At 43.4% G+C, this 144,179-nt stretch overlaps 2 protein-coding genes across 2 annotated transcripts; one reads left to right on the top strand and one right to left on the bottom strand.

Moving 5' to 3' along the window:
• Positions 1 to 61,562: 61,562 nt before the first annotated feature.
• NFE2L3 (NFE2 like bZIP transcription factor 3) lies at positions 61,563 to 111,412 on the top strand. The gene is made up of 5 exons (XM_075827270.1): positions 61,563 to 62,449; positions 99,275 to 99,424; positions 100,758 to 100,838; positions 107,739 to 107,840; positions 109,186 to 111,412. The coding sequence occupies exons 1-5, from the start codon at positions 61,925 to 61,927 to the stop codon at positions 110,419 to 110,421; spliced, it is 2,094 nt and encodes a 697-aa protein (XP_075683385.1). The 5' UTR covers positions 61,563 to 61,924; the 3' UTR covers positions 110,422 to 111,412.
• A 16,246-nt stretch (positions 111,413 to 127,658) lies between these two features.
• Positions 127,659 to 142,088, bottom strand: HNRNPA2B1 (heterogeneous nuclear ribonucleoprotein A2/B1). Its single transcript, XM_075827269.1, has 11 exons — positions 141,930 to 142,088; positions 141,347 to 141,457; positions 138,971 to 139,117; positions 138,683 to 138,893; positions 138,483 to 138,584; positions 138,327 to 138,407; positions 131,556 to 131,624; positions 129,488 to 129,640; positions 128,877 to 129,017; positions 128,297 to 128,385; positions 127,659 to 128,127 (listed from the first exon to the last, which is right to left on the bottom strand). The coding sequence occupies exons 1-10, from the start codon at positions 141,933 to 141,935 to the stop codon at positions 128,318 to 128,320; spliced, it is 1,089 nt and encodes a 362-aa protein (XP_075683384.1). The 5' UTR covers positions 141,936 to 142,088; the 3' UTR covers positions 127,659 to 128,127; positions 128,297 to 128,317.
• Between the last annotated feature and the right edge of the window lie 2,091 nt (positions 142,089 to 144,179).

Here is a 144,179-nt window from a genome sequence, read left to right as displayed (position 1 = left end):
GTGCTCTTCTGCATATATCTTATAGGAAGCAAACCATCTGGCTGTGCTATAATTTTCCCAGTTAGTTCAAATCCCAGAGTTTTACTAGCAGAGAACCTTACAGATTCTAGCCTGGCTAAGAAAAGGGACATTAATATTGAGTATCTGCAGTGTCTCAAAATTTGAACGTGGATGTCTATCGCAGGTTAAATACTTTTTCTGGAATTATACCTGTTCCTGCTGGTGAGGAAACTTTTGAAACCTGAAATAACTATGTATTCCAGATGATGGAAGAGATGATGGAAGAGTGGTCCTGTTCTGATAAAAAAAAAAAAGAAATGGAAAGTTTGAGGCCACCCGCTTCAGTTTTCATTAGAGCTCACGAAGACACTCATGTGAATATTACTGCTCAGGACTATATGGCTGTATTATCTTGTGTGTATGGACTGCACCATGACCCTGATCAGATCTTGATCTTGCTGATTTCAGCCAAACAAGGCACCAAGAGGAAGAGGATGTATTGGTGTTTGTGTGGAGGTTAGAAGTTTCTCCAGGCCTGCAGAAGTTAGAAGTCTCTCTAGGTGTTCAGATTTTAGATGTTTCTCTAGGCAGAATGCTTACTCAAAAGGTTTTTTTGTTTTTTTTGCAGATACTGACAAACTAAGGGCTGCTCAACTTATAGGAGTAATACTGCCGCACCATCCTATGTCTCCATTTCTAAGACTTATTTTAAGAGAACTAGACTATAATTTCACTGAAATTATAATTAAAGTTAAGAAACACGAGGCTGATATCAATTTCAGTACCCCCTATCAAAGCAAAGTTAAAGTAATTCCTTCTGGGGAAAGAGATAATGAGACGGTTAAAAATGAATACCATAACAAGCCTTTAGAGCCCAAAACCCCACTCACTGGCCATAAAGAACACAGCTCTCAGCTCCTATTATAAATTGTTTCCATTGTGGGAAAATAGATCATACATTTCGACAAATTCCATTTCTGACTGAAAACTCAGAATTTCACAGTAGAGCCGGACAGTTGACCAAGAGGAAACAAGACAAGCCAAAAGAATCCGATTTTCAATGTTTGTCTGGTGTTGGATGGAGATGTACCTTAATACCGACTGCTGCTTTATTTGATACTAGTTCCCAACAAACTTTTATCTAGCGACCTTTTTACTAGCAACATTTGAGTCATCTCCCCTTGCATCCTGTTGATAATGTGCCTGTATTTCGTGTTGGGGAAAATCCTGTCTTTATGGATGTTTGGTGGTGGATCTTCATATTTCTGGTGTGGTACTTGATGGTGATCCCCTCTGAAAGAGATTTCTTATATGAACCCGTCATCTAGAGGTAAGGAGTCTGCTCCTGTGATTGTAGAATCTAATGCAGAAGCCGTTGAAGGTGCTTTTCTAAAATGTCTCCAACCTCAGCAAGAAATCCCCCTTACAGCATTGCCTGTAGCTCCTGAACTTTAGGATATCTGCCAAACGTTTGCCCCAGAGTTGCCTCGGGATGTGTGGAAAACCCCTGGCGTTCAGTGGAACATCCACCAGGGAAAATAAAAGTTTTTAAGAGTTTATGTTGAAATTCTACCTGGGGCCAATGGGAGTTTATTTTTGTTTGAGACTGATTCTAAATAATCTGTAAAGAATGGTTGGGAAATAATTCCTGAAAGAAAGGAGTATTGTTTTGAATGTCCAAGGATGGATATTGTCACAGTTCGTAATATTTCTTCTCATCCAGTAGTCATACCTGCTTGACAGTAAGTAGTGTACTGTTATCCATCAGAAACCCTGGAGTCTTATCCGGCTGCAGTTGAACAAGAAACATCTCTGGACTTTCATCTTTAGAATGCTGACAGTCCACCAGATCATATACAGAAGTTTTGTGAACAACTCAAAGAGTACAGAGATGGTTTCTCTACTGAGGACATGGATGTGGGTGTGCTAGGAGCATTAAGCACAGTACTCCCCTAAGAGATAGTCTCAACGTATACCTCCTAGAGATTTGGAGAATGTGTGGAATTTTTTTACACAAAATTAAAGATAAAGAAATAATTGTATAATCTTGAAGCCCTTATGCTTCGCCAATTGTGATAGTAAGAAAGAAAAATAGTTGCGTACTCATTTGTGTAGATGACCAAACTTTGAACGCCGTACTATTCCAGACCAGTACACACTTCCACGCATTGAACGAGCTCTTGATTCTCTGCAAGGTAAAAAAAAATTCACTGTAGTCGATTTAAGATCTGGGTAATATCAGGTACCCATGCGTGAAGTTTAAGAAAAGACAGCTTTCATCTGCCCTATAATTTTTTCCCTGTTTGCTCGCATGTCTCATGGAATCACTGGAGCACCATCTAACTTTCAATTATTAATGGATCAGATGCTGGAGACCTTTGCTTTAGAGAGTGCATTGTCTACTTGGATGATATTATTGTTTTTGGCTCCACTCTTGAAGTGCTTGATCATAAAAACTATTCAAAGTACTTGATCTTCTAAGAAAAGAAGGCTTGAAGCTTTCCCTTTGACAGATGTTCGTTTGCACATTCATCTGCAACTTTTGTGGGACACATTGTTTCTGAAGATAGAGTAGCAACAGATCCTGAAAAAGTGGAGGCAGTGGTGGAATGGCCAAGTCCCACCAACTTGACTGAGCTAAGATCATTCTTAGGATTTAGTGGCAATTACCAGAGTGCTTCTCCAAAATGTCAAGGCCTTTTTAATAATCTATTAAAAGAAACTCTTGCTACTGATACAAACAAAAAGACTCTTTTCAATGAGTAATGGATTTTTAGAAGTGAGGTCAAGAAAAGTTTTTCCTGAGGCCCCAATGTTGGCCTATTCCAATTTAGAAAATATATTTATTGTACATATGGATGCCAGTTAAGATGGACTCTGGCCTGTAGCCTATATTAGCTGAAGTCCAGCTGAATTTTTTTTTTTTCATTTTTAGCTCTAAAGTGGGCTATTGTGGATAAGTTAAAGAGGCTCTGTCACCAGATTTTGCAACCCCTATCTGCTATTGCAGCAGATAGGCGCTGCAATGTAGATTACAGTAACGTTTTTATTTTTAAAAAACGAGCATTTTTGGCCAAGTTATGACCATTTTTGTAGTTATGCAAATGAGGCTAGCAAAAGTCCAAGTGGGTGTGTTTAAAAGTAAAAGTCCAAGTGGGCGTGTATTAGGTGCGTACATCGGGGCGTTTTTAATACTTTTTCTAGCTGGGCGCTCTGATGAGAAGTATCATCCACTTCTCTTCAGAACGCCCAGCTTCTGGCAGTGCAGACACAGCCGTGTTCTCGAGAGATCACGCTGTGTCGTCACTCACAGGTCCTGCATCGTGTCAGACGAGCGAGGACACCGGCACCAGAGGCTACAGTTGATTCTGCAGCAGCATCAGCGTTTGCAGGTAAGTCGATGTAGCTACTTACCTGCAAACGCTGATGCTGCTGCAGAATCAACTGTAGCCTCTGGTGCCGGTGTCCTCGCTCGTCTGACACGATGCAGGACCTGTGAGTGACGACACAGCGTGATATCTCGAGAACACGGCTGTGTCTGCACTGCCAGAAGCTGGGCGTTCTGAAGAGAAGTGGATGATACTTCTCATCAGAGCGCCCAGCTAGTAAAAGTATTAAAAACGCCCTGATGTACGCACCTAATACACGCCCACTTGGACTTTTACTTTTAAACACACCCACTTGGACTTTTGCAAGCCTCATTTGCATAACTACAAAAATGGTCATAACTTGGCCAAAAATGCTCGTTTTTTAAAAATAAAAACGTTACTGTAATCTACATTGCAGCGCCTATCTGCTGCAATAGCAGATAGGGGTTGCAAAATCTGGTGACAGAGCCTCTTTAAAGGAGTATGTATATGGTACGCATTTTGAGGTAAAGACCGTCAATAATCCACTTACCTATATTCTGACTACTGCAAAACTTGATGTAACTGGTGACAGGTGGTTGGCTTTCTTGTCCAATTACCAATTTAGTAAATGGGAGAAAAACTGAGGGTCTCCAGTGGCAGCTTACTTTTCTGAATTGCGAGCTGTTGACAGTTTGGGTGCAAGAGAAGTTAGCATTCTTGATATGTAATGCTGCCCTGCAGTTTTGGGAAGTTCTGAAAATATTAAACTAACAGCAGAGGACATTATTTGTCTGCAACAAAAGAACCTGTAAGCCGACACGTGAGAGAGTCTGTCATTCGTAGGGGGACCCAAAAAAAAAATGATTACCAGTGGAAAGTATTTGCCACGTCAGCGAATGGGATAAGTTGAAATTAATTATAGATCTTCTTTACGAAGTTCAGTTGTTCCTTGATCATCCTGTGAGAAGGCTGTTAGTTCTCGCTAAAAGGGTTTGGACTGAAACAAGGCACTTGAAAAGTTCTGGTCCATCGGACTTAGTGTCCATGGACTTTTTGTGCATTGACAATGACACCAGTGGGGTGGATATGTGTTAAAGGGGACCCGTCACCTGCCAAAAAAACTGCAGTTGACATCTCAGTTAGATTGCAGGCGCCTCACAGATTCTGATGTTTTATGTTTTTTTCTTCTAGCCCCCACCGTTCCTAAGATATCGGGGCCGTTAGTTCTGGTGTCTGATATGCAAATTAGGCCTTTGACTGTCAAGTAGGCGGTTACCCCTAATCTAGTCACAGGTGTTACCCGCCCACTTGACAGTCGAAGGCCATATTTGCATATCGGGCACCAAAATTAATGGCACTGATATCTCAGCAGTGGTGGGGGCTAGAAGAAAAAAATTAAAAACTGCAGTTGACATATCAGTTAGATTGCAGAAAAATCGGCAGAATCTGTAAGGCGCCTGCAATATAACTGAGATGTCAGCTGCAGTTTTTTGGGCAGGTAACAGGTTCTCTTTAAATGTGACTGACTACTACACTCACTATGCCTAGAAAAAACCCACAACAGACGAGAGGGCAGTGACTGTAGCTAAAAATCTGAGGGAGACGTTTTTTGCCCATTATGCAGTCCCTGCCTACTTGCACGACCCGTCCTAGGCGACGGCGTACAACTGGGCGACGGTCCCTACACTCAATACGTGCACGAGAGACAAACAGAAGCTTACAGAAGCTAAGGGAAATGGGGCAGTTGCCCACGGCAAGACCATGAGCAACAAGAGTAGTGTACGAGCCGAGTCAAACCAGGAGTGTACGAGGTACCAAACGCAGAGCAGGAGAGTAGTCAGTAAAGCCAGGGTCAAAATGAAGCTGAGGTCAATAGTAATAGCTGGAACAGCAGAGCCAGGAAACAAGGAAGAATCACAGGCAAAGACCAGAAACAAATGAAGGTATACATAGACCGGGGCGGGAGCTAGAACCGTCTGGCCAGGCTGTGATAGGTTCTCCCCCTCCTCAGCCTACCAGCCTGAGTGGTAGCAGATCGAGTCACTCTAACAGACCTAGGAGCAGATGCAGACTGATTACCCACGGGCGTCGACACAGAAGCTGTGTCTGGCAGATCCTTTGCAATCAGTTTGTTGAAATACTAAAAAAAAAATGAGAAGCTTACCAGATTGCTGAGGAATATACTATGTAAGTAAACGCTGCTAAAAAGAGACAATATGATGTCAAGGTTCAGGATAGGGATTTGAAACCTAGCAATAAAGTGCTTCTTCTATCCTTAGTATAGGCCATCAATATTAGACTGGTTGGGGTCCTACTCTTGGTACCAGCGCCAATAAGCTGTTTGAAGCGTTTCACAACCTCTTAATTGTTTACATGGTTCCCCTTCTCGTTCGTACTTGCATGCGCCGTTACAATTGTAGCATCCTCTATTCCCTTTAATGGGACAGTGGTGAAATACCTTGCACACCTTCTACAAATGTAATGGCGTGTGCAAGTAGGAACAAAAATGAGAGCTATGTAAACAATTAAACACTCGTACGAGCACCACGGCTCCTTCAAACAGCTGATCGGCGGCGATGCAGAGAGTTGGACCCCCACTGATCTAATATTGATGGCCTATCCTAAGGTATTGCACCACTGTCCCAGTAAAGTGAATGGGACAGTGGTGCAATACCTTGCACAGCCAATACAAACGTAATAATGCGCAAAAGTACGAACAAGAAGGAGAACCGTGTAAACAATGAAGAGACTTTGGTGCTCGTACGAGCACCGCAGCCCCTTTAAACAGCTGATCGGCCGGAGTGCCAAGGGTTAGACCCACACTGATCTAATATTGATGGCCTATTCTAAGGATAGGTCATTAAAAACCCAGATAACTCCTTCATAGCCTGTCATCTGACCCATCTATTTACAGTACAATCTGTTTCTACTAATGATGAGGACTTACAACGTGAACCCCGCGCAGACTCCAATGAGGCGTCCTTTAATGGAAGTCAAAGTAATGATAATGACTGGTTCACACCTTTATCTGAGTCTCCTTTGTAGAAGACCCACTGTGGGAAGACCCACTTTGCTGTGCAAAGTTACATTGTCCAACCTTATGCTTTGATGGAAATTATTGCAGCTCACTGTAGTCTTGTTAATATGATGCCAGTCTATTATTAATTTTATTTTTTATTTTTTTTCTCTTCTTATCTTACACACATGACCTTTAAAATGGATTGGTACTGTAGTATTACTGTTAAAAAGTTTGTTTGTATTATTGTAATATTTAACCATTAATTATCTTTCCTGGGATGGAAGGAAAACCATCCGGGGGAGAATGTAGTGATGAAATAAGGATCACATATGTAGTTTTTATATATATATATATATATATATATATATATATATACATACATACATATATAATAGTCTAATGACCTGCAAGCAAAATAAGTGTGTGTTGACCTTTTCAATATGGCTGCTGTTCTATGACTGCACAGGATGTAGAGGTCATTATCCTGTGTATGGGAGAGGGGAAGCCCCCCAGGAAAGGTCAGAGGTGTGTTCCACCTTAATGTTAGTGAAAGAGACACCAGAGAATGTAGCGGGAGGTTGTGACAGGATCCTGAAAAATACTGTAATCTAATCCTGCTCTTACCAACCAATATGGACCCCAGTCTTTATAATTCTGTCAGCTCATCTTTCTGTTACGTGAAAAATGATATAAGGGTTCTGTATTGATGTGTCAATTAACGATATAAATAAAAACAACAAAGACTTTATTTATGTGATCAGATATATATATACTGTATAGATAAAAGTACTGGGACACACCTCCTAATCATTAATTTCAGGTGTTTCATTCAGTCCCAATGCCACATGTGTATAAAATCCATCACCTCGCCATGCAGTCACCTTTATAAACATTTGTGAAAGAATGGGTCATTCAAAACAGCTCACTGAATTCGAGCATGGTACTGTAATAGGACGCCACTGTTGCAATAAGTCGGTTCGTAAAAAAATTTCCCTCCAAAATATTCCACAATAAATTGTGAGTGGTATTATTTCAAAGTGGAAGCGTTTAGGACCCACAGCAACTCAGACACAAAGTTACAGAGTGTGGTCACCGAGTGCTGAGGTGCATAGTGCATAAAAGTCACCAACGCTCTGCTGACTCAATAACTGCAGAGTTCCAAACCTGCTCGGTTATTTACATCCACACAAAAACCGTGCATGGCCGAGAAGCTGCATGCAAGACTTACATCACCAATCACAATGCCAAGCGTCAGATGGAGTGGTGTAAAGCACGCCGCCACTGGACTCTGGAGCAGTGGAAACGCGTTGTGTGGACTGATAACGCTTCTCTGTATGGCAGTCTGAGGAACTAATCTAGATTTGGCGAATGCCAGGAGAACGTCACCTGCCTGCCTGCATTGTGACAACTGTAAAGTTTGATGGAGGAGGGATAATTCTTTGTTGTTTTTTTTTTCAGGGGTTGGCCTAGGCTCCCTACTTCCAGTGTATGGAAATCTTAATGCTTCAGCATACCAAAACATTTTGCACAATTGTATGATTTCAACTTTGTGGGAATAGTTAGGGAAGGCACTTTTCTGTTCCAGCATGACTATTCTCTAGTGCACAAAGCAAGGTCCATAAAGACATAATTGGGTGAGTTTGATGTGGAAGAACATGACTGGCCTGCACATAGGTCTGACCTCAACCCCATCAAATACCTTTGGAATGTACTAAAACAGAGTTTGCCAGCCAGGCCCTCTCATCCAACATCCAATGTCCATTGTCTGACCTCACAAATGCTCTTCTGGATGGGCAAAAATTTCCACATACACACTCCAATATCTTGTAGAAAGCCTTCCCAGGAGAGTGGAAGCTATTTAAGCTGCAAAGGAGGGACATAATAATGCCTATGGATTTATAATGGGATGTCATAATAGTTCCTGTAGGTGTTATGTGTAGGTGTCCCAATACTTTTGTCCTTAATTTTGTATTTTTCTCAATTGGGACTGATCTTATAAATCATAAGGCCTGATTGAGTGGAGCCACCGGCGCTATTTAAGTACATCCCACTCTCCCAGACTAGCGGAGGCGCAGTATCACTGTTACCATATACGGGGGACGGGGACCACTTCACACAGGGCTACAAGTGAAAAAGTGCATTTAATTTTAAATAAAAGTCAATTGCAAAACTTATTTTTATCACTAAATAAATGCTTTCCAATACAAATGACTTCCACATGTAAATGATTAAGACTACTCCATTCCTCGAAGTCAGGTACAGTCCAGTACAATACCACAAAGAGCAAACACATCGGGGGTGAGTTGGCATAGTATTAAAAAACAAACAACATAAAGTAATGCATTCCAATATCAAGCGCTTCATACCTGCAGGTCACCACATACTTTAGATGAAGGCTGTAAACTTCTGACACTGGGGTACATTTATATCCCTTCTTTTCATGACCACACACATAAACAAATACAAAGTTTTAAAAAGCTTTACAGTAATGTCGCAATATAGATAAGTGCTTTTAATCTACTGCAGTAGGAAAAGAGAATGTATCTGAGAATGTAATTGAAACACGTTCTGTCTGTTTTGACATTACTTAATATTTGGCCTGTGGTTTTCTATTTCTGTGTTAGGGTATGTTCACACGAGGGCGTCCGTTACGGCTGAAATTACGGGGATGTTTCAGCCTGAAAACATCCCCGTAATTTCAGCCGTACCGGCATGTGCAGGCGCTTGAACGCCGCGTCAATTACGGGCGTAATTGGCGCTGCTATTCATTGGAGTCAATGAATAACGGCTCCAATTACGGCCAAAGAAGTAACAGGTCACTTCTTTGACGCGGGCGTCTATTGACGCGCCGTCATTTGACAGCGGCGCGTAAATATACGCCTCGTGTGAACAGACAAACGTCTGCCCATTGCTTTCAATGGGCAGATGTTTGTCAACGCTATTGAGGCGCTATTTTCAGACGTAATTCGGGGCAAAAACGCCCGAATTACGTCCGTAAATAGGCCGTGTGAACATACCCTTATTGTCCTAAAGAATTAAAATGATACTTTATGACCCCCTACAATTTCCCAAAGTCTCATCTGTACATTGTTAAATACACTAACAGTAAATCAAATAACAATCAGAAATAATGGCTGTAAGAATTCATTTTTCAAAATTGTAAAGGCAAAATGTGTTTGTTCCACAGCTAGCAATTCAATTTATTACAAGAATCTGTATAAATTAATTCATTAGGTAAGACCCAGTGTTTCCCACCAGAATGTATCTACTAACTGGTATGCCTCAAGCACACGACCGTGTGTGCCGCCCGAGTCCCGTCAGTGATCCGAGGAAAGATAGGACATGTTCTATCTTACCTTGGATCGGAGACTCGGACCATTTTTCACTGACCCGATTCACCCGCTAAAGTGAATGGGTCCGTGAAGACTATCGGGTGCCACTCGGATGCCATCAAAAATGGCCCAAGTGGCACAATGGTCGTGTGCATGAGGCATTATGAAGAGGACCAAATACAATGTAGGACACTCGTACTTTTTCTGCTTTAACCCCTTCCCGACATTTGACGTATCCATATGCCAAAGTCGGGTAGGGGAAGTATGGAGCGGGCACACGGAGTGAACCCGCTCCATACGATGACGGTGTCGGCTGTTTGTTACAACCGACACTTCAGAGTAACGAGCGGCATTGCGCTCGAGCACAATTCCGCTTGTTTAACTCGTTAAATGCTGCGGTCAGGGAGGGTGGGGAGGTTAAAACGAAAATGAAAATCTGAAAAAGGGCTGCGGCGGGAAGGGGTTAAGGCCCCCCCGGTTACATCTACTGAAGAACTAGGCAGACCTTTCAGAAAAAGTGGAAGGCCCATTAACCCATGCCAAACCAAAGAACTTACTATCTACCTGGATTTCTCAATGGCAGGACTTAAAGGCCCTTTTACACTGGCCGATTGTAGGGCAAAGAAACGTTTATGTGAACGCTCATTCCCGATCATTGCCCTATAAACAGGGCAATGATCAGCCGTTGAACGAGCAAACGTCCTAAATATATTGGTCAGCAGCTAGATTAAGAGCATTCAAGGTGAGCCTCAGTTGAATAGGCCGAGCCATGTTTTCCACTTCTAGCTATAAGGGCAGATTCACACGAACGTTGCGTTTTTGCGCGCGCAAACAACGCTGCGTTTTGCGCGCGCAAAAACCATTTGACAGCTGCGTGTGTCATCCGTGTATGATGCGCGGCTGCGTGATTTTCGTGCAGCCGCCATCATAGAGATGAGGCTAGTTGACGCCCATCACTGTCCAAGGTGCTGAAAGAGCTAACTGATCGGCAGTAACTCTTTCAGCACCCTCGACAGTGAATGGCGATCACAATATACAGCAACCTGTTAAAAAAAAAGAAAAAGTTCGTACTTACCGAGAACTTCTCTCCTGGCCGTTGCCTTGGTGACGCGTCCTTGGTGACGCGCCTCTCGACATCTGGCCCCACCTCCCTGGATGACGCGGCTGTCCATGTGACCGCTGCAGCCTGTGCTTGGCCTGTGATTGGCTGGAGCTGTCACTTGGACTGAATTGTCATCCCGGGAGGTCAGACTGGAGGAAGAAGCCGGGAGTTATCGGTAAGTCAGAACTTCGTTTTTTTTTTACAGGTTCATGTATATTGGGATCGGAAGTCACTGTCCATGGTGCTGAAACAGTTTAACTCTTTCAGCACCCTGGACAGTGACTATCTCCTGACATCGCGTACCGGAAATTTTTTTGCCGGGTTCGGCCAAAACGAGTTCGGCCGAACCCGGTGAAGTTCGGTTCGGTTGTCCGGGTTCGCTCATCTCAAAGACACTCCGTTTGGATGTTTGGAAACAGAAAAGCACGTGGTGCTTTTCTGTTAACATTCATCCTTTTGACAGCTGGTGCGCTGTTTCAGTCGGTTCGCATGGAAGTGCTTCCGTGCGACCTGCGTGGTTTTCACGCACCCATTGACTTCATGGCTGCGTGATGCGTGAAAACCACGCGGCCCGCACGGACCGAATACACGTTCGTGTGAATCCCCCCTTACAGTATATAAAGAGAACTAGTTTCTCTCCCCTTTGCTATTTGCGTCAGGCCCATTATTAGAAGATAAAAGAGATAAAAATGCTAAACTGCATTGTAATTATTATAGCGATCTCTATTTTATTGACAAAGGTACAAATCTTGTCAATTATGAAGACAAGCTTGGATAGCAAATCCTATTAAAATCTTACATTATTCTCTTAAATAAATGCAGCCAAGTACTATTAACCAAAAGTATATAAAAAAAAAGAAGGCAATTTGGATTTAGAACTCGCATATTCTTTCTGAAAATATTTTTTGCATATCTATTGTAGAAAAACAGCAAATACCTGAACAATATTGCTTATTTAATTCTTTGACCTGTTACTCTATTTGAGTCCCTCCAAACATGTTCTTGAATGTTCTGATTTAGAGAATAGCATTTTGTATTGTAACATGAGCAATGCAATTACATAAAGCAATTACTGGCCAAGGTATTTATTATCACAAATTTATATTTAACTACGTGGAAAAGTTTGGAATTCTTTATGTTTCCTCAATATATATATAGTGCAGGATTTCTTTACAAACCATTTTCCAATTAAATATACACTTGGTGGGCAGTTTATTGGATATTTTATGTAAAAGTAGGTATTACACAGATGTTGACATCAGATCACTGAGAGGTAAAAGAAGGTACCAGAGTGCTAAGTTTAAGACGTAATGGGTAATATATGGGGTGTCACAAAATTTGAAAGTGGGATAATTGTGGGTGAACCACTGATGCCAGTATGAGGAAAAACCCTTGCATTTGTGGATTGTTAAAGTTTTCAGAGGGTTGATCATAGGACAAAAAATAAGGGCTGAATGCAGTGCCTGCGGTGGTAAAGATCTATTGGATGGAGGGTTTTTAGGCCTCATACACACATCCGTTGCTCGTCGTACGGCCACTAAGACGGATCCGTGAAACACGGACCGCACATGAATGGCTTCAATGGACCAAATTAATGGAATGGCAGAGACGATTGTGCCAGCCGTTAAAAAAACGGATAGCACTGTGATGAAAATAACTGAAGTGGGCATGAGTCCTTAGACTGAAATCGTAAGGCTCTGTTCACATCACGTTTGAGCCCCACATTTGACATAAACGCTGCTAAAAGCTCCAAAGTGCTCCATTTACGCTACGGAGGCCAAAAGAGTGCCCCTTTGGCCTCTGTTGGGCTGGTATATGTCAGTATACTTTTTTTTCTGCTGTGTAGAAAAGCATTGTCTATTACGCTTTTCAATGCAGAGGTATCATTCAAAAAGAGTATATCGCACGATATATGTTTTTAACATCAGAGCCTTTGGGGGGGCGTATGCCACTGTATGTATATAATGTTGCATACGTCAAATCCTTTCATCAGAGGAATACATCAGGCAATACTCACGACGTATACATCTGACGGAAAGCTCAAACGTGATGTGAACAGAGCCTAACTTGGTGGTCAGTTTATTATGCACTGTAGGACATTTTATGTAAAGTTGTAAAATTCTATTCAAAGATGTATATAGCCTTTAAGTTACAAAATGAAAATATACTGGTTGTGTTTTAATACCACGGGCCCATCTGTACCACAAATAAAGAAAAAACAATATTTAGCCAAGGTATAAAATAAAACAAAATAATCATGAGGCATTCTAACATGTGAAATTTGGCATCCATGGTACTAAAACATGATTGGTTCTGACCAATAAAATTTTTTTTTATCGGTCAGAACCTTTATCAATCATGCTTTTCTGAGAAAAATACATGTATTTTACACATATACTGTACATGTACAATATATTTCCATTGCAAAAATAAACTGAAAAACTTGTCATATTCTGGGCCAATCTTTACTCCTATAGCCAGCTTTAGAGGTGGGGTCTTCTACTTTTTTCTACTGTAGGGCCTATTTCTATTCAAACAGAGAGGAATGGTGTGACCGGAAACTGTTGAGTTTGAAAATCAGCACATATCTGTGTAAAGTTGTTCTTGGTTCCTTCCCCACCATTTGAATACATTTTTCATCAATTCTTGGTCAATTATCTTTCCATGGCCTCATTCAGGGATGCTGGCTACAGTCTGGTGGGACTTAGATTTCTGATTATGTTGATGTCAGTGGTCACAGGAATAATATGATCTTTGAAGATAATATTGTGTCACGATCTGTGGATATGTGTACCCATTGGGCCGTACCGCCATAGCGGGATAGCAGCTGGCCAACAGAGTACCAAGTCAATATATAAATAGTCCAAGCACAAGGGTACCAGTAGTGGTTCAGACAGTAGCAACGGCTAATCTCAGATAGGACCTTGGCAGCAGACACCAGACGTGGTGTAACACAGCAGGCGAAACCGGTGGCACAACACGACTCTAACAGGTTTAAGGCACAGGAACAAATAGCACGGGATACAGGGTACAGGTAGTAGGGCACAGGAACAACGGGAACAGGATAACACTAAGGGACCATTTGCAAGACTAACATAGGAAAACATAACAACGCTCAGGCAATGAGAAAAGGGGCTAATTAATGATAATTCGCATGTGCGCACGCTGGCCCTTTAAGACCGGGCACGAGCATGCGTGCGCACCCTACGGGACAAAGCGAACCGGAGCGAAGTGAGCGCTGGCGTCTCCTGGGGAGGAGATGCGGGCCAGCACTCACAGATCCATGGCTGCGGCCGCCGGGGCGTGAGTAATCCCGACGGTCAAAATACATGGACGCTACATATTGTAGTCTTCTCATTGACCAGGGTTGGCTATAAATCTTGACAAAAATTGCCAATTTATACAGTTTTTTTCCCAGTTGTTATAGGGGTTATCCGGTAGATTAAAATTGATGGCCCTTTCTAATGATAGGCCATCAGTATTAGATCTGTGGGGATTTGACTGTCTGTACTCCCGGAGATCAATTGTTTAAAGAGGCCATGGCACTCCGATGAGCCCCATGTCTCCTTCTTTGTTTACCAGACACAGCGCCGTACTTTTAGTAGCGGCTGTGCCTGGCATTACAGCTCACTACAACTTTGTCCCTTTCAAGTGAATGGGACGAATATGCACAGCCACTACTAAAACTTTGGAGCTGTACAGTACAGAGCTGATGTACAGAGCCACTCTCCCGGTGTCGAATCCAGACTTTGTTCTGCCTCCTACTCCAGACGTTCCTACAGCGCACCAGTCAATTGCTGACTACTCTGGGCACTGCAACCTGGGAACGTGACCATAAAGACCATGCCCCTTTCATGCGTTCTAGGGTGAAGAACGAGGAGATTCCTTAGACTCCGCACCTTAGTTTAGCCAGTGTCCAACCAATTGCGGTTTAAGGATCCAATTCTCTGGTGAGAGCTGTAATAGAGAAGAGGCTTTCCAAAGAAATTCAACCCCTGTATTTGGGATGTATTATCCAAATCTACATCATGTTTTATACAGCTTATTTTGCTAGAATGGCATCACATTTATCTGGTATACATGTTTATATAAGAATGTAGACAATAAATAAGAGACCGTATGGTAAATGTACGATAATTTAATTAAATTCATTTGATTTATAAAGTTTGGGAATATTTATGTGGGAGTATGACAAGGTGGGTACATTAATTTACTACACAGCAGCTGCTGCAACAAATGTATTTGCAAATTATTTTTTTACATTTTCTGTACTCCATTTTAGCTGCCTGTAGAAATGTGCGGAGGACGCTTACTATAAAATACGTTATACAATTTTTTGATAAAACAACTAAGCACAGTTACAGATATATGGATACATGTAGCGACTCTATTGGGCTATTTAAAAATAGTGCTATTACAGGTCTTGCGCTGTAACCTATAGCATGCTCTATTTAATGGGGATCTCCAGTTCCAAAGACCTATTACACCCAATGGCACAAAAATATTGCGACGTTTGGATAATAGCTCAGAAGGTAGAATACAGTGGATAGTTGTGAGCCTTCTGTATTCATGAGTCCGGCACCCCCTAGTGCTATAAGGACATATATGAGACTATATGGATGAATATGTCATTATGTGGTGGCTTATTAAAAAGTACTCATAGAAACATAAAACATAAAAAAAACTTTTATGCTATAGGATACTAAGTCAATGACATTATCTGATCAGATAATCCTGTTTACAGGGATACATTAGTTAACACTGTGTATTTAATTGTTTGAACGTGTATTTGATCCTCAATGTGGAAAAGTGTTGCAATTAGATTCTGGCAATCTGTAGGGGTCTGATCTCCACCTATCGGACATTTGTGCTGATACCCCTTTAAGTTGTGAACAAACAAAAATATATATGGAACAATGAGACTGCATTCGTTTATAAGGAAACCTGTCACAAATTTTTAGGCCCCTAATCAGCCACCATGGCATTATACTGGATGGTAATATTATTATAAAGATGCCACAGTATAATCTGCTCGATGGTGCATAATGTAGAAAATGAACTTATAACATAGCGTGTGCTGTAGGTAAATTACTGGTCAAGAGTCATCTGGGCGGTTCCGCTATCATGAAGACTCATGGAGTCCAGTCCCTAAACATGCCCCTTTCTGACTTGATTGACATCCCACAGGATGTGGTACGTTATTACAAGCCTGCTCATGTGGGACATCAATCAAGCCAGCGGCTTACAGAGGCTGACATACACTTCTCATTGTTCCAGCCCAGTGAGATTGTGCAGTGAAAGAAGCTGGGCTGGAACAATGAGAAGTGTATGACACTGATTGGTCTCTGATTGGTCAGCGTCATATACTTCTCTGTACAACGCCCAGTTGGTAAAAAGTAAAAACACGCCCAGTTGCCTATTAAGAAACAAATTAGCATAAATCTAAAATTGTTCATAACTTGTTCAAAAATGATTGTTTTTCAAAATAAAAACCACTGTTGTTATCTACATTACAGCGCCAATCAGATTATGTAGGAGATAGGGCACTTATAATGTGGTGACCGAGCCCCTTTAAAGGGGTTGTATGAAATTAGAAAAAGGGAATTTGTTTTATCCCCAGAAGTAGCACCACCTTTGTTCATGAGCTGTGTCTGGTATTGCAACTCAGCCCCTTTCAAAAGTGGTGCTATTTCGGAGAAAAAATGTAGATCCCCTTAAAAACTATACGTCCCTTTAAGATCTATTAGAATTTTTATCAACATTTTTAGCTTGTATGTAAACATTTTTTTAAATCCATTACTAGTCTTTTTGGGGAGGTTTAAAAGATGACAAACGCAATATTTTCACATTAAGATTTTTATTTTTTTTACACACATGTATACTGCAATCTCTGTAATCGTGGAGTAAATCATCTACATAGTTGTAACATATTGACATAAGAAGAACTGATTCAATGAAGCAGAGGAGTGAAGGATTTGTCAGTCAGTATGGTTACTGGAGACCTCCAGTGCTCTTTGAGATTGACAATTATTGGTGCTTACTACAACACTTTGGGGGTAATGAACGGTGGACTATGGATGACGCATCCTCATTGCATCTGGGCTCTATTCAGGACCAGTCAGGGATCTACTCTCTTGATCTACTGGTTACTTACCTAGGATTTAAAGGGTATGTGTGTCAGGGATCATTACTATGTATATTGTCTGAAAAATATTATCCTCACACATATGTATATACATTTCAGTTCTTTGTGTAATATACTGATATATATAACAAGTTCTTTGTTCATGTCGGACACACCTATGGAAGACACCGCCCCCTGGAATGCAAAGAGGAGTGTGCAGAAGAATGTATAGCAAAAGTTACAGCAGAAGAGCCAATGGAATTCAAGCAAGTCACACATCTATAGGGAGGGGCATGTGTCTTCTCTGTGTGTGTTTCTTTGTTCTGAATAAAAGTTCAGTCCCTCCTGGCTGACATTGAAGCTGTACCTCAGACATTTGTGTGGTGTACTTCTCTCCAGGCATGCCTTCAGCTTTCAATTTACAGAGGTGGTTATTCGGTGTGAAATGCGGACCTGACATTTGGTGCCGAAGCCGGGACCTCACTCGAGGAAAAATCAAAATCCGGACAGTCGACAATCACAGGGTGAAACAGAGGACTCAAAGTTGCCCACTGAAGGAATTTGATCACCTCCGCAATAACACGGTAAGCGAATTGATTTTATAAATCTTCGTCTTATCTGTGTTAGTGGGCAGTCTTGTAGCGATCTGTAGAACCCTTTTGTTGATTTCCTGGATTATCTCAGGCGACAGAGGTGATATTTTCCGCTGTGAGGTTGGAAACCTGTGAGACCCTAGTCGCGCCCGACTAACCATCCTCTGGGTAATTAGGGACTGGATAAAGTTATATAACACGACCAGAGAGCTGCAGACTGTGGAATTTTTAATATTTCCAGCGAGGCCAGAGAGTCTAAATAAATAAAGTTATATAACACGACCAGAGAGCTGCAGACTGTGGAATTTTTAATATTTCCAGCGAGGCCAGAGAGTCTAAATAAATAAAGTTATATAACACGACCAGAGAGCTGCAGACTGTGGAATTTTTAATATTTCCAGCGAGGCCAGAGAGTCTAATTGAATATTTTTGAGAGTCTAATTAAAGATTTGTATAATTCTAGCGAGATGTAATAATAAATACATTGCAGACTAGAGATGATACTATTTCGGCGAGACTTAGCGTTGGAGACTGTGAAATTATATTATTTCCTGCCAGACCAAGAGTTGCAGATCGAAAATTGTTATATAAATTACGTGTATAATATAGACTGTTAGAATGGATGGTTTACGGTCCATATTCAAATCTCCAGGATCGTGCGTAAAATGAAGAAATTGATGGAAGTGTGTGGGATCCATAGAGGAGGGCGGCTCCAAGCCGCAGATTGGGCAAAAGGTATTCTGGAGAACAAAGGGAAGTTGGAAGGTAGTAAGTTGATGGAAAGTGCTTTAGAGGGATTTGCAGAAGAGGAAGTTAGGAATAAGAAAGGTATTGTATGTTGTATGTATTAGAAAACACGACCAGCCGACGCCCGGTAATGGCGTCCGTACCTCATGTTGAGTGTGTCCTCATTGTTGGTGGGAAACCACCCCCCCCCCCCTTCACAGCTGCGCACTGTGTTTCCAATGGGAGAGGCTGCCCCCCCCTGCCCCTGATGTGGCCACGCCCGGCCCAACCAAATCAGTATGAAATAATCACCTTGTTAATTTTGTCATTTGTAGTGTTTTTTCTATTTACAGAAGTTCCAGTCTAGTTCACTGATGAAACAACACGTAATTATAAGATAGAGATGGTGGCCGACAAATTGTACGGTTAAAGATGTGTTTGATACGTAGATAATTCCTATACAATGGTGTGATGAATGATTGCAGATACGTATGTTGTTTTGCCGGCATTGAAAGTGTTAAGATTGTGAGAAGCTGTGAGAAGTTGCGAGAAGCTGTGTGACCCCCCTCCCTCTCCCCTGTAGTGTGCTGTGTTTGGGAGGAGGAGGAGGGGGGCTGACTGGGTGCAGTCTGCAGGGCTGATGAGACAAAGGGATTTCAATATGCACTGCTGATATATATATATATGTAATGTGTACAAACCGAAATAAATTTCTTCTCTTTTGCGCAAGCGCTGTTGGTTATAAAAGTTACGATATTTATGTGTTCTGATGTGATCAGATTTCATGTGTTTTGATGTTAATTCAGATGTATTAAACTTTAGATACTGTGAGACACGGGGTTTTGAAAATGTATGTGCCCCCACCGTTCCCTATTTTTATATACAGTTTATTGGTTTGCAGTAATTAATGTTATCAGAGATAATATTTTCTGTTTTGTTGAATAACTAACTACAATTGTTTTATTTTTGATTTCACACATGAGTTATGTCATTGTAAAGATCAAATGTATTTTCGTCAGGAAAAAGTCATTTTTTGTTTCAGGCTGTTGTACATTACAGAGGGTTAAATTAGTGTTATGTTGAGATGTCGTTTTGAACTCTGCTACATCACTCTCGCAGAGTCCACAAAGGGGGGAAGGGTGAAGGAACTGATCAGGTACAATTTTGGTTTGTTTTGAATTAATTAATTTGGTTTCAGGAGATCTAAAAATGTGTAAGAGACCATCCCCCTCCAGCAAATTTACACAGGAGGCAGAGGTGACGTCACTCACACGAGTCTTTATGGATTTAGATGTGGGAGAAGGCAAAACAAAAATTGTCTGGACATTGTTAATTTGATGTAAAGTTTTTAGGAATGTTTTCTTTTTATTTGTTTTTGTATTAATCAAGTATTTGCAGAACCTGATAAAAGTGAGATTCTCAAAGTGCTCGTGATTATCAGATGAGTGTGGAGAAGTGTATAACATTTGGTTTTATTTTAGAGAATGAAGACGCCACCCCTTTGAGATGTTCTATCTATATGTGACATGGGTTTTTAATGTAAATTTGTAATAAAGAGATATTTTATTATACAGTATGTACAAGCCGGGATACGAAGCACCAGGTAAATCATCCAGAAACCACTCTCACCTTCTTGTTCATCTCAAGGAGCGGAGCTGGAGGTGCTCGCTGAGGCTTGTAACCTGGCAGAAGGTAAGACGGCCGACATTTACACTGACTCTAGGTACGCTTTTGGCATCGCCCACAATTATGGGCCCATTGGTAGTAGGAACTTTATTGGATCATCGGGTAAGCCAATTGAGAGAGCAAGAGAAAACAGAACTGACAACAAGGGTATATGCAGCCAGGTGTCAGTAAATTGGCTTGTCCCTGGATACAATAATGCCACCACTAGGTTTGTAGCAGCTGGCATGATGTGCGCACGGCATGACATAGGTAAAACAGCAAAGGTACCTGTGAAAAGTGCAGCCCGGCCAGATTAACAGTCCCAGCGACTGCAGAACATACAACTACCGGAGGTAAAAGTGTTTGACGCGGTGCTCGTATGTGTAGACCTATTCTCAGGGGGGGCCTGAAGCCCGGCCTGTATTTTCCCCACTACAGACGTTGTGTGTAAGTGACAGGGGAACAATGTTATCCCAAGTATTGAACTGGTGTTTGTACAATGATAAGATGTCAGCAGTTCTCTAGACATTGTCCCAAGGTTAGTTTGATTAATAACTGTATTTAAGAAGTGTTGTGGGAATATTAAATACTGAGGTTAAGTTTTATGTAAAGTTCTGGACCAGCCTTAGCATTGGACTATTAGAGTCATGCGTCAGATAAAAGGTACAGAAGTGGAATATTCCCATTAGAAAACATATTTATTTGTTTATTTTTATTTTTGTTGTGAAAGGGAAATTTTAGAGCAGAGAATTCTGTGCAGTGTATATGTGTATGTATAGATATGTATATAAAGAAGAAGAATCAATTTGTAAGTTTTAGTTACTGACCAGTGTGAACGTTTGATGTAAAGATGCTATTTGTTAATGTTTTTCTTCAATTGAATTATCTGATTAAGATCAATTACTGATTAGGCTATGAAAAGCTTGTTCTCCACAGGAAGAGTCCAACTGGGAGCGGAAGGCGTGAGAACCAGATTCTAACAGAATGTGGACGGATAAGGGAACGTGAACCGGTAAGACCCAAAGCACTCTTGATGGCTTTTGCATTGATGGTGTATGACCTCACATAGGCCCCAAGACTGCAAGGATCGATTTGGTAAGATCTAATTGGTATGTCCCAGGCTTTACAGCTGTCGCTGCTAAATTCTGTTAGAGCTGTTTGATTTGCCTACAGAACAGTCCTGGCAGACCGGTGCCACCCTTATCATACCCGCCTCCCACGAAGAGAACCGACCTTGAGAGGCCTTCCCAGGTAGAACGAACCAGATTAGAGTAAGAAAAATAGGTTTAAGACGCTTGTCAGATAAACATGTGGAATCTGTGTATCTTTCTGTGAGGTGGAGATGTTCCAGGCAATCAGCTGAGATCAAGGTACAAATCCTGCTGAAAGGGTATCACCAAGTGCAAATGAAATGTACCCAATAATTACACATCTTCTAGGTGCCCTGTCCATTGTAACAGAGAAGTTTTTCCTTATATAAAGGTGTTTGATGTCATTTAGGGGCCTGACATTATTGTATGTACTTAGAACAACGTTTATAATGTATGCGGATGATGTTGTCACCAGATTAGTATTTATTTTAACAATTGACAAGAGTTGGGGGTCCCCAGCAAGTGCCAGTAAATATGAACTAAAAGACTTTTAACACGATGAACTCCATCACTGAGATGCGGCAGGCACAGCCTGAGCCAGTACAACGCGTTTATCATGAACTGACGGCAGTGTCCCAATTCTAAGCGGCCGCCCAGACAAGTAACTTGCCAGAGGAAGAGTACAGATGCGGAGGGTTTGATAGTCACAATACAACTCCACTAATCCGCCTACGTGGGATCTCACCCCAGGCTCACAACATGAGGTGCTATGTACAGCCTGATGACGTAAACTAAAGGAGACGGTGTCGGACAGATGAGAAGGACCAAACCAAGTCCTGATGACATCAGCAAAGTAAAGACCAAAGACCTGAGTGAATCCGTCAGCAGGATCAAGTGTTTTGATAAGTAAGTGACCAGGAGGGGGTAATAATAACTCCCCCACTGGACACCAACGTAGTCTGACTCCACAATTGTGTGGGTTACCCTGAGGGTGACAGTCAGTGAAGAGCAGAAGACAGGAGAAGAAGAAGATGATGGTGTACAGGACTGGCAATGAACTGATGGGACCCGAGACCTGAGGGTGATAGCATGAGATTGGTGATAGCATTATGTTATTAGCTGAGGCCCTATTGTTTATAATGTCTGAGGTTTATAATTATAATGTGTGTAAATATGCCACGGTACTGCAAATTACAATCTGAGGAGTTTTATGTGAAGGTGTGAGGTGAAGGTCACTGTGCTGCCCATGACCTGTCATATCTGCAGGGGTAAAGTCCCATTAGGACAGTAAGTGACAGTGCGACAATTATTACTGTTAATAAAAATGTAGACCGGATTAATATATATATATATTACAACCAGCAACGGTTTGTAGATTATATCAAGACAACCATCCTGTATCCAGAGGAGAATAGGGAAAGTTAGGACCACTCCGACACCTTGGAAGTCCAGGTACAAAGGGGGGTTACTCATCAGGAGTAGCTCGTCTCAAGCTGGTGAAGAAATCCAAAACCCCTACCCGCCTGGTTCGAGTGGTCAGTGGTAGGTTGCTAGGCAAGACTCAGGGATAGAGTAATAATATTTTTAGGGGGGACTGTCAGGGATCATTACTATGTATATTGTCTGAAAAATATTATCCTCACACATATGTATATACATTTCAGTTCTTTGTGTAATATACTGATATATATAACAAGTTCTTTGTTCATGTCGGACACACCTATGGAAGACACCGCCCCCTGGAATGCAAAGAGGAGTGTGCAGAAGAATGTATAGCAAAAGTTACAGCAGAAGAGCCAATGGAATTCAAGCAAGTCACACATCTATAGGGAGGGGCATGTGTCTTCTCTGTGTGTGTTTCTTTGTTCTGAATAAAAGTTCAGTCCCTCCTGGCTGACATTGAAGCTGTACCTCAGACATTTGTGTGGTGTACTTCTCTCCAGGCATGCCTTCAGCTTTCAATTTACAGAGGTGGTTATTCGGTGTGAAATGCGGACCTGACATGTGCACACGAGAAGTGCCTTTTACGTCTGAAAAGACAGACTGTTTTCAGGAGAAAACAGCTGCCTCGTTTCAGACGTAAAAGCTCCTCGCATTATGCGAGGCGTCTTTGACGCTCGTAAATCTTGAGCTGCTCTTCATTGACTTAAATGAAGAACGGCTCAAATTACGTTCCAAAGAAGTGTCCTGCACTTCTTTGCCGAGGCAGTCATTTTACGCGTCGTCGTTTGACAGCTGTCAAACGACGACGCGTAAATGACAGGTTGTCTGCACAATACGTCGGCAAACCCATTCAAATGAATGGGCAGATGTTTGCCGCCGTATTGGAGCCCTATTTTCAGGTGTAAAACGAGGCATAATACGCCTCGTTTACGTCTGAAAATAGGTCGTGTGAACCCAGCCAAAGGGATCTCGGTTAGCTCATGAAGTCATGACAGCTATGTCGGAACACTATTGTCTTATAATGAAGTTTGTCAGGTTTCTTTTGAAGTTCTGGTATTTCTGACGGCAAGAGCAGCAATTTAGGCTGCGGTAATGCTGACAGACTGGCAAAAAAACGCAATTTCTATTAAACTCACTTCTCTCTTGTTCAATAGTATTCCGCTAAGAAGCATGCAATGATATGTGTATAAACTGGGCTTAATTTACCATGAAACATCTGCCATTGCTTTAAATCTTGTTGACATATAAATACTAACGCTGAACATTTGCATTTTTTATTGTTTCGAAATGTTAATTTACAGAGGTGAGAATAATTAAGATGCATTTATACCTCACATGTAGGATTTATTGCCTGCCCAAATCTAACGTTGCGGCCCGTTTTCGGAAACAAATCATTTGCGTTTTGAGAAGATTGATTCAAATGTCACATACGTAATTATCTTTATGTGTATTTATCTGTGTAAATTGAGTTTTTGGATGAAGGAACAATGTTTCATAAAAGTAGTGATCACTACAACATAAAAAGCTTTTCCTATTTCATATGACATTTGCTTTACTAAAGCCCAATGGTCCTATGAATACCACGGCCAGTTTTTTGAAGGCTATCCCAGAGATGGAACAAGAAATTTCTATGCTCGTTATTTGTTTTTATTCCTCCCTCTTCTTTAAAATGTATCAGTGTTACAGCAACTATTGGACAGACTAAAAAACTATTTACATAGTCACAGTTGATACTAACATCAATGTCAAACACATTTTTGTTGAATTTCTCATTTGTATTCTTAACACCACGCCAGGAATACCTCTGATCCCAGCCATTTAAAGAGGCTCTGTCACCAGATTTTGCAACCCCTATCTGCTATTGCAGCAGATCGGCGCTGCAATGTAGATAAGAATAACATTGTTTTTTTTTAAAAACGAGCATTTTTGGCCAAGTTATGACCATTTTTATATTTATGCAAATGAGGCTTTCTAAAGTACAACTGGGCATATTTAAAGTAAAAGTACAACTGGGCGTGTATTGTGTTCGTTACATCGGGGCGTTTTTACTTCTTTTACTAGCTGGGCGTTGTGAATGGGAGTGTATGATGCTGACAAATAAGCATCATCCACTTCTCTTCGTTAACACCCAGCTTCTGGCAGTGCACAGACACAGCGTGTTCTCGAGAGATCACGCTGTGACGTCACTCACTTCCTGCCCCAGGTCCTGCATCGTGTCGGACGAGCGAGGACACATCGGCACCAGAGGCTACATTTGATTCTGCAGCAGCATCGGCGTTTGCAGGTAATTCGGTGTAGCTACTTACCTGCAAACGCTGCAGAATCAACTGTAGCCTCTGGTGCCGATGTGTCCTCGCTCGTTCCGACACGATGCAGGACCTGGGGCATAAAGTGACGTCACAGCGTGATCTCTCGAGAACACGCTGTGTCTGTGCACTGCCAGAAGCTGGGTGTTAACGAAGAGAAGTGGATGATGCTGATTCGTCAGCATCATACACTCCCATTCACAACGCCCAACTAGTAAAAGAAGTAAAAACGCCCAGATGTACGCACACAATACACGCCCAGTTGTACTTTTACTTTAAACACGCCCAGTTGTACTTTAGAAAGCCTCATTTGCATAAATATAAAAATGGTCAAAATGCTTGTTTTTAAAAAAAAAAACGTTACTCTTATCTACATTGCAGCGCCTATCTGCTGCAATAGGAGATAGGGGTTGCAAAATCTGGTGACAGAGCCTCTTTAACTCCATAGATTTGGCAGACAAGGGCGACTGCGGAACCTAAGAGTTTAAACAAAGAGAGGGGGTCCCTTTGTTACCCCATCCCACCGCTGCAGTGCAATCACATGGTACCAATGGGTTTCCATGGACTAACAAAGGCCCCAAGGGATGACATCACTAAGTGCCTATTAGGCTCTTTTTACACGGCCTTATACGGGCTGTGAAAACGGTCACTGATCGATGAGACAGGTCGTCGAGCGGCGCTCGTTCGCTCCTTACCCAATGAGTAATGATCGGTCATGTATGGGTCGAGCTATCGTTACTCCGATCATTCATCCCCATACATTTCCATCATGTTGGAAGCACATCTCCTGCTTTACACAGGGAGCTGTGATGCAGACTAGCGACCATTTTTTTGGCCGCATAAACAAGCCGATCAGCCAATAAACAACCGTTTGCTAGTTTATTGGTTGATCGTTGCCCTGTTTACACAGGGCTATGATCGGGAATGAGCCTTCATATGAATATTTGTTTGCCCAACTATTGGCCCGTGTAGTGGGCTAATCGGCCCTGCTGCATGGGGATATGCGAGCACAGTAGGAAAGGTAATCACTATGTATGGGAATGATTAAGATGCAAACACATCATAATTACTTGGACTCCATGAGGCCACCTTGCTGAAATGTAAGGTTGGATAAAAACCATGGCAAAGTGACCCCTTCATGATCATCTGCAGAGAATGTACTATAGAGAGATCAAACTATTCAATTCACTGGGTCGTTAAAAAACAGCAAACTTAGTATATTCCTTCAATACATTATGACATGGCCCTGTGGAATATAAAGGAGCTAAATACATAAGAATTATTGATAAATAAGTATATAAAGTAAATGTGACTCTCAATTGCCATTACACCATTATTCTTAATCTGTGGTGCAAGCCATATGTTTCAATAGAAATAAATAAATAAAGTCTAGTAATTATAAAAAATGTATTACCATACAATTTCTTTAAATTGGTATTAACAGGACCTGACAGGTACCAGATCATCAAGTGTGTTTATCAGATAGGGAAAATTAGATAGTGAGCCCCATTGGGGACAATGATTGATGTGAATGATGAAAACTCTGCTATTTAACTAGAAATAAATCAATAACAGAACATATATATATATATATATATATATATATATATATATATATATATATATATATATATATATATATATAGTAAGGCTGTTTATGACTATAGGGAAACAGTACATCAGTGATGCTAGAGCCAAAATTTAAGTCATACTGCAATAACAGAGAAATAAACCAAGTGACACCAAACTTAATCAGTGTAGAATGGTCATATTGTAAAAGGTGCCATCTTATCGGTGTCTGTATTCCTTGTTTTATAGAGTTTAGATGATATCGTAACCCTGTCTTGTTTAAGACAGCCATTAACCCAAGGGTGCTAATTCATGTCCCTCTTTCCATAGCTATGAGTAAGCAGCTAAATCAGTTTTCTTCTTCTCTTATGGCTTCACCGCACCACTAAGCCAAAAATGATTCATCTTCATTTGACATCACTTGACAAATTACTTACCCCTATTCCCTTCCCCTTCTCTTTAATGTGCTTTGCTATAAAGCCCAGCGGAAATTGAAATTAAAAATCCTTTTTATCAGAGTTAACCCATATATCACTTGTGCAGCGCAGGGACACGCCTGACCCAGTTTCCTAAAGTAGGAGTGCAGAGTAGACAGTGGGATTGTACACACTACATTGCAGGTGCTCGGGGAGCCCTGCCGTGACCTCAATATGTTATGCACTGACAGGAGAGTTCTGTTTTCCTCTCTGAAATCATCTCATGGCCTGTTTAACAGTTGCAGCAGAGCTCACCTCCAGTCAACCTAACCCCACTGGTAAAGATTGAGTAGATAAAGCATGATTTTGACAGATCATGGGAGGATCTGCGATTTATCAAGGCCTTATGGCCCTAAGGCTAGAAATATATCCCAAGCTGGCAGTGGGCCCCTGTGGTATGTCCACCTCTGGAGAGAACCGCATGCAAGCGCAGCCACCTCTCCTTCAAATTCTATGAAGACTGCAGCAGCCATAAATCGGGACCTCCTTTCTCTGGAAGCGGGACCCGCACCTTTCGGGCATTTATGGAATATCCTGTAGATATGCCATACATGTTTCAGATGGGAATGCCCCTTTAAGTCTCGAAATCAGAGCAAATAATTTTTAATGGAAATGTATGCTAAAGGGGACGTACCAGAATTAACACTTATCACCTATCCACAGAATTTGGTGATCATTTTCTGATCGCTGGGGGCCCCATCGTTGGAACCCCCACCGATTGTGAGAACTGGGCTCCCTAGACCCCCATTCCCCCTCACTGTACCCGCCGTAAGGAGGAGAAACTTGAATGTCTATGGGACTGATGCAAACAGCCGAGCGCTGTACTCAGCTTTTTCCGTCATTCCTATAGACTTTTAATGGTGCGGCAGCGTGAATGCTTGACGGTTGCGCCATTCAATGTCTCCCTCACTGCAGTCAAGTAGTGAGGAGGAACTAAGATTTAGGACCCCCAATCTGGTAGGGGACTTAGCAGTGGGGCCCCCAGTTTTAGACAATTATCATCTAACCTGTGATTCTGGTACAACCCCTTTAATTGATATTTATTCCTAGAATTCTAAATATCTTTCGCACCCATTTTGAATATTACCTACTAATAACCTGGAGATGGCACTGTTGCTGCCTAGAAGTTTGTCTAGATTATGACATATGTATAATAAATGTTGTTAGGTGTCTGTACAATCTATCTGTAGGCGGCACGTCACTTCTGCTTTCTCTTTACACTTTTTGTAGAGAGAACATGACTATTATGCAATAATAAAAAAGACGCGTAAACTTCTTATTCTCACATTATTGCTGGAAGTCAATGAAGAAAACCAGTTACAAAAATAGCAGCAGTAGAGCAAACCCTTTAGCCCCTGCATGTGATTGGAATTTAATAAATCCGGTAACCTCTATGTAGAATCTTTTTGACGAATGTCTTCTGCATAAAGCACCACCGCATTTAAATGATTTCGCTGTCTGTGTATTGTATGGATCTGCTGGTCCACCAAAGCGAGAGACTCTCATTGCAACTGCTCAATCCCCTGGTTTATAGATGAGGGTTCTAAACAGGGCACCCCCTTCTATTATCTAAGTATTCCCTAATAGGTTGTTTGAAAAGAGATCGAACATCAAGAGGTGTAATGTTTTACTGTGTCTTTCAGAATGGAAAGTCCTGTTCTTTATGGATTAGCTTCAGGAAAGATATCTAAACAACATATTCAGAATTAAAAAATGTTCTCCCCCTCCCCACTTGCTTAGAAGCAGATTAAAACAGAGGTAGCGGCCAGTGTGACCCTCTCGCTCTTGGAGTTCCGGTGGGGCCACTTCCACTTGGAGTTCCGGTGGGGCTACTAGAGAAAGAAGATGATAGACCGTTCATTCAGTGCCATGCCAACAATAAAAATGCCTGGGCTTCCATTTACATGGACAATAGACATGACCAACATCTTCCCATTTCACTTGTCAAAATAGATGTCTGTGAGGAAGAGTTGTCCCCCTCCCCCACACACAGCAGACATGTTCTTATACATTATACTATATAGCTGGCCATAGACATGAGATCATGTATGTTTCTAACTAACCAAATTATCACATTCTAGTGGACTCCTTAATGAACAGTTAGGGCTTGTCCACACATAACGGAATTGCCGCAGCAGAATACAGTAGCAGAATAGTGGATGAGATTTAACAAATCTCATCCACATGCTGCGTAAGATTTCCGAGCCGATATTGACCTGCAGTGCGTATTTTTCTGACGGAAGCATGTCAATTCCTGCTGCGGAAAATGTGCAGAATTGCTGCATTTTTCCAAGAAGATGTCACCATCTCCTAACATTGGGAAAAACGCAGCAATTTCCGCACCATTTTCTGCTGTAAAAAACGCAGGAAATGGTGCGTTTTTGCAAAATAAGGGGTGCACCTGCTGACCTCTAGGGATTCCCACCCCTGTTTTTAACGCCATTTACATATAGAAAAACAATGCACAAATCCGCTTTGGCGGCACATGCTACTCTTTAGTAAAACAGCACCAGTGTACAGCAAAGGGGAGTCTGATCACATCACAATACTGCACTCCTGGACGCAAAGAAGGAACAAGCCCTGCCACCCTCCCATGGCAGCTGCTAGTTCTTCTAACCGACCTTTGTGTCCGTCTCAGCCGACACCGCGAAGGGGGTGTGCCACAGATCTTGATCTCCCTTCTTATGTACGAGGTCCCCTACCATATAGCTAATGGGACACTGGGCCGCGTGGACAGTGGGGGCAGGGATATCAGTCACTTTTCTCCATGTAAATTACCGTTATCCATAATAATTTTTGCCTGGTAGGCAGCCTAAACTGAAGAGTATGGTACAATCAACCAATTAATCGTTATAAATCACTCCATCTGGCGATTTTTAATTGCATGGTCAAATTGAAACCATTTTTACACAAATAGAGACACAGTAGACTTCTATTAAACCTAATAAAGCTCTATTAAAATCTACAAATTCATGAGCCACCTTGTTTACACGGAGTCCTTGTCTATATTTATGGGAATGCTGTTTGAATGATCTGTGATGTGTCTTTCTATTGGTGATAGTTGTCCACCACAGCGGAAAGTTGCCCCTTTAGGAAGTAATGGAGTTTCCAGCAACTTTAACTTGATTTATAGCCTATAGCTCCCATTGTTTCTTAGGTCAAAATCTTTGAAAGCTCAGGACACACAATATAACAAAAGCCACATTCAGTATTGGGTGGGATTTTGTCGCAGTGATGCTTAGACACTTTGGTAAAAAAATAAATTTATCTCGTAGCTTTTTGCTAAATGGGTACATTTGCATTTCTGTTTTTCTTTTTTTCTCTTTCGCTCACATCCATTATTCACTATGTCACTGTGTCCCTATGACTGAAGGCATTAATGCGTTTCACTCTGGTGACCTCATAGCTAAAGAAAGCCTCTGCTGAAAGCACCAATAAAATGCTATTTAGTGAGCACTCTAAAACATCATAGATTCTAAACAAGTGTAATAAGTAGACTGGACTAGTGGGGGAGGAGAACAGTTAATGGCTTGGCTATGTAAGCCGACAAAATGTGATCAATACATTAAGAAAAAAGAAACAGACAAATTTAGATGAACACAGATAAATACAAACATTTAACTTAACCCCTTTAGGACACAGCCTGTTTTGGCCTTGTGGACACAGATGATTTTTAGCAAAAATTTGCAAAAATTAGCATTTTTCTAAATTTAAATGTATTTGCTTGTGTAACAGATAGTAATACCACACAAAATAGTTACTAGTTAACATCCCCCATATGTCTACTTTATGTTTGCATCATTTTTTTTCACGTACTTTTATTTTTCTAGGACGTTACGAGGCTTAGAACTTTAGCAGCAATTTCTCATATTTTCAATAAAATTTCAAAAGGCTATTTTTTCAGGGACCAGTTCAGTTCTGAAGTGGCTTTGAGGGCCTTATATATTAGAAAGTCCCCATAAATCACCCCATTTTGAAACCTGTACCCCTCAAGGTATTCAAAACCACATTCAGAAAATATTTTAACACTTTAGGCGTTTCACAGGAATTAAGGCAAAGTAGAGGTGAAATTTACAAATTTCATTTTTTTTGCCGAAATTCATTTGTAATAAAAAAAAATCTGTAACACAGAAGGTTTTACCAGGGAAACGCAACTCAATATTTATTGCCCAGATTCTGCAGATTTTAGAAATATCCAACATGTGGCTCTAGTGTCCTAATGGACTGAAACACAGGCCTCAGAAGCAAAGGAGCACCTAGTGGATTTTGGGGCCTCCTTTTTTTAGGAATATATTTTAGGCACCATGTCAGGTTTGAGGAGGTCTTGTGGTACCTAAACAGTCGAAACCCCCTCAAAGTGACCCCATTTTGGAAACTACACCCCTCAAGGCATTTTTCTAGGGGTATAGTTAGCATATTGACCGCACAGTTTTTTTGCAGAATTTAGTGGAATTAGTCTGTGAAGATGAAAATCACCTATTTTTCTGTGGAAACATAGAATTTTTTCATTTTTACAAGGAATAAAGGAGAAAAAGCACCCCAAAATTTGTAAAGCAATTTCTCCCGATTACGGCAATACCCCATATGTGGTCGTAAACTGATGTTTGGACCCACAGCAGGGCTCAGAAGGGAGGGAGCGCCTTTTGGATTTTGGAGCGCAGATTTTGCTGGATTGGTTTTCAGTGCCATGTCGGGTTTGCAACGCCCCGGAGGGACCAAAACAGTGGAAACCCCCCAAAAGTGACCCCATTTTGGAATCTACACCCCTCAAGGAATTTTTCTAGGGGTATAGTGAGCATTTTGGCCCCTCAGGATCTTTTTTAGAGCTAAGGTGACCAAAAAACAGCGATTTTGGCGCTTTAAATTCTTTATTTATTACAGCGTTCACCGTGCGCAATAAATTACGTTTTAATTTATTCTGCCGGTCGGTACGATTACGCCGATATCATATGTGTATAGTTTTTTTTACGTTTTGCAGCGTTTGCACAATAAAATTAAGTTTCTATAAAATAATTTATTTTCTGGGACACGCTATTCTGAGCCGTAACGTTTTTATTTTTTCGTCAAAAAAGCTGTAGGAGGTCTTGTTTTTTGCGGGACGGGTTGTAGTTTTTATTGGTACCATTTTGGGGTAAATGCGACTTTTTGATCACGTTTTATTCTCTATCTTGGGAGGGGTGGTGACCAAAAAATAGCGATGCTGACAGTTTTCCGTTTATTTTGTTTGCGGCGTTCACCGTGCGGAAAAATTAACATTATAGTTTCATAGATTGGGTCGTTACGAACGCGGCGATACCAAATATGTGTACTTTTTTTTAACGTTTTCATTTTTTCCCTATAATAAATGATTTATTATAGGAAAACAAAACCTTTTATTTTTACACTTTTATAAAACATTTTTATTAACTTTTTTTTACTTTTTACACTTTATATTTTTGTTTATTAACTTTTTTTTTAACTTTTTACACTCTCTTTTTTTGACCTGCAGCTCTGATCGCTGCTAGAATACATTACACTACCTTGGTAGTGTAATGTATTCCAACTGTCACTGTGACGTCACAGTCACTCTGACAGTTGGTCTCATAGGCTGACATACATGGCAGACTTGGCGGCCGTTGTCTGGCCCCCGGGTGCCATCACAAGCATCAGAAGCCCCCACGATTGCATGGGGGCTGCTGATGCGCTACAAACCCGCTACATGCGGAGATCGCAATCGAGCCCCGCATGTAATGGGTTAATTGCCGAAATCAGCGGCGATGAGCCGCTGATCAGCAACACTGGAGAGTGTCAGCTGTCGGGGACAGCTGATCTCCAAGTTTCCCGATGCACACTGTTGCCGACAGTGTGCATCGGGAACGACACAGTGACTTCCTGTCACTCTGACAGGAAGCCTATCAGGACCAGCCGAAGGTTGGTCCTGATGGGCTTCCGTCCATGGCAGACCCGGAAGCCATTGTTTGGCTTCCGTTTGCCATACTAACTATCGGCAGACCCCGCTATTTCGGACGGGGGTCTGCCGATATGTTAGAAACCCCTAAAATTCGGCGATTGCACCCGATCGCCGAATTTAAGGGGTTAATGCGCCGAAATCAGCGGCAAAGGACCGCTGGCCGGCAAGAGGGGAGTGTCAGCTGTCGGCGACAGCTAACCTCCCGGTTCCCGGTGCACACTGTCGCCGACAGTGTGCACCGGGATTAACTCAGTAACTGTACGTCCTCGTGCGGGAAGTAACCTCCCGCAACGACGGACAGTTACGTCCTGGTGCGGATAGGGGTTAAAGGGGTTGTGCCAAGATCGACATTTATCACCTATACACAGGGTAGGTGATAAATATCTGATCGCTGCGGTGCCACCGCTGGAACCACCACCAATCACTAGAATTAGTTCCTCCTCACTGGTATTGAGCATACACAATGTCATTCCATTCAAAATCTATGGGACTGACGGAGATAGTAAAATACAGCTGAGTGCTGGGTGTGCAGCCCAAAAAACTGTTCAATATACTGATATATGGCTGTTTCTATATTGTCCCGTGTCAGCTTTGTAGTTGAAATGGTTCCTAGAGTGCAGAGCAGACAATGCCATTGTTGCTGGTCTGGACTCAAGGTGTCAAGTGGTTAAAAAAACAAACAAACAGGCACACACACATATCACTAAAAAGTAAGCCTTAGGGGGGATTCACACGAGCGTGTATTGGGTCCGTGCGGGCCGCGTGGTTTTCACGCGCCACGCACAGACCAATACAAGTCTATGGGGCAGTACAGACAGTCCGTTCTTTTTGCACAGCGTTTGTCAGCTGCGCAAAAAGCGCGACATGCTCAATATCTCCGCGTATTTTGCGCATCACGCACCCATTGAAGTCAATGGGTGCGTGAAAACCACGCAGGTCGCACGGAAGCACTTCCGTGCGAACCGACTGAAACAGCGCACCAGCTGTCAAAAGGATGAATGTAAACAGAAAAGCACCACGTGCTTTTCTGTTTCCAAACATCCAAACGGAGTGTCTTTGAGATGAGCGAACCCGGACAACCGAACCGAACTTCACCGGGTTCGGCCGAACTCGTTTTGGCCGAACCCGGCAAAAAAATTTCCGGTACGCGATGTCAGGAGATAGTCACTGTCCAGGGTGCTGAAAGAGTTAAACTGTTTCAGCACCATGGACAGTGACTTCCGATCCCAATATACATGAACCTGTAAAAAAAAACGAAGTTCTGACTTACCGATAACTCCAGGCTTCTTCCTCCAGTCTGACCTCCCGGGATGACAATTCAGTCCAAGTGACAGCTCCAGCCAATCACAGGCCAAGCACAGGCTGCAGCGGTCACATGGACTGCCGTGTCATCCAGGGAGGTGGGGCCCGATGTCAAGAGAGGCGCGTCACCAAGGACGCGTCACCAAGGCAACGGCCGGGAGGGAAGTTCTCGGTAAGTACGAACTTTTTCTTTTTTTTAACAGGTTTCTCGATATTGTGTTCGGCATTCACTGTCGAGGGTGCTGAAAGAGTTACTGCCGATCAATTAGCTCTTTCAGCACCTTGGACAGTGACGGGCGTCGACTAGCCTCATCTCTATGATGGCGGCTGCGTGAAAATCACGCAGCCGCGCATCATACACGGATGACACACGCAGCTGTCAAGTGGTTTTTGCGCGCGCAAAACGGCGCGTTTTTTGCGCGCGCAAAAACGCAACGTTCGTCTGAATCTGCCCTTAGATATAACTCATCTAGCCATTTTGTTTTTGACACTTGTACACTACGTATGTTAAAATCACACAACACATTATGTCTGAGAAAGATGTTCTTGTCACCTGACACAAGAAGTTGGTGGCGTCATCACCCTTTGAAGTATGGACATTGGCAGACACTGGCTAATACCAGTGATCAGCAGACGTTAGCAACAAACAGCCCCTTCTTCTCGGAATCCCAACAGGAGTCCTTTCAGCCATTAGAAGCCCCTCTTATTGCCTGGTTGCAGAATACATCAGCGGCCACACCAGCACCTACAGTAGCATGACTGTTCAACTGGGTTACTCTCAGCGCTTTCCTTCCCTCCACATCTGGTGAGCACAGGTCGCTCCGAGGCCCTCACATCCCCTTCTTTCTAACTTACCACCCTAGAAGCACCTCTCTGTCTTTCTTTACAGAATCTGTCACACAGTAGACCCTCGGAACCAGGGTCTAGCTGGAACCAGAGGTTTCTCAAATGCAGCTATTTCCATCTGATATTATTTATAGGCACTCATGTTTTTACAGGCTCTGAGGTGGCAGAATAGTAAAATCTTAAAGGGGCGTAGTGACCTTTTTGACAGCACAAGTGGTTGGCAGCAAGTAATGCAGAATGGTGCAAAACATAAATTCCACTTATCCACAGGTATGAAATCGTAGTGCAAAAATATTTGTCCGCAGTAGATGCCACTGGAGAAACTCACGACTATGGTTACTACACTGTTTCTCCGTGGTATGACAGTACTCCATAAATGTCCCTCGTCTGCTGCCCAGACACAGCAGGGCTGTTTGCAGATGCTCTGAGGTCGCAGAAAAAAAAAACAAGAAGTGACTCCATTTTGGAAACTACACCCCTGAAGGTATTTATCTAGGGGTATAATAAGAAGTTGCAGTATTGTTTGGGGTTTTACTGGTATTTAAATTTTCATGAAAGCTGTGCGGAGTACATAATAAGGAGGTATAAATAAATAATGAAGAAATAAATATAATAATCATAAGATTACTATGTTATAAATATAAAGATAAAATTATTCATTCATAGATGTGTTGTATGCTTTGAAGTAATCCCTTATGCACAAGCCAGGATTTTCGGGGCAGGTGTCACATTGATAAATCGTGTCCTTTCTTATCCCCTTTTAACCCCTACCCGCACCGTAATAGCACGTCGTGGTACAGGGGATGATGTTTGGAGCGGGCTCACCTGCTGAGCCCGCTCCGTATTCAGTAGGTGTCAGCTGTGTATTACAGCTAACGCCCGGGACTAACGGCCAGGAACAGTGATCGCGCTGTTCCTGGCCTTTTAACCCTTAGATACTGTGCTCAATCACGATCGCAGCATCTAAGACACTAGAAAGAGGGGGGAGCTGCTGCTTTGAGAACTCATCGGGCCACCCGCGACGCGATCGGAGGGTGCCGATTGTTGTCATGGCAACCCAGGCGCCTAATGAAGGTCCCCAGGACTACCTTTCTTCATCTCCTGCCAAACTCTAACGTTTTTAGTAGTGTAAAAAAATATATATATATATTAAAAGCTAAAAAAAATATTTAACAATTTTTCCTCTAAAGTAATGTAAAAAATCAACAAAATTGGTATCACTGCGTCCGTAAGATTCCTAACTATTACAATATACCATTATTTAACCCGCACGTAAAAAGGCCAGAATCGCTGTTTTTTGGTCACTTCATATCCCTCAAATAATTAAACAAAAAGCGATCAAAAATTCTCATGTAGTCCAAAATGATATAAATAGAAACTACAGCATGCCCCGCAAAAAATAAGCCATCATACCGCTCAATCGATGGAAAAATAAAAAAGTTATGGCTCCCAGAATGTGGTGACAAAACACAAATTTTATTTTGAACAATTAGTTTCTTCCTTGTAAAAGTAGTAAAACATGAAAAAACCTATATAAATTTGGTATCGCCGTAATCGTATTGACCAGTAGAATAAAGTTAACATGCTATTTTTACTGTACGGTGAAAGCCGTAAAAACGAAAACCCTTCAAAATATTGAGGAATCACTGTTTTTTTCCTATTCCATCCAACAAAGAATTTTTTTCCAATTTCCCAATTCATTATATGGTACGATAAATGGTGCAGTGAAAAACTACAACTCGTCCCACAAAAAAAAAAACATCGTATGGTTTTATCGAGGGAAAAATAAAAAAATAATGGCTTTTGGAAGGTGGGGAGGAAAAAATGTGATGGGAAGGGGTTAAAACACACTCTGCGCCTTTTCTTTTCTACTGGTGAAACTATTACCCTGGTGCAATACTAGCGGCCTCTCTTACAGATGCACTTGGGCCCTCCCCTTCCTAGTCCTCAAATATTAGGGCTTTGGTACCACCTCTTGGAACAACAGAAGTGTTCCCCTCTGTAGGATAGCATGTAAGCATTAGGGTATGTGCACACGATGAGAGGCTTTTACGGCTGAAATGACAGACTGTTTTCAGGAGAAAACAGCTGCCTCGTTTCAGCCGTAATTCCTCCTCCTCGCATTTTGCGAGGCTTCTCTGACAGCCGTAAATTTTGAGCTGTGCTTCATTGAGTTCAATGAGGAACGGCTCAAATTACGTCTGAAAGAAGTGTCCTGCACTTCTTTTGACGAGGCTGTATTTTTACGCGTCGTCGTTTGACAGCTGTCAAACGACGACGCGTAAATTACAGGTCGTCTGCACAGTACGTCGGCAAACCCATTCAAATGAATGGGCAGATGTTTGCAGACGTATTGTAGCCCTATTTTCAGACGTAAAACGAGGCATAATACGCCTCGTTTACGTCTGAAAATAGGTAGTGTGAACCCAGCCTTATACATTGCTATCTGTAGGATGTGCACGTCCACTTTTTAGTTCCACACCTTCGAGTTTCACATAGCGCTAAGCGGCTTCAGCACTTGAGCTGAAAGATTAACCCTTGTACCTCTGCCTAGAATGCAGTCTGGCTTACAGGTCACTGTACTGGCCCCTCGTACAGGGACAGGGGTGCTGCTGTCACCGTGTATTGTTTTCAATATAAGGACATCCCTCTTTTCCTTATACTTTACCAATTACATATTCTCGCCGCATAGTGCCCTTTTTGGCCAAGCTGAGTTTTAGGAAGGCTTCTCTGTTTTTTCTGCACGGTACCGCATGCTGCAGTACTTCTGCAATTGAGAAACTTAGATAGTGGGATGATAGTATAGAAATTATCAAGGTAGAGGTGGTAACCCTGGTCCAGCAGTGGGTGCACAAAATCCCACACTATCTTCCCAATAATCCCAAAACAGGAGGTGGGGCATTCTTGGGGTTCAATCCTGAGTATAGCCCTTTATAAACTCTAAACCACAGGCTGTACCCTGATCAGGGGCGGTTTAAGGGTACCATGGGCCCCGGGCATTTTTTCAGGTCTGCCCCCCCCCCCCAAACTCCGAAGACGCTGTACCGTATATATTTGCAGATTTCTGTTTAGGCGGCCACAGATCTGGCAAGGTTTTAATTTAGCTGTAAAAGAAGAATGAGCCACATAGAAGAAAGAAAGCAGAATACTTTGAGACACTGAAGTGGTCTGGAGTTTATAACTTTTTTATTTTTACGTCAATGGAGTGGTGTGTGAAGGATTATTTTTTTGCAGGAGGAGTTGTAGTTTTTATTGGCACCATGTAAAGTACCATATAATGGGTGAATTGGAAAAAACAGAGATTCCTCCATGGTTTTCTGGGTTTAGTTTTTACTGTATATATTTACCTTCTCTTAAGGTAAAAGTAGATTTAACATATACTTTTACCTTAAGAGAAGGTAAATATATACAGACCCAGAACCAAGCTCAGCACATATATACAGCCCCAGAACCAAGCTCAGTACATATATACAATACCAGAACCAAGCTCAGTACATATATATACAGCATTAGAACCAAGCTCAGTACATAAATACAGCCCCAGAAGCAAGCTCAGTACATAAATACAGAACCAGAACCAAGCTCAGTACATATATACAGCACTAGAACCAAGCTCAGTACATATATACATCCCCAGAACCAAGCTTAGTACATATATACAACGCCAGAATCAAGCTCAGTACATATATACAACGCCAGAACCAAGCTCAGTACATATATATAACTCCATCTTACAGTGACCACAGTACTGATCAGTCACAGGGAGAATAAATGTTTACATTGAGTGACTCACAGGTCATGTCTCTGATTCTTTTTCATTATTTTTTCTCTTTTCTTCTACATCCGGTCCAGACCTATATGATGACTTCTCTCGGGCACGGCCCATTTATGCAGTTCACAGCTCAGATTTCTTCGGCTCCTCACTTTTCCAACATTTCCGCACCTGTAAACGAAGATAAAATTCTCATGATGCCACACTCTATGCCCCTAAATATAATAGTATCATACAATGAATATAACAGTACTATACACTGTACTCCTGAATATAAAAGTATTATACACTGCGCCCCTGAATCTAATAGTACTATACACTGTGCTCCTGAATATAATAGTACTATACACTGCGCCCCTGAATATAATAGTACTATACACTGTACTCCTGAATATAATATTGCTATACACTGTGCCCCTGAATATAATAGTACGATACACTGCGCTCCTGAATATAATTGTACTATACACTGCACTCCTGAATATAATTGTACTATACACTGCACTCCTGAATATAATAGTACTATACACTGTGCCCCTGAATATAATAGTACGATACACTGCGCTCCTGAATATAATTGTACTATACACTGCACTCCTGAATATAATAGTACTATACACTGCGCTCCTGAATATAATAGTACTATACACTGTGCTCTTGAACATAATAGTACTATACACTGTTCTCCTGAATATAATAGTACTATACACTGTGCCCCTGAATATATGTGTGTGTGTGTGTGTGTGTGTGTGTGTGTGTGTGTGTATGTCTGTGTATATGTGTGTATAGGAGACAGCATATCTATAGCACTACGACCCTATAAACTATGGATAGGATTAGATACAGTGGCTCAGCACAGTATCACACATGATAGGATTAGATACAGTAGCTCAACAGACCGTATCACACATTATAGGATTAGATACAGTAGGTCAACAGACAGTATCACACATGATAGGATTAGTTACAGTGGCTCAGCAGACAGTATCACACATGATAGGATTAGATATAGGGACCAGCTCACTGACAATTGTTTTGCTTTTTTATGTGTTACTAATTATTTTTGTGTGTTTGTGTTATTTTACAGGTTCGGTTGTTGGACTACGTTGGATTCGAGGACTACTGCAATGACAGCGTTTTTTTATTCTCAATAAAATGATAATTAATGAGGGTTGTGTTTGTTATTTTATTTCAATAAAATATTATTTCTATGTCCTTGTATTTTTTTAAACTTTATTATTACCACCTTATTAATAGCTGCTGGCTGATTGACAATATCCATTACTATGGCGAGGCTTAATGTTAGCAGGCAGAGAGGCTAACACTAAACCCATTACCCCGGTACCCACCGCCACTAGTTGTACTGGAAAGAGCCGGGTACGAAACAGTACCCGACCATCTGTAGTGATCTGTAGTGATGGTCGGTTACTGGGTCAGCCATCGGCTAGTAATATCAGCCTGGGAAAGGCCAAAAACAGTGACCCTTCCCCGCCTGGTAATGCTAGGCTGCTGCTGTTGTATCAGGCGGGGTCCCCCCCCCATTTTTCATAACCAGCCAGATACAAGAAAGCAGCAGCAGGTTAACATTACCAGGGGGGAAGGGCCACAGTTTTTTGCCTTTCCCGGCCTATTAATACCAGCCTGCGGCCGCCCCATTGCCCGACCACCTCTACAGGTGATCAGGTACTGGATCATACCCGGCTTTTCCCAACATTACTGGGGTAATAATGGGGGATAGTGATAGCCTCTGTACCGTAAGCCTCGCCTTAGTAATGGACGCTGTCAATCAGCCGGCCGCCATTACTAAGGCGGTAGTAATAAAGTTTAAAAAAACAAACAAAGACATAGAAAAAATATTTTATTTAAATAAAAACCAGCCAGACAACCTTCATTAACCATTTTATTGATAAGAAAAACGCCGCCATCGAAGTAGTCCTCGAATCCGACGTAGTCCAACGAACGAACCTGTAAAAAACACAAACACAACAAAAATGATTAGTAACACATATGGTAGGCTTAGGTACAGGGCCCATGTGTGATACTGTCTGTCAAGGCAGGCTTAGATACAGGGTCCAGCAGACAGTAATCTTATACAGTAAATGTGGTAGGCTTATATACAGGGCCCATCAGACAGGATCACACATGGGCCAAATATCTAAGCCTACCATGTGCTTATGTAAGATGCTCAGATACAGGGCCCATCAGACAGGATCACACATGCGGCCTACGTGCATTACTTTACTTTTCTCAACAATAAATTTAATCTGCCAACTTCTTGCCACTGACAGCTTTTTAACCAGTTCAGGACTGGGCTATTTTGAGCCTTTAGGACCACACACCGTTTAGCCATTTTTAGCACGCGTTAGTTAAATGGCTATAACATTTTTATTTGTTGGTCAAAAGAATTGTATTCGGCATACCTTTGTAGTTTTTTAACGTAGATTTATTTCTTTTAGTATATGCCAGTGGCTACATGTGCAACGTTTCGGTCGTGAAGCCTTCGTCGGGCACTGAGCCGTACTGGGGACTGATTTGGGGGACTGATTTGGTGATACTGTTGGCGCTGCTATAGTAGGATATGGCGGCTGACCGCTCTAAATGGCGCTAGTTAGAGCGGTTAGCCGCCATATCCTACTATAGCAGCGCCAACAGTATCACCAAATCAGTCCCCCAAATCAGTCCCCAGTACGGCTCAGTGCCCGACGTAGGTGTCACGACCGAAACGTTGCACATGTAGCCACTGGCATATACTAAAATAAATAAATCTAAGTTAAAAAACTACAAAGGTGTACCGAATACAATTCTTTTGACCTATAATTGGGTTGGGACCCTATTTTGAGCACCTGAAAAAACTGGTGCTGTCTGAACAAAAGCACACATTTTTATTTGTTGGGCTAGCGACGTGATTTTTGCGATTGTTTTTCCGTAGTGCAGGTTTCTTTTTTTTATCATTTTTATAAACATCCTTTTTGCTATTTTAGCATTTTTAGGCTTAAAGTTTGAAAATAATAGTAAAAAAAATAAGCTTTTTTACTTGTCAGCTATTTTTTTTCATAATAACATGGTTTTACCCTAAAATAGACCTTTTATTTGTGATTGTCATTGTCTACCGGAAATTTTAATATGTTACATGTCTATATTAGGCTAATCGACTCAGGGCTAGCGTTACGACAATGATTGGCGGGGGGGGAACGTTTTTTTGGGATGGGTAATTTCTGTGTATTTATTATTAAAAACATTTTGCACTTTACTTTACTTTTATTTTTTTATTACTATGGTCTGTCCCTCAAAGGTCAGAAAAGACCTTTGAGCGACTTTATATATATTTTTTTCTTTCTTTCTTTTACACCATATTTTTCCACTGTAACTGGGGCTGCACAGCAGCCCCAGTTACAGGGGAAATCAGCCCTCTCATAGTGACTATTGTCACTGATAGGGCTGTGCTAGGTCTAGTAAGACCCAGCAGCAGTCTGCCACTAACGGCACCCGGCGATCATGTGACCAGTCACATGATCACCGGGACCAAAAGAGACGCTGACCAATTAGTGACCAATCAGCGACATACACTTCTCATTGTTCCAGCCCAGCTTATTTCACTGCCCAATCACACTGTAACAATGGGCTGGAACAATGAGAAGTGTATGACGCTGATTGGTCGCAGATTTGGTAAAAAGAAAAAACACGCCCAGTTGTCTATTAAGAAACTAATTATCATAAATCTAAAATTGTTTATAACTTGGTCAAAAATGATCGTTTTTCTAAATAAAAACCACTGTTGTTATCTACATTACAGCGCCAATCAGATTATGTAGGAGATAGGGCACTTATAATCTGGTGACAGAGCCTCTTTAAGTCCCTGCCTCTGCAGCTTTAGTACAAGACTGTTGTGTGGTACATTATCAAAATCTTTTTGAAAATCTAGATAAATTACATCAGCTGCATGAGCAACATTCAGATTTGCACTTACCTCCTCATAGAAAATGTTGATTAGGCACAACCTGTTTTTCATTAACCCATGCCGGTTATCAGTTATTAGGTTATTTACTGATATATCATTTTGCAATTTATGCCTTAAATTACCTTCAAATATAAAAAAATATCACAGATGTCAGACTTACCGGACGGTAGGTACACGGTTACAACTTTTTACCCTTCTTAAAAATTGGTACAACATCAGCCGTCCTCCAATCCTGTGGCACTGACCCTGTTACAAGAGAGTCTAGGAAGATGATATGTACAGTGCAGAGTTTATTTTTTTACATTTTTGAAATTTTTCTGAATGCTAAATGGACCAGAACTGGGCTCTTTATAGTTGGTTGTAATCTTGGGAGTGTAGTGAGGTGAAAAAAAATAATCACGGTGACATTCACTCCATATATATATATACCACACTGCAGAAAATAGTTATATATAAAGACCGTTCCGTATGTATGAAATATAACCCTAGATAGAACATTTGTTGTCATAGTGTTTTTTGAGGGCAGACATTATTTTTATTAGCCAGCTGAAATAGAAGTGCTCCCTACCCCAGTAAATGAATTGTCAATTATTTTTAGTTACTTACATCCTGCTGTTTTAGATAAAGAGCTAAACAGTAGCCAGAATCAATAACATTTACAAATGTCTACGTCTGTAGAGCAACACACGCCTTGTGGACATAGAGAAAAGATACAATGTAACAATACATAAAGTGTGAGTATGTAGGTTGCCATTGATTTACTGCTCCATCATGCAGTTATTCTTACCTTCACTATAGGAGTGGGGGATGGATATTTTGATAGGCATTGTAGACAACTAGATGCCAAAGAGATGAAATTGTCAGTAATTTGTGTTATGCACAAATCAACTGACACGTTGGTTATGTGGACCCCCTGGGCCGTACCGCCTTGACGGTATGGCAGCTGGCCAAGAGGACACAGGGTCACAGTCTATAGTTCGTATAGTGTACCTGTGGTATCTCAGACAGTAGCAAGACAGACTCGCTGGGACTAGGAAGCAGGCATGCGTGGCATAGCAGGACAGGCGTGGTACACAGCATAGCACGACTTCAGCTCAACACGGCACTTGACCAGGATAGCACGGGATACAGGTTACAGGTAGCAGGAACGGGAAACACTGGAAACTGGAAAACACTTAGAAGACCATTTGCATAGACATACTAGGATAACGACAACAAGGCTCAGGCAAGGCAGGAAGGGGCAGAGCCCTTCTTATAGTCCAGGGTGCTCTGGGAGCAATCAGCTCAATCTCACACCTGTGTGCGCTCCAAGGCTGGACTGAGCTCGTGAGCGCACCCTGGTGGTCACTGTGCAACGGGACAGCCGCATGTTCAGACATCTCTGGAGAGAAGGGCGTCGACAGGATGGAAGGAGTTTGTGGTCAGCGACCATAGACGTTACGTCAACAAGTAAAGTTCAAGAAATACAGGAAGGATAATTCTTCTGATTCTACTAATCAACGTTTCCAATAAAAGAAGCAGCATTCCAAACTCTTATTCCATGCCACCATCAAATGTTATGTCCTCATTAATAAACTGAAATAAACTTAAAGGCTATGTAAACATTTGAATATGTTTTTTTTTAGCTTTTTCAGATACAGCTTCTATGTATTCTGGATACATAGAAGCTGTATCCTGTGCTGAAACAGGAATCTGTCAGGTCAGCGGGACTGACGGCTTCAGTGACAGCGGGTCATGCAGGATCCAGCTGTTATCGATCACATCTAAGTTACAAACTTAGATATGATTGATAACAGCTGGATCCTGCGTGTCAGAGGCACCTTAGACGCGTTGTCACCGAAGCCGTCAGTCTCGCTGACCTGACAGATTCCGGTTTCAGCGCAGGATACCGCTTCTATGTATTGGTTGGACTCCCATGATCATGCTGTGATGATGATGATTCATCCTAAGAATAATAAACAATGAACACTGCAGCACAGGAATGAAAATGAGAAACACTTTAAAGAAACACTTTTTTTTTAGTTAAACAGTTAGTGCATAGGTGATTAAACATTGTTCTAATTTTTTTTTTTTTTTCACGAGTCAGGAAATATTATAAATTAGATTCTAATTTATAATATTTCCCAGTGCTGGTCACTAGATGGAGCAATTCCCAAAATTGCAGCATTGCATGTGGTAAAGCAACCACATTGCTTTATGCTGCAAAATTTGGGAAAACTCACTCACTCTAGTGAGCTCTCAGAATCCCCCCCTCCTTTATCCTGGCTAGTGCCGGGAGAAACGAGGAGATTGAACGGTCTAACCTCCTACACTGTGTGTCGCCATTTTTTGAGCTAACACACAGTGTAGTAGGTTTACATACACTAGTAAACACACAGTAAAACACTTAATCACTTACCTGCTCCAGTCGCCGCCGCTCCCTCCAGTCCGTCCGCTCCGTCTGCTACCGCCGCTCCAAGTGCACAAGTCCGGAAGCCACGGCCGGAAGTAGTAATCTTACTGTCCGGCCGCGACTTCCGGACTACAGGAAAATGGCGCCGGACGGCGCACATTTCTACTTGGACTGTGTGGGAGCGGCGCATGCGCCGTTCCCACACAGACGGCGTACACCATAGTGGATGGAACGGGCCCCGTTCGCATTCACTATGGGACTGTAGCTGCCGTACTCCATGTCTGTATGTGTCGTTAATCGACACATACAGAAATGGAGAAAAAAATGGCAGCCCCCATAGGGAAGAAAAAGTTAAAAAATAAAAAAAAGTAAAACACAAACACACAAATAAATATAAAATTTTTTAATAAAGCACTAAAATCAAACTGATGTAAAAAAAATTTTTTCGTGACACTGTTCCTTTAAGGGATTGTCGGGTTTCAGAAAATGAATGGTATTTCATGTATAATTAAAACTTCTACAATTTTCCAATATACTTTCTGTAATAATTCCTCACTGTTCTCAAGATCTCTGCTTGTTGTTATCCAGTAGGAACAATCATAGTTTACTTACAGTGGATAAAATTCTGTCCATGGTCATAAGATGGACACACAGGTGCACGACTCATTACAGTTACAGTATGTGTATCAAAGCTGTGTCTTCTAAAGATCCCCGAACCTGTGTGTTCTTCACATGACCATGGACAGAATTTTATTCTACTGGATAACAAGCAGAAACCTTGAAAACCGTGAATGTTATAACTTTCCATTATATAAAAAATTTACGTAAAATTTGCTGAAGATGGACAACCCCTTAGTGGTTTATGCCCTGTAGGACTTGATCCAGGGATCCCTTCAAGCACAAAAGAAGAGAGATCCAGGAAGCACTCCAAGTGAAGATCCTAAGCATAACAATGGTGTTTGTTTGTGTGTGTGTGTGTGTGTGTGTGTGTGTGTGTGTGTGTGTGTGTGTGTGTGTGTGTGTGTGTGTGTGTGTGTGTGTGTGTGTGTGTGTGTGTATACATATATACTGTATATATAGATATCACACACACAATTAATCAACTGGGATTTAATTAACAATTCATCAATTTATAATAAAGTGCAAATAGTGTAAAGCATTTTAAGAAGCTTGATGTATGGCAACCATCAAGTTATCTATAAAGTGCAAATCATTTCATATAAAAAAGTATATATTTTCTGTCCATAAAATGAATGAATACATAAGCTGTATAAAATACAAATTCATCTTACCGCCTGCAGACTCACGGCATCCTCCTATCTTTACTGTGCATGCCCGCTATGTGTAACCAATAGACAATCATAAACACAAGCTAAAATAATACTGCAAAGTCAAACATTACTTTGGCGCATGCGTCCTTTGCAAAGCACACCTTACTCAGACATTTTACTGAAGGTAACTGTATGAGAGCTTATTTTTTGCAGAACGAGGCATATTTTTTAATATAACTATTTTGGGTTACAAATAAATGACTTTTATTACCTATTTTGGGGGGAGTCAAAACAACTGAATTTCTGCCTTTGTTATTTTTCGTTTTGAATTTACGCCATTCATGATGCAGCATAAATAACATGTTACCTTTATTCCATGGGGCAGTATGATTACGACAACATCAAATATGTATAGCTTTTTATGTATTACAAATTTTTCACAATAATAGCAAATTTCATGAAAACATGTTTTTTTATGTCCTACATTCCAAGAGGATTAACTTTATAATCTTTCCGTTGATGTAGCCATATGTGGGCTTGTTTTTTGCAGGACATGCCATGTTGTTTAATAGAACCATTCTCAGGTACATATAAATCACTGATTAACTTTTATAATTATTTTCTGCGGGGGGAGGTGAAGCAATCCCAGCATTGCTTTTTAATTATTTTTAATTTTTTTTTTAGTACCGTTCAACATGAGGTTAAAATATCATGTTAGTTTTATTATATGGGTCATTAAAATCGCGATGATAACACTTTTTATAGAAATTTTTTTGTTATTTAATGTAAAATCTGCGGTCGCAGACCGCAGACTCCTATCATCCTGCAGATGTCTTCCTCCCCAAAGATGGCAGCACATGCGGCCGTCCTGTCCTGCAGTGACCACTAGGGTGCACGCTCGAGCTCATTCCCGACCTTAATGGGCCAGAGCACACGTATGTTTTATTTTGACTGATTGATCCCATGATCACCCTGGACTATAAGAAGGACCCTGCCCCTTCCTTCATTGCCTGAGCGTTGTTGTGTTTAACCGTGTTAGTCTTTGCAAATGGTCCCTTAGTGTTTTCCAGTTCCCAGTGTTCCTGTTCCTGCTACCCATTCTACGGCGGTGCGGCCCAGTTGGTCCACATACCCATCGTGACATTTCATTTGTAAACACAGTTTTTTTAATATTAACTTTAACTCTATTCAAATATTCCCACTGGGGAATCTCACAATGCGAACTTTTGATCGCTTCTATAATGCTTTGGTATATTTAGAATACCAAAGCATTATTAACTGTCAGTGTAAAACTGACAGGCAATCTATTAGGCCATGCCTTTGGCGGTGTAAAGAATATTTTTGGGGTACACATTAGATCCCTTACTGCAAAATGACCATTGATTTATGTCACTGACTACTGCATTGTCGCTGGCTATTCACATTGTTCTTTGACCACAGTCTTCTCATATACTCACAGCTTCTTTCATCAGAAATATGTATATTTATTTCTGTTGCTAATTTAGCGGCAACATATTTTGCTTTGCTTTACGGAAACAGTCACCACTCACTGTCCCCAAAGGGGCTATAAAATCTTAATTCCTTATCTATATGTTTTTGTAGTGTAGGAAAAAACCCATGAAATCCATACAAACAATGGGAGAACATACAAACTTTATGCAGATGTTGCCCATGGTCAGATTTGAATTTAGGATTTAGGACTAGGAAAAAAACTAAATTACTTCTCCTTGCAGCGGTATTTCAAGGAACCTCTATACAACGCTTGTTTGTTGGCTGATCACATTGTTTATGCCGGCTATAAAACTATCCTAGTCAGCAGCAAATCTCCTCTGTGCTGCCAACAATAATGTAAACTGATGGGGACTGAATTTTTGTATTAACGATCATTCGTACCCATATAGTATAGCATCAGCCCGTGAAAAAGGGTCTGTTAGCGAGCAACAAGCGACTTGTTATATTGTCAATCAGCACTCGTTATGGGCAGAAATATTTAGGGCTCATGTACATTAGCATATTACGGCTCCATACAACCTCAGAGTTGCATTTCTCAGATTTTATATAGAGGCATATGGAGTTATTTTTAAATCAGATTTCTTATGAATCCAACAAAAAAAAAAGTGACATGCTCCATAGGTTGCCTCATGACATAGGTATTCTACCCTAGTGGCATCTCCTAGAGAATATTTCTGTAACAAGCTAGCAGATGAATTTACGTATGGCATGCAATGTGGTGGCACACGGATTGCCCATGGCTCCATAGTGCAGAGCCACAGGGATAACGTCTGCCTCCGTACAGGCCCTGTGCACACAGTCTGAAAGATCTCCTGGCTGCCTGTCCCCTGTAGATGACATTTGAATATTGTGATATCTGCAAGCATGGAGGCCACAACTAGGCTAGAATAGTCAAATAAACATGTTAGATTTGTCTTTGGGAAAAAAGAGCAGCATCATTATTTGGGGTGGAGGTAAAAATTCATGACACTAGCAGACAATTACATCAAAGTAAACTGGCACGTAAGGGGTTATCTGCAGACCAAAAATTGCATTGCAATAATATATTTATGTGAAACGAAGCAACTTACTAATGTACTTTAATTTAAAATTCTGTACTAAATGGTGCAGTTCAAACCTCGTGAATTGTTCCTGGAAGTCCTGGAGCTTTTCTAATAACGATGACGCTCCGACACAGCCCCACGTGACTGAGGGCTTGCTTCATGTGCTGTTTGTGAACATGACGGCAAGGGGCTTTCACATTGCCTATTGCTTGAGTCCCGAGCAGAGCATCAGTTAGCGCTTTGCTCGGGACTCCACCACTGCTCTCGACATCGATATTTGGTCAATTCAGGGGTTTCCTATCGCTGGAGTTCCCGAGCAGAGCATCAGCTGTTGCTCTGCCTGGGGACTCTATCACTTCTGCCCACGTCACTGTCACTGTCAATATATGGACAGTGACGTCAGCAGCAGTACTGGAGTCCCCGAGCAATGCATCAGCTGATGCTCTGCCTGGGGACTCTATCTGGACCAGCGCACAACGTCATGGACGTCAGGACCTGAGCCCGGAGCTGAAGAGGAGGGTAAGTATAAGATTTCTTGTCTGCTGGGGCCCTGTATGGTAGGCTTAGATACAGTGCCCTGCAGACAGTATCACACTCCATTAAGGGCTGCGCTATTGTTTCCTGTAAAACCACGGACACCCCGACGGAAACCTGATGGAACCCATCAAAGTCAGAATGCCGAACACTGATGTGAACAGGGCCTTAGTTACTAGTGATCATTCACTTACTTTTGAAAGTAGGTGAATGACCACTAATAACTCCTAGCACAGGGACTCCTTTGTATCCGAAGGTGTCCCCACACTAGGTTTTTTTTTGTGGCGTACGCACCTGAGATGCGCTAAAATTCTGGCACATCTCGGGTGATCCTGCACCAAACCAAGCAGTGACAGCTCTAAGCGTCGTTTAATAAAAAAATAATTGGAAAAAAAAACTATGTGGAGGCCTATGAATGAAAAGTTACTATAGTAACTGGGGCCTATGTAATAAACTACACGGGCCCCTGTTACTATAGTAACTGACAGTACTCACCCTCCCTCTTTCCGGAGCGCAGCGGAGGTTCTCACACCACAGCGCTGTGCGCAGCGCATGATGTCACGACGCTATGCGCTGCGCACAACATCCCGACACTCGATGCAGTGAGGACCTCCGCTGCGGCCAAAGACGATGGTAAGTTTAATACCACTGTCTTGCCGAAGCTGATGGGTCGGGGTCCGACTCCCGGGACCCCCGCCAATCAGCTGTTTTGAAGGGGGTGCAGAGCTCGTACGAGCGCTACTTCCCCTTCATTCCGGTAAATTTCTCACGGAAATGTCAGGGATTCACAGTGTGAGCAAGTGGCGGAAATGAAGGGGAAGCAGTGCTCGTACGAGATCTGCACACCCTTCAAAACAGCTGATTGGCGGGGGTCATCAATGTTTAGGGACTGGACAACCCTTTTAACATGTGTTAGGCTTAGGCCTTATTTACACGAACGTGTGCGTTTTGCGCGCGTAAATAAAGCAGTGTTTTCCACGCATTGCAGTACCATGTCTCATCAGTGTTTGGTGCGTGTCTGCGTTATATTCGCACGTATGCCATCCTTATGGCACGCGGTTTTGACGTTTACAAAATGAAATGAAGGGGCTTTTCTTTTTCCCATCATTTCTTGAGCAACTGTTGTGCAAATCACGCACAGCATACGAATGTGCTGTCCGTGATTTTCACGCACCCATTGACTTCAATGGGTGCGTGATGCGCTAAAAACGCTCAAGTATAGGACATGCAGTGAGTTTCACGCAGCGGACACACGCTGCATGAAAGACAGAATGAATGGCCCCATTGACTTGCATAGGTCCGTGCGACGTGCGTGATTTTCACGCGCGTATCACAGACATGAAATACGCTCGTGTAAATAAGGCCTTAGATACAGGGCCCCAGCAGACAGTAATCTAATACTGTACCGGCCGCAGGCTGGTATTATTAGGCTTGGAAAGGCCAAAAAAAGTGGCCCTTCCTACCCTGGTAATGATAGGCTGCTGCTGCTGCGTTGTATCTGGCTGGTTACGAAAAATGGGGGGGACCCCCACGTCATTTTTTTTTATAAATAATTGGACAGCACGATGTGGGGTTCTCCGATTTTCATAACCAGCCAGATACAACACAGCAGCAGCAGGCTAGTATTACCAGGTTGGGAAGGGCCACTGAAATTTGGGCCTTCCCAGCCTAATAATACCAGCCTGCGGCCGCCCCAGTGCCCCTCCGTCGCTACAGATGGTCGGGTACTAGATCGTACCCGGCTCTTCCCAGTACCCGTGGTGGCGGTGGGTACCAGGCTAATAATGGGGGTTAGAGTTAGCCTCTTCATGTCTAACATTAGGCCTCGCCTTAGTAATGGGCGTTGTCAATCAGTCAGCAGCCATTACTAAGGTGGTAGTTATAAAGCTTAAAAAAATAAAAAAGACATAGATAAAATATTTTATTGAAATAAAAATCCCACACACAATTCTCGTTATCCATTTTATTGAGAATAAAAAAAACGCAGTTATTGAAGTAATCCCCGAATCTGAAGTAGTCCAACAACCGAACTTGTAAAGAAACACAAACACACAAAAATAATTAGCAACACATAAAAAAGGAAAATAATTATTATTCTTACCTTTCCTAGGTCCAGCGCTGGAGCTGCAATGTCAGCGAGCTGGGCCCTATATCTAATCCTTTTTTTTGCTATGTTCGGCTGGACCATTTAGACTAAGTCATAGATTAGTTGGACTACTTCGATAATGTAAGTTTTTCTTTTGTTTTTTTTAAAATAAAATGGTGAAAGAGGGTTGTGTGGGGGAGTTTTTATTTCATTAAAAGATGTTTTCTTATGTCTTTGTTTTTTTAAATTATATTACCACCTTTGTAATGGCCGCTGTCTGCTTGGCGTCCATAGTAATGCAGGGCGTAGCGTTAACCAGTAAAAAGGCTAACAGTAACCCCCCATTATTACCCCATTACCCACCACCACCAGGGGTGCTGGGAAGAGCCGGGTACCACCCAGTACCCGACCATCTGGTATTATAAGGCTGGGAGGGACAAAAACCCAAAAGGACCACGGTTTTTTGTTTTCCCACCCTGGTAATGCTGCTGCTGTGTTGTATCTGGCTGGTTATGAAAAATGGGGGCACCCCACGTCGTTTTATAAAAAAAAAAAATAGTTGAAAAAAACTACGTGGGTTCCCCCTAATATTTCATAACCAGCCAGATACAACATAACAGCAGCCAAGGTTTCTGTCCCTTCCAAGCCTGATAGTACCAGCCTGCGGCGGCCCCAGTGACCGTCCATCACTACAGATGGTCGGGTACTGGATTGCCCCCAGCTCTTCCTGGCACCCCTGGTGGCGTTGGGTCCCAATGTAATAATGGGTGGTTAGTGTCGGCCTTTTTACTGGCTAATGCTAAGCCCGGCCTTAGTAGTGGACTTCAACAATCAGACAGCTGCCATTACTAAGGTGGTAATAAAGTATTAAAAAAACAGACACAAAATATATTTTTTTTTATTGAAATAAAAACGCCCCCACACAAACCTCTTTGACCATTTTATTTAAAATAAAAAAAATGAAGTGTAAATCATCTACGTAGTCCAACGAATCCTTGACGTAGTCCAAACGGTCCAGCGGAACCTGCAAAACAAAAATTTAATAAGAAAAATAAACTTATACTCACCCACAGGAGTCTTCTGTCTTCTGCCCTGTGCCGCAATATAAACTAGAGGTCAATGAACTGTAATTTCTATTGTGGTGCACAGGACCTAGAGATGTGCCAAAAATATTAATAGATAATTTTGGCCCATCTGGGAGGTCCTGTGCGCCAGAAAAAGCTGCCGCAGGGACCCCTTTAATAAAAATTATAACACCTTTCTTTTAAAGTGTAACTAAATTTTTTACAACTTTTGACATGTCACATTGACATGTCAGAAGCTTTGGCCGGTGGACGTCCGAGCACTGGGACCCCCACTGATCGCTAAAACGAAGAAGAAGAAGAAGAAGTGCTAGGTTGAGAGCTGTGAGTCTTTGAGCCCATACACCAATCCGAGAAAAGCCAATCAGAAACGAAGCGGCACAGCACTCACCCGAGCACTTCTGACGCTTCATTTTAGCGATCAGTGGGGATCCCAGTGCTCGTACCCCCACCGATCAAAACTTCTGACATGTCAGTGTGACGTGTCAAAAGTTTTTTAAAAGTTTGGTTACACTTTAAAGGAAAGGTGTTACAATTTCAAGCAGTCAGTCTCCCCCCCCCCCCCCTTGCACTGTAATAACTACTGAGGATGCTATGGGGGAAATTATACTGCATGGGGAGTCTGGGGGTCCGACTCTGATGGCTCTGTGGGGGGGGAGTTATCTTGCCCCCTCCCTTACAGTATAATAACTACTGAGGGCTCTATGGTGGGCATTATACTGTAGAGGGAGCTGAGCATCTGGCTGACTGCAATCCCCCCATAGAGCCCTCAGTAGGTAATATACTGAAAGGGCAGATCACGCAGGGCCGGCATTAGGTTGTATGGCACCCTGTGCGGGGGACTCTATTGCTGCCCTCTACAAATACAGACAAATATGCACATATATCTACACACACACATACATGGGGCATGTATACATATATAAACACACACCCGGCATGTATACATATACAGACACACACACACACACACACACACACATAAAGCATGTATACATATACAGACACATATATACACACACATACACAGACAGACACAAAGCATGTATACATATACAGACACATATATACACACACACACACACAGACACAAAGCATGTATACATATACAGACACACATATATACACACACACACACACACACACACACACACACACACACACACACACAGCCACAAGGCATGCATACATACATATACAGACACATCTATATATACACATACACAGACAGACACAAAGCATGTATACATATAGACACATATACGCATACACACACACACACACACACACACACACATAAAGCACGTATACACATACAGACACATATATATACACACACACACACACAAAGCATGTATACATATAGACACACATATATATATACACACACACACACATGCACACACAGACAGACACAAAGTATGTATACATATACAGACACATATATATATATACACACACATACACAGACATACCTCCAAATCAACAAAAGAATGGCTTCACCAGAAGAAGATCAAAGTTTTGGAATGGCCCAGCCACAGCCCAGACCTGAATCCCATTGAAAATCTGTGGGGTGACCTGAAGAGGGCTGTACACAGGCGATGACCTCGCAATCTGACAGATTTGGAGCGCTTTTGCAAGGAAGAGTGGGCAACAATTGCCAAGTCAAGATGTGCCATGCTGATAGACTTCTACCCAAAAAGACTGAATGCTGTCATAAAGTCAAAGGGTAATTCAACAAAGTATTAGTTTAAGGGTGTGCATATTTATGCAACCACATTATTTGTGTTTTTTATTTTTCCACCCGCAAAAGATTTGAGTTTGTTTTTCAATGGAATTGTACAGATTACAGGTGACATTAAAGGTGGAAAAAGTTCTGAAATGATTCATCTTGGACTGATTTTGTAACATGACAAAAACCTGGCATTTTAAGGCACGTGTAGACTTTTTATATCCACTGTACAGCCACACCCACCCACACACATACTTTTTGGGGGAGGGCATATGTATTGAGGCTATTACCCCTGACATTTTAAGACATTAGCAACGCCCCTGGCTGCTAGTGCTGCATCCTTGGGTCACTTTGGCCGTCAGCCAAGAAGAGAGTTTGGGGGGCCCAAGAAGAACTTTTGGATCGGGGTCAATGACCCTTTAGCTATGTCCCTGACTTGAGATATAATGTGGGCTTCCATCCCGTGGCCAATAGTGAGGTGGTCTCCTTATAGACAACAGCAGGAGATCTTATAGAACGAATTACTCCAACAAAATAAATACACCTAAAACCCTAAATATAGTGTGTGGGAATGTAACTCGCTGAGCTACGCTGTTTCCGTAACTCCCATAGTAGTGAATGGCAGTTACAAAAGCAGCGTAGCATGTGAGCTACGCTGTTTCTGTAACTACCATTCAGTTCTATGGAGCTTACGGAAACAGCGTAGCTCAGCGAGTTATTCTGTTTTCATAACTTACGACCAAATAACCTTTTTTATGGTCGGAATTCACCTCATTCAGCCACAACACAGAGCGGCTGAACGGGGTTTAGGGGGCCCCGTTCTGGAGATAAGTGCGGTGGGGAGAGGTGGGACCCGCTTCTATCTGACATTTATGATATATCCTGTGGATACGTCATAAATGTCCTTTATGGGAAAACCCCTTTAAGGCCCCTTCACCATCTCCCAGGTGCCTGAGCAATATTGGAAATAACTAGTTATCCTGCGAAGGTTCCTGTATGCTCCTGATCCTGTCTGCATATGCTACCAGTTATCAGCCTGTATCCAGATGTCCGTTACCAGTCTGTATCCGGTTTTCCGTTCTGTATCCAGTAATCCGCTATCAGCCAGCATCCAGTAATCCACTACCAGCCTGCATTCAGTAATCCACTACCTGCCTGCATTCAGTAATCCACTACTAGTTTGCATCCAGTAATCCGCTACCAGCCTGCACGCAGTTATCCGCTACCTGCTTACGTTCAGCTATTTGCTATCCACTTGCCACCTGTGATCAGCAATCAAGCCTTCATTCCTCAAGGTATCATCTACCTGTGCGTGTCTTGCAACTGTCTGGCCAGCAGCTACTCCGCCGGGACCACCTTAAGAGGTAGCGACCTGGAAGGCTTACTGCAGCGAAGACCAGATCCCTGTATAAGGGTTAAAGGATGAAAACCGGGGAGGCTGCTAGGCAACGCCCTTAGAGGTGGCCCTAAGCCAATCCGGTGGAGTAGCCCAGTGGGTCCACAAACCTGCTGGCAGTTACAATATATATCTGTATAACAACTATATATGTCCCCCCAAACTATAGAATTTAAATCACAAAATGTGCATGACCCCCATTTATCACACCTCAAAATAAATACAGACTCTAGAACTCCTAAACTAATATGGACCCTCTAAACAAATACAGACCCCAGACCAGATTTCATAAATAAATACAGACCTCAGACAAGACCCCCTAAATAAACAGACCCGATACCAGACCCTGTAAATAAACAGACCCCAGACCATACACCCTCATCAGACACCCCAGACCAGACCTCTAAGTAAACAGAACCCATACCAAACCCTGTAAATAAACAGACCCAAGACTAGACTCCCTAAATATATACAAACCCCAGATAAGACCCTCTAAATAAATGCAGACCCTGGACCAGATTTTCTAAGTAAATACAGACCCTACAGAAGACCACCTAAATAAACAGACCCCAGACCCACTACATAAGTACAGACCAGACCCCCTAAATACTGATCCCTGACCCACTAAATACAGACCCCAGTCATGACTCCCTAAATACAGAACTCATACCACCAGATACTCACCTTTCCCCGTCCCTGTAGTCCTCTTCAATCTTGAGCACCAACCCGTGTCAGGACGTTTCTGCGGCGGTGCCTGAGAGTGAATAGGACTGCAGGAACGGGGAGAGGAGAGTATGTTGTAAGGACACAATGCACCCTGGAGATTTTCCTGCTCTTCCAGGAGAGTTGGCAAGTATGGTATAACCAGGGATTTTAAAGGCAATGTATACATCTTCAGACAAGTCATTGAGACAATGACGTTATTTTCTGGGTGTAATTCCAATGTTCACCGTAGCTCCCAACAGGTTCACTTGACAATTTTCATGAGTAAGGCGTCGTTCACATCTGCGTCGGGACTCCGTTCATGGGTTCCGTCAGAGTTTTCCGTCAGGGGAACCCATGAACAGAATCCAAACTGAAATAAACGGAAACGTAGGAATCAATACCGTAGTCGACTGCGCTATTCATTCCATCAAAACGACAAAACCCTTGCGCAACGCTTACAAACAGAAACCAATTGCACCGGATCCGTCACCATTGAAATCAATGGTGATGCAAACAGAAACCTATGGTTTCCGTTTGTCTCAGTATGGATTACGTTCATGGGATCCCTGACGGAAAGGTCCGACAGAACCCATGAACGGATCCCAGACGCAGATGTGAACGAAGACTAAAGCTGACGGGACACACAACAGTCCCCTTGATTCTAATAATTTACTATAAGGGTATGTGCACACGATAACTGCAATTACGTCTGAAAACAGCTCCTGAATTTCAGACGTAATTGCATGTACTCGCGTTTTGCGGGGTGTCTTTTACGGACGTAATTTGGAGCTGTTCTTCATTGGAGTCAATGAAAAACGGCTCCAATTACGTCCCAAGAAGTGTCCTGCACTTCTTTTGACGAGGCTGTAATTTTACGCGCCGTCTTTTGACAGCAACGCGTAAAATGAAAGGTCGTCGGCACAGTACATCGTAAAGTCCATTGAAAGTAATGGGCAGATGTTTGCCGACGTATTGGAGCCGTTTTTTCAGACGTAATTCGAGGCGTAAAACGCCTCCATTATGTCGGGAAATAGGTCGTGTCAACCCAGCCTAAGGGCTTATTCAGACGAACGGTATATACGTCCGTGCAACGGACCTATATTAGTCTATGGGGCCGTGCAGACAGTTGCGTAATTTTTATGCAGCGTGAGTCCGCTGCGAAAAAATCACGACATGTCCGTTCTTTGTGCGTATTTCGCACATCACGCACCCATTGAAGTCAATGGGTGCGTGAAAACGGCGCGTTTTTTGCGTTCGCAAAACGCACACGCTCGTGTGAATCCGGCCTAAGTGTTGTTCTACCTGCCTGCGGTGTTTTACTAGTTTAGAACTGTAGATGGCGATGTAGCAGGAAGTGATGTGCTTTCAGTGGCCGGCAGTTACTCTCAAGGAGGACTGCAGTATAAATAGATTTGCATGATACTGATGGAGATGTAACTTTGGACCTGAGCAATAACACTGCCACCGTCATTCTACTGTGGGTTGAGAATGTGGAGAGGGGCATCTAACTGCACCTCCCTCAAGAGCCAAGTCCAAAATCTTTTTCACTGTCCCTTTTTTCTCTCTTCTCTTTTGTTTGCAGGCTTGCAGCATTGTGGGGACTATATAGGGCAGTATTATATGGACTATATAAAGCAGCATTGTGGGGACTATATAGGGCAGCATTGTGGGCACTACATAGGGCAGTATTATATGGACTATATAAGGCAGCATTGTGGGGACTATATAAGGCAGCATTGTGGGGACTATATAGGGCAGCATTGTGGGGACTATATAGGGCAGTATTATATGGACTATATAAGGCAGCATTGTGAGGAGTATGTAGGGCAGCATTGTGCGGACTATATAGGGCAGCATTGTGGGGACTATATAGGGCAGTATATGGGCTATATAGGGAAGCATTGTGGGAAGTATATAGGGCAGCATTGTGGGGACTATATAGGGCAGCATTGTGGGGACTATATAGAGCAGAATTATAGGAACGGTACAACAAAAACTTGTAAGAAAAGGCACATCAGAATTGTTATTTTATAGAGAATACAAGTATTTTGTAAAACAGACATGTAAAGAAAGATGGCAGGTCCTCATTAAAGGCTCATGCACACGTCAAAGCTGTGTGCACCGAAACTGTACGGCTCCCTACGAGACTGTATTTTGAGCTTGCCACCATATGGTGCCTAGATGAGAATCCCACTGTAATATGGCATGTAACAAAGACACACTTTTATTATTTTTCAAGAGTTTCATTTGAGAAAAAACCCTCTGTGTGTCCCAGTATATTATCGGAGGCACACAGAGGGGCCAATAGAATTTAATGAGCACCATATAAGGGCCTGTTCATATCAGCGTTGCCCTTCCGTGAGGGGTTTCCGGCTGAGGTTTCCGTCAGGTTAACCCCTCAACGTTTACGTCACCATTGATATCAAGGGTGAGGGAAATGGAAGCTAAGGTTTCCTTTTGACTTTCCGTTGAGGGGTTAACCTGACAGAAACCCCTCAACGGAAGGGCAACGCTGATGTGAACAGGCCCTTACCAAACTGTACAACCTGTAAGGGTTTGTTCACACACAGGATACATTTTGTAAGATCTTACATTGTCATTTTTAAAGATCCCCATCAAGTGACCAAATAGAATACGTTGTAAAGCCACAACATACCATATTCCCCACAGTTTTCCACCGTTGACTTCAATATGTAAAAACCAGGACACATGGGATGTAAACATGTGACTTCACATGTGGTACTATGATGTGGTTTTCTATAGGATCATTTCTTGGATCACTCATTAGAACTGTATCATGTGAACATAGCTAAACGCATGAGACTCTACCACACTGCCAATCTGCAGGGGTGATGGTGTAGATGAGGGAAAGGCACATGAACCCTGGTCAAGCTGCCCTGAATTGTTTGTTTATTGGGCACTTTGTTACTTTGAATCAGACTGCCGTAACTGTCCCACAGGCAGAATGTATGACGGCATGTCCTGATATGGAATGATGGAAGTGGTGAGGGCATGTTCTGCAGGGTATGATGGGAGTAGTAAGGGCAGGTCCTGCAGGGTATGATGGGAGTAGTGAGGGCAGGTCCTGCAGGGTATGATGGGACTAGTGAGGGCAGGTCCTGCAGGGTATGATGGGAGTAGTGAGGGCATGTCCTGCAGGGTATGATGGGAGTAGTGAGTGAGGGCAGGTCCTGCAGTGTATGATGGGAGTAGTGAGTGAGGGCATGTCCTGCAGGGTATGATGGGAGTGGTGAGGGCATGTCCTGCAGGGTATGATGGGAGTAGTGAGTGAGGGCAGGTCCTGCAGTGTATGATGGGAGTAGTGAGGGCATGTCCTGCAGGGTATGATGGGAGTAGTGAGGGCATGTCCTGCAGGGTATGATGGGAGTAGTGATGGCAGGTCCTGCAGGGTATGATGGGAGTAGTGAGGGCAGGTCCTGCAGGGTATGATGAGAGTAGTGAGGGCATGTCCTGCAGGGTATGATGGGAGTAGTAAGGGCAGGTCTTGCAGGGTATGATGGGAGTAGTTAGGGCAGGTCCTGCAGAGTATGATGGGAGTAGTAAGGGCATGTAATCTAGGGTATGATGGGAGTAGTAAGGGCACGTTCTGCAGAGTATGATGGGAGTAGTAAGGGCAAGTCCGTATGATGGGAGTAGTGAATGCAATCCTGCAGGGTATGATGGGAGTAGTAAGGGCATGTCCTGCAGGGTATGATGGGAGTAGTAAGGGCAGGTCCTGCAGGGTATGATGGGAGTAGTTAGGGCAGGTCCTGCAGAGTATGATGGGAGTAGTAAGGGCAGGTAATCTAGGGTATGATGGGAGTAGTAAGGGCACGTTCTGCAGAGTATGATGGGAGTAGTAAGGGCAAGTCCGTATGATGGGAGTAGTGAATGCAATCCTGCAGGGTATGATGGGAGTAGTAAGGGCATGTCCTGCAGGGTATGATGGGAGTAGTAAGGGCAGGTCCTGCAGGGTATGATGGGAGTAGTTAGGGCAGGTCCTGCAGAGTATGATGGGAGTAGTAAGGGCAGGTAATCTAGGGTATGATGGGAGTAGTAAGGGCACGTTCTGCAGAGTATGATGGGAGTAGTAAGGGCAAGTCCGTATGATGGGAGTAGTGAATGCAATCCTGCAGGGTATGATGGGAGTAGTGAAGGCAATCCTGTAGGTATGATGGGAGTAGTAAGGATAGGTCCTGCAGGGTATGATGAGAGTAGTGAAGGCAATCCTGCAGGGTATGATGGGAGTAGTAAGGGCACGTCCTGCAGAGTATGATGGGTGTAGTAAGAGCAGGTTCATCAGGGTATGATGTGAGTAGTGAAGGCAATCCTGCAGGGTATGATGGGAGTAGTGAAGGTAATCCTGCAGGGTATGATGGGAGTAGTGAAGGCAATCCTGCAGGGTATGATGGGAGTAGTGAAGGTAATCCTGCAGGGTATGATGGGAGTAGTGAAGGTAATCCTGCAAGGTATGATGGGAGTAGTGAAGGCAATCCTGCAGGGTATGATGGGAGTAGTGAAGGCAATCCTGCAGGGTATGATGGGAGTAGTGAAGGCAATCCTGCAGGGTATGATGGGAGTAGTGAAGGTAATCCTGCAGGGTATGATGGGAGTAGTGAAGGTAATCCTGCAGGGTATGATGGGAGTAGTGAGGGCAATCCTGCAGGGTATGATGGGAGTAGTGAGGGCAATCCTGCAGGGTATGATGGGAGTAGTGAGGGCAATCCTGCAGGGTATGATGGGAGTAGTGAAGGCAATCCTGCAGGGTATGATGGGAGTAGTGAAGGCAATCCTGCAGGGTATGATGGGAGTAGTGAAGGCAATCCTGCAGGGTATGATGGGAGTAGTGAAGGCAATCCTGCAGGGTATGATGGGAGTAGTGAAGGTAATCCTGCAGGGTATGATGGGAGTAGTGAAGGCAATCCTGCAAGGTATGATGGGAGTAGTGAAGGCAATCCTGTAGGTATGATGGGAGTAGTGAAGGTAATCCTGCAGGGTATGATGGGAGTAGTGAGGGCAATCCTGCAGGGTATGATGGGAGTAGTGAAGGTAATCCTGCAGGGTATGATGGGAGTAGTGAGGGCAATCCTGCAGGGTATGATGGGAGTAGTGAAGGTAATCCTGCAGGGTATGATGGGAGTAGTGAGGGCAATCCTGCAGGGTATGATGGGAGTAGTATGTGTAGTGTCCTCCTGTCACATGTGACATCAGGCAGTACATAGATCAGTACGCTCACAACTCCCTCTTCCTCAGCTCCTCCCCCCGCCCTGCCGGCCTGCCTGCCTGTGGGAAGTGCAGCTATGCCCGGCATTGTCACTGGGTATGTGCGTTGATGTCTTTGTGTCTGGCAGTAGAGGAGCAGCCGGCGTGTTCTTTGTCTTCTTCCCAGTTTTAGGGGAAACTCCGGCTGCTCCGCACTGCCCATCTGATACCCGCCCGGTTATGCTCGCTGCATGCATCTTGTGCCCACGGCCCCTGGCAGCAGACTGAAGGGTACCAGAGGGGAGCTGGGAAGTTTCCTCGTCGTCTTGGCCCGGCAGGGATACAATGAAGGATCTGAAGAAGTATATGACAGAAGGTCTGCTGCAGTTCGCCATCCTGCTGAGCCTGGTCGGGGTGAGGGTGGATCTGGACTCTTACCTGCCGCCCATCAGGGAGATCATCCTGGGGACCAGCTCTGCCTACACTCAGATCCCCTTCCACAGTCTGAGGGACACTTGGGAGGGGTCCAGCCTGCACCCCAAGAACCCGGACCTGGACTCGTTCTTCACTGCCAGGAGGCTGCTGGAGGAAGTGAGGGCGCTGGGGGACACACGAGTGCCCAGGACTGAACTCAGCGCCTGGCTGGTGCATACGGTGCCTGCGGATGCTGCGGAGACTGGCACGGTTAGTGCCCTGCTCAGTGCAGGCTCCAATGAAGAGGGCAGCGCTAGCACAGATACCCCAAGCCACAGTGAAGGCCCAAGCCAGCCACCTGCAAGAAGCAGCAGCCTACAGCCAAGCCATGCCACCCCTTCACAGCCTCAAATTGGCACAGGTGCCACCTCCACCTCTGGAGACTATACCAAAGAGGTAACTAAGGGGAAGAATCTTTCATTTTTATCGATGGGTAAACGATGTGAGTCTAATGGATTACAGATCATATCTGATCCTGCAATCATTGAGACACCAAATGTAGAAAGATTTGTCGCAGACTCCTGCCTAGTGCGACAGTTGCAATATGTAGGTGCGATGTACATGGGACAGGTTTTTTTGTTATTTTTCTGACGGTATTTTTCAGTAAATCATGTAAGGTTTTTCCTATAGGGTAATATGGAAAATATGTATAAATGCGATTTTAATAGGATTTGTGTAGTCCCAACTGCAGGGGGCAATAATACCCCAATATGAGCAGATGACCTAATGTCACATGATGGACGTCATCAGAAGTTGTTACATTGTATCAGTGCCCATCACCTCATGCCCTTCATATCAGCTGTTTATTTAGTCACAGAACCAATATGGAGGCATCATGTGTGTCTGTAGCATTGAGCACCACGCCCTGCCCAGATTTTCTTTCATTCTCCTCATTATAATATATAGAAGTAACACAACAAACTCACCTATATTGATCCCTTTGTCTTCATAGCTGTTGTTGCAATAACATGAGGGTGTTTGTAAACAGGACTGGATTGTTACATTGTATCGGGAGGTTTGTTGTTGGCACATCCTGCCACTTCACATACTGTAGGTTGGGTGTACAGTTTTATGTAAAGTAGAAGGTTTCGTTTTTGGAGGTGTTGCATCACTTGTAAAACTTTTGGATAGATTTTTGGCACTACAATTACGATTTCTTCTGTTTCACAATAATTCTCAGTTTCACTTATTGAGGGAGAATAAAGGGGGGTAATCCATGTCTAGCAAGATGTACAGTAGAGAAATCTGAGGCCTGTAAGATGCAGGATCAATGTTTATCTGTTAGGAGACAGGTGCCCTTTAAACATAGGCATCTGGAAAATGATCTAGGGTTGTCCCAGTGGGTGCAGACAAAACCTACTCTACAGCTTCCCAGCCCCCAATTCAGAGGAGCTGATCACTGCCATTAGTCCCCCATATGAAGCCTGTATGGCGGCACACAAGTCCCTGCGGTTCTACATGATGGAGATGCAGGCACTGTGTTTGGTGCTGTATTGTGCCTTCATACAGCACTTTGTTCTCCCATACATGCAGTGTATCTAGGGGAGAATACCTCTGTGATATATTATGCAATGGAACGTGCCACCATTTATTTTTTTTCGTAAGAAAAAAAGGATACTGAGATATAGTATGGGCCCATAGATTCCGATGGGTGCCGTAATTTAGATCTGAAATACCGCCATGTGCTTGAGGCCTTACTATCAGCAAGAGAGGAGAGCCACAACAAAGATCCGCTCCTGCTATGGAGGACTTAGAGGTATTCTCAGAATCGACAATGTTAACCTATTCACAGGACAGCTGAACACTTTCTGATCGCTGATAATAGGTGATAATTGTTGATTCTGGGAAGACCCCTATAAATAATGTGCGATGCTTCTTCCCCCCCCCCCCCACATTGAACTCATAAGCAGGGGACCCTTCCAACTAAAAGGTTTAGTCCAAATCGGATAAGCCTTGTAATGGACCATTTCACCTTCAAGTTTCTTCTGTAGTGGAAATACATTAGTATTCCGGATGACTTCGAATAGATGCTACATAACAACATATTCGTCTTGCCTTTTCCGGGAAACGATGTGCCCCCAGAGTTTCATGCTTTGCATTGCTCGTCTGTCTGGGAGACTTATAGCAATGCTCATCCTGAGCTTAATGGTTCACGATTATAATGGTAGGATAACAGTTAAAGAGGCTCTGTCACCAGATTTTGCAACCCCTATCTCCTATTGCAGCAGATCGGCGCTGCAATGTAGATTACAGTAACGTTTTTATTTTTAAAAAACGAGCATCTTTGGCCAAGTTATGACCATTTTTGTATTTATGCAAATGAGGCTTGCAAAAGTCCAACTGGGCGTGTATTATGTGTGTACATCGGGGCGTTTTTACTACTTTTACTAGCTGGGCGTTCTGACGAGAAATATCATCCACTTCTCTTCACAACGCCCAGCTTCTGGCAGTGCAGACACAGCCGTGTTCTCGAGAGATCACGCTGTGACGTTACTCACTTCCTGCCCCAGGTCCTGCATCGTGTCGGACGAGCGAGGACACATCGGCGCCAGAGGCTATAGTTGATTCTGCAGCAGCATCGGCGTTTGCAGGTAAGTCGATGTAGCTGCTTACCAGCAAACACTGATGCTGCTGCAGAATCAACTGTAGCCTCTGGTGCCGATGTGGCCGACACGATGCAGGACCTGGGGCAGGAAGTGAGCGACGTCACAGCGTGATCTCTCGAGAACACGCTGTGTGTCTGCACTGCCAGAAGCTGGGTGTTAACGAACAGAAGTGGATGATGCTGATTCGTCAGCATTATACACTCCCATTCCTAACGCCCAGCTAGTAAAAGAAGTAAAAACGCCCCGATGGACTTTTACTTTAAACACGCCCAGTTGTACTTTTGCAAGCCTCATTTGCATAAATACAAAAATGGTCATAACTTGGCCAAAAATGCTCGTTTTCAAAAAATAAAAACGTTACTGTAATCTACATTGCAGCGCCGATCTGCTGCAATAGCAGATAGGGGCTGCAAAATCTGGTGACAGAGCCTCTTTAAGACTGACAACTATACAATGTAATCCGAAAATAAAAAAGCACACATGGCACTTCGATGGATAGTTTATCAAAGACAAAAATGAAAGAACAAAGGAAAGGAAAAAAAATCTCCAGTGGAACCCACTCACCATGTATGCAGAGCCAACCCTGGTGATGGAGATAAGAATAAAGCCAGGCTGCGGGTCCTCCTGGGTTCTGCCCCCTAGTGCTGAGCCACTAGTAATTACAACGAGAAGGAAGCATAAAGGACCAAGGTACAAATGGGCACTATTGATGGAGTAAATGCCTCTTCAATAGGAATGTATACATCAGACATATAGGCCAACGATGAACGTAACTCGCATCTATCCTCTTTTTTTAACATTACCTTCCACAGCTGATGGATCACGTCTCTGAGTCAAAAATGCACCTGATCTGCATCTCTGTTTTTTCACAAGCGTGGAGGTCTTAGCTGCCAATACCAGGGAGTGTAATTGAGCTCTATAGCTCTTCACCAACATATCAGCAGCCAATATGTTAGAATCAGCAATTCCCTCAAATTTCTTACCTATATTGCTGCCTTTATCAGGGGGTGAGATTTGGAAACCAGTGCACCGTTGCCTCTGTTTGATTTCCCATCACCATCAGCAGAATACAGTTTACTCCACGTGAATTCTTTAAATGGAAAGAGGAGTGGGACTGCCATTGTAACATTTCCCCTGCGCTCTCCATCCACAGAATTCACTGCTGGAAATGCAGGTGGTTGGGTATTTTAATTTGTCACAAGTGCGACTACTTAGGGCTCATGCACATGGCAGTGCCATACAGCGTTTCTTCAGGTGCACTGTTCGCTACATGTGTTACTATTTGGTGCCCCTGTAAGGCACCCTATTCTCCACTTTGGGCAATACTTCTACTGGTGGAATAGTTCTGTAATATGTCGTCCGAAAAATTCCGTAAAATTGGATCTTTGCAGAGTTACAGTATGTCATAGCCTCTGCTATGCCCCCTCGGCATTAGGGAGGGGAGGTGTCTCAGACTTCCTAAGAACGCTCTGCATAGGGAAGTCTGAGACGACGGTGGCCATTTTGGCAAGATGACAATGGGGGACCGGAACGCTGGAACGGCGGCAAGATGTTTCAGGAGGAGGGCACCGGGTATGATCACTAAGGAACAAACAAGGTATAGGAGCAGCACTGTAGCATAAACCAAAAGATGGTGGGTGCTATCCTCAGAGGAATCTTGACAAAAAAACCTCATGTAAATGTCAGACAACAATCCAAAAGAAGAGGCAGCACTCTAAGATTTTGGATTTTTCCACTACATTGATCACCCAACATACAGGCAACGTTTCACCTTCCCATTGAAGGTGAAACATTGCCTGTATGTTGGGTGATTATGTTTTTGGATTTTTCCACTACATTGGAGTGCTGCCTCTTCTTTTGGATTGTGTTCTGAGGTATGATCACTAAACATTTGCTATGTATAGTAAAATTTTTACATTTGACTAGAGGGTCGTGTTAAGTAAATACTTGTATCCACCAAGGAATAATGATTATTGAGTACCTAACTCTGTGTTGTGCCATTCCTCTGTTATTCCTCCTGTAAATAGGTGAAGGAATTGACAACTGGTGCTACCTTTGTCAATATGTGTCCCTACAAAGTCTTACATGGTCAGTATCCCACTACTTAGGCACCCGGCCTTTGACTGGGGGAATGGTAACACCCAGTTGTCAATTTTATACATTTCCAGAGGGAGTAAAAGAGGAACAGTGGAATTGTTGTTTTAGAGGGATACAGACATGTCAGGAGAGCTGTTCATGATCCCTTTTATAGTTTTAAAACTTCCCTAAATGTTTGAAATTCCAAGGCAATGAAATCTACAAGGAAGTATTTACTGTAAGCTGCTTCTGTTTGACTTCAGCCAAGGGAACTTCCACAGAATGTAATTTGTTTTCGCTTTTAGTTGGTAAGGTGTGTGATAGTGAAAGTTATGGCGAGTCTGTAATCCACTGTCTGATCTACATAATAAAACGAGCCTAAGGCCTCATTTACACGAGCGTGTGCGTTTTGCGCGCGCAAAAAACGCTGCGTTTTCCGCGCGCAAAAGGCACTTGGCAGCTCCGTGTGTCATCCGTGTATGATGCGCGGCTGCGTGATTTTCGCGCAGCCGCCATCATAGAGATTAGGCTAGTCGACGCCCGTCACTGTCCAAGGTGCTGAAAGAGCTAACTGATCGGCAGTAACTCTTTCAGCACCCTCGACAGTGAATGCCGATCACAATCTACACCAACCTGTGAATAAAAAAAGACTTTCATACTTACCAAGAACTTCCTGCTTCCCCCAGTCCGGGCTCCCGGCCGTTGCCTTGGTGACGCGTCCCTCTCTTGTCATTCGGCCCCACCTCCCAGGATGACGCCGCAGTCCATGAGACCGCTGCAGCCTGTGATTGGCTGCAGCCTGTGCTTGGCCTGTGATTGGCTGCAGCTGTCACTTGGACTTAACTGTCATCCCGGGAGGTCGGACCGGAGTTATCGGTAAGTCAGAACGTCTTTTTTTTTTTACAGGTTCATGGATTTTCGGAGCGGAAGTCACTGTCCATGGTGCTGAACCAGTTTAACGCTTTCAGCACCGTGGGCAGTGACTGTCTCCTGACGTCGCGTACCCGAACATTTTTTACCGGTTTCGGTCAAAACGAGTTTGGCCGAACCCGGTGAAGTTCGGTGCGCTCATCTCGAATTTGACACTCCGTTTGGATGTTTGTAAACAGAAAAGCACGTGGTGCTTTTCTGTTTACATTCAGGAGTTTGACAGCTCTTGCGCGAATCACGCAGTTCGCACGGAAGTGCTTCCGTGCGGCATGCGTGGTTTTCACGCACCCATTGACTTCAATGGGTGCGTGAGTGCGCGAAAAACGCACGATTATAGAACATGTCGTGAGTTTTTTTCTGCGCACACGCGCTGAGCGCAATTCACGCATCGTCTAAACTGCCCCATTGACTAATATAGGTGCGTACGACATGCGTGCAAAGCACGCGCGTCGCACGCGCGTATATTACGCTCGTGTAAATGAGGCCTAAGATTGCTGAAACGAAAAAATCCTTTTGTTTATCATGAACTGAAAGTGACAGCATTGACACCCTAAACTCCACTCCCAGCAGCTGAAGACTCAGAAACATTTCTAAGACACATAAAACTCCAAAAAGGGTCATTGAAAGGAGGCAGGTTATTTGGTTTATACCTAGGACATGTATACTTTCATTGTCTTCCGTCATACTACTTAGACTTTGGATTCATGCTTACATCTACACCAACATAAGAAATACACCAACATTTCTTCACCACTGTATTTTCATAGAACATCCTATATATTTTCAAACACATAGGAACAACAGGAACCCATATAGGGGTCTACAGGGGTCTAATGTGCAACTTGAGTCATCTTATGTATACATCACAACCGTTTAGTCTTTCACAGGATTGTCTAGCAAAATGGACCTCTATAGTGGTGGGGCTACCTCAAATGATCCCAAAATGGTAGTTTCTGGGAGGTTTTGTGAATGTAGCATGAATAGGAATGACTATGGCTGAGGCAAATTTGCACCACATTCTTTGACCAATAAATATATTCAGAAGATATTCATGCTTCTGGGTATTTATTGTTTTTATTTCCTTTTAAAGTGTATGTGCACCTTTGTTGGCTGATTTGAATATTCCATTTTAAATTTTCGAGACCTACCTTCTCTGATATACTTGCTTGTGGTGCTGCAAGTTCAGAGCTCAGTGGAAGTTTTTTGTGAAGCATGCGCTCCTTCTCCCCACCCCTCTCAATGCTCATGCCTGTGTGTGAGTCCCTCCATGATTGCACAAGCTGTGTATTCCATGAGAAAATGCAGCTCAGAAGTCTCTTTAGAGATACATAACATGCTGTGTGTGAATAATACTGACCTGCTCAGACCACCAATGCCACTACAGTGTTCAGCAGAAATGTAGCAAAATCCTGACTGCAGTATCAGACTACACATAGTTTATTTGTAGTCAGTAACCATAGAACAGCATAGGAGCTGGATACACACAATGGTAAAATATTTGTATTCAAGAATTTTTGCAAGGTTTCCTGCAGCTTCTTTCCACATTGCTGCTGGCCAGTCATAGGTTTATAGCACGGGTCTCAAACTCAGCCGGGCAAATGGGCTGCACATAGAAAAAAATTGACGTTGACGGCCGCATTACTTTCAAATTTGACACAATACAAAATTATTGGTGATCAATTAGTTATTTGAACTACTATAACTATACTACATTACTATAATACTACATTACTATAATAATACTACATTACTATAACAATACTACAATACTATAATACTACATTACTATAACACTACTACCTTACTATAACAATACTACATTAGTATAATAATACACCGCTAGGTTTAAACTTACCGGATATTTGCGAGTTTACTAAACATGCTACTTTAACAATCCAGTTTTCCAGTTCAAATGTCGCTAAATGCAGTGAGGCTGCTCAGTTGGCAGCGTTTGGCAGACACAAGAATGTCAAGACTGGTCAGCCCCCTCTTAGATAGTGCCACAATGCCCTCTGTAGATACTGCCACAGTGCCCTCTGTAGATACTGCCACAGAGCCCTCTGTAGATACTGCCACAGCATAGGCCGGGGGTTCCGCTCCTAGAGGGAACTCCTGATGTCACTGTCCATATATGGACAGTGACGTCAGGGGCTACTCCTGGAGCAGAATCCCCTGCCAGAGTATCGACAACAGGGATTCCGCTCCAGGAGTAGCCACTGATGTCACTGTCCATAATTAGACAGTGACGTCAAGGGCTTCCCTGGGCACAGCGCTTAAAGTAGCACTGTGCCCGGGGAGTCCTCGGCGAGCAGAGTAGTTCCCTCTGCTCCTCCACTCTGAACTAATGCTAAAGCAGGGAGCTGACGGTTTCATGCTTCAGTATTAGGTTCAACTGTATCTGATAAAGTTGACAGCGTGGCATACCCCCGGCCGCCTGGGACAGCAAGACACCCGTCCAGAATCCGGGACTGTCCCGCTGAATCCGGGACGGTTGAGAGGTATGGCCTGGGGGGAATGTAGCCCTAGCTACAGTCGGGGTAATATCTACAGGGGGCTGTGTGGCCATTGCTCACCTACCACCAACGGACTGCGCTCCTTCATGACATCATGAAGGCGCACCGTCACAGTCCTCCTTCGGCCTACTCTCTCCTCTCCAAAGGGAGGTACGGTTCCCAGGGGGCCGCATGGTTTATAGGAAGACTGCAATGGCTAGGGCACTAGACAGGAAGACAGCTGGTTCACCTGACACATTGTATTATTTTATATATATATATATATATATATATATATATATATATATATATATATATATATATATATATATATATATATAAAAATAAGATGTGAAGAGTTCGGGGCCATTGAACTGGAGAGAGGTCAGCCTGGCAGATTGGGATAGCCAGCTAAATAATTTTATACACAGGCTTAAAATCGCAAAGATATGTAGGTTGTAAAGGATCTGCCAGACACAGCTTCTGTGTCGACGCCCGTGGGTCATCAGTCTGCACCTGCTCCTAAGTCTGAGAGAGTGACACGATCTTCTACCAGTCAGGCTGGGAGGCTGAGGAGTGGGAGAGCCTATCACAGCCTGGCCAGACGGAGCTAGCTCCCGCCCTCTGTCTATTTATACCTGCATTTCCTGCTCCTCCTTTGCCTGTGATTCTGTCTGTGTCCTGGCTCTGCTGCTTGAACATTTTGTCCTCTGCTTCATTTTGACCCTGGCTTTACTGACAATTCTCCTGCTCTGCGTTTGGTACCTCGTACACTCCTGGTTTGACTCGGCTCGTTCACTACTCTCGTTGCTGACGGTGCTGCCGTGGGCAACTGCCCCATTTCCCTAACTTCTGTGTACCCTTGTCTGTTTGTCTGTCGTGCACTTATTGAGCGTAGGGACCGTCGCCCAGTTGTACGCCGTCGCCTAGGACGGGCCGTTGCAAGTAGGCAGGGACTGAGTGGCGGGTAGATTAGGGCTCACCTGTCTGTCTCCCTACCCCGTCATTACATAGGTTACATGAGACGGCTAACAATGGTTGTAGGAGAAGCCTAAGTCTGTGTTCACATCCTGTTTGTGGTGTGCATTTGGCGTACATGAACATACCTGTCTCCTCGGAGCATGCATGTTTACTGCCACAGGCACACTATGAAGTGCTATGAGCATTATATTAACCAGATTATTGTCCTACTCTGAGCACAGTGGAGTGCACAGATATAGCTGTCCTAAAGACTATTGGGGTAAGTTCACACAGGGATGCGTAAAATCACACAGTGTATCTTACCTGTGTGTCACAGGAAATTCTGGCCGAAAAGCCGCACCAAATTGTGGTGTAGTTTTTCGGCCGGAATGTCTGCTGTGGAAAACTGCACAGAAAACAAACGAAAAATGGATACTTATCATAGTGACGCGTCCCTCTGACGTTCTGCAGCCCTGGGATGACCTGGGATTGGGATTGACTGCAGCGGTCACATGGAATAAACGTCATCCCAAGAGGCCGGCCTGGATAAGGAAACACAGAGTTCTGGGTAAGTATAAGACTTAAAAAATAATTTCGGAGTTGCGTTTTTTGCTGTGGAAACTGCATTTCCGCCGAATAAAAAATAAAAGGGACATCTGCTATTTGTTCGGGTTTTACCTCCCCATTGAATTCAAAGGGGAAAACCCGCAACAAATAAGCAGCGATTACGCAAATACAATGGACATGCTGCAATGCGCAGTGTTAATTTGTGAGCATTTTTTTCTGCTCAGCATTTGTTCAAATCTCATCCACTTTGCTGCTACGGTATTATGCTGCAGATTTTCCAAAACGATATCCGTATTTCCGCGTGAACTTACCCCTACAGACAATGTAGTCTGCAAAAACCAATTGCCAATTTTGATGTCGATCCATAGCAAAAATTAGGCTTCTTTCAAACTACCGTTACTATCAGTTTACCGCTCTTCCGTCAGAGGAAGAGAAGATCGATGCATTAAACGGAAAGCAACAGTTCCGTTAGAATTACCATTGATTTCAATGGTAATTCTTTTGTATCAGTTGCTTTCCGTTTGTCTCCATTCGCTAGGTTTCTGTTTTTTTTGAACGGAAACAAAAGTTCTGCAAACTGTACTTTTGTTTCCGTTCAAAAAAACGGAAACCTAGCGACTGGAGACAAACCGAGCACTGAGACCCCCACCAATCGCTAAAACGAAGCGATCGGATGAGCGCTCAGCCTCTTAGTTTCTGTTCGGCTTTTTCCGGAAATCAATGTATCGGAATACGGGCTCAATAGAAAGTCTATGAGCCTGTGCCACGATACATCGGCTTTCTGGAAAAAGCCGTACAGAAATTAAGCGACCGCTTCGTTTTAGCGATTGGTGGGGGTCTTGGTGCTCTGACCCCCACCAATCAAATCTTCTAACATGTCGCTATGACATGTCAGAAGTTTGTCGAACGTTTAGTTCCCCTTTAAAACCAAGAGACCACAGGTTGAATTCTGTACATTATACCTTATAATATAAGCTGCTGCAGAACCTCATTTTGAAAAAGCAGGAAAGATTTAGTCGGGAGCAGCATCTGTATACAATGTATGTTCAGAAAGATTCTACTGGCGAGCGATGTGAGTTATTGCCATCTGTGTGCAGCCCTGCAGAATATATTAACATCATATAATCAATAGGAAATAATAAAATCTGTCATTATTTGATAAAAAGCTTCTTTTCCAGAGACGTTCTGCAGCAGCAGGCAGAATGTGGCTTATCCAGCTGCTGCAGAACCTCCTTATGACGAGATGGGAGCTTCACATCAGTCAGAATATCTCAGCTCTTTGCGTTATTGGTGCATTTGTGTTGATAAATATGATCTCTTTGCTGCCATTTCTCTCCAGCTTATAATGAAGGTCACCCTTATTACATACGACTTCTTGTATCACAGCTTGCCTTGTGCTATAGCAGATAAGACGAGGCACAGTTATCCGCTTATTTGCAGGTATAAATAATGTTTTTGGTGAGGGAAGGATTTCATCTCCATCATGTATTGTAACACCGCTGGATGAAGCATGACTGGCTTGTGGTCTAGCGATCGCGACCTCTCATATTTTACATTCGGCAACTCTTTATCACCCCCTCCCAGGCCAGAAACAGGATTTTTATGCATATATCTTATACTACATAGGAATCTTTATTTACTATATGCAAAGACATGTATTTTCAATCTTGACCTAAAGAATTCTGCGCCATGTTCACACCAAGTTTTTTTGTCATACAGTTGAGGCATACGTTTTATTACTGCTTAGGCCAGGGGTGGGCAAACTTTTTGACTCGCGGGCCACAATGGGTTCTAAAATTTGACAGAGGGGCCGGGCCAGGAGCATTTGGAGGGAGTGTTTGGGCCGGATATACTAAAGCATTAAATGTAGTGTGTGCAAACCTCATAGCACAGTAAGAACACTACAACCCAATTTATTAACTGTCTTTCAAATGTGAAAAATAGCCCTTATCAGTTAATAAATTTGTCTCAAGGAATATGCAAGATATGGCATTTACATACTATTTCGCAGATACTGGGAGAAGGAAATGTAAATAGATTAAAATAACATACGCACTGTGATTTATCAAGAAAAAAGTTCTGTTGACTCTGTAAATTAGCTGCCAACCTCTGAGCAGTAGCCGCCCGTTCTTGTGTTGACTGCTTGCTAGCATAGTTTGCATGCTTCGTGGCAAAGTGACGGCTGATATTGTACTCTTTGAAAACCGAAGGGCTTAATGGTGACGTGAAACGAAGTGAAAATTAAAGTGAAATAAAGAGAAATACGCGCCACATTAACCCCTTAATGACCGGGCCATTTTGCACGTTAATGACCAAGGATTATTTTATTTTTTTTCATGGTCGCATTCCAAGAGTCGTAACTTTTTTTTTATTACGTCGACATAGCCGTATAAGGGCTTGTTTTTTGCGGGACGAGTTGTATTTTGTAATTGCACCATTTTTAGATGCTTACAATATATTGATTAACTTTTATTAACTTTATTTTAGGAGAGAATTGAAAATAAGCAGCTATTCCAGCATTAATTTTCACGTTATAAATTTATGCCCTTTACTATGCAGCATAAATAACATGTTACCTTTATTCTACGGGTCGGCACGATTACGAGGATACCAAATATGTAAAGGTTTTATGTTTTCCTACGTTTGCACAATAAAAACCCTTTTAGAAAAAAATTACTTGTTTTTGCATCGCCGCGTTCCAAGAGCCGTCATTTTTTTATTTTTCCGTCGATGTGACCGTATGTGGGCTTGATTTTTGCGGGCCAATGCGTAGTTTTCATTAGTACTATTTTGGGGTACATAGGACTTATAGATTAACTTTTATTTTATTTTTTATGGGGGGAATGGGAGAAAAGAGAGAATTTTGCCGTTGTTTTTTGCGGGTTTTTTGGACGCCGTACATCCGGCGGTTTCATTAATGTGTTCATTTTATTGGTCAAGTTGTTATGATCGCGGGGATACCATATATGTGTATGTGTTATTTGTTTTGACACTTTTACTGAATAAAACCACTTTTTGGGCAAAAAAAGTAGTTTTATTTGATTTTGACGGTAATTATTTTATTTTTTTTCAACAAACTTTATTTAACTGATTGACATTTTTTTTTTAGTCCCACCAGGGGACTTCACTATGCGATGTGCCGATCGCATATATAATGCTTTGGTATACTTAGTATACCAAAGCATTATTGCCTGTCAGTGTAAAACTGACAGGCAACCTGTTAGGTCATGCCTCCGGCATCGCCAAACAGGCAGTTGCGGAAGACAGACCTGGGGGTCTTTGTTAGACCCCCGGCTGTCATGGAAACCCGACGGCGACCCGCGATTTGTTTGCGGGGGCGCCGATCGGGTGACAGAGGGAGCTCCCTCCCTCTGTCAAACACATTAGATGCCGCTGTCACTATTGACAGCGGCATTTAATGGGTTAAACTGCCGGAATCGGAGCGCGCTTCGATTCCGGCAGTTGCAGCAGGAGCCAGGCTGTGTATAACAGCCGTGCTCCTGCCGCTGATCGCGTGGGTACACTGGCAGTACCCGCGCCATCACAGGACGGATATATCCGTCCTCCTGCGCGAACTAGCAGCTGCTGAGGACGGATATATCCGTCCTTCGGCGTTAAGGAGTTAACAACGGTCAATGTGTTTTGAGTGCGCCATCTATTGGGAAAACGTGGGCATTGCAGGGAAAGGGGAAAAAAAAGGAGGTTTTTACTATGATTTGGACAAGTTCGGCGGGCCGGATTAAAAAGCCTAACGGGCCGTATGTGGCCCGCGGGCCGTAGTTTGCCCATGTCTGGCTTAGGCTCTGTTCACATCACGTGAAAAGCTCCCGATGTATGCGCTAAATGTAGGCTGTGACTGCCACCCGTCCTCCATAATATATATGAAAAGGGGTCATGAGCATTCATGACGTATCTGTTAAACGGATGCCATTATGGTCTATGAGTGATGGATGTTGGGGTGTGTTCACATCAGCGCTCGATTTCCGTTGATGGGTTCCGTCAGACCTTTCCGTCAGAGGAACCCATCTATGGAAAGGCAAATGGAAACCATAGCTTCTGTTTACATTACCATTGATTTCAATGGTAATGCTTCCGTTGCTAATGGTTTGCGTTTGTCTCCGTTCTGTAAGGTTTCTGGTTGTTGTTTTTTTTTGGCGGAATCCGTAACGCAATCGACTACGCTATTGATTCCGCCAAAAAACTGAAACCTTACGAAACAGAGAGAAACGGAAACCATTAGCAACGGAAGCATTACCATTGAAATCAATGGTAATGTAAACGGAAGCTATGGTTTCCATTTGCCTTTCTGTTGATGGGTTGGTCTGACGGAAAAGTCTGACGGAACCCATCAACGGAAACTGAATTCTGATTTGAACAGGCCCTTAGCAGTAAAATACTTATGCCTCAACTGTATGGCAAAATTACGGTGTGAGCCTTTAAAAAAATATATAAACTGATCCATGCACATGGGTTATATACTAGATTAAATAAACCACCTGGTCTCCCCTAGATGCTCTCACCGTTACCTACATGGCGATAAATATTTCCTTATACAAGACATGTCAACCCTATTTTTAGCCTCTGTCAGCCGGTGATATATTGTTTTCATCCCGACCCCGGAGAGGGAGGCTAAAAATAGGGCCCATGAGCAGCAATAAAACCCCAAAAAAACTGGCATATAAATTTACTCTCCTCGCTCCTATCTCCGCTTCAGGCGCCACTACACTGGGTCCTGACTATTTGTATGCACATACATCTGCAGAAAGTCTTACATGGAAGTACCGGCAATTATTTATTAGGTACGTTTTCAAATTAATGAATCCACCACAAAAATTCCATGCGCTAATGGAGATTTTGTGGTGCCTCTTACATTCGGTAAAAAGGCTTGGGTGTGTATTTATACATGGCATCATCACTTCTGGCCCCGACTACTAGGGACAGGAACCTGGAGGCCGGGAACCAACACCCGATAAGCCTTGTATGTTAATTGAGCATCCAATCAGTTGAGACCATGTGCATACCTCCCAACTTTTGAATTCGGAAAAGAGGGACATTTTAAGCCACGCCCGCTAACCACGCCCAATATCCCGCATCAACACATCAAATCACGGCCAGATCCTTTTGCAAATAACACGCGCAAATTCTCACTGCGGACCTCTAGACTGTATGGATATCTCAGATATTATGGATCCGGTTATATAGTCTTTGTGTTACTTTTCCTAACTTGGGTATAACATTTGCTCATCACGGCAGCAGCTGCAGGACAAACCAAAAGGCTGAGAACAATGAAAGTCAAGAGGGAGACCCTGTGGTTGATGACTTTTCAATTGACAGGTAGCAGAGTTACATGATGGGGATTTTTGTTTCCAGTTGTGTAACTCTGCTACCGGTCAATGGAAAAATCATCCACCAGAGCCCCCCTGTAGATAGCTCCACACATAGCGCCAGACACAGCCCCCTGTAGATCGCTCCACACACAGCCCCCCTGTAGATTGCTCAACACACAGCCCCCTGTACATAGCTCCACACACAGCCCCCTGTAGATAGCTCCAGATACAGCCCCCCTGTAGATAGCTCCACACACAGCCCCCTCTAGATTCCTCCACACACAGCCCCCCTGTACATAGCGCCAGACACAACCCCCCTGTACATAGCGAAGACACAGCCCCCTGTAGATGGCTCCCCACACAGTCCCCCTGTAGATGGCTCCCCACACAGTCCCCCTGTAGATAGCTCCACACACAGCCCCCTGTAGATAGCTCCACACACAGCCCCCCTGTAGATAGCGCCACACACAGCCCCCCTGTAGATAGCTCCACACACAGCCCCCTTAGATAGCGCCACACACAGCCCCCTGTAGATACCTCCAGATACAGCCCCCCTGTAGATTGCTCCACACAGCCCCCCTGTACATAGCGCCAGACACAGCCCCCCTGTACATAGCACCAGACACAGCCCCCCTGTAGATTGCTCCACACACAGCCCCCCTGTAGATTGCTCCACACACAGCCCCCCCTGTAGATTGCTCCACACACAGCCCCCCCCCCCGTAGATAGCGCCACACACAGCCCCCCTGTACATAGCGCCAGACACAGCCCCCCCCTGTACTTGGCGCCAGACACAGCCCCCCTGTAGATAGCTCCGGATACAGCCCCCTGTAGATAGCTCCACACATAGCCCCCCTGTAGATTGCTCCAAATACAGCCCCCCTGTAGATAGCTCCACACATAGCCCCCCTGTAGATAACTCCACACATAGCCCCGCTGTAGATAGCTCCAGATACAAACCCCCCTGTAGATAGCGCCAGATACAGCCCCCCTGTAGATTGCTCCACACAGCCCCCCTGTAGATAGCTCCAGATACAGCCCCCCTGTAGATTGCTCCACACAGACCCCTGGTACATAGCGCCAGACACAGCCCCCCTGTAGATAGCTCCCTGTAGAGGTAGCGCAACACAACCCCCTTTATAAGAGGTAGCCGGCCCTACTTCCGCCACTCTCCACTCTGCTTTCACTATTGTCAGAAGAAGGCAGGAGTCTTTCGGCGGCGTTCTCACTGGTGTGGATGCCAGCCCGGGAGTGGACCAGTCCAGTCACCTGACCTGTCACCTGCCGGCATCGATCCCAGTGAGAACACCGCCGCAAGACTCCTGCCTTCTTTTGATCACTTCTGCAGACGTCTGGCATGCAGGGCGCCTGTCAGCAGCGATCAGCTGTTTTGATACAGCTGCAGCGCCCAGCGGGACATTTTGCAGACCGCCCGGGACAGCGGTGAGAAACCGGGACGGTCCCGCCGGATCCGGGACGGTTGGGAGGTATGCCATGTGACTACCTCAAAGTCCTTTTAGTTTGTAGGGTACTGCTGGTTTCATAGGTGCCAAAACAAATTGAAATGGTGCAATGTCACCTCATGATTGATTGTTTAGAAAGAAAATACAGGATTCCCATTACTAAATTAGGAACTTACTTGACTTCACTTTCAGAATGTAAGCTGCAACCTTATTGGTTGCTATGGCAGGAGATCTTCACCTTTTCACTAGATTTAATAAATAGTGCCCCTGTACTAGTTTGAAAGAAAGGTTGAGCGGTTTCCCATAGCAACCAATCAGATTTCAGCTTTCATTCTTCAGAGGTTCTTTGGAGAATGAAAGCAGCAACCTGATAGGCTGCAATAGTTTTGAAATCCTATTTGCACCGATTCTCAGTTGTTCATAGTTTGATACATTGGTAGATTGTTTTTTACTATAGTTTCTCAAATTGATACAATGCAATATTCTAAAGCAAAAATGTAAAATATAAACGGTGGAGGCAGCCATTTTTTGGGCTAAACCATTGTGTTGTTTTTTTTTTAGCAAAATGTAAGACTGCATTTCATTATACCACTTGGTCCAGTTCTGTCACCCATTCACAGTGAGTTATGATATGTTTTGTTTCTTCAATGTGGACGTTTTTTTATGTCGTTTATTCACCAAAGTCGGAATGTGGGTAGTTTATTTGTATAAAGCATAATCCAGGAGAGCAGGCGTTGCAGTGTCAGCAGTTCCCAGCTTAGTCAGTGTTATCTGATTAATATTCTTCTCTGGAGTAACCTGTTTTTGCTTGATTCAATGTATTATTTCCCTGGACACAGATCTAAAAAAGTATTGATTTGTGTTGATAATTTAATATAGAGGCATAATGAGGTCATTGACTGGTATTTAGCCCGGCAAGTGGGTCATCAGATGACATTTGTGGAAAATGGATGGTACGGAGCTGTTTGTTGTACCATATCCTGTTTACAGGAATTGACTTTCTCAAGAGTCTGTTTTAGGCATATTCAAGATTGTATTGCATTTATTTATAGAATCGGAATCAATACAATTTTATAATTTGCATGTATTCAACAATCTGTTTGTAAAACTTTTTTAAACCAGTGTAATAGATTTGTCACTGTCATGCCTGTGGAGTATGTGGACCCACTAGGCCGCTCCGCCATAGCGTAGTAGAAGCGGGCCAAACTACAGTCAATAACGGCTTCTGGGGTAAGAGTACCTGAGATTATGTTCAGGTAGATGCTCTGAGTAGCAGACACATGGCACAGGTGATGCTTGGCGTGGCAGATGACGCCAGACATGGCAGATGACACCACTACTCCAACACTAGATGCGACTCAGGAACAAGCAGAGTTACGGGATACAGGTAGTAGGATACGGGAGCACTGGGAGCAGGATAACAACTAAGGGACCAATTGCAAGACAAACATGGGAATAGAACAACGACGCTCAGGCAAGGAGTGGAAGGGCAGAGCCCTTTATATAGTCCAGGAAGAAAGGGCATAGGTTAGGAACATTTTAGATGGTGTGCGCGTTGGCCCTTTAAGGCTGGGGACGAGCGCGTGCACCCTAAAAGCAGGAGGAAGCAGCCGCGTGAGTTGGCGTCTCCTAGGAGGGAGTCGCCGACAAGCTCCTAGTGTCCCGCGGTCGCTGGTAAGTACGTAGTGCCGGTGATCAGTGACCGCGGACACAACAGTCACAGCACTGCAGAATGGAATAACCACCGGCCCAGCTTGTATTAACAATGGGAGGCTGGGGCAGGAAATAATCTTTGACTGGAAATAGCAATTGCATAGTGTTTCATGGATAGCAATATTTACTTTATATAATATAAAATAAAAAGCTAGAACGAAGGGGTCGCAGCGCTAGTTTTCCTTGCACATCAGAGGTCACGGCCACGGACTGTGAAGAGAATCACAGCTCCATCCAAGTGAAGCGATCCCTGCACAGACGATGGCCTGGAAGCACTGCTGTGCAGGGAATAACCACTTTGAATGGGATGCAGTGCTAAAATAGCGCTGCAGTCCCTTCATTCATGTTTGGTTGGGTTCCAGACAATCCGACCCCAACCAATCAGAAAGTGATGGCATATCCAGCAATATACCATCACTTTATAAGATGGGAATAACCCTTTAATTCAGACCCTAGATCAGACCCCAAACCTCCAAAAGTAATACAGACACCAGACCAAGCCCCCATAATTAATACAAACCCCAGATCAGACCCCAAAATTAATACACACCCCAGACGATAAAACTAATACAGACCAAAATAAAAACCTCTCCTCGCTTCTCTTCTGCTATGGGCGCCACCTCTGCCACATTGGGTTCATAGTGTTCACTACGGGTGTCACTGCAGTGGGTCCTGACGCTATACAGCGTCAGGACATTGTGTGTGACACGGCACTCTACGTCGTGATGCAAGATGGCGTCATGACCCAGTGCGGCTTGGAGCAAAAGAGAACTATAGAGCGGAGAGTTATGTCATAAAAGAGAAAACGCAGAACTCCAAGATAAAGTTAAAATTGTGAGTTTATTCACCCCACAGGATGTATGTTATGTCATCCATGCTCACCGCTCCCTGGGCCACTTGTGCCAATGAGCGTCTCCATCACTAAGGCTAATAGAAGCGCCCAATGGTTAGAATGTTAAGTGGCGCAACTCCACCAGAATGTTTTTGTTTTTTTTTAACTTAATTGCACATCCCTAGGTTGCCTATTCCTCAACCCGGGTCTGGTCAAAAACGTACCATATAGATTTTAACTCCCAGTGGCATCTATTCTGTGAAATGGTGACCCATTACCATGGCCAACATTTAAGCATTTGTATAAATTCTTGACAAAGGGTATGTTCAAAAAAATGCAGCAAATTGTGGTGCAGTATTTTAGCTGAAATGTCTGGGAGCGAGGGAAAAAAAACCTCAAAAAAATGAACTTACCCAAATAATTAATAGTTTGTAAATCTAAGTGGAAAAACCATACCCTTAAAGGGAAGGTGTCGTGAATTTTTTTTTTTTTTTGTATTATATTGATTTCAATAAAATATAAACAAAAAAAATATTTATTAGTGTTGTGACTTTAAACTTTTTACTGTGTTCTTACTTTTACTTCTCTATGGGGGCTGAAATTTTTTTTTTCATCTCTGTATGTGTCGATTAACGACACATACAGAGATGGAATACGGCACATACATCCCCATAGAGAATGCGAACGGGAGCCGTTCCATTCTCAGGAGCGTACGCCGTCTGTGTGGGAACGGTGCATGCGCCGCTCCCACACAGACCAAAACGAAACTCTTTTGTAGAGCGAAATCCGGCGCCATTTTCATGTGGACCGGAAGCCGCTGCCGGACAGTAAGATGACGACTTCCGGCCGCGGCTTCCGGCCATATGTTCAACGAAGCGAAGGCGCAAGGAATAAGAACGGAGGCAAACGGCAGGAGAAGGTAATTTATGTTCGTGTATGTGATGTGTGTATTATGTTCGTGTATGTGATGTGTGTATTATGTTCGTGTATGTTTGTGTTATACTGTCTGCTGAGCACTGTATCTAATCCTCCTACACTGTGCATTCGCTCAGAAAATGGCGGCACACAGTGTAGGAGGTTTGAAGATTCAACCCCCTCCTTCTCCTGGCACTAGCCAGAAGAAGGGAGGGGGGGATTGTGTGAGGACACTAGAGGAGAGTGTGTCCACCCCAAATTTGCAGCATAAATCAATTAAGTTAATTTACCACAGTGACCATGCTGCAATTTTTGGAACTGCTCCCTCTAGTGACCAGCACATGGAAATGTTATAAATTAGAGTCTAACTTATAATATTTCCTGACTTGTGAAAAATTAAAACCATTTGTAATCACTCAATAATGATTGTTTAACTGAAAAAAAAAAATATTCTAGCGACACATTCCCTTTAAACCACAACCCTTTCTTGCCCGTGTATACCTGGGCGGCATTTTAGGGTGGAAAAGGTGGCAAGCCTAAATTCATCCATTAGTAGAGGAATGATCGAGGCACTCACCGAAGCTGGCAAACAATTTCTTTATTACAAAAAGATCTTGGTCAGGATGTGGAATTGCCTACGGCCGTTTCACGTGCGTACACGCTTTCTCTTGAGAAAGCGTGTACGCACGTGAAACGGCCGTAGGCAATTCCACATCCTGACCAAGATCTTTTTGTAATAAAGAAATTGTTTGCCAGCTTCGGTGAGTGCCTCGATCATTCCTCTACTAATATATTCAGCCGATTGTGCTACTCTTTCGATGAGCAACTCCGTGGCAATTTACCTGCAATCATCCAACAGTAAGCAAGCCATATTTCAACTCCCATTCCGATTAGGCGGTTTTGGCAGTGCCAGCCTTTTTCCTTCTTCCCATTGATTGCCTAAATGCATCCATGTGCTTGCTGAGTGGACTAATCATGATGTTCATCATGTGACCCCTTCGGTGTTTACGCTGGGAGGCCGGTAAAAGTAAATTTTTATTACTGCAATAGCAAGTGCGGTATTTTTGCATAATAGAACAGTGAGGATACTTCTTATTTGGATTAGATACTCTTCTTTTGCCTAAGTGACAAATCACACACTCAAAACCACACACACGTTCTACCCACGTTGGGTTATTTTTGCATGTGCTGGTTTTGTGGTGTTTTTTTGTCGCGATTTATGCATATCTATATTTGTGTTCGGATACTCCATCAATGTGTGAGCTGTGTGGGTCCATCCTTCAGGACCCCCCGGTGATCAGCAGAATGTAGCAGCCCCTCCAGTTCAGTAAAAACCATGTTGCCCGTGGCTGTTTCTAGTACTGTAGCTCAGCCCCATTTAGGTTAGGGATGCACAGCGACTTTTGACCATGACGTGGGTACGGAGATCGCAACAAAGTACATTTTCGTGTGATGTTGTTTTGTTTTTTTATGTAATATTGCAGATTTTAGGTCCGATCTTTATGAAAGATAAAGTGAAAAAAAATTCTAAATTGTAAGAAAAACCCCTAACTCTTTCTAAATAATACTAATCGTACTCTCTGATGATTTGCCCCCAGATGACTGTAATTATATTAAGTAGTTAATCATTTCTCAATTTGACTTTATCTATTATGACTACTGGCTTGTAATTACTCATCTAGTTGCTGCAGAATTTCCTATGTCATGTAAGGTCTTCTTTGTTTTTACGCACCACCCTTCTGAGATTTGCACATATTCCAGAACAGGTTTTTGCTGCCTATATGACATAAATATATAGACTTGAATTCTTGGATACACAATGTTCCTGGGCCCGTACCCTTAATATAACTTAATATTTTATGTGACTTCATAGTTCATTCAGCATGTTTATGAACAAGTCTTGAAGGACAGGAGTGGTACCTGCCAGTTCATGCAGGGACTCCACTCATTACATTCACAGGACAAATATTACTGTGATCACATGGAGAGGAGTAGACTTTATGCCCCAGTTTTTCCTGGGTAACCTGCTTTCTTGACCAAGGAAGGAATGGGGCATTCAAGGAAGATTAATGATCCTGGCAAAATATTACCAATAAAATACTTATCATGTTCCATCCGTTTGGCTCCATCCTCTAATAATCCACAATAGTGGGATGTATGCGTCTGGACTAATGCCAGGAGCCAGGTAGTCAGTTCAACAATATTACTAATCCCTGAAAGTCTTTTATTTGTATTTTCAGCAATTAGGTTTTTTTGTCTCCTACACAGATAAAAATTAACTAAAAACAGGGATAATTAATATATTTTTTTAATGAAATGAGATATGTGTGAGTGTATATTATTACATCTAGTCTGTAGGGCTATTCAGGTGTCCTATATCTCTGAATTTTCTTCACATATAGTCCCATTATCTGCAGGGTAACACTGTTAACAATCAAAATTCCTACAGGCATCGCCTACACCTGTTATGTCTGTGGAGGTAACTGAAAAGTAACCTGATCCGCTCTCTGGATGGGAGGGTGTCCTTTGTTTCTCTATTTTATAAGACACAAACTTTTCTTTGTAGAATTTTTTAACAAAAGTTTCCCTCCCCTAATAAGAAGCAAACCGGGGGCTTTCTGGTTAATAGTAGAGGGACAGCTGTCCTACTGACAGAGGAGCAGCTGCCACAGATTACAATAGGCTTAGAAGTCAATTTAACATCTGCTGCGCGCTAATCATGGGGGGCCTGTGTTTTGCAAATTTTAACCCTCTTCCAAAAGATTAAGCTACCTGAAATACCAAAGCAAAGTGCCTTATGATCTCCTGGTTTTATGATCTCTTGTATCATTTCACTAGTGTATCTTAGGCCCTATCTAAATCTATGTTTAGTGTGTCCACCTGGAAAAGCTCCTGGCATAGGCAATAAGTGTAACTAGGGCTCCATTAGTGTACCGCAAAAAAAGCTATGGAGTAGCGTAGTAGACCAGTATTCCAGTAAAAAAAACATATACCGCGCGACGCACTTTTTTTTTTTATAATGGGACCCTATGGGCAACGTATCCCCACTGTATGGTTGTGCAGTGGGATAAGCCGCTGGCCTCCGGAGGTGCACATTGGGAGCTTTTCTCGGCATACGCCAAAACAGCCATTAATTTAAAAGTCCACACGAGATACTTAATTTTCCGTGTAGTATTTATATTAAAGGGGTGTGACAATCACTTTAATACCTGAAAACCGGTAATGACTGCAAGCAGACTGGGGCCCGCAGTAACAATCAGCTCAATGTTGTTTTTGAATGATAGGAAACAATGGCGACAAAAGATTTGTCCAAGGTCACAGAGGGCAAACTCTGAAACAAAGAGATTAAAACCAGTCTTCTTCCCACTCATTTTTTTTCTCTTTCTTTTATTTTGCATTATAATCCATGGAACATTGGATGGTATCACCGTAGGCCCCATTCACACAAGCGTGAATCACGTCCGTGTGCTGTGCATTGAAACTACGCTGCACACGGATTTCAATGGGGCCGTTCACACGTGTCATTTTTCACGCAGCGAGAGTCCGCTGCGTGAAAGATACTGCATGTCCTATATTGGTGGGTTATCACGCAACAAAGCGCCCATTGAAGTCAATGGGTGCGTGAAAAGCACGCACCGCACACGCATGCTCATGCGTGTTCGGTGCGTGATGTACGCATCAATTCAGTTGAAAATAATAAGAAAAAAAAAGATGTGCTTTGCGAGTGCGTGAATAACGCATGCCACTCGCAAAGCACACTGATGCATAACGCAACACACACACGGACCAGATTCACGTGCATTTTTCAATTTAAAAATTGTGATCGGGAAGATAAAAAGGATTCAAAATATGGACGGAAAAATGAATTGAAATCGCAATCTGTGAACCCAGGTTTAAGGGTCACTTTGTGTTTGGTCATCGAATGTATTGTAGTTTAGGTAATTGATAGGTTGTGTTTGGCAGGAGAACAGATAGAGAAGGGCGGTACAGTATTTGATAACTGGTGGAAAAGAGAACACATGTTAAAGCCTATAAGCTGCTGGGGGAAGGGGTCCATCTGTTAAAGATTTGGCTAGTCAGTCTGATCACCCCCCAATGCCACCTCCCATTCTACACACTGCTGATGGTTTCACGCCATGATAATTATTGGTGACCTCGTACACTGGGATTTTTTTTAAAGAACTTGTGCAGATAGACCCATTGGCTATATCTATTAGTCAGCAAGGGCTGCCAACCCCAGTTTGACTTTTTCCCTAAAAGCTGAGGGAAAAATCATTGTTGTAGGATTACCAATATTATTATTTTTGGGGAACCACAGTGCCCTCCATAAACAATGACACCAAGCACGAACCTATACCACAATAAACCTAGTGTCTACATGAGCATAAAGCCTTTAGTTACCAGGCGGGTACCTGCTCTTCGTCCCTGGATGTTGAAGCACCACACTGTGGATGCCAGTCGCAGCAGGGCTTCGGGGCACCGGTGAGTCCTGTTTAACTTTATTGCTCCGCTAGGTTGGCTTTGAGAAGGAGTGGGGGGCATATGACATTGCATAAGCACATTTTCATATTTCAATGGCTGGTGCCTGCTTCTGTCACCCAACAATAACGTTCCTGGTCTGATGTATATGCAACGCTACACAGCTACATATAATCAGTTGCACACATCTCAAAAGGTAATTTGGGGCAATTTACAAAATGAAAATGTATTTCTCTCTGGTAATACATGGTGGGCACTGTTCCATCCAAGCTATGCACTCTGGAAATGATGTGTTAGTATGTGTTAGCTCTTTCTTTCCAAAGTGCACAGCTAAGAAGAAGCACTGATGGTGAGATACTTTACTGGAACGCATGACCAATGAGACATCTCCTTGTCAATATCAAGCATTTCTGGGACACAGTCCAAATATTGATCCAATTAGTCTGACATATTGAACCACGTGCTAGCTTTATACCGTGTATTTTTTTTAATTCCACAAGGCAATCACTCCAATATGTCCAGTTTAGCATATAACATCTAGAATGGTTCTCAGAAGAAACTTGGCCGCACATCCAGAAGCAGGAAGGAAAGTGCTGTGCCGCTGGGGGTGGGCGCTGGGCAGAATCGGTCTCCTTCCCCCTCTGGCAGCTGACAATATACTCCCTTCTTACATTCTCCGCAGATAGGTACAGTGAAGGAAATAAGTATTTGATCCCTTGCTGATTTTGAAAGTTTTCCCACTGTCAAAGACATGAACAGTCTAGAATTTTTAGGCTAGGTTAATTTTACCAGTGAGAGATAGATTAGATTTAAAAAAAAAAAACAGAAAATCACATAGTCAAAATGATATATATTTATTTGCATTGTGCACAGAGAAATAAGTATTTGATCCCCTACCAACCATTAAGTGTTCAGCCTCCTCCAGACCAGTTACACGCTCCAAATCAACTTGGTGCCTGCATTAAAGACAGCTGTCTTAAATGGTCACCTGTATAAAAGACTCCTGTCCACAGACTCAATTAATCAGTCTGACTCTAACCTCTACAACATGGGCAAGACCAAAGAGCTTTCTAAGGTTGTCAGGGACAAGATCATAGACCTGCACAAGGCTGGAATGGGCTACAAAACCATAAGTAAGACGCTGGGTGAGAAGGAAACAACTGTTGGTGCAATAGTAAGAAAATGGAAGACATACAAAATGACTGTCAATCGACATCGATCTGGGGCTCCATGCAAAATCTCACCTCGTGGGGTATCCTTGATCCTGAGGAAGGTGAGAGCTCAGCCGAAGACTACACGGGGGGAACTTGTTAATGATCTCAAGGCAGCTGGGACCACAGTCACCAAGAAAACCATTGGTAACACATTACGCCGTAATGGATTAAAATCCTGCAGTGCCCGCAAGGTCCCCCTGCTCAAGAAGGCACATGTACAGGCCCGTCTGAAGTTTGCAAATGAACATCTGGATGATTCTGATAGTGATTGGGAGAAGGTGCTGTGGTCAGATGAGACTAAAATTGAGCTCTTTGGCATTAACTCAACTCGCCGTGTTTGGCGGAAGAAAAATGCTGCCTATGACCCAAAGAACACCGTCCCCACTGTCAAGCATGGAGGTGGAAACATTATGTTTTGGGGGTGTTTCTCTGCTAAGGGCACAGGACTACTTCACCGCATCAATGGGAGAATGGATGGAGCCATGTACCATCAAATCCTGAGTGACAACCTCCTTCCCTCCACCAGGACATTAAAAATGGCTCGTGGCTGGGTCTTCCAGCACGACAATGACCCGAAACATACAGCCAAGGCAACAAAGGAGTGGCTCAAAAAGAAGCACATTAAGGTCATGGAGTGGCCTAGCCAGTCTCCAGACCTTAATCCCATCGAAAACTTATGGAGGGAGCTGAAGATCTGAGTTGCCAAGCGACAGCCTCGAAATCGTAATGATTTACAGATGATCTGCAGAGAGGAGTGGGCCAAAATTCCATCTAACATGTGTGCAAACCTCATCATCAACTAAAAAAAAACGTCTGACTGCTGTGCTTGCCAACAAGGGTTTTGCCACCAAGTATGAAGTCTTGTTTGCCAAAGGGATCAAATACTTATTTCTCTGTGCACAATGCAAATAAATATATATAATTTTGACAATGTGATTTTCTGTTTTTTTTTTAAATCTAATCTATCTCTCACTGGTAAAATTAACCTAGCCTAAAAATTCTAGACTGTTCATGTGTTTGACAGTGGGAAAACTTTCAAAATCAAAAAGGGATCAAATACTTATTTCCTTCACTGTAACATAGGATCTACAGTAGTCTAGATATTTACCCGCAGGATCCACCTGTTATCGATCACATGTAAGATATGAACGTAAGTGCGATCAACAGCTCGATCCTGTGTATCAGAAACAAGTAGGACTCGCTGTCACTGAACCAGTCAGTGCCGCTGATCTGATGGATTGAGGTCTCCGCGCTAGATACGGCTCCTCTGTATACAGGACACAAAGCAGCTGCATCTCGAAAAGTAAAAATATTTTTTAATAAAAAGTAATTCGAAAGTTGCACCAAACACACTGATAGACATTTTTATTTAAACCCTTAACGACATCCAACGTACTAGTACGTTGTTGTCGTTAAGGACTTAATGCAACACAACGTACTGGTATGTTGTGTTGCTGATGCGGGCTCAGAAGCTGAGCCCGCACCATCGCCAGTGGGTGTCAGGTGTATATTACAGTTGACACCCTGCTGCATGGCCAGGACCGGAGCTAGCCATTTAACCCCTTAGATGCAGCGCTCAAAAAGCAATCGCGGGGTTCCGATGACTGCTTTAGCAGACCGGAGGTCTAACAATGGCCTCCTGTCTGCCAAGTATGGAAGCCTGCTAGGTCCCGCCATGGAGACGGGGCCTAAAAGGCTTTCGGCCACAAAAGAAAGATGGCGCAAGCCTGCGACATCAGCTGTATGTTACAGCTGACAGTCCTGTAATGGCATGGAACGGAGCTAGCTCCAATCCCTGCCTTTAACCCCTTAGATGCTGCGATCAAAACCAATCGCAGCATCCTAGTGGTTTGTAGCGATCGGCAACGACACAATGTGATCATGAGGCTGCCCATCGTTACTATGGCAACCAGAGGCGTAACCATGGCCTCCTGGTCGGCCTAACCATGGTCTCCTGGTCAGCCACATACAATAGCCTATTAGGCCCCATCCAGAGACGGGACATAATAGGCTTGCTGTCAGTGAATGACCGACCACTATAATGCATTGCACTATGCGGGTAGTGCAATGCATTCGAGTAAAGGTCAGAGGTGCAAGTCCCCTAATGGGACCAAAAAAAGTTAATAAAGTTGAATAAATGTGTAAAAATAAAAGTTTCAAGTTAATAAAGACAAACTTATTATACCAGAATCACTATTTTTTTTTTATCACCACCCCTCGCAAAACATGGAATAAAAAGTGATCAAAAAGTCAATGTACCCCAAAACAGTACCAATAAAAACTACAACCGGTCCCGCAAAAAACAAACCCTTACACAGCTTTTTTAACTGAAAAATAAAAAAGTTATGGCTCTCTGAATATGGTGACAAAAAATAAATTATTTTATTGTGCAAACGCTGCAAAACATAAAAAATCTATATACATATGGTATCGCCGTAATCGTATCGATCTGCAGAATAAAGTAAATTGTCATTTGTAGCCCACGGTGAACAATGTAAAAAAAAAAAACGTGAAAAAAAAAAGAATAAAACACATTGTCAGAATTGCGGGATTTTGGTCACCTTGCTTGCCAAAAAATGGAATAAAAAGTGATCAACAAAGTGCATGTACCCCAAAATGGTACCAATGAAAACTACAGATTGTCCCGCAACAAATAAGCCCTCACACAGCTCCAGTGGAGAAAAAATAAAGTGGCTCTCAGAATATGGCGACGTAAAATGTGCAGAGTGTTCAAAAAGCGGATAAGATCGGGCACCATTTATCAATGTGACACTGGCCAAATTTCTGCGGATTATTTATTTACCCCATTATTTTATCCTCTTATTATACCGATGTACTCTGCACGTATTACATATATCCTGATGTACCCGGCACAGATTACATATGCCCCCACGTTATAAACTGAAATACCAGCAAAACCCCAAACAGAACAACTGCAAAGCTAAATCTGCACTTCAAATGGCGCTCCCTCCCTTCTGAACCTTACAGCGTGCCCAAACAGCAGTTTACATCCACATATATGGAATCACCATACACGGGAGAACCCGTTTAACATTTTCTGAGGTATTTGTCTTCGATGGCACAAACTGGGCACAACATATTGTTCACTAAAATTGTATATCAGTGGAAAATTGCAATTTTCACTTTGCTCCATCCACTGCGCATTAATTTCTAATGAAAAAACACCTGTGGGGTCAAAAGACTCAAGGGGTGTAGTTTCCAAAATAGAGGTCACTACTTGGGGGTTTGTTTTACTATTTGACCCCAGAGCCCTGCAATTGTGGGCCAATGCTGCGAAAATCACCAAAATAGACCTCAAATGCGCATTGTGCTCTTTACTTCTGAGCCCTGTCATATGTCCAGGCAAATGATAAATGGGGTCACTTCTTGGGGGCTTCCACTGTACTCTGGTATGTCAGGGTTTTGCAAATGCGACATAGCGCCCAAAAACCAAGCCAGCAAATTCTGCATGCCATATAGCTCTCCTGCCTTTCTGAGCCCTGCAGTGTGTCCAAGCAGCAGTTTATGACCCCATATGGGGTATTGCTGTAATCGGGAGAAATTGCTTTTCAAATGTTGGGGTGCTTTTTCTCCTTTATTCCTTGTAAAAATACATCCTAATTCCGCGATATTCAGCAAAAAACATGTTATGCTCACTATACCACTTGATAAATTCCTTGAGGGGTGTAGTTTTGTCAAATGGTCTCTTTTTTTTTTGGGGGGGGGGGTTCTGCTGTTTTGGCACCACAAAACCTCTTCAAACCTGGCATATTTTCTTAATAAAAGGAAGGCTCCAAAATCCTCCAGGTGCTCCTTTGCTTCTGAGGCCGGTGCTTCAGCCCATTATCATAATAGAGCCACATGTGGGATATTTCTAAAACTGCAAAATCTAGGCAATAAATATGGAGTTGCGTTTCTCCGGTAAAACCTGTGTTGCAGAAAAAAAATGTGTTAAAACAGATTTTCTGCAAAAAATAATAATTAATGTTTACATTTCACCTCTACTTTGCTTTAATTCCTGTGAAACCCCAAAAGGGTTAAGAAACTTTCTAAATGCTGTTCCGAATACTTTGTGGGGTGCAGTTTTTAAAATTGGGTGTTTTATAGGGGGTTTCTAATATATAAGGCCCTCAAAGCCACTTCAGAACTGAACTGGTCTCTGAAAAAATAGCCTTTTGAAATTTTCTTGAAAATGTGAGAAATTGGAGGCGTGGCTTGGACATGGCGCTGACCAGACGTGCTGCTTGAGAGCTCCGCTCCTGCACTCCTTTAACCCAATCATAAGCTCATTAAAAAGCATCCTTTTACTAACCTAATGGTCAGGAAATCCAAGGCCTCCACGGGGACTCCTTATTGCACTCGGCAGATGTCTGCAGCCGGCTCCATCCAGCGATTTCTGACCGACGGTGCTGCTGGAACATCCTCTAAGATGGCGCCGACGGAGGAGAGGCGAGATGGCACCGGATCCTTGCTTCCGGAGGGGATATCATCTGCGGCCGGCGCTGCTGAATCAGGTACCGTTAGTACCTTCCCCTCACTGTCCGGTTCATCTGGGCGGATTCCCTCCCGGCTGGATGGGGTAACACCGAGCTCTTCTGGGGCTGTGATGGCGCTGCCTGCGCGGGACTGCTCGCCACGTGGTGCCTGTCATGGCGGCCGGGTCTCTCCATCATCCCTCCCTCATGTGCTGGGGCCTGCATTGCTGCCTTCTACCTCTCCTACAGATATGGTTATTCACCCCTCATCGCCACTGGGAGTTTCTTCTGTCCTAGGGGATGATTTACAGGGCTTGAGACGACAGTTATCAGCATTACCCACTAAGCAGGACATGGAGAGTTATGTTAACCGTCTTGAGACGACATACAAGTCTGAGATACAATCTCTTACCACCAACCTATCCCAGTTGTCCGATCAGGTGCAGCGCATGGAAAGCGATGTTTCAGTTATTTCACAACAGCAAATTTCTCATGACGCCCGTTTGGATCAACACTCTCATCAGATTCATACATTATTTTACCTGGCTGAGGATCATGAGAATCGGAACCGCCGCAATAATATTCGACTTCGGGGCATTCCTGAGGATATCTCTCCGGGTCAACACATCCCAGCTTTACAGTCTCTATTTAACACCTTATTGGGGCGCCCTGCTAATGATCCTATGGAGCTGGATAGAGCCCACAGGACCCTGGGCCCTCGGAACCCGGATCCTGATAGGCCTAGAGATGTGCTATGCCGTGTCCATTTCTTCTCTCAAGGAGCAGATAATGAGGAAGGCCCGAGATAAAGGCGAGGTTTTATTACAGGTGGTCAAGATTCAGCTGCTATCTGATTTGTCCAGGATGACTCTGGATAAGCGCAGAGTGCTCCGTCCTTTGCTGGATGTGTTGAGGGAGCAGGAGATCTCTTATTCTTGGGGACACCCCTTCCAGCTGCAGGTTCGTAGAGATGGGACATTGCTGAGTGTTCGGGACCCAGGGGATGTTCCGGACTTCTGCGCTGCTCTCCGTTTACCTCGAGTCTCCATACTGATTGGCCTTATGTTCCCGTTCCGCCACCGCGTCCACGATCGCGCAGGTGAGGTCGTTCTCCTGCTTCTCCTGTGCGGCGTCATGAGGGTCGCCTCGCTGAGCCGATCTGATATCCTTTTTAGGTCTCCTTGCGGTCTGTTGTTAGAGTTTAATACAACAGCTATTGTGTTCCTCATGTGAAGCAATTGCATTCTGTGTTCCTTATAGCCATTGCTGTCTGTGTTTACCACTCGTTATAAATGATTGCTGCTGGAGACCTGATGGTCAATTGATGTAGGTTGATTGCTGTTAATGCACTACAAAAGCGAATGCTTAATGTTTCTATAAAATTCCATGTACCACTAACATGTATATGCATTTATGATGACATTGAATGTATCCAGGAGTGTTCTCCACTGAGGTATCTTTAGGTATATATTAATGCTGCATACCTTTGTCTCACTACTATTGGGTATCATGGGAAGTGCCTTGGTTTTCCTGTCTCTAATGTTCTATCGTTATTTGCTTTATTGTAATTTGCCGGGTTGGGGGGTGCGGGGCACTGGCTAGTCCTTGTCCTGACACTTCTCCTCTTAGGGACTCACTGGTTGATTCCAGTGTCTGTTAGATTGTTTCGCCTTGAGTAGCTCAAGGAGTGGGTGATTAGTTCGCCCGTTCGTTTGTCTTTGTTATCGTGTCTCCCCTCCTTGTCTGTCTTGTCCTATTCACCACTGCAGTAGCGCATTCTATTTGTGTGTTCCTCTGGGTGGAGGAAGCGATGGCACAATTGAAAGTCTGTACCTTCAATGCTAGGGGGCTTAATGTCCCGGAAAAACGCTCGCAAATTTTATATAACATGCATAAAGAACGAGTACATATCTTGTTCCTACAGGAGACTCACTTCCAGGTGGGCCATACGCCACAATTTACAAATCGATATTTTCCGTCTTGGTTTCACAGTGCCAACCCGGAATCCAAGTCCAAAGGGGCTAGTATATGTATCCACAAGTCACTCTCTCACAAACTCGTTGATGTTTTGGTGGACCCAGGAGGTCGTTATGTTTTTCTCAAATTGTCCATACGCAATAAGATTTTTACTTTGGCTAACTTGTACCTCCCCAATCAGGACCAGGCTAGAGTGGGGCGCTTGTTCTTGAAGAATTGGAAGAGTTTACCGAGGGCGTCTTAATTGTGGGAGGAGATCTTAAATTGACTTTTGATCCCAGGCTTGATACCTCCTCGGGCAGGTCTACTGTTCCTAAATCACACTTGGGGGCACTAAAGACTATGATGCATTCCATGCAATTGATTGACGTGTGGAGGATTCTGCACCCTCAGGTAAGAGAGTATACTTACTTTTCCCAATTGCATAATATGTACAGCCGGATAGACGCTTTTTTGATTAGTCACCACTTGCTTACCTGGCATCCTACTACTAATGTGGGCCCCATGATCTGGTCAGATCATGCCCCAGTGTTTCAGTCTTGGAAACTTAATGACAATCTATTAAGGGATACAGTATGTGTGTCGGCTCTTAAGGACTCTCTTTCTGGGTTTCTTGAGGTCCATGAACATGACCCTACCCCCTTGCCACTCCAGTGGGAGGCATTGAAATGTGTCATTAGAGGAGTCCTAATACAACACGGGGCACGTTTGAAGCGAGAGAAAGGGGTAACTATGGCGCGTCTCCTGACTCAGATTCGGGATCTGGAATCATGTTATAAACGAATTCCATCTTCACAGGTTTTTGCGGATCTTACTACGGCGAGAGAGTCCTTGCGATCCCTCATAGATCAGTCCCACGCCCGGTTTAGAGATCGGATGAGGAAACACTCCTACGAATTTGCGGACAAGTGTGGTAGGTCTTTGGCGCGGTTATTGCATCCCCGTACACAAGCGTCCTACATCCCTAAAATTCTATCTCCCTCGGGCAGTGAGGTTCATGACCCGGCGGGTATTACTGATTGCTTTAGACATTATTACTCGGCCTTATATAATATTAAAGGTCAATTTCACGATATGCAGGCTGAGGCGTTGCGGGATAAAATCGATCATTATGTGCATAATACTGCGTTGCCGTCTTTGGAGGAAGGGGAGGCTTCGGGGCTCGAGGAAGATTTTGTGGAATCAGAATTGGAACGTGTTATTGGTGACTCACCCTTGGGCAAGAGTCCAGGGCCAGACGGGTTTAACAACAAATTTTATAAGACATTTAAAGCTCAACTGGTTCCCTTTTTGACGAAGGTCTTTAATTCTGTGTCTTCCTCGTGTCCCTCTGCGCCCCAGTCCCTCGAGGCTCACATCACCCTTTTACCAAAGCCAGGCAAGGATCCAACATCTTGCGCTAACTTCAGACCCATTTCACTAATTAATGTAGATGTAAAACTTTTTGCGAAGCTGCTTGCCTCTCGTTTGTCACCGTTGTTGCCTGGCCTGATACTGGATGATCAGGTGGGGTTTGTATGTGGTCGGGAAGCGCGGGATAACACTAACAAAACTCTCCTTTTAACATCATACTGCCAATCCCGTAAGATGCCGATGTGTTTACTCTCGGTAGATGCCAAAAAAGCATTTGACTGAGTGCACTGGGTGTTCCTCCGCAGTGTCCTGGCGCAGGTTGGCCTTGGCACTACTATGGTGGATAGGATAATGGCATTATACCATAGACCTACGGCTCGGGTTCGTGTTAATGGACTTCTATCTGATTCCTTGTCTATTGCTAATGGCACGAGACAGGGGTGCCCACTCTCGCCTCTATTGTATGTTCTGGTCATGGAACACCTGGCAGTGGCACTGCGGAGCAACCCTAATGTTAATGGTGTACGTATTGGATCACAGCATCATAAATTGGCGCTTTATGCAGACGATCTTCTGGTATACATTACAACTCCCATGATTTCTTTGCCATCTTTGACTGAGGAATTTGAGCGTTTTGGTCATCTAAGAAATTTTAAAGTTAATTACTCTAAATCTGAGGCCTTGAATATATCTCTTGATGCTCCTCTGGCTACCCATCTCGCTCGGGTTTTCCCATTCAAATGGCAAACTACATCCTTAAAATACCTGGGGGTGCATGTTCCCACGCAGCAAGCAGATCTGTTCGCCTTGAATTACACACCTATTCTGCAGCGTACTTTGAAGGAATTGGCAGAGTATGGTGGGAACCGTATGTCATGGTTTGGGCGTATCAACGCGGTCAAAATGGATATTTTGCCCAAATTCTTATACCTTTTCCAGACCGTCCCTATTGTAGTACCATCGGGCTTTTTCAAGACCTTACACAGGGCCATAACTAAATTTGTATGGGGCTCCTCTAAGCCTCGCATCCGTTTTGCTGTTCTTAGTCGTCCAAAAATAGACGGGGGCGCGGGTCTTCCAGACTTTAAACGATACCATCAAGCTGCATTGATTATGAGGGTAGTGGATTGGTTCCGCTCGGAAACAGGTAAGCAATGGGTGCGCATCGAAAGAGACACGTCTCCTCTTGCATTGTCCTCTCTGCCGTGGTTGACTGTCCTACAGCGCCACATGCTATCTCTGCCTTTCCTCACACGTCAGTTTCTTGTAGTCTGGGAGCGAATCTTGGGTGCTGCAGGCCTTATTCATCGCCCGGGTCCTCTGACTCCTCTCTTTGACAACCCCTCCTTCCCTCCGGCGGTGGGTGTTGATACATTCCTCTGTTGGGAGAGAGGAGAGGGTGGATATCTGGCTGAGACCCTTACTCCTGACGGTGCCATATTATCAATGAATGCTGTCTCTGAGGCTTGCCCGGGGAGACGATCAACCTGGTGGTCATACTTACAGTTGCGTTCCTATCTCTCTTCCATGGAAGACTATCTGGTGTTGTTACAGGATAAGACTCCTTTGGAACGTTATTTGTCTTTATCAACCGCCCCTTCTCATGTCTTGTCCTATCTACATGGGGTTCTCCTGCCCAAATTTTCTTTCTCCCAATTGTCCTTCACTAAGGCATGGGACGAAGAAATGGGGGTTCAACATACTGAAGGGGAATGGGGTACTTCTTTCTTTTTAGCTCACAAACTACCAATGTCTTGTTTTGCTCAAGAAAAAAACTACAAAATACTCACTCGGTGGTATCGTTGTCCTGCTTTGTTGCATAGGATATTTCCTGATGTGTCTGCTGATTGTTGGAGGTGTGGGGAAGCTCCTGGAACCATGTTGCATATTTGGTGGGACTGTCCCAGGATACGTGCCTTTTGGGGAAAGATTTTTGACTTGGGCAATAAGCTCTTTCACACTGAAGTCCCGACCTCGGCCTCTATAGGATTACTCTCCATGGTTCCTGGATCACTCCCACACCTCAAAAGGGGGGTCTTTAGGCATTTCCTGACTGCGGCGAGAACGGTGATACCTAGGCATTGGAAGTCTAATACTGTTCCTTCTTTGACGGAATGGGTGACAGAGGTGAACGGGATTATGAGGATGGAGGAATTGCTGTCCGCTGACAGGGGCAAGTCTGTGCTCTTTGTCCAAACCTGGGCAGTGTGGTCTGGATTCCGGGGTGGTACTGATCTACCTCTCTGGCTGGATGGAAGGTTCTGAGCAACTTCTGTGATCTTACTCCATGTGCTATGTTTGTCTGTGTTTCCCTTTGTTGTCTGATGTCTTGTGTTGGTGTTATATTATATTTGTGGCACTTATACGTACCAACTCTTTCTTTACTGGGGCCTGGTCCCCATGTTTACTTATTTTACTATCTTGATGTGAATATGGTACAGTTAGTACCACTGTGTCCATGCATTTTATATACTGTTCATATACTGTAAAAATCTGTATTTTTTATATTGCGTACAAATCTTTCTGCCAATATTGTGCAATGTTTTATATGCTGTATTCTTTTTGCAAAATAAAAATCTTGATAAAGAAAAAAAAAGAAAATGTGAGAAATTGCTGATAAAGTTCTAAGCCTTGTAACGTCATAGAAAAATAAAAGAATGTTCAAAAAACGATGCAAACACAAAGTAGATAATGTTAACTAGTAACTATTTTGTGTGGTATTACTATCTGTTTTACAAGTAGATACATTTTATATTTAGAAAAATGCACATTTTTGAAGATTTTCCCTAAAATGTTGGTCCATTGGGCGAAAACAGGCTGTGTCCTTAAGGGGTTAAAAAAATTGTTTTCAACGGTGTTCATAGCCATTAAATATCCAGTACCTAAGCACTTATTTGGTAACATATGGCACCGTGGGGGTATTTTTTGTATACTATATGGTGCCATTATTATGGCATTACATATCTTTAAAACTGATTTGGCCCTGCCGGCATTAGATCTGGATGTTTAATAGGTACACCATATTTCCAGTCCAATTGTAATACAGATATGTTTTCTGACCAGAACAAGTTTATAGAGTACTTATCATTACTAATGCCTGCAGAAATAACTTTTACGTGTGAATTACATTTTTCATGTAAATAATAAGGCTTGGAACTCCGTGTGTCTTAGGCCTCGTTCACATCTGCGTTGGGATCCCGTTCTAAAGTTCCACTGGAGCTTTCCGTCAGAACGGGACCCTGAACAGACGCAAACGGAAACCAGAGGTTTCCGTCGTTTTGCCGGAAGAAATAGCTTAGTCGACTACGCTATTGCTTCCGGCAGAACGACGGGTCCTGGGCACAACAGAGACAAACGGAAACCATGGGCACCGGATCTGTCACCATTGAAATCAATGGTGATGGAAACGAAAACCCCTGGTTTCCGTTTGTGTCTGTTTGTGTCTGTTCAGGGTCCCGTTCTGACGGAAAGCTCAGACGGAACATCAGAACGGGACCCCAACGCAGATGTGAACGAGGCCTTATATGGAGATCTGATTCTCTTATATTCCTTGCCATGTCTGCAGGAACGATAAAATTCCAGCAGTTCGTGGCCACCACTCTGTGTGCAGCAAGTAACAATTTGGGCTCTGTATGGGACAAATATTCCCTTAGACTTAATGTTTATAAGGTATTTTACATGCAGAATTCATTTTTGTAATATGTATAATAATGATGTAACATTAAAGTTCATGTGACGGTGAGGTCCTTCCATACTCGAGTATAATAATTATATCAATCCTAATTCTCCTAAAGAGAACTAAATACGACCATTGTGAATAAATGTTTTCCTTAATGTTTCAGAAACCAGAAGATAAACTGGGATATAGTGAAGAATCCTACAGCTACATTCACAATGACAATGGGAAGGTCGGACTGGACGAGGAGGTAACTCAACACAATGAAGAAGGTGATCCCAGCAATACAGATGACAGCAACGACATAAGATCAGAGGTACGACCAATCTATGAAGTGTTTCTCTGTTATCTATGGGCTCACAGTGTTCAGAATGTTCCAGTGGTCCCATTAGCCCAAGGTTTGCCAAAAGTGTGTTCTTTTGGCATACGTTTGGGGGGGTATACCCGCATACCTTTTTTTTAAGCTGTATTGAAAAGCGGAGTCGACTACATTTCTCACTACAGAAGCATCTTGCAAAGTAATGTATACCGCATCGTCTTCCGATATCTTTAATTTGAATGGGTACCATGTAAGGGCCTGTTCACGTCAGCGTTGCTTTCCGTTGAGGGGGAACCCCTTAACGGAAAGGCAAACGGAAACCTTAGCTTCCGTTTGCATCACCATTGATCTCAATGGTGAGGGAAACATTGCTAATAGTTTGTCACTATTGTGACAGGGTTACATTGTTTTTGACGGAATCAATAGCGCAGTAGACTGCGATCAATGGTGATGCAAACGGAAGCTAAGGTTTCCGTTTGCCTTTCCGTTGAGGGGTTCCCCCGACGGAAAGCTCAGACGGAACCCCTCAACGGAAAGACAACGCTGATGTGAACACCCAACTAATACAGCGTTTTACAGTGATAACAGCCAAGCAGTAGCTGGTCTCCCATGATCAGCTTACCATCAGGGAACTACAATTTAATGGGGTGTTGTCCAGATGGGAAAACACCTTTTAAAGTGAATCTATCAGTAGATTTGAGGTCTCTAAACTGCTAACAAAGCGATATAGTGGAGGGGGGGGCAATGTAAACATATCTTTTGTCTCAATCATGCAAGTTGCATGACCGAGAAAACGATGTATAATTCCCCCTGGCGCCGGATTCGCAAGTGCCACTAGGGCGGGCACTTGATCTGCAAGTGCTCCTGTACCGCATGCCGTCTCTCCTGATTGGCCGCTAGAGCCGCCACTCAGAGCACTTCCCACGCCGGGGGAACTTAAGTTTGGTTTCTCGGTCGTTCAACTTGCATGACCGAGATAAAAGATATGTTTACAATGCTCTCCCCTTCCCCTATATAGCACGGTCGGCAGTTTTGAGGCCTCGGTAAAGTACCAATTGAGAACCACTTTAAACATTAGGGAATTGCTGGCTTGATTTCAATAATAAACCGGAAAAGCTGCAGCAACATACAGGTACCCTTACAGCAGCTTGTATTCTGTGAATGGAGTCATCAGCACCTAGCGAAGTTCTCCAGAAAGAAAAATTATATTGTTGTTATGCAAGTAAAGAATAACTATTCTATTGTTGAAGATTAGTTTGGACTTTTGCTCCCATCCTCCCGCAGGCCATGCCCCTACTTATAATAATGGTAACTCTTTCTAATTTTGCAGATTGACCAGAACACAACCGAGCCCTCTCTGTTCTTTGAAGAATTTATTCAGCTGCTGGCACAAACGGAAAATGCACTTGAGGTAAATCACTTTCAGTTGCGGCTAATGGATTCTGAAATTGTGATAAATGAATTATTGGCCAGACAGAAGACGTGCTGTCGGAGTTATATGTATCTTTGTAATGCATTTATTGTGGTGCTAAAAATGGATCTAAAGATGTTTTGCAATAATGGATGTTGTGTATATATGTCCTGGATACATGGATATACACCTACAGTATATAGGCATACATTTCACATACACAAAAGTTAAAAAATCTAAAAATAAATAAATGCTTACAAAGACATTGTTAAACAATATAAAGCGAGGAGGAGCTCTTAGTAAAACATCATCAGTCTGGCATCACTATTCTCCCAGTGCTGCTGTTACACAGAGACGTCGTCACTATACGCGCAGACGTGGGCTGCGCTCTGGGTCATTGTCACACCGTCATTTGCTGTTCAGTATCTGGTAGCTCTTCTTTATTCCACAGTTGAGACTCTCTTTTTTTTAATTTGTAAACCTCTGACTGTCACCAATACAGAACTATCGATGTCCCCATAGGAATAATCGAAAGGACAAGGTTGAAAGGAAAAATAGCGCTAACCGGCTCTCAAGACTAAATCAATGTTAGTTCAGGTTTTGTATCAATTCTATTTATTTATTTTCAACATACCCAAATGTTTGGCAACGCTACTGTTGTCTTATAGTCCTTTTGATATATATGGAACAATATACAACAAAAATAAGTACAACAAACTAGTTGTTTGAAGTTACGTGCAAAAATTTGATAAAATGTAAAAAATAAATTAAATAGATTAATATGCAATCAAATCAAATGAAAATAATGTTATAATTGCAGTCCAAATATGAACAAATTTGTAGATGAACTCAATATAGCGGGCCCTGCTATTATGAGTATCTATATTAAAACGGAGGACTGACCCATATTCAGACACTTGCATTTTTATACGGTATCACTGATCTTAATTTATTGTAGTTTTCTTACTCCAAGGAATTTATTTGAATATAGTGCTCCGTTGTTATGCATATATTCGCAATATTGTCAGATGGTGAATGTCTGTGCGCTCATACCAGATGTATAATGGCCACAGCTTATGATATTCAATACTGTATATCCACTTGACTGTTGTTACACGTTCAATACCATTATACACAATGTTCGTGCTATTTGAATGGCTGTTTTTACGTGCCGGATAAGCAATACTCACAGTTCTGTTGTACTTGTAGTACTGTGTCTTCCTGGAGCACCTGATTAGTAGGTTTAGTTAGTTTGCATGGGTGGATTAAACACAACTGCTGAGGAAGTAGCAGATGCCACGCTTTGAAACGCGTCCAGTACTAATAGTGTCAGTTCACACATTGCGTAAATGCTGCAGATTTTCCGCAACGGAATTTTTTTGGAAAATTCTCAGCAAATACAGTAGCAGCAAAGTGGATGAGATAAAACAAATCTTATCCACAAGCTACGTAAATACAGAGTGGAGAAATCGCATGTCCATTATATTTGCGTAAACGCTGCTGATCTGTTCGGGTTATCCCCATTGAATTCAATGAGGAGGTAAAACCCGAAAACAAATAGCATTTGTGTTTTTTGCGGCGGGTTCGGAGAGGTTCCTCCGCAAGAAACGGAACTCTGCAAAAAAAATAATTTTATTTTTTATATTTTCTCATTTTTATTCCTTATGATGGACATTGGCTCTCACTTTGCACATAACTTCAAGGCACTGTAATTTTTGTTTTAGTTTTTGTGGTATATTCCATATTGTCCTTTTGATCTATGCATGCAGTAGTGTTGCCAATCATTTGGGTATGCTGAAAGTAAATAAATATAATTGATATTGATACAAAACCTGAAATTAGAGCCTGCTCATCAGCGTTGGGGTTCCGTTCGAACCATAGCTTCCATTTGCAGTTGGTGTTTTCGTCCTGTAACGTTTCAGGTTTTTTTCCGTGGAAACAATAGTAGCGTAGTCGACAGGAAGCTTGAACGGAAGCCCAACACTGATGTGAACACACCCTAACATTTATTTAGTCTTGAGCCGGTTTTATCAAGTATTATTCGGAATCTTTACTGTATGGGGTAAAGCTAACTGCGCCCTCGACTACATCACGCATTTGCCTACATCGTGGGTTATCCACCCATTGTCTCATAGAGAAATAACGTTAATCATAGGCAAGAAAAGTGCAGTAGCTGTAAAATTGGAGGCTCATTTATAGCAGTTGTGCTATTGGATAGGCATAACGCTATTGTAGACGTGATCAGGAAATGAAGGTGCTGCAAAGGAGTCTCAATCTTTGGTGCCGTCCAGGATGATGATGTTAAATGTAGGCAATGCAGTCCAGAAAATTGATGAAACGTCCCGTAGACGCACTCTCCTCCGCAAATAAGGCCCCCTGCACACGAACCGTGCCCGCAATCACGGTCCATGATTATGGGCACAGCCAACCGCATTTGCGGGCCGTACTCCCAATATAAAATATGGGAGCACGGTCAGTAAAAAGAAAAAAATAGGACATGTCCTATCTTAAGTGGAGCCTTTCTATGGCACGGACGCCTTCCCGCAAATATACGGGAAGGTGTCCGTCGGCCATAGAAATGAATGGGTCCGTAATTACGGACAAAATCTACGGTCGTGTGTGTGGGGCCTAACCAATGTGGCCAATAGGTATATAGTCTATTAGGACATAAAGTGACAGCCTCAAAAAGGACAACACAATTCGGGATACGCCGGAGCCCTTTTCCAACTCACATGAAACATGGTACTGTAGCTCGTCTTTAGTCCTGAGGCAAAGCTTTACATGTTGAAAAACGGGGGCACTTGAAAACATATATTGGCGTGCAATCATTTGAAGGGAAATTCCACCTTCAAAGTCACTTTACAGAGGTTTTCAGAAAATAAAAAAAGGTCTTATTAAGTTAAGCAAATTAAAGTGTACCTCCAGTGATCCACTAGAAAACCTGTTAGGATATGTATCTCAGTATGTAAATTTAAGTTTATCTACAATTAAAAAATAAGTTCTAAATGCTGTTTATTACCTCCATTCTTTTTAATGTGGGGCAAAGTAGAAGGAGACTTCAGTTACTGCAACCCTTTACTTCTTCCTTGCTGAGAGAGCTCGAGATACAGCAAAAATAACTTAAAGGGGTTGTCCAGTCCCTAAAAATTGATGGCCTATCCTTAGGATCGTCCATCAATATCTGATCGGTCAGGTTCCAACTCCCGGGACCCTCAATCATCAGCTGTATTTAAGGGGCCGCAGCGCTCATTCAAATGAATGGGAGAAGGCTGTAATACTGTGAACGGTTGAACCGTCACTATGAGGCCGAATTGACACGAGCGTGTGCGTTTTGCGCGCGCAAAAATCGCAGCGTTTTGCGCGCACAAAAGTTACTTAACAGCTCCGTGTGTCAGCCGCGTATGATGCGTGGCTGCGTGATTTTTGCACAGCCGCCATCATTAAGAAAATCCTTTTTTATGTTTGTAAACAGAAAAGCACGTGGTGCTTTTCTGTTTTCATTCATACTTTTTACTGCTGTTGTGCGAATCACGTGCGTCACACGGAAGTGCTTCCGTGTGCTGCGCGTGATTTTCACGCACCCATTGACTTCAATGGGCTCGTGATGCGTGAACATCGCACAAATATCGGACATGTCGTGAGTTTTACGCAGCAGACACACGCTGCATGAAACTCACGGACAGTCTGCACGGTCCCATAGACTAACATTGGTCCGTGAGAGGCGCGTGAAAATCAAACGCGTTGCACGGACGTATATCACGTTCGTCTAAATAAGCCCTAAGTGTGTCGGCTATTCACAGTACGAGTAGATAAGACATGAAGAGGAAGCAGCACTCGTACGAGTGCTGCGTCCCCTTAAAAACGGCTGATCAGTGGGGGTCCCGGGAGTCGGGCCCCGATAGATCACATATTGATGGCCTATCCTGAAGATAGGCCATACATTTTTTGGGACTGGACAACCCCTTTAAAGAGGCTCTGTCACCAGATTTTGCAACCCCTATCTGCTATTGCAGCAGATCGGCGCTGCAATGTAGATTACAGTAACGTTTTTATTTTTAAAAAAACGAGCATTTTTGGCCAAGTTATGACCATTTTCGTATTTATGCAAATGAGGCTTGCAAAAGTACAACTGGGCGTGTTGAAAAGTAAAAGTACAACTGGGCGTGTATTATGTGCGTACATCGGGGCGTATTTACTACTTTTACTAGCTGGGCGTTGAGAAGAGAAGTATCATCCACTTCTCTTCACAACGCCCAGCTTCTGGCAGTGCAGATCTCTGACGTCACTCACAGGTCCTGCATCGTGTCGGCACCAGAGGCTACAGTTGATTCTGCAGCAGCATCAGCATTTGCAGGTAAGTAGCTACATCGACTTACCTGCAAACGCCGATGCTGCTGCAGAATCATCTGTAGCCTCTGGTGCCGATGTGTCCTCGCTCGTCTGACACGATGCAGGACCTCTGAGTGACGACACAGCGTGATCTCTTGAGAACACGGCTGTGTCTGCACTGCCAGAAGCTGGGCGTTCTGAAGAGAAGTGGATGATACTTCTCGTCACAACGCCCAGCTAGTAAAAGTAGTAAACACGCCCCGATGTACGCACATAATACACGCCCACTTGGACTTTTACTTTTAAACACACCCACTTGGACTTTTGCAAGCCTCATTTGCATAAATACGAAAATGGTCATAACTTGGCCAAAAATGCTTGTTTTTTAAAAATAAAAACGTTACTGTAATCTACATTGCAGCGCCGATCTGCTGCAATAGCAGATAGGGCTTGCAAAATCTGGTGACAGAGCCTCTTTAAATATCTTATCTAAACAGGGAATTACAAGCTGTCAGTGTGTTTTGTAGAGAGAACTAGCTAATAAAGTCCTATGATTGTAACAACCTCTGCACTGATTCAAGCAGACAGTCTCTCTCCCTCTGCTGTGCGAGTTAGCAGGCATGTAGGCAGAGTGACCATGACCGGGCTGCAGCACCACTGTATCTATAACATGGCAGACAAAGAAAGCTTTCTATTAGTGAATTAGGAAGCACAAATGCCTGGGTTTTGAAGGGAAAGGCTTTATGAGGATCTAAGAACACTGAAGTTTTTTTTACTTTTCACTGTAGGTATGCTTTACCAATTTGAGGCTATGTTCACAAAATGATGTAAAAAATAGCACAGCATTGTTTCCGGAAAAACGACGGACACCATGCCGGAAACCCATTAAAGTCAATGGGTTCCGCTGCGGCGCCGTTGGTGTCTGTATTGTTACGGTTGTTTTTCTATTACGGAGCAGAACAACTGAAATATCTATGCAGATGTGAACACAGAAAAGCTTGATATTTTTTAGTTGGCTAATACTAAACTTTAGAGCAGGGGTCTCAAACTCGGCCGGGTAAGTGGGCCACATGTAGAAAAAATGTGAAGTGGTCGGGCCGCATTACTTTCAAATTTACTTTTTAGATAGTGCCACAGTGCCCTCTGTGGATGCTGCCGCAGTGCCCTCTGTGGATGCTGCCGCAGTGCCCTCTGTGGTTGCTGCCGCAGTGCCCTCTGTGGTTGCTGCCGCAGTGCCCTCTGTGGATGCTGCCGCAGTGCCCTCTGTGGATGCTGCCGCAGTGCCCTCTTTAGATGCTGCCAGAGTGCCCTGTGTAGATAATGCAATACACCCCTAGATAATGCCACAGTGCCCTCCGTAGATGCTGCCACAGTGTCCTCCGTAGATGCTGCCACAGTGCCCTCCGTAGATGCTGACACAGTGCCCTCCGTAGATGCTGACACAGTGCCCTCCGTAGATGCTGACACAGTGCCCTCCGTAGATGCTGGCACAGTGCCCTCCGTAGATGCTGGCAGTGCCCTCCGTAGATACTGGCACAGTCCCCTCCGCAGATGCTGCCACAGTGCCCTCCGCAGATGCTGCCACAGTGCCCTCCGCAGATGCTGCCACAGTGATGTCAGGGGCTTGCCCAGAACTGGGGTCCCGGAGCAGAGCCACTTCTAGCACTCTGCCTGGGATTCCAGCTCTGCTCCTGACATCACTGTCCATATATGCACAGAGATGTCAGAGGAAACCCCAGAGCTGGAGTCCCGGGCAGAGCGCTAGTAGGCTCTTCCTGGGACTCCAGCTGTGCTCCTGACATCACTGGGACTCCTGCTCTGGGGAAGCCCCTGACATCATTGTCGATGTATGGACAGCGATGTCAGAAGCTTCCCCAGAGTCCCAGAGCAGAGCCTATACTAGCGCTCTGCCCGGGACTCTGGCTCTGGGGAAGCCCCAAACTTCGTGTGTTCAAACATAGACACCAATGTCAGGGAATTCCACAGAGTCCAGGAGCAGAGCCGATACTAGCGCTCTGCCCGGGACTCCGCTCTTGGGAAGACCCTGACACACTGTCCATATATGGACAGCGATGTCAGGGAATTCCACAGAGTCCCGGAGCAGAGCCGATACTAGCGCTCTGCCCGGGACTCTGCTCTGGGGAAGACCCTAACACACTGTCCATATATGGACAGCGATGTCAGGGAATTCCACAGATTCCCGGAGCAGAGCCTGTACTAGCGCTCTGCACGGGACTCAGGCTCTGGCGAAGCCCCAGACATCGCTGTTCATATGTGGACAGCGATGTCAGGGAATTCCTTAGTCTCGGAGCAGAGCCCATACTAGCGGCTCTGTGTCCCGCGGGCCGCAGATGACAGCCCCAGGGGCCGCATGCGGCCCACGGGCCGCGTGCTTGAGACCCCTGCTTTAGAGTATGTATGGTACAATAATCACCATGTAATAAAACTTATTTCTAAAACTTTGTATCTCATGATTGTTACATGTTGTTTATCTTAATGCAGAGAATGTAAGGAAAGCTTATTACTGATCTTTGCTTTTTACTGACCTTTACTTTTTTTTTTTCTTAAAAGGGCACTAGTGAAAATTCTCTACATAGTGCGCAACACTCCTCCAGACCTGGAAACTCTGTAGGGGAATTGTGGCAAGACTTCCTTTCTCTGCCTGATTTAAATGTAAGATTATTCTGCTTATTTAACCTCTTCACTACTGTGGATCAGTCTTCAAGGTTAGGATATGTAGGACTTAAAAGTAACTGACAGCCCTAGGACTGCAAAGCCTTCCCAAAAACAGAAGGTATCTGCATAGCGTAATAACTATGTACAACTTTCGGGCTTTTTTTTTTTTCTTTTAAAGCATTTTTTTAGTGATTAAAAATAAGTTTTGTAATTGCCTTTAAAAAAAATGACTTCTGGTTCTGCAGCTTCTATGTATCACAGTATATAGAAGCAGCAGAAAGCCGCTCTGAGCTGAATCCGTTAGGGAGGTACACTAACTGCTCGGCTGACCGCAGCTCCTGAGCGATTCTCTAAGCTCAGTTCCGATCAAGTCAAAGTGGACTTGTTTTTATCACAAGAAAAATGCTTTCCAGTAAAAAATAAAAAAAAGACCCCAAAGGTGTCTATAGCCGTTAAACTTTTTACCTGATGATTACAACCCTTGTCCATATGACCTGGCATGTCATAAAGGATGGGGGTCCCAACCCATCCTTACATTGAATTTAAGTGGCTGTAATAAAATACTACATTTTCTCTACAGCAGCCGATGCAGGTAAATGTCTGGACAGACGTGGCCACCCTTACAGATAGCAGCTGATTGCTGAGGGTTATAAAAGCCGGGCTGTGTCGATCATTCAAAAAAATGGTTTGTCTTCATGAGATAACCCCTTTAATCCAATCATGCAAAAAAACAAGGTCGTTAATCAAGGGGTGGTCTGGTCATGGGGCAGTTTTTCATACTGATGACCTATCCACAGGACAGGTCATTAGTATATGGTCGGTGTGGATACGACACCCGGACCCGCACCAATCGGCTATTCCGGCTGCCTCCGGAACCGTAAGTTGTGCAGTGGTCATTGCCGGAAGCAGAAGGCTCCAACCGCTATATAGCGCCCGTGCTGCAGTACTGCTCCTATTCACTTACGACCGCTATACAGTGTACGGCGCCTTCTGCTGCCTACACCGAACACTGCATAGCTGACGGTGCCAGGGGCAACCAGAACAGCTGATTGGTGCGGGTTGCGGGTGTCGGATCCCCAGCGATCACATACTGATGACCTGTCCTGTGGATAGGTCATCAGTATGAAAAGCCGCACCATAATCAGACAACCGCTTTAAGGACAGTGGGTACAACGGTTCCTTTATGCTCCTCACAAGCTGATTTCTCGCCTCATCGATGGAATTTTGCAAATTAGAATTTTTTACAAGTAGTTGGCAAATAATGTAAATAGGGGAACATTGAAAAAAAAATAAACAACGTGTATCTGACTATTATCTTTCTACTATTTTTTTACTTGTTTAGATTACATTGGAGGACATTCAGTCCATTTCTAATAACAACAATACCATCAGCACTTCAGTCCCCTTCAATGTGCAACTGACAGAGGCAATTAGCCAAGATCTAAGTTTGCAGGAAGCCATGTTTGCATCAAGTCCCACCGCCACGTCCAGTGAGGAACAGAGACCAGAGAACTCACTGCAGTTAAATTCAAGCGCTATTCCTGGAGATCCCTTAAGTGCCACAAATCTGACCAATCTATTTCCAACTACTGATAATAGTTCCAGGAACGCTACAAATCAAGATCTTCTTTCTGGTCTTGACGAGAATGTATTTGATGAAATAAATTTAATGTCCCTAGCCCTGGAAGAAGGATTTGATCCTTTGGAAGTCTCTCAGTTATTTGAAGAACCAGACTCAGACTCTGGACTTTCCTTAAACTCAAGCCATAGCCCAACATCTGCAAGCATATCCGACACTTCATCTATAACCTTTGGGGAGGAAGAAGGTGCAGCCGGCTACAGCAGTGATTCTGAATCCACCTCCTATGATGGTTTAGAGGGAGCAGTAGGAGGGAGTAATTCAGAAATCAACAAATTCTGTCAAATGGACGATGCAAACTATTATGATGAGATGTCCTTACACAATGTTCAACATAACCATACATATAATACCTTGCCCAATCAGGCGGAGCCTAGTGAAGAACATCATTATAGCTGGTCAGTGAAATCCAGCAAAATAAGGAGCCCATGTGTCAATGCAATGGACAAAAGCCTCAGTCGAGATGAACGGAGAGCAAAATCCTTAAAAATTCCATTCTCAGTGGATGAAATTGTGAGTATGCCTGTAGAGATGTTTAATAGTGTGTTGTCCAAATACTATCTGACAGAAGCTCAGGTATCGGTCATACGTGATATTCGGCGTCGGGGTAAGAACAAGGTAGCTGCTCAGAACTGTCGCAAGCGTAAGTTGGATGTCATTTTGAATTTGGAGGATGATGTCACTCAGCTCAAAGTTCAAAAGGAAAAACTAATGAAAGAACAAGCTCAGTGCAGTAAGTCTATGGGCCACATGAAGCAGAAACTAAATGACCTGTACCAAGATGTATTCAACCGACTAAGGGACGAGCAGGGCAGACCTGTCAACCCAAACCAGTATGCCTTGCACTGTAATAGCGATGGCAGCATCATGGTTGTCCCAAGGAGACTGTTCAAGTCGGATCAAAAAAAAGACACACAGAAGGACAAGAAGCAAAAATGAACGTTGACTAAAGACAAACCGTCTAAAAATCGAGGTGGCATGAACTAAAATTACTGTAAATTGGGAAAGGTTAAAAACTGGACCAAACGATGGAGATACCATTTGTTCAGGTGGCAGCTGAACATTATTGCTGGTCCTTAAAAGAACTCTGAAAACTCAAAAAGAAGCTGCTTTTAGTCTCCTAAAATGGCACTAAACTTGTACAGACCTCCTGGTATGCCACAAATGAATATCTGCATGGTCGTACAATATTACCTGTTATATGCAGCTTATCTTTCATCATAAGTATAGATTTAACTTACAGTAAGACCTCTCCTAAAAGAAACTATCATCTTATGTTAAAATGGGGCCAATTTTCTGGTAAAATTGGATTTTTCATATATATATATATATGTGTGTGTGTATATATAATATGGACATTTGGCATATTAATGAAAGACTGTGCCACCAGAAAAGTTATTAAAATACAAAGTGACCTTAGTTTTAGTCTGTCGCACTGGAGCACATTGTTCATGTAAAGTTCTGACTTAACATTATTATGTTATGTATGTTTTTATTTATACATATGGTGTGTCTAAGGAGCTATAAATTATGATTTGTCTTTTTTTTTTTTACACGTTGGTTCTTGTTCTACTCTGTCTTTTTCAAGAGGTCCTGGTGGCTGATCATGTTTTTTTGTTGTCATGTGTTTTATCATTTCTAGCAAGCTGGAGTTGCTTATTTTATATTATTTTATATGTGATTTCTCCAGTGTACATATTGGCTGACAGAGTTTTTTTTGTACCATGAGAATATTTGCTAAAGAAATGTTAATTTACGATAATGTTATTTTGCATTTATACTACAGGGATATACAAAATTGTGTTCCAGAAATTCATTGTGGAAGCCCCTTCTCCCATTTCTCCTTCTTTCCCAGGCTTTGTCTTGGGTTATGTGCACATCTGCATCAAAGGCTCTGTCGCAGATTCCATCAAATTTGACTGAAAAAATAGAACTGGTATCCTTTGTGCAACGATTTTGGCACTGCGTCATGGTTTTTGCTATAATGGAATCCATGGCGCAGATGTGAACAGAGCCTTACTTTTTTTTCAATCTCTATTCTTTTGTAAGCCAACAGCAAGCGGCTCGCATTTACGTAGAGTGAAAAGTGATGGGTTGGGGACCTACAGTTTATTGAAGTGATGGTTGCCCAAAAATGGCCAACTCTTTTAAGTATGTCGTGCAGTGCCGGAACTTCTAGCCTAGAATTTTAAAGAGATGTATATCACTGCAACATGTCAATTATATATTTATTTCAATGATGTTTAAATGTAAAGTAGTAATTTTAAAGTACAAAGTAGTTATATACAAATACAAAGCCCAATGTATCCATGCAGATTTGGTCTCACTGCAATATAGCCCTATATTGGAGTGACTTCTAACAAGCACAGATATTGTACAGGATCTTATTTATTGGACTTCTGTTCTAATACCTCATCACACAAAGTGCTCAGAAACCCCTTATGTCTAAAGGTGCCAATAAACCTAAAATAACAGTCAGCCGAATGGGCAGCTATTCCTCCGAACTCCACCATTAACATGTTGAGCATGCATTTTAATTGCAATGGCCTCTGGTAGTGGCTTATAGCCCGCATGAACAAAGGATCAGGCATGTTCAAAAGTCATTATACCATGGTCCTTCTATCCACCGATATCTGCCATGAGAAAAGGGGGGGGGGGTCAGGAGATCCGCCATACACATTAGGTAGTCAGCCGGTCCCGCCAAAATGGTCAGGTTCCCCCGACTTTCATATTATGTGTATGGGCCCCTTTAAGGATGCTCAAGATTCTCGACACTGTAGGATGTTTGAGAAACACAGGATGTGTAGGAGTAAGTGATGACGTCATACACTTCCATGCATTTGCATGTCTGAAAACGTCTTGTAATCAGAGCCTTTTTTATCAATGCCAGCAAAACTTTATCAGAATACTATATACTGGTATATCATAAGACACCAACAGCAGGGCATGTTCTGAGAATCAAATATATCAACCATCGTTGTGTGCTAATAATTTGCCTTCTGTGTATTATATTGGAATTACACCCAAGCATTTTAGCCAAAGTGTGAACTTTTCACGTCTGTTTGTGAAGCTTAAGTGCCCTTGTATTTCAGTATAACCTTCTGCAGGTATAACGGCTACTAATACAACATTCAGATGATTTTAAATATTTTTTTCATGGTTGGGACCTTGGTGCAATATGTCAAAGCTCCAAATGAAGACATCTCTTCTGCTTGCAGACATCCCTTCACTTCTTTTGAAGGTTTGATTTGTGACTACTCCAAGTTTTAGGACAATGATTGAGCAGTGCAGGAAGCACTGACCAGCTTTTCTGACAATCAAGAGTGCCTGTCCGCACTCAGGGGAGAGTTACAGTATTTTATAAAGCTGGCTATACACTTGAAAGAAGTCAGCGGGATCGGCAGATGTCATGTATGAACAGATACGTGATGGCAGATGTCGATGGGATAGAGGGATTGGGCATGTTGGTTAGTAACATGCCCAATCCTTTGTTCTTATGAAAGATAAAATTCTGCCATAGTCTCCACGCTGCTGAGTGTGTATGTTTATGGTGGAGTACGGAGAAATCGCTTTCGACTGAACAAGTGTTCAATTGTATGGCCAGCTTGAGTCTCTGAGCAATGTATATGATCCTTTCCTTTTGCATTGTTACCCCTTCTCCCACCACTTGCACAGCATTGATATCAAGAATGGGCAGATGTCTCACAGACCATTGCTGTTGGTGGGACCTCCGGCCTTGTGTCGAGCTTTAGTACGTAAGTGCCACAAATGGGGCGTAGAGAAGTTTTTCATTCCCCTTCCCCAGACCTTTGTGGAATGCTGTGTTCTTTGGAGCTTAGTATTACTGTTGACCCTGTCTCGTCTATATCCCTGAATTACAGATATCAAAATATACTCCATATGGAGTGGATATTGTACAAGTCCTATAAACACTAATTGCAGTATTGCTATATGTGTTCCATTTTCCGCAGATGAAACAACTATAGTTCACCAGATACTAACATTAGATTGGCATGCCTGTTCCAAGTATTTCAAGGTACTACTTTGTCTTTTACCTGGAGAAACCCAATCATCAGTATGATTTAATAGAATCTAAAAAAACAACAAATTAAATCTCTTTCCCCAAAGATTAAACAATGTGGATATTTAGATGTTACACTTATACCATAGTCTCTATAGGCTACATAAATATATATATATAACTCTGTGCTGAGATAGTCTTCAAGGCAAGCCTATAAAAAAATGGATTTCTCATTGCATGGTTTTTTGTGGGGTGATGGATGTCTCCTTTATATACAAATAATCCCAGATTACACACAGTGGACAAAAAAAAAATAATCTACATTATGCAGTTTTGACGGACATAGCCTGTAAATCACCATGAATATCACTGTATATCCCTACCTAGAACAGCAACACTGGTACGTTACTTACATAATACGTCCGAGTGCTGCGCATGGAAATCACACGCAGCACACGGACACATTGGTTTCAATGGGACCGTTCACACATGCGTGAGTTTTCCCACAGTGAGAATCCGCTGCGTGAAACTCACTGCATGTCCTATATTGGTGTTTTCATGCACCTACACGCCACTTGAAGTCAATGGGTGTGTGAAAACCACGCACCGCACACAGATGCACATCCGTATGCGGTGCGTGATTTGCACATCAATTCAATTGAAAATATTAATAAAAAAAGATGTGCTTTGCGTGTGCGTAAATAACTCATGCCACTCGCAAAGCACACTGATGCATAACGCAACACACACGGATCAGATTCACGTGCATTTTTTCACGCGCGTGAGTCTTATACGTTTGTGTGAATGTAGTCTAAAGAGATCTAATCGCTAAAGTGATCATACCAAAAAATCTATTTTAGAAGGTGCACTTTAGATGTTTTGACAAATTACTCAGATAGTGCCTCTAATTTTCATGTTATCCTTAAGCAGATTGGTAACCCTAAGGGTATGTTCACACGTTCAAGGGAAAACAGCTCCTGATTTTCAGCCGCTTTTTAAGCAACTCGTGTTTTTCGCTGCGTTTTTTACGGACGTTTTTGGAGCTGTTTTCCTATAGAGTCAATGAAAAACGGCCCAAGAAGTTGCATGCACTTTTTCAAAACGGCCGCGTAAAAAAACGCTCCGTCAGAACAGAACGCTGCTTTTCCCATTTAAATCAATGGCCAGATGTTTGGAGGCATTCTGCTTCCGATTCTTCGGCCGTTTTTGGGATATTTACGGCTCGGAAAGCGGCTGAAAATAAGCCATGTGAACATACCCTAAAAATCATTTTATTTACCTAAGCATCAAAAAGTTATTCCTTGTAGACAGAGTAGCTGTTCAAGCTTATCTCCACCTAGATACATTTTGGGGCATTTCTTTTAGCCCTAAAGCTATCAGGACTATTAGCAGTTGCTCCGATGCTGTTAATGTATAGGTTATCTTTCAGAAATTTAGATTTCTATATATACACTGACAATAAATACATTTATACTGTAAAATTTCCTACATGGAAAGGTAAATTTACTGCTTATTACACCAGTAGGCCTGCCACAATATATTTCCTTCAAACAACCATGAAAACAGCCTTGTTCCCTTTTTAAGCAGGATTAGGTTATAAACTAAATTTATAGGTAGATGGTATCCAGGGGTGTACATAGAAGACCTGTCCTAATCTCCATCATGTTGGGGGGACCTGCCCCTTTCTCCCATCTCCTCTTAAAGAAAACACCGCGTGACCTGTCCTCTCTTATTTGCTAACTTTGTGGTGCCCGAGGAGATGGAGAACCCTGTGTACCTAGGTACATACCACCCTATGGGATTAATGGTATATGGATGATTATATCAAATATTGGTTAAAAGAAGCCATTGAGCTGTTCACACTGAGTTTTTTTGACGCAGAACCTGCGTCGAAAAACGGCCGAAAATGCCTCCCTATCTTCAGGCGTTTACACCTCTGACCTCCCATTGACATCAGTGGGAGGCAGAGAAAGCGCATTTCACAGCGTTTTTGCCTGTGGCACTCAATGGGCGCGAGCAAAAAACGCAGAAAAACTCAAAATCTGCCTTAAAATTCCAAACTGAATTTTGAGCCAGAATTTTACTCCTGCAAAAAACTTGGTGTGAACTTTATTATTTAAACCAGTTTCCTCACACTAAACTTCTAGATTATTTAAAGAACTGAGATATGATCTTTTTTGATGCTGAATTGTATAACTTTGTTATTTTTGGGTGTTATAGAGTATGTTCACACGCTTAAAAAAAAGTGTAAATACGGAGCTGTTTTAAGGGAAAACTACCCCTGATTTTCAGCCGTTTTTTAAGCAACTTGCATTTTTTGCGGCCGTTTTTGGAGCTGTTTTTCTATTGAGTCAACGAAAAATGGCTCCAAAAATGGCGCGTAAAAAACGCCCCGTGGGATTGGAACGCCGTTTTTCCCATTGAAATCAATGGGCAGATGTTTGGAGGCTTTCAGCCCACGCATTTTTAGCTGTTTTCGTGGCGTTTACGGCCCGAAAAACGTCTGAAAATAGGTTGTGTGAACATACCCTTACTGTTGGCCTGAATTGATGCAATTTTGCATGGAAACTCCCACTGGCTAATGGACATTACTGTGCCAGGTAGATGACATCGGGGGAAACACAGACTTATGTCTGGTAAATCTTAACCTGATTTATTTGGATTTTGTATTTCTGCACTGCTGTCTCTGACGCGACCCCGAACTAACACATGATAGCTGGTGCCACCTATTAAGAATTCTACTCTGTGTAAACGCTATCTACAGTTAGTGAAAGCCTATAGTGCTGAGTGTTTAGAGACATGGTTACTTGACTGCTACTGTAAACTCTTGGTGTACTACTTTAAGGGTATGTTTTAAAAAAAATAAAAAAAATGGTAACCAATAAACTGCTTATTTGGAAATGTCGTGTGTTGAGTCTTATTTTTCCTATCATACAATTAAATTGTTTCCAATATATAAGGCAAATATTTTGCAAAAGAGTTCCCATTTATGGCATATTACCGGATTCAACACAGAATCAACATACAGTTTAATGCATGTGAATGAGGTTTAGAAAACCGCATAGAAGGTATTAACCCCTAAATGCACCTTTCTTACAATGAGGCACCATGATGTACAGTTACTTCATGCTGATCGTGCGGGCACAGGAGCTTTGCCCGTGCGATCACTGTGGGAGATTGGCTTACTATCACCAATGTACCGGCCGGGATAAGAGAAACCTATCTAAAGTGTTTGATAGAGTGAGGGCTCCCTGTCAGACCATCGGCACCCCATGCATAGGTCACCATGGCAGCCGGGGTCTAACAAAGGTACCCAGGTCTGCCATAAGCATCTGCCTATTAGGCCATGCCAGAGCTGGGACCTGCATTCATCAAACACATTTATTTATGACATTTACTGTGATTATGCCATAAATGTGTAAGAAGGCGATACTCCCTTAAGGGGTTAAAAAGCATTACACCAAAATACTTAACCTCTTAACGCCGAAGGACGGATATATCCGTCCTCAGCAGCTGCTAGTTCGCGCAGGAGGACGGATATATCCGTCCTGTGATGGCGCGGGTACTGAGACTGTACCCACGCGATCAGCGGCAGGAGCACGGCTGTTCTACACAGCCTGGCTCCTGCTGCAACTGCCGGAATCGAAGCGCGCTCCGATTCCGGCAGTTTAACCAATTAAATGCTGCTGTCAATAGTGACAGCGGCATCCAATGTGTTTGACAGAGGGAGCTCCCTCCCTCTGTAACCCCATCGGCGCCCCCGCAAACAAATCGCGGGTCGCCGTCGGGTTTCCATGACAGCCGGGGGTCTAACAAAGACCCCCAGGTCTGTCTTCCGCAACTGCCTGTTAAGCGATGCCAGAGGCATGACCTAACAGGTTGCCTGTCCGTTTTACACGGACAGGCAATAATGCTTTGGTATACTAAGTATACCAAAGCATTATATATGCGATCGGCACATCGCATAGTGAAGTCCCCTGGTGGGACTAAAAAAAAATATGTCAATGAGTTAAATAAAGTTTGTGAAAAAAAAAAAATATAATTACAGTAAAAATCAAATAAAACTACTTTTTTTGCCCAAAAAGTGGTTTCATTTAGTAAAAGTGTCAAAACAAATCACACATACACATATATGGTATCCCCGCGATCGTAACAACTTGAACAATAAAATGAACACATTAATTAAACCGCCGGATGAACGGCGTCCAAAAAAACCGCAAAAAACAACGGCAAAATTCGTTCTTTTCTCCCATTCCCCCCATAAAAAATTTATCTATAAGTCCTATGTACCCCAAAAATAGTACTAATGAAAACTACACATTGGCCCGCAAAAATCAAGCCCACGTACGGCCACATTGACAGAAAAATAAAAACGTTACGGCTCTTGAAATGCAGCGATGCAAAAACAAGTAATTTTTTTCTAAAAGCCTTTTTATTGAGCAAACGTAGGAAAACATAAAACCTTTACATATTTGGTATCCCCGTAACCGTGCCGAGCCATAGAATAAAGTTAACATGTTATTTACGCTGCATAGTAAACGGCGTAAATTTATAACGTGGTAATGCTGGAATAGCTGCTTATTTTCAATACTCTCCTAAAATAAAAGTTAATCGATATATTATATGCATATAAAATTGTGACATTACAAAATACAACTCGTCCCGCAAAAAACAAGCCCTAATACGGCGATGTCGACGGAATAAAAAAAAAGTTATGACTCTTGCAATGCGACCGTGAAAAAACAAAAAATAATCCTTGGTCATTAACGTGCAAAATGGCCCGGTCATTAAGGGGTTAAAGTGTACCTAACTTTTCAGAATAAGCGGTCATATGTGTGTACATGAGGAATATCAGTATTTCTGGCCATTATATGACTTGTATTCTGCAATTATTATTTTTTTTTAGCAGTCTTCCACTCTGAAGGCTATATACTAGTCCTTCACATCGAATTAGAATATCATCAAAAAGTTTTTATTTATTTTAGTAATTCAATTCAAAAAGTGAAACTCCTATATTATATAAATTCATTACACACAGAGTGATCTATTTCCAGCATTTTTTTCTTTTAATGTTGATGATTATGGTAACAGTTAATGAAAACCCAAAATGTAATCGCTCATAAAATTTGAATATTATATAAACCCAATTTCAAAAATAATTTTTTGCTTGTCAGCAGAGGGAAGCATGAAGTGCTTTAAAATATCCTGGTAGACACTGCATTGACTCTGGGCTTGATATAACACAGTGGACTAACACCAGCAGATGACATGGCTCCCCAAACCATCACTGACTGTGGAAACTTCACACTGGACCACAAGCAACTTGGATTGATGCCTCTCCACTCTTCCGCCAGACTCTGGGACCGAGATTTCAAAATGAAATGCAAAATTTACTTTCATCTGAAAACAGGACTTTCGACCACTGTGCAGCAGGACATTTTTGAGCACTTCATGCTTCCCTCTGCTGACAAGCCATATGGAGATGCTGATTTCATTTTTCAGCAGGACTTGGCATCTGCCCACACTGCCAAAAGTACCAACACCTGGTTTAATAACCCCGCGTACCAACAGCGGCGCGGACAATGCAATGGCAACCAGACGCAGCAGGAGAGGCAGAGGAGGAAAGGCCTGTAAGAAACTGAAGTTGGACCATGGTGCCAGAAGAGCATCCGCGGTGCAGGTCTCCATGTCCCGGGTTCGGGAGAGGCAGCAGAGGACCTGTCGATTGAACCAGGAGCCCATTAGGTTCACGTCCAGCCGACCCCACCTAAGACAAATTTGGTCGAAGACCTCTTGGTGAAGCGACCAATCCTCTGGATCCACCATTTCGCCAACTAAGAAATTCTGCGACTCAATTGTCGACCCAGGGAATGTGAACCGCTGTGAGAGCCGAAACGTGAGATTCCGCCCAGACCAGGATCTCAAAAGCCTTGGCCATTACTGCGAAACTGTGATTTAGATAAACGGCCGTGGCATTGTCCGTTTGAACCCGCACCGGGTTGTTCGGACAGTGACAATATCCAGTGCAGTAGGCACAGAAAAATGGCTCTCAATTTCAACAGATCTATAGGAAGGGAGGCTTCCTGTGCACAGCCCCTGAGCCGTGAGGTTTTGAAAGGCGCCCCCCATCCCCTGAGACTGGCATCCGTGGAGAGGATTAGCAAGTTCAGCAGAAGGAAGGAGCGCTCCAGGGGAACGGCTGGGGCGGTGATCCACTACCGAAGCAAACGACTGAGAGGGGAAGCATGAACTTCAGATCCAGCAATTGCAAGGATCGGTCCCGTTTTGTATCCGGAGGATACCACCTCCTGAACCCAGGCATACGAAATGCGAGAGTCAGACGTACTTGAAGTGCAGAAGCCTGCCCCTCACCCGAGGTAAATCAAGCAGGGGCGCACCTTCATACAGAATTGGCTTTGCTGGCTCCAGCCTTCGCTGTCTGAGGTCGGGGACACCAAGAGGAGCAAGCCTTGTAAGAAGGTTTGGCTTTCTATTCCTGTTGATACTGTGGCCTGGATGATGTGGTGTTGGAGAACCCACGGAAGGACCAAAAACGCAGACCCATCGTTTTGGCTGGAGTAGTGGCTTCTGAGATGATCTCATCTAATCTAGGTCCAAATAGTCGAGAAATTGCAAAGAGGAGAGCAGTCAGGGAACGCTTGAAGGCTGAATCATCATATTAATCCTTGAGCCAGGTAGTCCTGCAAATAGCAACAAAAGAAGCAGAGGCCCGTGCCACTAGGTGGGCAGCATCAAGGGCAGGCCATGACAGAGTTTGTGTGCCCATTCAGAAATAGCTCTGCTATCCTAGACAGATGCGAAGATTGGACAAAGAGTATAGCCAGATCTACCAAAGTAGTTTTGGCAAAATTTAAAAAAAGTCAACAATAGGTAAGATAGTGGCCTAGACCGAGAAACCGGAGGACCTACCGCCAGAGGCCTAAGCCATGTGGAAGAAGTTCCCTCCTGAAAGGGGTAGAAAACAACCAGACAACTAGAATGAGAACATTTCTTTACCAGGTGCTTCTATTCCTTAAGGACAAGGTCGTCAAGTTCCAAGTGGCTGGGTGAAACCAGCGGTGTCCGAAGAAAAGTGGGAGGGGAGGGTGCAGAATCAGAGACCTGATGGGTGTCACGGATAGCCCTGACATATCTCCAACAGAGTGGGGAGCGGAGTAGAGCACTTACCAACTTAATCCAAGTCGGAACCAGATAATTCACCCTCAGACAAAACCTTTCTACGTGGAGAGGAAGCACCAGATCTGACTTCGGCTGCCACAAGAAGAGGACATAGATGGAGAGTCCACATGAGGACAGGCAGAACAAGAGTCCAGGGGTGAGCAGGCAGAACAAGAGTCCAGGGGTGAGCAGGCAGAACAAGAGTCCAGGGGTGAGCAGGCAGAACAAGAGTCCAGGGGTGAGCAGGCAGAACAAGAGTCCAGGGGTGAGCAGGCAGAACAAGAGTCCAGGGGTGAGCAGGCAGAACAAGAGTCCAGGGGTGAGCAGGCAGACATATCGCCCAGGATGGACGGAGTGATGTTTTTTAGGTTATTAACCATCAGTAAAAGAGTTAGCCCATTCCAAATCCACAATACCCAGGCCTGCATTGCACATGGAAGTTGACTGACCACAAGGAAATTTAGTATTACACTTGGAACAGGCAAAATAAACTGCAACGGTAGTCTGGCGTGAGGGTTCCCTTTTAGGGTCAGACATGGCAGTAGAGGGGGTTGCTTGACTTCCACTTTTTCAGTGTGAAGAGCAGAAACCCGAAATGCCATTCAAACTGCATAACAAATACACTCCTATTTAGGGAGTAATGGCTTCCCTACCCAGCTCCGCCAGAAAATTGCACTGCTTGAGTCTAGCTGATATTTTCAGACGTTTTTGGTCACTACATGTGCACATACCTTAAGGGTATGTTCACACGTAGTCAACAAAAACGTCTAAAAATCCAGAGCTGTTTTCAAGGGAAAACAGACCCTGCTTTTCAGACGTTTTTTTACCAACTCGCATTTTTCACAGCGTTTTCACACCGTTTTCGCGGCGTTTTTTACATCCGTTTTTGGAGATGTTGTCATTGGAGTCTGAGAAACCAGCTCCAAAAACGTCCAAAGAAGTGTCCTGCACTTCTTTTTACGAGGCGTAATTTTACGCGTCGTAATTGCCGTACGACGCGTAAAATTACACGTCGTGTGGACAATACAGCGTTCTACCCATAGAAAGTAATGGGCAGATGTTTGACGACGTATTTCCAGACGTAAAACGAGGCATAATACGCCTCGTATACGTCTGAAATTTGGCCGTGTGAACATACCCTAAGCCCTTGTCCACCAAATTTTACAGTGGGCACTAGGGTTGCATCTAAACATCTATACTACTTTGATGCCATGCACCCTCAAACGGTTCAATACCATTAACTCATGTATTTCGATACTAAGCCGCACAGCTTCGTATTGTAACACATTAATTTAGTTAGAGCAGGGCTGCAGCTGTGTAATACAACCATTGCCCGTCACCTGACATGTGTACGTGGTCACTATGAGGTTGCTGGCACTGCACTAATGAATGCCGGCACTGAAGACAGAACACGGCGGGCGCACTGCAAAACATCCTCATGTTCGGTCTTTAGTGCCGACGCTCATCAGTGAAGAACTGGCCACACGTGCACGCTTGTGGCCACGAGCAGGGCAATGGCTGTATTACACAGCCACAATCTAACAGAGAAACTCATCTCTGCCAGTGGTCCCTTGAATGCTGCGATCAAAGCAGACTGCAGTATTCAAGGGGAAAAGGAGACCGGGCATGCCCCTTGGATCATGTCACAGGGATGTGATGTACCATATATGGGCAGACAGCCCAGGGTCCATTGAAGGACCCTGGGGTTGTCTGACCAGATTTCCTGTTGGGGAATACTTAATACACAGGCAGTTAAGGCACCGATTACATATGCCAGTAGATTAAAGTTTGAAAATAAGTAAATAAATGTTCACAAAAAAATAATAATTTAACATTAATTTCATATAGTCACACCCATAATAACCTGCACAACAAATTTATAGCGTAATTTAGGTGTACGCTGTAAAAAAAGAAAAAAAATTTGCATTCTTTCACCTAGTGTGAGGCACAATGTGTTAAGAATGTATTACCTCCATGTGCCTCACATTAATAGTAATTAACCCCATCATGTACATGAACACAATGATGTCCATTACAACTGAGAAACTAGATGGGGTTAATTACTAATGTGCAGCCCATGTAAGGTCAAAATTTATCACACAATGGAAACCGTTTACTCCCATTATAGAGTACAGGAATATGGTCAGTTAAAAAAAAGTCCTACATTTTGCAGGTTATTTCTACAGCCCACCTTCCCGTAAATTTACAGGAAGGTGTTCGTGGGCAATAGAAAATGGTTCAGTACTGTGAGCTGCAATTACAGGGCATCACTGCGGATCAAAGTTAGTCATGTGCATAACAGAGGGGTGATTTTAAAATGCCATAGCACTTTGTCCTGGCTGTTAATTTGTGTGGTCTACCACTTCGTGCCTTAGCGGTTACTTAGACCCTTCCACTGCACAACAGCAATTACAAATGACCTGGGCAAAATGTATACAGATCCGTTAAATAAATATTTTTTCCGACCTTGACAGATGTTGGGAGGACATCAGTATCTGAGCAAATTTGAATCCACAAGTTCTGAATCAGGTGCAAGATCAAACAGGGCGTGATGTGACTCAGTGGGATGGAGCCCTCTGTTTTAGTGCCTTATTCAATAGATCATTTTACCACCACTTAAGCAGATCAGATGAATTTCAGATGCAAAACTGGCATGAGGGACCCAAATACTTACGGTACATGGTAGGTTAGTACCTTCAGAACAAACTGTATGTAAGCCCTTAATTCCAACAGCATTTGTCAGACAGCATGTCTGATTTATCACAAGCACATGTACGCTTTCCTATAAGATTCCTTTCATTGTACAAGGTTATTAGGCTTCCAGCCTCCTAGTACCTGACATGCTCGTTTGTGCATCAGCATTCAGAACTTCCTGTGCAAGCAATAAATTACATGAAAATAACTCATGATACGTTTGCCAGACAACCAGGATATACAAAGGAGCTGTAAGATTTCAGACATGAAAATTCAAATCTACAATGTATATACCAATAATGAGGGAGTTCCGCTTCAAAGAGGACCTGTCCCTAGTTTATGAATACAAAAACAGGCCATACTTTCAGGAGGCAGCCAGGTCTTGTAAAGCTAGGAGACACTAGGGTGCCATTGGCTGCCGTGGCATGCAAGCCAGCCCACCTGATCTAATAGTATAGGTGTGACCAACAGGCTGTGATCAGTCAAGATATGCTACTGCGACCGACATGTTTGCAGCATTGGTTGTGTGCAGTGATAACACTGAGCAGCCACTCTCAAGATTAGTTGGAGTGGATATCACTAGCTTATTGTACCTAAGCAAAACATTTAGTATTTTCAGCATGAAATATACGGATACTAGCCAAATGGGAGGTAGCTGTTTTCTCTGTGGGCAGTGTATTTTTTTTTTCTGCATGACGCTGCCCAATCCGTGTCATACAGTTCTCTTCCTAGCCCAGTGTGATCTCATCTTCACTCGCAAGATCACGATGTGTCACCTCGGGCTGCAGGTCCTTCAACGCAGCATCTCAGCGCTCCTCCAGAAGACAGTCCCTGCATCGCCTCCAGCTGTGCCAGGACAACTCCTCCACAGCAGCAGTTGTTGTGACAGTCTTCCTAGAGGAGCGCTGAGTCGCTGTTTGAAGGACCTGCAGCCCGAAGCAACACATCGTGATCTCTCGGTTGAAGTAGAAATCACACAGGGCTGGGAAGAGGAGCAATGTATGATGCTGACTGGTCAGAGAAAATGAAGTTACCTCCCATTTGGCTACATTAGCAGATGAGAAAAGGTAACAACTTTGAAAATAAAACATTTTGGAACACAATTTATGCTCTAATTATTAGCATGACAGTGCCTTTTATATTAGTTAGGAGATGGGGCATTAATAAACTAGTGACAGATCCACCCTAAGTATCATGACAACACACTGGACGACAAAATACAATTTTTTTTATTTAAAAATTGGTCATGTTTATAAATAAAAAATAAATATTTTGATGAGAAAAAAAATATATATATATATATGAGCACATCAAGCTTAACAGGCGATTCAACTGGTTACTTTCACGTAACTGGGCCAAAATCCACTCCTATAAGTTATTTGAATTCCGATTTCAAATCTTCATATGCAGCTACCCGCTCCAGAATTACCTGTCAGACAAAGAATAGTTATATCGGTGTTAGGATATCAAATGGGGGGGGGGGGGGGCAGGCAAGTACAATAAGTGGTATTTTTAGGTGTCCAGCTCGATGTAATTAAATACCCATTACAAGTATCGCACACGGACCGGAGAATGGGTATACCTCCTAAACCGTGCAATGTGGTTGACAAGATCTGCTGTTTATACTGGATCGGTGGAGTTTAAACCTCGAGGACCCTCACAGATTAGAAGGGGGCTGCAATGCTGCTGCTCCTTGTGTCTACCTGTATGGTGGCGCTCATCAGCTGTGTTGGCAGTGCTGCAGTTCCCTTCATTCTTAGGATCAGGAGGGTGTCTAAGAGGTCAGATGCCCACCTGTCAGAAAGTGATGGCCCATCTTACCAAATATGTTATAATTCTAGGAGATGGAAAAACCCTCTTTAAAAAGAGTCTGTCACCACATTAGAAGTGCCCCATCTCTTACATAATCTGATCGGCGCTGTAATGTAGAAAGTGGTTTTCATTTTGAAAAACTATCTTTATGAGCAATTTTAGATTTATGCCAATTACTTTCTTAATGCCCAACTGGAAGTTTAACTTTTGAGCAAGTGTGCCTTGTAAAGAGAAGTGTATGACGCTGACCAATCAGCGTCATACACTTCTCTCCATTCATGTCCATTTGTACTCATGACCGCGTGATCTCACAAGATCTTGCTGTGCTGTCACATACACCCACATTAACTTTACTGAAGTGTCTTGAGTGAATAGACATTGCCTCCAGACAGGACGCGATGTCTATTCACACTCCTGACACGTCGGTAAAGTTTGTGGGACTTAATCACAGCACAGCGTGATCTCGCAAGATTACACTATGAATGACAGTGTGATTTCACGAGATCACGCTGTGCTGTGTAAGTCCCACACAAACGTTACCGAAGTGGTCAGCGTCATACACTTCTCTTTACAATGCCCACTTGGTCAAAATTAAAAACACCCAGTTGCTCATTAAGTAATTAGCATAAATCTAAAATTGCTCATAACTTGCTCAGAAATTATCTTTTTACAAAAAAAACAAAAAAACACTGTTATCTACATTACAGCGCCGATCAGATTATTGTAGGAGATGGGGCACTTATCTGGTGACAGAGCCCCTTTAACATTGCTTTAGTCATGGTCTGGACATTAAAATCTGAAGTTTATAACTTGTTTAAATTTAAGACTTTCCCATAATCCTGACTGGACCCCATCCCTCAAAACGGTCACCTAGGAAACCGCTCCCTAAATACATGTTATATAACATAATTGAGCAGGTCTGTCATAATAGATAGGGGTCCTTAACGATGGACCCCTATCAGACAACTAAGTTAAAAGAGGACCCGTCACCTCTCCTGAGAGGTCTGTTTTAGTAAAATAGATAAATTCCCCATGAAAACTTAGGAACATTCCTTAAAACTCTGTTGTGCAGTTTGTTATTTCTCTTAGAAATAAATGAATAAATTGACAACTTCTACCAGTTGGGAGAGGGGGGTTTCCCACCAGACAGACGATGTCCAATAATTTTTGACAGACTGTAGGAACAGACCCCTTTGACAAGAGGCATTTTAACACCCAGCTGTCATTTCTGTCATGACGTGTAAATTTAGAGAAATGGCACACTTAAAACAATATGTTCTAAAAATGTGTAACTTTAAGGGAATACAATAATTTACTAAAAACACACATGTCAGCAGAGATGACAGGTTCGCTTTAATATAAGTTTGTACAGTTCAGGTAAATCTTTCAAAAAGAAAGTTTGCGCTTAAATGGTATGCACACCTTTGAAGACATTTTTCTTAATTAAAATGGATCAATGTGATTGATGGAACTTAGTAATAATTTTTCATAAAATGTAATTACAACTTTAAGATACAGCTGCTTTGTATACAAAGCAGCTGTATCTAGCTCTGGAACATGTCCTGACCGTGAAAGTGGGTCCTGCGTGGTTCCACCTGTTATCAATCACATCTAAGTTAAGATCTTAGATGTGATCTATAACAGCTCGATCCTGCGACCCGCTTTCACTGAACCAGTGTCACTAACCGGACAAATACAGGTTTCAGCGCTAGATACAGCTACTATGTATACAAAGCAGCTGTATCTCAAAAAGTAACGATATAAAAACAAATATGCTGCCATGTCAATATTTACCTGTAACATCCTGTAAGGATCCCAGAAATGTGGACCACTTAGACATGCACGGAGTTTATGTCATTGGCTGAAACGTAGCTCAGTCTGGGCAGACTGCTTGTCCATTTTCAAACCACTGCTAGAATTCCAGCAAGAGAAAAACCATACTAAGAATCTTTAAGATGGTACGTTAGTAGAAGTATTTTTTTTTTTTTTTTTTTTAAAGTGAGAAATTACGGTTAATAGCTAAAACATCAACTAAACTGTAAGCTCATTCATCTGTTTTAAAGGAAAGAAAATAGGATCTTACCTACAGAGGTTTAACTTAGCACTACTTTGCTCTACCCCCTCAGCTTTCGTAGACATCCTTAATCTAGTGTAGCATAACTTTATCCAGAACTTTAGCCCAGTGTTAAAAGACTGAACTTAGAAGTCGCTCTCAAGGCTTCTCTTGTACTAGACCTGTGTCTCTGGGTTGAGTACCTCGCTGGAAATATCGCCTTTTACTTGCCATGGAAGAAGCAGCTGCATCTAAAAGATCTGAACAGGAGCTTCTCCTTGCAGAGATCCCCTTCGTTATCTAAATACTTTTCTCCTTATGACTTGCAAAACACAGACACTTAACAGAATGGCAACACAATACTCATTGCTATTCCTTTCCTTGTTGCAAGATAAACGCATACATCTAGAGACAAAATTTCCTTTCGAATTATTTTATTAAATGAAAGTGTACAACAGCTTAACTATACACACACTGAAAGTTAAAGGAAAAATAAAAAGTCTCATATTACACCATGATCCTGGCTAGTTTTAAACTGTTCAGAAATCTTAAAAAGTTTCACGTTACCTGTAACTTAAAAATTGAACATTATCAAAAAGGAATGCTGCTGCACTCTTTACAAAGACCACTACAAACAAACAATTAAAAACCTATTTAACTGTCTCAAAGGCATATTTTACAGTCCTTCCTCCATTGTAAGGTAATGTACTTAAATATATTCCAATCCATTCACAAAATGGCTCTCTGCATCTGCTCTGGTGTCTTCTGTCATATCACTGCATGTTCTATGCATGACTGAGATAATGACTCCTTAACTTTGTAATCTCGATAACCTGCCGCTGTGTTACCTCTGGGCTCTCATCCTCTCCTACTTATACAGTGAAGCCTGTTTCAACAGAAGTAAAGAGTAAAAAGAATAGGTTATGATATTGTCCATCTAGCCAGTTTAAAGACAATACTATCCTGATAAGCTTAGCCTGTAGCTAACTGAAGGTGTTTATATGAAAAAAAATAATTATGTATAGCTACAGTACCCAGTTATAAAGCTCACTTACCCAGAAGGAGTAGTCTGGAAACTAGTAACGATTCCTCCCTCCATATCCACCACTACTGCCTCCACTACCGCTTCCTGGACCATAGTTTCCTATAAAAATGTATTAGAACACACTTAACTTCCTCAAATCCATACTATATGAGCAGGAATAAAATGGCTAGTTTGTTCTAGTTAAAGTTGTATTAAAGTGGTTGTCTCAAGACAACTTTATTCATTAAGCCGATACAACGATTAACTGATCAGAGGCTCCAGCTTCTCTAAACTCCAGGTAAAGCTATGGCTGGTCATTCTGGTCATCCATGTAATGTATAGGTGGAACTCCCGTCAACATCCATACCGTAAATACTAAAAGTCTATATGAGACTACCTGTTCTAATATAGAGTCCATTCTCTAAAACAATCTGGCCACGGGTCATGTGTCATTCAAGTGACATTATGAACTGTGCTACCTTCACAACACTTCCAAAAACCTGGTGATATACTTGAAGTTATGGGATTTGTTGCGACTGTCTTCCACATCAAAGCACACCATGCAGAAAATATTTATAATTGCTCCCAAATTCTAATCATTTAGCGCTTACCACCACCACCGTATGGTCCTCCTCCTCCACCACCCATGCTCCTGCTGCCGCCAAAGTTACCACCACTTTTCATTGGACCATAATTCGAAGACTGTTGGTTGTAGTTCCCAAACTCATTGTAGTTTCCACCACCATAGTTCCCTAAGGCAACAAGTAAATTTTAAGCACAAGCTAAATTTGCAATGACAACGTTAAAGGGGTTTTCCACATTCTGACAACTGATTATCTATCCACCGGATAGGTCATGAGTATATGATCGGTGCGGGACCGACACCCCGCACCGATCAGTTGCTGCCTCCAGGCATTGGACAAAATTGCCAGAAGATGGCTCCGGCCAAAGAATAGCGGCCGAACCGCAGTACTGCTCCTAGTCAAGTGAATAGGAACCGAGCTGCAGTTCTGCCAAACAGCTGCTATGCAGTGGTCGGGACAAGCTGCTTCTGGCTCCAACTACTGCATACAGTTCAAATCTTCCAATGCCAGGAGGCAGCCGGATCGGTGCGGGGTCCGAGTGTCGGACCCGCACCAATCATATACTCATGACCTATCCGGTGGATAGGTCATCAGTTGTTAGAATGTGGAAACCCCCTTTAATAAGTACTCCACACTACCTCCCCCGTAGTTGTCGTATCCTCCGCCATATCCACCACCTTGGTTGCCATAGCCTGGACCACCTCCATATCCACCTCGTACACCAGCACCACCACCGCCGCCGCCGCCGCCACCACCTCCACCATAACCTGGTCCGCCACCAAAGTTTCCACCTGTGTGAATATAAAATTTAAATGTTAGTTCGTAAATAAAAGCATACCAGACTTTGAATTACACAGGAGGCAAGAGACTGAACGACAGACCAGGAATTACACGGACACCCTATTGATTTCAATGAGAAATGTGTTATGCTGTAGGGAAAGAAACACTAGCTGCTTGGTGTCTCCCCCTATGAATTTGCTAATCAATTGAGGGCGCAACAAAAAAAAGTGACTACAAAAGGAGACAACTGACAGTTAAGGGCTTTATGTACATTAGGAAGGCTAGAGGCAATTGTATCTGGTTTTAAAAAGAACCTTTCAGCTGCCCATACATGTGCAGCATGTAATAGGCAGGGCTTCACAAACTTACCATTTAGTTAGATAGAAGCGCCCCATTGACAGTTCAGGGGCTTATTTACATATCGGGTGCCAAATATAAAGGCACCGATATGCAAATAATGGAGGAAGTTAGAAAAATTTCAAGTGAGACAGTTTGTGAAGCCCTGCCTATTACATGACTGGGCAGGTGAAAGGTTTATAACGGTTTACCTCAGAACCCTCAAACAATTATGTTCAGAGTTTTTTGGTGCCGATTTTGACGTGGACACCTAGTCAGAATCAGCACCAAAAATGCCTGAAATGGCCTCTTATTGATTTCAATGGGAGGCGTTTCCCCCAAGGTGAGTTTTAGCTACTCGCGGCAGTAAAGGGTGTCAGGTCCTTCCTAGCCACGGTTTTGCATCTGACCTCCAATTGAATTCAATGGAAGGCATAAAAGCATTTTCAGGACGGTTTTTGCCCACGGTACTCAATGTCCGTGGGTGCAGAATGCCACGAAAAACGCAGCAAAGAGAAAAAAAAAAAAGTGCAGGCAAGTCCAAATCTGAAGGAATTTTGAGGCAGATTTTTTTTCTGCCTGCAAAATACTCAGTGTGAACTAGGCCTTAGTGGTTATTCGGTTTAGAAGACCACAGTTCAAATCTCAGTGTGGCCCTTTGCTGGTATAGACCTCGTTCACATCTGCAACGGAGCCTTCGGTCACAGTTCTGGCAGAGATTACCGGAGACAATAGCGCCTTGCTGTGCCATGTTCTCTGGTAAAATCATGGGACGAACTGACAGAACCTGTTAAAAGTCAGTGGGTTCTGTTGGCGCCGGCGTCAGTTGTGCAACAGAACCATTGCTTCCATTATTAACTTGTTCTGCTCCTTTGACACAGAAGTGAACAAGTCGACAGGAGGGAACATAGCCTTACTTTAGAGAGCATGCTCTGCCATGATGCACAATGGCAAACATGTTAAGACCATCCTCAAGAGACTTGTTAAACATTAAAGAATTGCACTTAATGGGGTTTTCCATGACCAGCCAACTGATGACTTATCCACAGGACAGGTCATCAGTATAGTATAGACACCGCACCGATGTTTTGAACGGTATTGTAGTAGTTTGAGCCAGAAGCAGATGGCTCCGGTCATGGAATAGCAGCCAAGCGGCAGCTCTGTAGAATGGCCGCTACGCAGCGGTCTGAGCCATCTGCCACCGGCTTTACTGGTCAAAATATCCGGCACCTGGAGGCAGACAGAACGGCTGATCGATGTGGGGTCCGGGTGTCGTACCAGCACTGATCATAGGTTTATGACCAATCCTGTGGATAAGGTCAGTTGTCCGGTCATGGAAAACCCCTTTAACTGTTCTAGTGAAAGCAATAGACTTTCTTGATCTAGCAATATAGGTTGTCTTGTTAGATATAAAAATATTCCCTAAGGCTATATTCTTCTGTATAATTCTTGATACCGCCAACAAAAAGTTTCCAGGCATCAGCATTTATCATGCACAGAGCAGTAAAACGGCCATGTACACAAAGCGCAAGCGATTGAAAAGCTTCTCAAAACCTTACGTTTGGAGATTGACCCAAAAAAGAAACCTACCTCCTTGACCACCACCACCACCATATCCATTGTATCCGTCACCATATCCTCGGCCACCACCATAGCCATCTGTTAAAAGATAAGATAAGTTGCTTTTAGTTGGAGGTATCCTTTTAAGGGTATGTTCACACTGAGTGTTTTCAGGCGTATTTCAGGGCATTTACACCTCAAACACCTGAAAAAACTGGAAGCAGACTGCCTCCAAACATCTGCCCATTGATTTCAGTGGGAAATATGGTGCTCTGTTCGGACGGGGCCTCGTTTTCCAAAAACTGCACGTAAAAAGACGCCCGCGAAAAGGTGCATGTCACTTGACGTTTTTGGAGCAGTTTTTCATGGACTATAGAACAGCTCCAAAACGGCTGTCAGACGCCGTGAATATCATGAGCTTGATTAAAAAACGCCTGAAAATCAGGAGCAGTTTTCCCTTGAAAACAGCTCTGTATTTTCAGATGTTTTTTATTTTGTGTGCACATACCCTTAGAGGATCTTTTAACAAAATCTCACAATACAAACTGCATACGTTAAATAGATCTTATGAGACTGATATTTGAAAAAAAAAAAAAAAAGATACAGCTGCTCTGGAATGGATTTTCGAAACGTTTTGTTCGATATAAAATTAGAGGTATGAATTACATGCATGAAGTAATCTGAATCTCCTCCCACCTAGAGCTTACAAGCTTTTATCAGTTTCCCTCCTCCCCCACACACACACACATGCTAAGTGCAAGCTGCAGTCATCCTGGCTCCGCAGTGAGCCCAGCTTCCAGCAGCAGTTTTAGGTCGGGATCCCATATAGAGTAAACGTTGCAGAATTCGGTGTGGAAATTTCACAGCATTTTCCGTAGCAGCAAAGTAGATGCAATTTTGAAAACCTAATGCCCACACTGCAGAAAAAAAAAAAAATGCAGCGAAAACTTTCAGAAATTGACCTGCATTGTGGAATTTACATTATAGCAGGTCAATTTAGGCTGCATTTGTCTTTTTTGTTATGGGATTTCCCCAGTCAATTCAATGGGGGTGCAAAACCTGCAACAAAATCCAAGTGTTGCGACTTACAGCAGAATTGCAGCGATTCCCCTGCAAATCAGAAGTCTATACTTACCCAGAACCCCCTGCTTCTCTACAGTCCAGCCTCCTGGAATGACGTTTAATCCCATGTGACCGCTGAAGCCAATCACAGGCTGCAGTGTCATCCAGGGAGGCAGGACGTCAAAGGAGGGACGTGTCACCTCAACAGCCACAGTAAGTATAAATTGTCCTCCCACCTACGCGGCTTTCCAAAGCGTGAACTCTGGCAGCCGAACTCGGCCTAAGGCCTCATTCACACGACAGGGTCCGAGTGTCAGCCGGGAAAATCGGCCGTTTTTCCCGGCCGGTTTGCATCCGTTTTGCATCCGTTCCGATTCCGTTACGGGCCGAGTTGCCGTTTTTACTGGCCGATTTGAATCTGTTTTTTTCCCTGTCAGTTTTAAAATCGGATGAATTTCATTTAAAATTTGTTGCCACACACAGCCCTTTGTAGATAATGCCACAGCCCCCCTGGTAGGTAATGCCACCCAGCCCCCTGCAGGCGATGCCACCCAGCCCCCTGCAGGCGATGCCACCCAGCCCCCTGCAGGCGATGCCACACAGCCCCCTGCAGGCGATGCCACACAGCCCCCTGCAGGCGATGCCACACAGCCCCCTGCAGGCGATGCCACACAGCCCCCTGCAGGCGATGCCACACAGCCCCCTGCAGGCGATGCCACACAGCCCCCTGCAGGCGATGCCACACAGCCCCCTGCAGGCGATGCCACACAGCCCCCTGCAGGCGATGCCACACAGCCCCCTGCAGGCGATGCCACCCAGTCCCCTGCAGGCGATGCCACACAGCCCCCTGTAGGTAATGCCACCAAGCCCCCTGTAGGTAATGCCACCAAGCCCCCTGTAGGTAATGCCACCAAGCCCCCTGTAGGTAATGCCACCAAGCCCCCTGTAGGCGATGCCACACAGCCACCTGTAGGCGATGCCACACAGCCACCTGTAGGCGATGCCACACAGCCACCTGTAGGCGATGCCACACAGCCCCCTGTAGGCGATGCCACACAGCCCCCTGTAGGCGATGCCACACAGCCCCCTGTAGGCGATGCCACACAGCCCCCTGTAGGCGATGCCACCCTGCCCCCTGTAGGCGATGCCACCCTGCCCCTGTAGGCGATGCCACCCTGCCCCCTGTAGGAGATGCCACCCACCCTGCCCCCTGCAGGTGATGCCACCCAGTCCCCTGTAGGTTGCACCCATCCCCCCCCCCCCTTTCCAGGAGAAGTCACTGACTTCAATGTCCATATATGGACAGTGTAGTCACTGACTTCTCCTGAAGAGGAATTCCCTGCCACAGGTCGGGAATTCCGCTTCAGAAGTGAGTGACGTCACTGTGCCCATATATGAACAGTGCAGTCACTCACTTCTCCTGTAGCGGCATCCCCGGCCATAGAGTCGGGGATTCCGCTGCAGAAGTGCGTGACTTTGCTGTGTCCATATATGGACAGTGTAGTCACTCACTTCTCCTGTAGCGGCATCCCCGGCCATAGAGTCGGGGATTCCGCTGCAGAAGTGCGTGACTTCGCTGTGTCCATATATGGACAGTGTAGTCACACACTTCTCCTGTAGCGGCATCCCCGGCCATAGAGTCGGGGATTCCGCTGCAGAAGTGCGTGACTTCGCTGTGTCCATATATGGACAGTGTAGTCACGCACTTCTCCTGTAGCGGAATCCCCAATCCCCAGCCGGGGATTGGGGATTCCGACTCCTACAGCGAGCAATAAAAGATCCTCCTCCTCACATGCACTCTGCACTGTGAGGAGAGAGAGTGCGCGAGCGACGGCAGACCCGGCCATCACTCGGGACACATTCCGGTGATGGCCGTGTATTTCCCGGCCCCATAGACTTCTATGGGAGCCGGGCGGCCGGGCACCCGGCTGAAAATAGAGCATGTCCTATTTTTTGACGGGCGGTTTTCCCGGCCGTCAAAAAATCGGTCGTGTGAATAGCCCCATTAGGGGTCTATTATTCCTAATGCAGCCGGGTGCCGGCCGATTTATGAACGGCCGGCACCCGGCCGGGAATCCCTGTCGTGTGAATCCCGCCTAAGTGAGATTACAGCTTTTAACTCCATCTGCTGCTTTATATTTCTGCAGAGCCAGGGAGACTGCATCTTGTACCGAGCATGTGTGTGTTTCAGCATGGTGCAGGGCAGGGCCACTGATAAAAGCTTTTAAGCTTAAGGCCTGATTCACACAAACGTGATAAACGTCCGTGGGATGGCCGTTGAAAACGTGGCCGTCCCACAAACTTATGTAATTCAACGCGGCCGTTCACACAGCCGTTGTTTCAACAGACAGTGTGTGAAGGGTCAGTGTCCACATGTCCGTTCTTTTCACGCATCACTCCATAGACTCCACTATGGGGGATGCGTGACATCGCGTCCTGCAGCGCTGAGCACGGATGCAACTTGGACGTGAAAAAAGGCAGTTTATCACGTCTGAGATGCGCAGCGCTTGTGTGAATCAGGCCTATGGTTCACACTGAGTTTATTGCAAGCAGAAAATTCTGCCTCAAAACTCAGTTTTTTTGCTCGCGTCCGTTTAGCGCCACAGGCAAAAACGCCACAAAATACGCTCTGCCGCATGTTAAACGCTCGCGGGGAAAAAAACACCACGTCCGCCTCCCATTGAAATCAATGGGAGGCATTTTCAGCCGTTTTTTGGCACGTTTCCACGTCAAAACTGTGCAAACTGGGCCTAAGGTGGGAGGAGATTGAATTACTTCATGCATATACTTGGCCTCAAAATAATATGCGCTAATTTTAATATCTGGCAGGATTATACCGCCATTCTTACATGGATATTAAGTTAGATAATAAGTACACCATCAGGTCCAAGATCTATTTAATAATGTATGCAGTTTGTATTGGGAGATCTGGTGGCAGATCCTCTTGATGCTAAATATCGAAGGCCCATAGCCTTCATCTAGTGGCATCTCAAACTAACTAATTTAGAAAAGCGCTAGACAACCACCCAACTGCCACATACAATATTTAAACGTATGACGAACTTCGGACATGTCACTATGATATGTCAGAAGTCTGGCTTGGTGGGGTCTGAGCACTGAACCCCCCCAATCACTAGAACGAAGCAGCTGAAGCACTTGTGTGAATACTCAGCCGCTTCGTGTCTGTTCGGCTTTTTCCAGAAATAAATGTATTGGTGTACGGACTCAATAGAAAGCCTATGAGCCCGTACTCCGATACATCGGCTTACCGGAAAAAGCCGAACAGACACGAAGCGGCTGAGTATTCACACAAGTGCTTCAGCTGCTTCGTTCTAGCGATTGGTGGGGGTCTCTGTGCTCGCACCCCCACCAATCCAAACTTCTGACAAACGTTTAGAAAATATACACTATACTGAGCAATATATTCTCCAGTCTTAGAATTTGGCCAAAGCCTCCAAAAAATGGAAGTTGAACGCCTTCAAGCATCTGCCCATTGATTTAAATGGGAAAAACTGCATTACGTTCAGACAGGGCGTTTGCACGCGGCAGTTTAAAAAAAATGCCCATTAACCCCTTAGTGACCAGCCTATTTTAGGCCCCAATGACCAAGCTATTTTATTTGTTTTTCTATAGTCTCATTCAAAGAGCTATAACTTTTTTTTATTTTTCCGTCGACATAGCTGTATAAGGACTTGTTTTTTGCGGGATTAGTTGTACTTCTTAATAGCACCATTTTAGGGTACATATAATCTTTTATTAACTTTTATGGGGGGGGGGGGGGATTTATAAAAAAAAACAAAACTGAATTTCCACCATTGTGCTATGCGTTTTAAATTGACGCCGTTCACTGTGCGGCGTAAACATGTTACATTTATTCTATGGGTCGGTACGATTACGACGATACCAAATATGTAGGTTGTTTTTTTTTATGTTTTACGACTTTTGCACAATAACTTTTGAACTAAAATTATTTGTTTTTGCATCGTTGCTTTCCAAGAGCCATAATTTTTTTTATTTTTCTGTCAGTGAGTGATTTTTTTGGGGCTTGTTTTTTTGCGGGACGAGACATAGTTTTGATTGGTACTGTTTTGGGGTGTATGGGACTTATTGATTCATATTTATGACTTTGTTGGGGGGCAATGGGAAAAAATTGCAATTTCACCATTATTTCTGTTTTTTTTTTTACGGTGTTCATTTTGCGGTTTAAATGACATATTAACTTTATTAATTGAGTCATTACGGTCGCGGCGATACCATATATGTGTACTTTTATTTATTTTTACACTTACTAAATAAAACTATTTTATAGGAAAAAAAATTTTTTACTGTCATTTTTATTAATAATCTTTATTTCACATTAATTACATTTTTTTAGTCCCACTAGGGGACTTTACTATGCGATCTTCAGATCGCTGCTATAAGGCTTTGGTATACTTCGTATACCAGAGCATTATTGCCCGTCAGTGTAAATCTGACAGGCAATTAGACCGTGCCTCCGGCGCATCCTAATAGGCATACGTCCAGGGCAGACCTGGGGGCTTTTACCAGGCCCCCAACTGCCATGACACCCGATCGGAGACCCGCGATTGCATTTGCGGGCCGCTGACGTGTGACAGAGGGAGCTCACTCCCTCTAAACAAGTTAAATGCCGCGGTCGCTATTGGGCAGGAGCCTGACTGTCATCAGACAGCAGAGCCCCGGCTCAAGCCTGAACGGGACACTCGTGCAGGACTAAGACTGGGCCACCGTGAAATGGCGGCAGCCTAGCCTAGCCTAAGGCCCCTTAGCGACCACCGTGAAAAGGCGTATTGTGGTCACTAAAGGGTTAAAAAGTAGTGGATGTAAATTCTAGAGCAGTTTTTCATTGTGTCAATAGAAAAAAACGCTCAAAAACATTTGATGCTTTAGAAACGGTTGAGAGGCAGTTTTCCCTTGAAAACGGCTTCGTATTCTACAGCAGTTTTTAATTTAACATGTGAACATAGCCTTAAAGGATGTTAGTTTATTAATTCCCTATCACCTACCTAATCTATAAGGCACTGTGCTGCTGATAACTCGTGTGATTTGTTTAAAAAAAACAAAACACATTTTTGCAAAGTTACGAGCATTTTTCTAAATATGCCATTTTGGCTCTAATAGCCAAATAGGCGGGGACTCTAATCTGGGCGGTGTAATGTTTTCTGCATGACTGTCCAACAGTCATACAGCTTCTCCCCTTTCCTGCCCAGCAACAGAGTTATCTTATAGTATACAACTTCCATTCCCGGCTGTATTCAACTGGCAATATCTCCGATTGTGTCACAGCTAGAACTGCGATCCTGGTGTCATGAGAGATTAGAACCTCCTCTTCCACATGCCACTAGCGCTAGGTGGTCCACAGCACGAGATATGGCTGTTTGAAGTGATCCCCCTTCCCTCTAGAATGTGCATCATACAGTGTGAAGCCGCTTCATGCTGATAGGACAGAGTCAGAAGCTGTGAGGAAGCTCCACTTGAGGAGAATCGCTGCTGTTACCTCCCACTTGAATAATAAAGGCCTCATTTACATATTTAGAAAAAAAGCTCATAACTTAAAATACACATTGAGACAATTTTCACTAGCATCATTGTGACAGCACCCATTAGATTAGCTAGGAGATGGGGCATCACTAAACAGGTGAAGATTTGCTTCAATGTGCCAGGTGATTTGCCATGTACTATAGGTAAACTTTTCTAGAACCTTTCAGTAGACTAACATACCAGAACCCCCTCTGAAGTTGCTGCCAGGTCCTGGACCAAAGTTTCCACCACCGCCACGCGAGTCACCAAAACCAAAGTTACCTACAAGAATAAATAGAGATTTAGAACATTAAAAACTGCCAGTAAATGTTTACACACATGCCCAGGAGAACCTACCTCCCCGGCTACTCCTTGTGTTCTGCACTTCATGCATTTCTTGTCTTGACAAAGCCTTCCTTACTTCGGCATTGTGTCCATTTATGGTGTGGTACTTTTGCACTACAAGAAAATAAAAATCCTTTCAAGATTAGCACTCAATTATTCCATCATAGAGAGGTAAAAACCAATACAATAAGAGGAGCAAACAAGCAACTTACAGACAATTTTATCCACAGGATCATGGTCATCAAATGTCACAAAGCCAAAGCCCCTCTTTTTTCCAGATTGCTTATCTGTAATAACTTCAATGCTTTCAATTTTTCCATATTCTTCAAAATATTCCCTAAGGTGATGTTCATCTGTGTCTTCTTTGATACCGCCAACAAAAAGTTTCTTAACTGTAACATGGGCACCAGGCTTGGCAGATTCCTGGGAAAAGCACACTTGTGAGAAACAACTAAAACAGAAGGAAGTCACAAAATCAGAATGTGTATGATGGCGATTACCTCTCTGGCAACAGCACGCTTCGGCTCCACAACTCTTCCATCAATAGAATGTGGCCGGGAAGACATCGCATCATCAACTTCATTCATAGATGAGAAAGTCACAAACCCAAAACCCCTGGATCTTTTGCTTGAAGGGTCCCTCATAACCTAAGGAGAGTAGAAAGAAATAAGTAAAGGATATGAACTAATTAGAATGCATTATTATATCCGTGGATATTCTACGCAAGGTAACAAAGGGGTTTGCCAGACGATAAAAATTGACGGCCTATCCTCATGACAGGCCATTAATAGCAGGCCCCCTGCTGATCAGCGGTTTTGAAGGGGCTGCTTACTGAATCTTCGACACCTTTAGCAGCGATTCACAGGCATTGCAGCCTTCTCCCATTCACCACAATGGGAAGACTGCAATACCTTTGAATCGCCACTAAGTGAGTGTCAAACATGCAGTGACCTAGAAGAAATGAAGGGGGAGCAGCACCTTCAAGTCAGCTGATCAGCAGGGATCCCGGGAGTCTGACCCCGACCCATCAGCTATTGGCACCCTATCCTGAGGATAGGCCATTCATTTTTATTGGCTGGAAAACTCCTTTAAAGGGGGTTGTCCACTTCCAACAAATGGTTATTGAAGTTATACATTTTTACAACATACTTTCTGTATGAAAGGGCTTAAAGAGGCTCTTTTAGCACATTATAAGTGTCCTATCTCCTACATAATGTGATCAGCGCTGTAATGTAGAGAACAGCAGTGGTTTTTATTTTGAAAAACGATAAATTTTGACGGAGTTTAGACCTATTTTAGATTTATGCTAATTACTTTAATAGACAACTAGGCGTATTTTTAGTTTTTGACGAAGTGGGCGTTGTACAGAGAAGTCTATGATGCTGACTAATCAGCGTCATACACTTCTCTCCATTCATTTACACTGCAGATAGCGATATAGCTATATCGCCATCTGCAGCCTCATACACAAACACTAACATTACTGCAGTGTCTTGACAATGAATATACATCACTACCAGCCAGGACATGATGTTTACTCAGACATCGTGAGATCATGATGTGCTGTCACTTACTCACACATTAACGTTACTCAAGTGTCTTGAGCATGAATAGACATCGCTTCCAGCCAAAACACTATGTCTATTCACAATCCCAACACTTCTGTAAGTCCCACACAAATGTTACCGAACAGAGCTCACGCTGTGCTGTCATTAAGTCCCACTCAAAAGTTACCCAAGTGACGGGATTGTGAATAGACATCGCGTCCTGGCTGGATGAAAATGTCTTTTCACTCTCAAGACACTTCAGTAACGTTAATGTGTGAAGTGATAGCACATCGTGATCTCGCAAGATCACGATGTCTGGATTAGAGAGAAGTGTATGACGCGGATTGGTCAGCGCCATACACTTCTCTATACGACACCCACTTGGTCAAAAACTAAAAACACACCCAGTTGTCTATTAAGAGTCATCAGCATAAATATAAAAAAAAGTCATAACTCCATCAAAATTGATTGTTTCTCTAAATAAAAACCACTGTTTTCTACATTACAGCGCCGATCACATGTAGGAGATGGGGCACTTATGTGGTGACAGAGCCTCTAAGATTCTCAGGGCTTAACATTTCCGCTTGTTTAGTAGAAACATTTTGTTTACTTCCAGACAGTGGATAACAATTCCATCCATGGCCATATGATGGACACAGGTGCCGAGAAAGTTAGAAGACACCCCTGATACACAGTGTAACGAGCCGTGCACCTGTGTATCCGTCACATGACGATGGACAGAGTTTTATCCACGGGAAGTAAACAATGAAAGTTCCTACTGAATGACAACAAGCAGAGATCTTGAAAACCATGAGAAATACAGAGGGCATATTGAACAAATGTATGTATGTATGTATGTATGTATGTATGTATGTATGTATGTATGTATGTATGTATAAAAAAAATTAAGACAACCCCTTAAAAAAAAAAAGCATTTTTTTTGCAGCTGTAAATTTATTTCTTTATTTTTTAAAAGTGCATGGATGTAAACCCATTCACTATTCCCTTAGAAATTGCAGCATGCCCAGTGTGGGTCAAGCATCAGAAACCCCAGGTAAAGCCACAGCCAGCCTTGCCCCTGCAGGGGAAATGTAGCATTACAAGCCATTCTGTCACATGAAAACGTATACATGGACCACGCTAATAGATGGGGTGTTGGGCATACCCCCCCCAAATGACATCTATAACACCCTAGCACAGTATGTATTTCTCTACATGATTACTACGCATGTATCAGAGCCAGCAGCTCAGATAACCAGCCCTGTATAAGCGATCACAGCATAAACCCCCTGTGCAGTGTACGAGCTACAGATGATGGACACCACTCACCACACAGTCTGTCAGCTTCCCCCATTGTTCATAGTATTTTCGCAGGCTGTCCTCGGTTGTTTCAAAGCTAAGACCTCCGATGAACAATTTGCGGAATTGTTCCTTTTCCCTCTGCAGAGAAATAACCCCAATTACATATCTAAAACTGGTATTAAATATTTTTCGTTTTACAATATCTGGTCAGCAAGCACGAGTGAATAGTGAGAAGCACTTATCAAGCACACTAAGAAAAAAACCAAAAACTAGACATATGTGAAGGACGATAACCGCTTAATGTTCCAGCATCCTGATGAAGAATAACGGCCGCCATCACGGCTCATCTGCACAGGCGACAAGATGGCGGCGAAAGAAAAAAAAAAAAAAAAAAGGCGCCTTCATCTACACGGTTGCGGAGCAGAGACTACACAAGCGGCTCCTCCATATGAACGGTCCCGAATACGCTCACTGCGCCACTATAGCTCCGTTTCTGCGACATTTAATACGCTACCGGCTCCGTGCTCATTCTGGTACCTCACACACCAAAAGGCTCGAACCAAACTGACGTACCAAAGCAACAACCACACTCGCCGGAGTGATTTCTTACCTCCATGATTAACTGGACACTCAGAAAGCCGGATATAAATAAGAAATAAAAAATAAATTATACAGTTAAACGACGTAACCGCCTCTCCCAAACGAGAGCTCAGCGCTAATGGCGACCGGCGAAGCCTCCTTCGAGAACTTTCTCTAGCCGGCGGTTCGCCACGCCCACAAACGTCACGAAGTTGCGTGGGCATAACCAATAACGAGCGACGGGCTGTCCCGGAGACAAGGGCACTGGGCGTGGCTTCATCGCTCTTTTTCTGGAATACGAGAACAGCAGGAGTCGCGTAGTTTCCGTAAAACGGTGGGTGGTAAATGGAGGTTGGGCGTCTTATTACCGCTGGGTGTTTTGTGAATTAGGTTCCGCCCTAACGAAACAGAAGACCGGTCGATGCTAGTACGTGGGGGAAGGTGGGATTCGAGGAAGACAAGGAATGGTGTTTTTTTTGGCGTCCATTGTTTTATAGTGGAAAATGTGAAATTTCTATTAAAATTAATAAAAATGTGCACTATTAATAATATGTCGTATTGTATTTACTCGTGGCGTCACATTACAGTCAGACTTTATTTTCTATGATGGAAAACGTATTTCTGATATGAATAGGTACAGATATCAGTCTTTATTTCTGCAGCGCCTTCATATTCCGCAGCACTTTACAATTCTGGGGGTACATCGTACAGACAATATCAGACATTACACAGTGACAAAACTCATTTACAATTCAAACAAGAGGAGTGAGGACCTTGATCTCAAGAGCTTACAATCTATGATTCCAGGAATCACTTACATAGTCGCAGTTATCAACAACGTCAATGATCATTTCCATGAGGCGTCATTCGTAAATACGGACAGAACAATACGTATTCCGTCCGCACTTCTCTCCAGATGTCAGTACACTTGTGTGAATGAGACCTAATGCTAATTCATTTTGCTACTGATAAATCAATTTGCATAAGTGATAATGTATTGATTAGTAAGGGCAAGTACACACGGAGCGTCCAAAACAATGCCCACATGTCATGGCGAATGGCCGCACAATTTTGCCATTAATCGCACAGCCATTTGCCACTGCATGTGGCTGCCGCTCCGTCTGATCTCACACTAACAATAGGCACGCAGGTTAGGCTTCGTTCACATCTGACATCACATCTAGAGCTCCGTTCCGTCTGAGCTTTCAGTCGGAACGGAGCCCTGACAGACACCATTTCCATCACCATTGATTTCAATGGAAACGGATCTGCACCGGATCCGTCACCATTGAAATCAATGGTGATGGAAACCTATGGTTTCCGTTTGTGTCTGTCAGGGCTCCGTTCCATTATTTGCACAGATTCTCATTTTAGACTCTCTGGGGCACAAATCACCGCTCTTGAGACACGGCATTAGTGCGAATTCACCTAATTATGGAGGTTTGTAATGATATCAAGTTACTTTCAACTTTTCTCTCCATAGGGTAACATTAAAATTGCAGCAAGTTCACAGTTTTAGGGTATGTTCACACGAGGTCATTACGTCCGTAATTGACGGACGTATTTCGGCCGCAAGTACCGGACCGAACACAGTGCAGGGAGCCGGGCTCCTAGCATCATAGTTATGTACGATGCTAGGAGTCCCTGCCTCTCCGTGGAACTACTGTCCCGTACTGAAAACATGATTACAGTACGGGACAGTTGTCCTGCAGCGAGGCAGGGACTCCTAGCATCGTACGTAACTATGATGCTAGGAGCCCGGCTCCCTGCAGTGTGTTCGGTCCGGGACTTGCGGCCGAAATACCTCTGTCAATTACGGACGTAATGACCTCGTGTGAACATACCCTTACCGTGAATCGTGCAGATCCCCAAGTTACCGAGCCAGTACCTTATACACACTAGATATGTGTCTACATTACATTCTGCCATACACATAAGATAGCTGTCTCCAACAACTATATCCTCCGTATACTCAGATCGGATGAGAGGTCACGTATATTATAATGGCTCATGTCACTCCATGAACTTTTATACAATATGCCTGATGTTGGGGGACAGTCAGGATCAGATTATCTTGGGATCAGCCAACATTTACCTTATGTGTGTGGCCAGCTTTACTCAAGGTACAATGACAATATAATATAAAAAAAGAACATCCAAAAAGCCCCCTAACATCTTCTGTCAGGGGAAAAGTGACAAATAAATCACTCTGGGGTGGAGGGGGGGGGGGGGGGCGCGTCCTCCTAATAAATACACTGGACTCATAATTATTCTTTAATCG

The sequence above is a fragment of the Rhinoderma darwinii genome, chromosome 5, assembly GCF_050947455.1.
Source record: "Rhinoderma darwinii isolate aRhiDar2 chromosome 5, aRhiDar2.hap1, whole genome shotgun sequence".
NCBI classification, from domain to species: Eukaryota; Metazoa; Chordata; class Amphibia; order Anura; family Rhinodermatidae; genus Rhinoderma; species Rhinoderma darwinii.
The sequence above is the reverse complement of the archived record's forward strand: the minus strand, read 5'-3'. Positions and strand labels throughout refer to the sequence as shown.

Coding starts and splice junctions, on each gene's coding strand:
- HNRNPA2B1 (XM_075827269.1), bottom strand. Junction 139,118..141,346: donor GGAAGCTGACAGACTGTGTG/GTGAGTGGTGTC, acceptor TACTCTCCTTAG/GTTATGAGGGACCCTTCAAG. Junction 138,585..138,682: donor TCCTGTGGATAAAATTGTCT/GTAAGTTGCTTG, acceptor ATTTTCTTGTAG/TGCAAAAGTACCACACCATA.
- NFE2L3 (XM_075827270.1), top strand. CDS start 61,925: ATGAAGGATCTGAAGAAGTATATGACAGAAGGTCTGCTGCAGTTCGCC. Junction 99,425..100,757: donor GCAACGACATAAGATCAGAG/GTACGACCAATC, acceptor CTAATTTTGCAG/ATTGACCAGAACACAACCGA. Junction 107,841..109,185: donor TTTCTCTGCCTGATTTAAAT/GTAAGATTATTC, acceptor TTACTTGTTTAG/ATTACATTGGAGGACATTCA.